Source organism: Ictidomys tridecemlineatus, chromosome 4, assembly GCF_052094955.1.
Source record: "Ictidomys tridecemlineatus isolate mIctTri1 chromosome 4, mIctTri1.hap1, whole genome shotgun sequence".
Lineage (NCBI taxonomy): Eukaryota > Metazoa > Chordata > Mammalia > Rodentia > Sciuridae > Ictidomys > Ictidomys tridecemlineatus.
In genome coordinates, this window is record NC_135480.1 from 13926233 (window position 1) to 14048128 (window position 121896).

General features: G+C 36.1%; 8 protein-coding genes and 1 pseudogene across 8 annotated transcripts; 7 read left to right on the forward strand and 2 right to left on the reverse strand.

Annotated features, from left to right (window-relative positions):
- The first annotated feature begins 15777 nt into the window (after positions 1 to 15777).
- On the forward strand, positions 15778 to 16707 carry LOC101964405 (olfactory receptor 5B3). Its single transcript, XM_013361254.2, has one exon. It carries the CDS (start codon positions 15781 to 15783, stop codon positions 16705 to 16707), a length of 927 nt encoding a protein of 308 aa, XP_013216708.2. The 5' UTR covers positions 15778 to 15780.
- A 14555-nt stretch (positions 16708 to 31262) lies between these two features.
- Positions 31263 to 32189, forward strand: LOC106144631 (olfactory receptor 5B3). Its single transcript, XM_013361266.2, has one exon. The coding sequence runs from the start codon at positions 31266 to 31268 to the stop codon at positions 32187 to 32189; it is 924 nt and encodes a 307-aa protein (XP_013216720.2). The 5' UTR covers positions 31263 to 31265.
- A 12796-nt stretch (positions 32190 to 44985) lies between these two features.
- Positions 44986 to 45918, forward strand: LOC101964678 (olfactory receptor 5B17). The gene has a single exon (XM_013361288.3). It carries the CDS (start codon positions 44989 to 44991, stop codon positions 45916 to 45918), a length of 930 nt encoding a protein of 309 aa, XP_013216742.2. The 5' UTR covers positions 44986 to 44988.
- A 9966-nt stretch (positions 45919 to 55884) lies between these two features.
- On the forward strand, positions 55885 to 56823 carry LOC106145082 (olfactory receptor 5B2). Its single transcript, XM_013361255.2, has one exon. It carries the CDS (start codon positions 55885 to 55887, stop codon positions 56821 to 56823), a length of 939 nt encoding a protein of 312 aa, XP_013216709.2.
- A 22017-nt stretch (positions 56824 to 78840) lies between these two features.
- Positions 78841 to 79567, forward strand: LOC144376731 (ribosomal protein uL30-like pseudogene; annotated as a pseudogene).
- A 6610-nt stretch (positions 79568 to 86177) lies between these two features.
- Positions 86178 to 88150, forward strand: LOC101971519 (olfactory receptor 5B2). Its single transcript, XM_005331667.2, has 2 exons — positions 86178 to 86233; positions 87193 to 88150. The coding sequence occupies exons 1-2, from the start codon at positions 86178 to 86180 to the stop codon at positions 88148 to 88150; spliced, it is 1014 nt and encodes a 337-aa protein (XP_005331724.2).
- Positions 88151 to 98775: 10625 nt separating this feature from the next.
- Positions 98776 to 99717, forward strand: LOC101964966 (olfactory receptor 5B3). The gene is given in 1 exon segment (XM_005331569.3): positions 98776 to 99717. A coding segment is annotated over 1 exon segment (939 nt). The 5' UTR covers positions 98776 to 98778.
- A 4831-nt stretch (positions 99718 to 104548) lies between these two features.
- LOC101971826 (olfactory receptor 5B3) lies at positions 104549 to 105475 on the reverse strand. Its single transcript, XM_005331668.2, has one exon. It carries the CDS (start codon positions 105473 to 105475, stop codon positions 104549 to 104551), a length of 927 nt encoding a protein of 308 aa, XP_005331725.2.
- Positions 105476 to 116888: 11413 nt separating this feature from the next.
- LOC101965261 (olfactory receptor 5B17) lies at positions 116889 to 117836 on the reverse strand. Its single transcript, XM_005331570.3, has one exon. The coding sequence runs from the start codon at positions 117831 to 117833 to the stop codon at positions 116889 to 116891; it is 945 nt and encodes a 314-aa protein (XP_005331627.2). The 5' UTR covers positions 117834 to 117836.
- Between the last annotated feature and the right edge of the window lie 4060 nt (positions 117837 to 121896).

Genomic DNA, 121896 nt, shown 5'->3' on the forward strand with positions numbered 1-121896 from the left:
TCACAATCAGCAGCCAGATTCAATTTAACCAATCTACCTGAAGACATGGCAGGAGGAAGATTTCACAGAAGAAACTGAAGAATAACTTAGAATATGGAAAGATTTTTCATGTTCTTGGATAGGCAGAATTCATATTGTCAAAATGGTCATACTACCAAAACCATGATGCAGATTCAGTGCAATTCCCATCAAAATAACAATGACATTTTTCACAGGACTAAAAGAAAATTCTAAAATTAATTTGGAAAAATAAATGACCCATAATAACCAAAGCAATCCTGAGGGAAAGCTATGCTGGAGGTATGACAATACCTGAACTCAAATTATACCACAAAACTATAGTAACAGTAATAGCATGGTACCGACATGAAAACGGAAATGAAGATCAATGAAATAAAATAGAAGACACAGAGACAAACCCACAGAGATACAGGAATCTAATACTCAATAAAGGTGCAAAAGACATATTAGAGAACTGACAGCCATTTTAGCAAATGGTGCTGGAAAAACTGGAAATCTGTACGTAGAAGAATGAAACTCTCTCTCAATCTTTCACAAAAGTCAACCCAAAGTGAATCAAAGACCTAGAATTAGACACAAAAGTCAACCCAAAGTGAATTAAGTATCTAGAATTAGACCAAAAACTTTGCAACCTCTGGGAGAAAACGTATTGGCACAGGCATTGGTTTCCTTAACAAAACCCCTAAAGCTCAAGAAATAAAACCAAAAATAAGCGGAATGGCTTATTTTTATGTATCCATGTGTAACAAAAGAGGAGTTGACAATCTGAGTCTGGAAGCAACACCAAAGTGATCTGACTGCAAGCCATGGAATTTTAGTCACCCCTAGATAATGAAAAACACATAAGAATTTTCCTCTAGAACCTATGAAAAGACCAGGGCTGTGACAACACATTGATTTCAGTTCAGGAGATGATTTCGGGCTTCTGGTTTGCAGAACTGTGAAATAATATATACTGTTGTAAATACATCAAAGTTTGTAATATATTGTTACAGCAGCCATATGAAACTAATACAAACTCCCACAGGGTTTCTCTGTCGTAATCTTATATTACTATTTAATATTAGCTTGAATTCACAAATGAAGAATTCACAAATGAAGACACTTGTTATGAGTTCTTCTTTGGAGATTATTTATTAGTAATTAAATCTTTACAGTTCTTATAAGTATATTCAGGTTTCTTTTTTTCTGTATCAGTTTTGATACTTTCAGGAATTTGTATTTTATCTCTGTTTTCCAATATGTTGGTGGACACTTGTGTTTTAATCACTCTAGTTCTTATAATGTTGGTAGTTATATCCTCACTTCCACTTATAATTTCAGTAATTGGAGTTTTCTCTTCTTTTCATAGGCAGCCTGCAAAAGTTTGTCTTATGGTGATCTATCTGCACAATCAACTTTCAGGTTTTTATATTTCCCATTCTTCTTCTGTATTCCATCTTACATATTCAGCTTTAATATTTACTTTCATCCTTTTTGTTACTTTCAGTTTAAAATTTCACCCTAAAAAGATTTAAACTCAGATTATTTCTTTGAGATCACACTAATTTTTGCCGGGGGAGGGATTGAACTCAGGGGCACTCACTCACTGAGCCACATCCCCAGCCTTATTTTGTACTTAGAGACAAGGTCTCACCGATTCGCTTAGCACCTTTCCATTGCCAAGGCTGACTATCATTCACAATCCTCCTACCACAGCCTCCTGAGCTGCTGGGATTATAGGTGTGTGCCCCTGTGCCTGGCCTAATTTTTAAAATATGCATTTATAGTGATAAATTTCCTCTGACCAGTACTTTTTCTGCCTGCCAAAAAAAATGTGGTAGGTTGGGTTTTCATTTCTATTAGCCTTAAACAATTTTATAATTTCTTTTTTCATCTTTTGCCCATTGATCATTGTAGTGTGTTCTTTATATAAATGCAAATATTCATATTTCCTTGTTATTGATTTCCACTAAAAAAGCACCGTGGTTTATGAAGATGGTGTATGTTTTTTCAGTCTTTTTGAATTCATTGAGACCAGTTTTCCTCCCAGGATTTGTCATATTTTAGGGAAACTTCATGTACCATTAACTCCACAGTTGGGCAGGGTGCTCTGTATGTCAGTTAATACTTGCTGGATTTTGGTGTTGTTCACGTTCTCCATTTCTTATTTCTCTCCCCTCTAGCTATTTATCTATTATTCAAGGTCAGATATTTGTGTCTTTATCCCTTATTGTAGAACCAGCTATTTCCCCCTTCAATTTTGGCAAGATTGGCTTCACATATTTTGGGCTTCTCTTGTCAGATGTGTTTTTAATTATGTGCTCTTCACTAGCTGGTCTCTCTATCAATCCTTTGTAGACACTACACAGTTTAATTACGTTTTCTTGTGCATACTTCCTTTACTTCTCTGTTCCAAGAAGCTTAAAATATTCATAATTGAGTAGTGATAGAACAGGTCTTCCTGCAGCCATTTTAGCATTGTTTTCAATATATATTGTTATGTACTTTGTTCTCCCAATATTCTATTGCAGTCAATTATTGGTGCCAATTATTAGATTGTATTTGCCATGCACCTGTTAATTACCATCTCATGTGTATACTCATTTTCCTAATGATTACATTAGAGTTCTTTATACAAACAATTCTAAAAGATGTATGTTTGTGTGCATGTGTGTGTGTGTGTGTGTAATGAAAGAGAGAAAGAAAGGTTAGGAAACGCGGCCTCATGCAATAATAGAGGTTGTCAAGTCTAATCTGCAGTGTCATAAGCAAAGACCCACAAGAAGTGATCATGTAACAGCTCACCAGTCTGAAGCCACATTACCACAGAAGAGCTGAATTAGTGCAAAGGTGCTGCCGGAGAATTCCCTCTTTCCCAGGAGCCAGTATTTATGTTATACTCAGGCCTTCAATTGCCTGGATGAGACTCATCCATATTATGGAGGGCTATCTATTTGCCTCTCCCAGTTTTCCCTAGTTTATATGCTGATATAATTTTAAAAACACTTATAAAGTGGACACATAAGAGTTAATCATCTCAAGTCCACTATTATCTAGTTGCACATACACAGATCTCTTTAGCATACTTAATCTCCAAATAAAGACAATAGCAAAGTCGTTCATCCACCTCCCATGACTTCAATCAGAAACACATGGTTTTCTCCTCAGTCATTGCAAAGCAATCTGGTGAAAATTACACTCTTGAAAACCCATAAATTAAAAAAAATATTATATAGAGTTAACAATACAGTGCTTAAAAAAAAAAGCCATGATATAAAGTCAGCACATTTAAGGGCACACAGTAATGGGATAACAGAGGGAAGAAATAAATATATTTCTAATATATGCATACATGCATAACAAAATAGTGAAACAATATTCATGATAATTACAATCTTCCTTTCTTGAACTGATAATGTGTTCATAAGAGGTATTCATGAACACCTACTGCTACTGAATCTTCTGTCATTCCTTTTCCTTCACCTAACATCTAAGTTTCTCATGATTCTTTATTTGGTAGACTGACTGAAACTTCTTTCCTGAAGAGTATGAGAAATTTATAGTGTTTCTTGAATTGAATTATAGTTTTCTATCGAATTTCATCACCAGGCATGGTAATATCAACAGAATACCTCAAGAATCTTCCATATTCCAGAGTGATCTTCCTTACCTCCATTATTAAAAAGCCATCTAGTGTTTGTTAGTGATTAACTAGCCATCAACACTGCAAATCTTCTTTACTAGCTGTTTATAAGGAAAGATACTCTCAAAAAGAAACACAGACAACTTGACCTCCAGTTCTAGTGCCTCATTATATGGCTAAAATACTCACCCCAACAATTGGTTGATCACTCTGAGAAAGGGTGCCATTTCAGGGACTCAGTGTTAGCTTCTGCTGTTGGAGGATTCAGGACTCAGCACTGGCTCTGCCCAAGGCAGTTAGAGGAAGCCTAAGTTGCTGCTGAGCCTTTTTGCATAAGCTCCATTGCTGTCCCAAAAGCCTGAAGGAAAATAGCAAAGGTGACTGAGAAGACATAGAATGGTATCTACAAACTGAATGACACGGCCCACTTGATTATTTAAATCCCTTACTCTGTAGATTACACTTCAGTGGGCATTGACAGACAGCCCAACGTTTTCAATTTTTTCATGGAATTTTCTATCAATTTTTCAATCAGATTCCTCCCATCTTCTAGCCCATCTCCTACTATCCTCCAAACCACAGGATATAACTTGGGAATTCATATTTTATGATGCATTTGGATATTTTTCCTTTTAAACAGAATAAACAGCCAGGTGTGCTGTCCTAAAATTTGCCCACTGAGTAGAAGTTCTTTCATCACTGTCCATGAGGGATGTAGCAAAACAGGATTCGGTGTTGTCACTGTCCATCTGTGTGTGGTATCTGTATATTATGAAAAGCCACTTATAAACCATGTGCAATCTTCCTTTATCCTTCCAAGTGATCATAGACAATTGTCTAAAGGTGCATATGGGGGGACAGACACATTGTAATAGGATACAGTCCATGGACTTTTGAGTCATGTCTTCATATAATTTACTTTTGCATTCAGGGCCTGCTTTGTTTATATATATAAACAAATTTATTTGTGTGTTTATGTGTATATATATATATATATATATATATATATATATATATATATATAAAATTTCTATTTAATAAGACTCCTTCTGTGTAGACCTCATTTTATCATTTGGCAGGTCAAATAACACCCAGTTTATTATAAGCAGCTCAGGCCAACTGTTTACTTAGTGGCCCATGAATAACATTTAGGATCTCCAAAATTCTAGCAGCAGACCAAAATCTGAATGATTTTTTTAATATGAAGAGAGAGAAAACTGTTATTTACAAGAAAATGGGTGGTATAGGAAACCACAAGTTTGAACAAAAGCTAGAATCAGAAAGTCAAGGTTGGCTTGTTTTCTCTCATATGTGGAAACTATAAAGAAAGAAAAAAGGATGCCATGAGGGTAAAGGGAGACCACTGGGGTAGAGCAAGGGGGTCAGTAGGAAGGGGGAGGGGAGAGCGGAGGACCTGGGGGATAAAGTTGATCAAATTATATTTCTTTTTTATACATAAATAAGTCATGGCGAAACCCACCATTATGTATTCCTACTAAGCAGCAATAGTGAAGAACCACATACAGAATGTCTTGGTTTTTTTGTGTTGGTACAAAAAATACATTCGATGTGGTCATTTATTTCTATTTTTTTTTTAGTTGTAGATGGACACAATGCCTTTATTTTATTTTTTTTATGTGGTGCTGAGGATCAAACCCCATGCCCTCTGCATGCAAAGAGAGCACTCTCCCACTGAGCTACAACGCCAGCCCCTGATGTGGTCATTTTTAAACAAAATTCATTCTTCTTTTATCTCTGAAGTTTAGGAAATCCAATATCAAGGTGCCTGGAAATTTGGTGGTCATAAGACACCTCCTTGATGCTGGGTAGAGAAGCAAGAAATGCTCTTGCATTTTCCCATGACAGAATGGGAAAAGGCTGTGAAGGCAAAGGAGCAAAACAATGGTCTAGCTAGTTCTCACAAGCCCTTCCATGAGGGCACTATTCCAGAACATGGTGGCAGAGCTTACCCACCCCGTGACACTCAATCACCTTCTGAAGACCCTGCACCTTAATGTAATCACACTGGAATTTTGGTCCCAACATATTGAATTTGGACAGATACATATATTTGAACCATAGCACATGGTAACTCAGATCTGTGATTTCAGTGTTTTATAGGGAAGTATTCAATAGTGAAATTCATGTATCTTAATTTACAGATCATACTATGGGCTACTCTGCTCCACATATTGTATATATGTCCACTATATATACATATGCATATACATATATAAATATATATGATTCATGTGGCTAGGAAGGCAGAAAAGTAAATCTACAGGTGGGCAATATGCTCAAGCCTCAGGAAAGATGATTGAGACCCTAAGTATTGTCAAAAATTTTTAATAGTACACAAATTCTATACTTCTATGTAGCTACATCCCGCCACTTCATGTTTGGTCACAAATTACATTATTATATTGTGTGACCAGTAACATTGGTTTACAATCAACATTTTATGCTTTTTAAAAACTGCATTTGAAGAACAAAGAAGTTACAAACAATAAGGGCAATTATACTTTCTCTTTATTTTAATGTTTAGTTAAATTTATCAATTTCTTGCTTTTACATTAAAAAAAAGGCTAATAGACCTGAAAAGTTATATAGTAATGGTTGAGAAAATTAACACAGGGTGTTTCAGCAATGGAAATATCATATAGAAATAAAATTAACCAAAAACAACAGAATTAAATGCACCATAGACTGAAAAGACCAAATAGATATCTACAGGACATTTCATCAAGTAGCTGCATCTGGAAGGTAGAGAGTACGCATTCAAATTATATGAGGGCCACAAAACAAGTCTCAACAATTTTTTTAAAATCAATATCATATTGAATGCTTTTCTGACCACAATGAAATGAAACCAGAAATCAATAACAAGAGAAAATTTGATAACTAAACAAATTCAGGGAAATTAACCTACTTTCAAACAATCAATAGATCAAGAAAGAAATCAAGAAGGAAATTGAAACATTTAGTGAAACAAAAAATAAATAAATAGAAACCCCACATATTAACATCTAATCAATAGCACCAAAGCAGTACTAAGAGGGAAGGTATAGCAATCAATGACTATTTCAAAAAAAGCAGAAAGATCTAAAATATGCACTCTATCACTGAAAGGAGACATAAAATTGGTAACTGGGCTACATACAAAAAGCTCAACATCACTAATAATCAAGGCAATGCAAATGGAAGTCACATGAAGATCACCTAAGCCCAGCAAGAGCAATTTCATCAAAAAGACTAAAGACTAGTAGCGCTGGAAAAGATGTAGAGAAAAGGAACACTTGCATGCTGATGCTGAGAATATGAATTTGTAGCACCATTATGGAAAACGGAAGAGAGCTTCCTTAAAGTATAAAACATAGAACTACCACAATCCTCCTATGGAGTATGAATTAAAAGGAAATGACATCAAGGAGACAGCTGCCCTTCCATATTCCTTACACCACAGTTCACAGTAGCTAAGAGATGACAACAACCTAAGTGTTCATCAACTTATGAATTAGTAGACAAAGTGTGGCACATGTATACCATCAAATACCCCTCAGCCATAAAAAAGGAAGAAATTCAGTAATAGGCATTAATATAAATGGATACTGTGATATTAGTGAAATCAGACCAGATAAAAAAGATAATCACTGAATAAGCTCACCCATACATGGAAAATTTTGAAGTTGGTCTCACAGAAGTTGAGAGCTAAACAGTGTGTTTACTAGAGGCTGAAGAGAGTAGGGGCAAGGGATGGATCAGGTAAGGCTGATCAATGGGTAAAGCCTTACAGTTAAAAGTGAGCCAGAAACTTTGGTGTCCCTAGGATTAATATAGATAACAACAATACACTGTACATTTCAACAATATAGACTAAATGATTTTAAATACTTTCATCATAAATGATAAGTGTTCCAGGGGATAGATATTTTTAAACTTCTTTAAACATTACCAAGTATATTCATGCATAGTAATATCTTTTGATACCTCATTAAAAGGTACGATTTTATGTTGTCATTTATCAGTTAAAATACAATGAACATTAAAACTCTAATAATCAGGTGGATCCCCACAGGCAGTGTAATTGCATCTTCTTCAGCACAATGGAATGAGGAATTTCAGATCTCTCCAGAGATCTCCAAATCTGTATAATTCTCATCAGATGTCCATGTATTAACCTCTAAAATCCCAATAGGAGTAAACACGATGTCAGTTTAGAAGAAAAATGCCCCATGCTGGGACCTCATTACACAGAATTCATTCATCTGAATGACAATCATTGTTAGTGCATCCAGGCCTTATTCTGACCCAAAGATTTGCTATGAAGCTTCAACCACAGTGAGAAAAAGACCCAAAGATAAAAAGTCACTTTGATGGACCTTAAAACAATGTCTCAAAAAATGCTCTTTGCAAATATTTTCTTCTTTCTTGGAACACTCCCTGATGTTACCGTCACCATGGTAGCCTGGGAATAATTTTTGTCCCGTCAAAAGAAAGAGATTCATTCTTCCATTTGCACAGTTGCCTCTTTGTCCTCACTGCCAAGCAGACTTACCACACTGTACTCACAGCAGGCAAGTACAGTGGTTAAACATTTACTCCAGGCATCAAGTGGCTTCACCGCAAATTTGGGTAAGAAGTTTAGAACTCTTCAGTTCTCAGTCTCTCTTCCATAACAGAGTAGAAAACATATTCTGTCGTCCTTTAGGATTTTCAAAAGGACTGCAACATGACTTGTACACAAAGTATAACACGATTTCTATCACATCCGTGATTCTGTGGGTTAAGTATGAATATCTATAATTCACAAAACCTGACACAGCATGGATAACAAAAATGGAGGTACTGAAGATCTATCTGGTTGTCCCCATGTCCTTGTCCTCTTTCACTCAGGAAAGTTCTAGATGGTAGACTATAAGATGATGATGATGACAATGATGATGATGATGACGACTCTTCCCTCTTGCCATAGTAATCAGCAGGCTTATTGCACGAGCAGGTGCGGCCATACATGGTGAGTGACAGAGAGAACAGAGAGAGCTCTTCACATATTCTACAACTTATGTTGTAGACATGTGGTAGAAAAAGTGAGAAATCTATATAAGAGGCTCATTTATGGCCCTCAAACTATTGGATCTTAAGCCTGGATACTGTAATTATCATATATGTATCTTGCAATTATGATTAAATGAAGAATACTGAATTGAAAGATAAGTATGTAGCACTTAGTGGCCCTAGATGTAACTGCCAATTCCTTATCAGAAAAAAAAATCATAGATTAAGGTATTCCAAGGGCCTCTTACATCACAGAAACACTGATACAAAAGCAAAACCTCTATGTATCAACTTGGTTAGATTTCTGGAAAATTGCCAGAGATACCTAGAAACAAGAATGCTGAATCAAGAAAAATTTGATGAAACATGGCATTAAAGAATTATTGGCCAAACTTCCATCCATCTCAGGAGAAAGGAATAGAGAGCCATTACTACACAAATCAAAAAAAAATGTATGCACCTTTAAAACTATTTTAGAAAATTCAACAACCAGCAACAAAAAAAAATAACCTTGGAAACAGGGGAGGATTCAACTTAGAGTTACTACACTATAATATTATAAATTTCCAGTTTCCAATCATAGGAAACAGATTTCAGAGAAACAAGAATCTACATCTCCTTTAAAGAAAATAGAAATGGACAGTAACTGGCCTCATGAAGGATGGGCATTGATTTTAGAAGAGCTTAGATTACCTGTTTTAGATACACCCCAGGAATTACGAAAATAATGGACAGAGATCAAGAGAAACTTAGGTAAATGATGCTTCTGCAAATATTGAATATCAATAAAGAGGCAAAGATTTTTAAAATGGACCAGATAGATTCAAGATCTAAAAAAGCACAGTAAGTGAAATAAAAAATTCACTAGAGAGTTTTAATGATGGTTTGAGCAGGGAGAAGAATCAGTGATGTTGAAGATAAATCAATTGCTATGATGCTGTAAGAAAGCAGAAAAGACACAAGAATGAAGAAAAAATAATTGGGCTCAAGAGACTACTGTGTGCCACTAAGTTTACAAACACATACCTAATTGGAGTAACAGAAGGAACAATGTGATGCAGAAAAGGGCATGGAGGATATTTAGAGTAATATCACAGAAACTGGATTTTGATCAAAGATATGAACCCCCTCTTACAAAAACTACCAAACTCAGAAGAGAGAAACAGGCCACTGAATTGGTAATGCAGTGGGCAGGGTTGTTTTCCAATGTAGCAGGGTTCACATATAAGCACTAAATAGTCCATGGTAAGCTGGGATTTCCATAATGCACTCACTCAAGACTCAAAGAAGCAGCAAGAAAAGTCTGACATGTGAATCTTGTGGCATAGGCAAATTTATGATGGTGTTCCTGAAAGTCAAACAGAAAGCAAGGCTGTTGAATTCATTTTGATCTATACAGCAGAAATTCTCATCAAGTGAGCAAAATCCACCACATTTGTAAAAGCTAAGAATCAACATCCATCAATTAATTACAATCTGTAGAACTAGGAATAGAACTGGGATTATAAAAAGATTGTTGTAAATCTCTCCTCACCTTCTCGAAATGTTTCTATAATCTTTTATTAAGGTAACTATGAGTCAGATAAAGTAGATCAGTACAACTTTGGGTGACTAATGGATACTATAGGTCTGATTAAAAAGTATCACTGTTGCCCACTAAGTGCAGGGTACTTTGGAGAGCAGATGATCACTGTAGTTAGGGCTTAGCCAATCTCAAACCAGGGCCAGTGGGTCACTAAACACATTCTGTGGTCCTGTCTTAATTGAATCATTATATTTTCCCTTTGAACTTAGTTACATGATAATGGCAAGAGAAGTCCCAAGGGAACTCATACACTCCAAACGTATCCTTAGCTCACTTTATTGTGAATGCTGAAAAGAGTCCAAATATGCAGGGGGGCCAACTTGCACACAACCTGGGAGAGCCAACTCAATACCATCCTGCATTGAGAAAGTTATAATAAGTCTGTTGGGGACTGGGGACTGAGAGGCAACTGTTTAAGTGACAAAAATGAATGTTTCTCTTTTGTTGGAAAAAAATTAAAAAAAAAAACTCTTCCAGGCAAAATCTGTAGTAGTAATATTGGTGAGTAATTAAGAAGAAATAATTTGCTAAGATTTATTGATATGTGTTAAAGAATGACCAAAAATGAAAGTAAAATAAAAGGAATAATTTTACAATTTAAAATAGTGAATGTTGATAAAGATATTAAATTATGTAACTGGCTTGCTGGTAGGAGTTCAAATTGGAACAGTTTCTTCAGAATACAGTTCAGCAGTTTGTCGTTCAAATAAAGAAACATCTGCCTTTGACAAATCAACTTGACTCAACACATTTACTCACATGACATGAAAGTTTGTATCTATGCAACTGCTTCCAACAGATGTTTATGGATCAGCCTTGTTTATGACCCACAAAACACTAAAACCAACATGAATTCTCCTCAATTGCAGAATCAAAAATCTATAAAGTCAGGCTGGGGACATGACTCAGTGGTAGAGAGCTTGCATAGCTTGAAAGAGGTTATGTATTCAATCCCAACATCACCAAACAAAACCAAAACCTTGTAAATTCCACATAATAGATGCTACTCTAAATAATAATAATAATAATAATAATAATTCTCCTATCTCATGGGTGCCAATAAAGATGGACTTCAAATGATGAGGTAAAGATGTAAGACTCAGAAATTACATATTTTAGTATACAGTTAAGGAACTGCAAACAAAGCCAAAATTACTTGGATAAATACAGTTTATTTGATGACAGGGAGAGCAAGTGGGAGAGGAAATCATGAGAAAATTCCAAAATTGTCATAGTGGTTACTTGACTATACATTAGACAAAATTCTTAGGCTTATACACTAAAACGTGGATATTACTGTATGAATATTATGTATTATTTAGAAAATCTAAAAAATTAAAGAAAACCCCAAGGAATACAAAAGCATTCATACACCGTGAAATAACTAACTTGATTCCCTCAAATTGTATAATTGCTTCTTCCCTAGGCAAGTTAGGTCAGGAGCTGGGGCTAGTCCCCTCGGGAAACCTCCAAGTCTCTATAATTCTCTCCAGGTCCCCATGCCTTCACCTCTGTAGTCCCAACATGACTTGACACCACGTTGCTTAGACTGAAGCACTCCGTGCTGAGCTTCAGTGGTCATTGTTTATTTGTGTGAAAGACCATCACTGTGAGCACACTCAAGTCTTCTTCTGACCTGAGGATTTTCTGTGAGCCTTCAACCCGAGTCAGGGAGACACTCAACCGTGAAAGTTATCTTGATGGACATTCACATGATAACCTCTTACAGGGTATTTTATACACCTCTCTTATTTGTTATTTATTCTTATTGTATTTTTTAAAGACACATTCTGTAAATTAGGTGAAAGATAAAATCTTATCATCTTCATTTTGCTAATGAGGAAGGCATAGTGATCCCTCCATGAAACAGAAAGTTTGAACAGTAAATTCAGAACTTAACAGTAAATTCAGAATTTTTAACACTAAATTCAGATCCATGTTGATGTTCTGTCCTCTGTTTTTCTATGCCTTAGACAACTCGGATATTTTGACGACTACCTGAGAGAGATCCTCTAAGAGAAGGTATGAAGTACTCCAAGGCTGACTTTACCATCAGATCAGACTGACCTCGTTCTCCCCCGGCAAGCTGGTAAGCCTTTGGTACACAATGTACACAGTGTTCTGTGTACATTGCTCTGTGATTCATGCAGAGTAGGGGCAGCTGTCCTACTGAGGCGATTTAAAAAGAGGAAAAAGGTGGTTTCCACGTTTTTCTAAAAACTCTGGAAATCTGTTATATGGCTGTGAAAAGAAGACTAGGGGATTCTCTCTAGCCACATGAACAAAAGGTAAGACAGGTGACATTCTGGTGAACTGGTGATTTTGTTTTTATTATGCATTTACCTAACATTGGAGGTGAAAACAAACAAAGTCAAACAAACAAAAAGTTCAGAAAAGTGAAATGATCTTATTTAAAAACTGTCAAAGTGTCCTAAATAAATTAAAAAGCTACCCACTAGCTGTGGATTGTGCAAGAAAAGCAATCTTTCATGTTTATCTTACAAATACAGAGGAGGTTAAGTGGTTCTTTGAAAGGCACAGAAAGAATTAATGGCAGAATCAGAACTTGACTCATAGTAATGTTCTTTTCTCCATTTTCCCTGTCTTAGAGAAGTTGGAACCTTGGACCACTGTGTGAGAGAACATTCCTCTACTAGTATCTATGCAATACCCATTGCTGAATTTCATGATTTCAGATGGACTATTCTGGACTGACTGTGTTTGTCTTCTTACAAACTAATAAGCTTAAGCAGTCCATAAACATTTTATTGAGAAGTTTAAGTCATGCAAAAGCAGTAGCCTGCCTATACCTACAATGAGTTACATGAAAGGAAAGAAATGTTTTCAAAATATTTCTAAAATTGTGAGGTTTAGACTGGGGTATAAATGTCAAAATATGTATTATAATAAATTTAATGATTTATATGACAAATCACATTTTGTCCTAAAACTTATAAACAAAAATTAAGATAGACAAAGCTTTGATTAATTATGTGGTGCTGTTACATTTTCATCTCATTGGAGGTTAAAGAATTAAAAACCAACAAACAAAAACATAGTATGATAAAATGATCTTCTTTGCATTGTAAAAGGATTCTAAATGAATTAATGTACTCTGCCCTGCATTTCAACCATTTCAGACTCATGCCATGGTCATTCTGGGAAGGTGACTGTAAGTCTTGAATCTTGAATCTTTCTCGTACTACATATATAATTTTAGAGCATCACATACCATCCCAAATCCTCAGTGTCCTTATTGATAATGTAACAATAATAACACTTACTGTTATTTGATCCATTTTATTCCCCAGTACCACCCCTTTCCCTCCCATGTTCAAATATATAACAATAAATTCAATTTTTAGGTGTAATTATAATGCATCAATTAACCAATGGATGCAAGAACAGTAGAGTAGAGGAACAGGATCAGGGAAAGGAAAAGTGAAAAGAAAACATGAGGTTTAAGGGAGTGAAATAGATCAAAATATGTTTGTGCATGTACACATATGTCACAACTAATCCTACAGTTCTGCATAATTTCATTGCACAAATATCATATAAAAAATAATACTATCTAAACATGCTCACACATACAACACTTACATGCAAACTCCTTGTCATTTATTTTAGAACATGGTATTCTTACTGTGATCATGTGTGTTAACATCAGTAACCATGATGTCTTCAAGGACACTTGTAAGTTGAAATTGTCAAAGACTTTTGAGAAAGATGTTAGGGAAAAGCCGTTAATTTTGGAAGGCTATATTCTAAAGGCTTTAATTCAAATGAGGAAATTGAAAATATTCTTACTATGCAAGAATCAGCTCAACATAAATATTTTACGATATGGAACTTGCCACCAAAACAGATCTGTCAGCTAACGGCAGCTTATCAATTGAGACTCTCAAGCTTGGTCTATGATTTGGCTATGGGACAACAGTAGTGAGAAAAATAATGGGTTTTAAGAACGATGGACTCTTTTATCCAAATTAAAATGGGTAGCAAGGAAGAAATTCTGAAGATGATCAGCTCTTACGGATCTGCAGAAGCAGAGATCATACACTTGAATCAGAACAGACTGAGAATCACTGGAGAGCACAGAACAGGACATGGGCCCTAATGTGGGAGAAGAGGCCCACTGGGGAGTCATGTTCCAAGATTCCAATGTCACCCCAATGAAGCCCTGCATGTCGGCATCCACCGTGACTAAACCAGGACAAAGGCCAAGATCCCATCCTAAACAAAAACATCCTGATGGCTACACTCTGCAGGCTGTAGTCCTCTGGGCATTGTCTGTCTTAGTTCTCACAACATTAGCTCAAAGCAGGTCTCTTTACTATCTTCCTTTTACAGATGGAAATTGGATGTCTGAGGGGTTGGGATAGGACCAGTAACTCCTGGGTGGTAAATGGAAGGTCTGATATGCATCTCCTCCAAGAGCCTAAGCTCCAGGTGTTCTGTGTCTTGGTGATGTATCTTCACTCAGAACAGCATCTCCAGGCAGCTCAGGGTCCCTCCACCCTTTGTTGCCCTACCACACCTGCTGTGCAGAGAGATGTGCTATGATGCTTCAAAGCCAAACTCAGCTTCAACCTAAATCAATATTTTATGCTTCATCCACAGCAACCATATCAACGTGGGCAGAAATGCTGAGGATAATAAGCATGATATGGTTGGGAAAAGCTTAAAATGCAATTCAGATTTTTTTTTCATTTATTTATGCTACTTTTGTTATTGAAGAGGGATCCATGTAACATTCTGGGCTTTCGATTCTTTGTCATCCAATTAGATATAAATATAGAGTGAACAAGAGGAAAGCCCCATCTAATTAATTATACCCTTAGGTCGCCATGAAAGCTCAAACACTGAGTTTGAATAAAAACAGAAAAGCAGTAGTTATGAATTCATTTAAAATAAATTTGACTTAAACTTAGGTGAGATCCTTAGACTCAGGAACTACACCACAGGTGTTAAAGGTGTGCCTGGGTCCAGAGCCAGGATTGTCAATTAACATTTGTACAATGACGACTAGATTACCCTGCCTCTTGTGCGTCACTGTATACATGAAATAACAACTAATAAAACTCATGATGCTGTTGAGAGGAGACAGTGGATACACATCCTCGGGTCTACTGCAGTTCTGGGCATGTGGGCAAAAAGGGAGGGTCAGTTTGTCATGAATTCAGGAGAGGATCCTGGGCAGATGCATCCTCAATAGTCCTCATGACCAAAATATTAACTAATTACATGTCAGATAAGAAATGTGTGTAGTTTTAAGATTGTATACATGATTGATTAAGATCCCAAAGATTTGACATTATGTAACCCTGTGTATAATTACTGCATCCAAATTGATTCTGATAACCATGCTTTTATTAGAGACTCTCAAATAACATTGTGTACATGTGCTCTCAAATGTCAATTCTATTCTTTTTATCATACTGTTCTTTTCTCCCACATGTATATAACATATAGTGATTGGCAGCTATCACTGATGGAGAACAGGACAGAAGTGACACAGTTCATCCTGCTGGGACTGACCAATGACCCAAGCCTGCAGCTTCCCTTCTTTGTGACCTTCCTCCTCATCTACACCATCACTCTGGCTGGGAACCTGGGGATGATCCTGCTGATTCTCCTGGACTCCCATCTCCACACTCCCATGTACTTTTTCCTGGGCAACCTGTCTCTGGTGGACTTTTGCTACTCTTCAGCTGTCACTCCCAAGGTCATGGCTGGGCTCCTTTTGGGAGACAAGGTCATCTCCTACAATGATTGTGCTGCTCAGTTGTTCTTTTTTGCAGCCTTTGCTACTGTGGAAAATTACCTCCTGGCTTCAATGGCCTATGACCGCTATGTAGCAGTGTGCAAGCCCCTGCACTACACCACCACCATGACAACACGTGTGTGTACCTGGCTGATCTTAGGCTCTTACATTGTTAGTTTCCTGAATTCCTCTATCCACACTGGGGACACCTTCATTCTCTCCTACTGTGAGTCCAATGTAATTCACCATTTTTTCTGTGATATTCCAGCAGTGATGGTTCTCTCTTGCTCGGATAGGCATGTTAGTGAGCTGGTTCTTGTTTCTATTGTGAGCTTCAATATCTTTTTTGCTCTCCTAGTTATCTTAATATCCTACATGTTCATATTCATCACCATCCTAAAGATGCACTCAGGAGCAGGATATAGGAAGGCGCTGTCCACCTGTGCCTCCCACTTCACTGCAGTCTCCATTTTCTATGGGACTGTTATCTTCATGTACTTACAGCCCAGCTCTAGTCACTCCATGGACAGGGACAAAATCTCATCTGTGTTCTACAGCATGGTCATTCCCATGCTGAACCCTGTGGTCTACAGCCTGAGGAACAGGGAGGTTACGCGTGCTTTCTTAAAGGCCAAGAGCACACTCATTTGTTAGAAGCAAGTAATCTTTAGGATTTGGGTTTTGCGGTGCACAATTCCTGCATTCATTCCTCTCAGAATCTCTCCAAGTAATGAGTTGCATTCCATCCCCACACTGAAGTTCTTGAAGTGATATTGTTCCCTCTGCAAAGTCTCTTGTCTGGGAAAGAAAAAAGAAGTATTCTTCCAGAAATAAAAATCTGAATGAGAATAGCTAACACTTCTTGAGGTCTGCTTCTGAAAGCCCTTATTGATGATGTAGCTATATTTACTCATTTTACACATTTTTTATACCATGTGTCAATGCAAATATATGCAGAGTGGTCAATCAACCAAGAAGATAAACACAAGAAATTTACGCAGGTGTCCCATGATGTCACTCACAGATGGATGTGGCATATTTGTCAGAACTATCTGTAATGTCACTATTGGTGATGGTTAGTCCTGTTTGTTTTTATGAGTACTTTAAGGGATAACCAAATAGCCAGCAAAACATGTTTCTGCATGTGTATATGTGTTTCCCAAAGAGTCTAGTATTTGAAACAGTAGGTTTAGTAAACAAGATTTGCTCTCATCCATGTGAGTGGCCGTAATTCACTCCATTCAGGTCTTCCATGAATGCAGCTAAAACAGAGAAAGCACTTATTCTTTTCTCTGTCTGTTTGTCTCTCTCTCTCTCTCTCTGGGTGTGTGTTTCTTTGTCTCCTTTTCTGTCCCTCTTTCTTGTTCTGTCTTTCCCCCTGTCCCCCATCTCTTCCTCTCTACTTTAGCTTAGACACCCATCTCTTACTCTTGGATGCTAGAGCTATCTCTTGGCCCTGGGTTCTCTTAGACTACACTATTCACACTCAACTTCTCTTTACAGTTCTTTGAACTCAGACTGAAATAACCACCTGCTTTTCTTGTTCTTCATCTTACATGCAGGGACTTCCCAACCTACATATCATATGATCTGATACTTGTAATAAATCTTCTCTTACTTGTCTCTCTATATCCTACTGGTTCTATTTTACTAGAGAACTAGACTAACATACTAGGGTTTAATAATCACCAATTAATAGTTGACTTAGGTACTAGAACAATAATTTTGCCTCATACTTCTTTGTTTCCTACGCTGTTATTTTAGGAGTCCTTTTGAGGAAAAAAAACCATGATCTATTATTACAGCATGTGCTTGTTCTTTGGACATTTTATTGAGAGACTCATAAATACGTCATCTCACATGAATTCATATTTTTGTTTGATCAATTTATTTTGTGCATTCATGGGTTCACATTTTAATTTTGAAAGGATAAAACAGTAAATAAAAACATTAAGGAAAGAAAAGCATTTTAATGTCTTTGTATATTACTACAAACTTACATTTTGTTTAAACATGAAAAACTGACAAATATTATTTTACATTTTTATGTTCTACAAACGAATTAATGCTGACCAATCCTCAGAGAGAAAAATGAAGCAGAAGGCATCACAATACCAGACCTCAGGTTATACTACAAAGCTATAGTAACAAAAATGGCATGGTATTGGCACCAAAACAGACAGGTAGACCATGGTAAAATATAGAAGACACAGAGACAAGCCCACATAAATATAGCTAATTCATACTAGACAAAGGCTTCGTTAACACACATTGGAGGAAAAGATAGCCTCTTCAACAAGTGGTTCAGAGAATGTGAATAGAAAGCCTATAGAATAGGAGAAAATCTTTGCCACCTGAGCCTCATATAGAGCATTAATTACCAGGATATATAAAGAATTCAAAAAACTAAACACCAAAAAAAAAACAGAAAAAAATCAATAAATGAACAAAGGAACTGAATAGACACTTCACAGAAGAAGAAATGCAAATGGTCAACAAAAATATGAAAAAATGTTCAACATCTCTAGCAATTTGAGAAATACAAATCAAAACTACTCTAAGATTTCACCTCACTGTAGTCAGCAAAGGAAACAAGGCAATCATCAAGAACACAGGCAACAAGAAATTTTGGCAAGGATGTGTGTGTGTGGGGGGGGGAAGTACACTCTTGCATTGCTGGTGGGACTGCAAATTGGTGCAACTACTATGGAAAGTAGTGTGAAGATTCACCAGAAAACTTAATGGAGCCACCATTTGACCCAGTTATCCCACTCCTCATCATATAGCCAAAGGACTTAAAGTCAATATACTGTGGTAAATGCCCACATCAATGTTTATAGAACTCAATTCAGAATAGATAAAGCTATGGGAACCAACTTAGGTACCTTCTACACATGTATGGATAAGGAAAATGAGGCATATATGCACAATGGAATATTATTCAACCATAGAAAAAGAATGAAATTATGGCATTTTCTGGTAAATTGATGGAACTGGAGACTATCATACTAAGTGAAATAAGCCAACCCCCCACATCCCCCTCAAAAAAACCAAAGGCCAAATGTTCTCTTTGATATGTGGATGATAACACATATCATTAGGGGAGAGAAGAATAGAAGTTAATTGAATTAAACAAAGGGGAAGGAAGGAAAGGGAGGGTGATAAGAATAGGAAGAAAATGGTGAGATGAATCAGTCATTACTTTCATATGTTCATATATAAATACATGACCAGGGTAACCCCACATCCTGTACAACCACAAGAATAGGAAGTTATACTCCATGTATATATAATATGTCAAAATACAATCTACCTCTATGTATAACTAAAAAGAACAGTAAGAATTTTAAAAAAACACTCTCCTTTCTGAATTATTTAAATTGTCAAACTAAAGACATATTTAAATAAAAGAAATTAATGCTGACCATTCATGTTTACTTAAATTGAGTGACATTCTCTGTTATTCTCCTGTCTCTTCTGTTTTGACTGATTCCTTAGTATTTATTCACAACTCCACACATGCTCATGTCTCAGGGGCTTTGCACTTGAGTTTCCCTATAGGGGAATGATCTCACTCCCATCCAGATCTTTGCTTCAATGTTTCCCTGACATCAGGTCCTTCCCTGACTACGTTGATATATTGGTCCCGGTCTGTTCACTGCATAAACCTTCCCCTCATCCTGCATCGTTCTTCGCAGTTCTTATCAACCCTCACCTACTGTGTCCTTTTTCAGCTGTATCTCATTTATCTCCCCCAAGCAGAATGTGAACTTCACAAGAGCAGTGACCTTGTTATGTCCACAACATAAACATCAGCACCTGAATACACATCTGTTTCATAGTAGCTTCTAATACATGTTTGTTAAATGGATGAATAAATTAATTGAGCTTTGAGGTTCAATTGTACCAATATGTTGAATTTTTCAACCATTGGTTTTGACATGAATCCTGCTAATGAAAACCTTCTAGATCAATATTCTGTGCATTCCAAAGACACATCTGATTTTCTGCTCTCATGAAATATTTTTTCTACATTCTCAGTTCTTACATTCCTCATTTTCAGATAAAATGATTTTCTTGAAACTCCATCATGAAGTTGATTATTTCAAGCCCTCTCATAATGTCTTGAGCTCATTAAGTGTCAAGTTACTCTTGACAGTATCAAATAATTAGAATAATTCAGAAGGACACATTAAATATATACAATTATTTAAAGCACTCATTCCTGTTTACATTTGAGCACGTACTCTATGTACACAAATTATAGGAAATGACTATAAATTTCCATGTAGAATATAAACACAACAATATTTGTGGCTAGAAACATGATATATTAACTATGCTAATGTAAAGCACAATCTTTATGCTTTCAATTTTGATCAAGGAAACTCAAGACCATACAAAACCTACCCATAGGAATGTGACTCCCCCTGGTATCTGTTACTCCTGTGAAGCAGGAGGCTTTACCTCAACCTTTGTAATACTGGGCTCTAGCGTGTTGTGTGGTTGTGATGTCCCACATGGAGCAGTGTAGATGTTCGTTTCCATTTCTGTGGTGAAAGGTCTCCAGCTGGAACCATTTCCAATTACTATTTTAATGATATTTTGGTGTTTTAGAACTATCTCAGATTTATGGATTTATTTAGAAGAATTTAAAAGATAGCACAGACTGTCGCCACATCACAACATGGAAGGCTTAATCATGGCCCACAAAGAAGATCTCTGTCCTAATGCTGCAACATTTCAATGTTCAATGTGGCCCAAAAGGACTGATCAATTGTGGTTCCGGATTTTGTTATTGAAAGATCATCCAGGCTTGTCTGTGGGTGCCTTGACAGCAATCCCCTATAACATAAGGGATGGAATTAGAAAGATTTAACTACAGGTGAGAGTTGAGAAAGACACCAGGGAAACAATGCTGAATTGATGTGACCACAGGCATGGAATTCCACGGCCCCTGGAGGATGGAAGAGACAAGGAAGGCAATGTCCCTCGAAGCCTAGGAAGGTACCAGGGCTCTGAGGGACCACTGATTCTTGGAAATGACTTTACATTTCTGGTTTCCATAACTGCAGAAGAATAAATACAAGTTATTGTAAACTTCAAGATTTCAGTAGTCTGTTCGGCAGCCATTGGAATTTAATACAAATACTCACCAGGTTTTTTATGTGTTCTAGTCTTATATTACTATGAAAAGTGTTAGGAAAATTTTTGAATGAAGCCTCCTCTTCCTGGGATTGTCTTTGTTAGGAAGTTATTTGTCATTAATCAAATTGCTTCACTTTTATAGATACATTCATATTTTCATTCTGTTAAGTGAGTTTTTATCAGTGTTTGTATTTCTAGGAGTTTGTATTTTTTTTTAAGAGAGAGTGAGAGAGGAGAGAGAGAGAGAGAGAGAATTTTTTTTTTAATATTTATTTTTTAGTTTTTGGCGGACACAACATCTTTGTTGGTATGTGGTGCTGAGGATCGAACCCGGGCCGCACGCATGCAAGGCGAGCACGCTACCCCTTGAGCCACATCCCCAGCCCTGTATTTTTTATTTATGTTATTCAGCGTGCTGGCTGGCTATTTTGTCGGGATCCTTCTTGTGTGGCATCCAGTATGTTCATGGACACTTATTGATAACATTTTTCATGAACAATTTTGGTTGTATCAGGTTATAAATATAAACTCAGTTTCATTTATGGTTTTGGTAATTTAAGTTTTCTCTCATTTTTCAAACTCAACTTGGAAAGGTTTATCATTTAGGTGTGTTCTTGCCACAGAATCAGCTTTTAGTTTGTAGATTTTTCTATATTATTTTTCTCAGTTATTCTATTTTGTTTATTGGCTTTAATATTGTTTTCTTTTACTACTTTTAACTTTCACTTTTAAAATTAAATCCCTAAGACTTAAAACATGTTTTGCACTTGAGATTTTCTTGATTTTTAATATAGGTTCTTAACAGTTAAAATTTTCTATCACCACTGTTTTTCTCCTTACCACAAAACCTGGTATGTTGTGCTTTCATGTTTTCTCAAGTTATTTAATCATTTCTCTTTTGATGCAATTTTTACCCACTGACTACATTCTCTACATACATGTTCATACTCAAAGTTTCTTTATTATTGATTGCTAGTTCAAATGTGTTGTTTAACTAGAATGTTGTATCTTTATAACTTTATTGATACTATTTTTTTGCCTAACATATTGCTTATCCTAGGAAATACGTCATGTACACTTGAGAATTCCATTCTTTATGTCTGTGAAGAATTTTTATTTTGGTAGTGTTCACATCCTCTATTTCTTTTTAACATCTTTAGCCATTCTTTTCATTGCTGAAAAAAATCATTTATTATAGAATTGTCTGTTTCTCCCTTTAACTTTTGCAACATTTGCTTTATTTATTTGGGGTCTCTGTTGTTAGGTGCCTATATATTTATATCTCCTGGGTTGATTGACCCTTTATTGATCTATACTGCCCTTATTTTAATCTTCTAATATTTTTAACTTACAATCTGTTTGGTCTAATATAAGCACAGTGCCACAGATATCTTCTTATGATTTCCATGAGCATAGAATATAGATTTTTTCCATACTTTCGATTTTATACTATTCAGATTTTTTTCATCCTTTCACTTTTATACTATTTATATCTTTTAAGGTAAGTAGATCTTTTGTAGACATTACACTGTGTAAACCTGTTTTCCTCAGCCAGTTTTTCCATTCTCCACCTGAAATAATCAATGATAAGGAAAGACTTATATCTGCCAATTTTTCTCTTTTTTGTCTATATATTTGGTGCATTTTATTCCTCAAATATTCTATTACAGTTCATTTTTTGTGTTTTGTTGATTTGTAATCGATGCTGTGCATCTTTTGTTTCTGCAGTTCATTTATGTATTAATCTTATTAATAGTTACATGACTCAGGATTCTCCATAGAAGTAGAAGTAATAAGCTGTGTTTGGGTTGTTTAGTATGATATGTGTGTGTGTGTGTGTGTGTGTGTGTGTGTGTATGTACACAGCCAGACAGAGAGGGACAGAGACATGAATTGAGTCCATGCAGTTATGGAAATAAGTAAGTTTGAAACTGAATGATTGGTCACCCAACAAGGACTCATAAAAGCCCATGGTTCAATTCAGTCTGAAGAACACAGACAAAGATGCAGAAGGCAGGTAATTTAGTCAGTCTTAAGGTCATCAGCTAGAGAATGACCTCTTGCTCAGGAAAGCTAGTGTTGTGTTGTATTCAGACCTTCAACTGATTAGATGCAGCCTACCAACATGAGACAGGACAACTGCCCCAGCCACTGTTCAAGGTTTAAATGTTAATGTCGTCTACACACAGCTGCCAAGTTGACATGTAAAAATCAATCCTTGTAACTCTCCCCTCAGCCAACTTGGAGCTCCCATATCTCTCTCAACCATATGTAATAATCCTTATATAAGAACAATAAGATGGTCTACACCCAGCTAACAGAATGACTTCCCTGATAAAACCCAAAAGGTACTAACCTTCCTCAAGAGGATGCAAAGAACTTAGGTGATGTTCAGTCTTTCCCTTGATGTCACATAACTAAATAGTAGTATGGAAAGCTAACAATAGAGTATACTTCTACTATGAACTAAGTCAAAAGATCGACTCTTCTACTCAGAGAACATTCTAGAGAGCCAGTGGTGTGGGACACGTTGAGATATCGCTTCCAAGAAGATAGATAGATAAATTATTTCATGTGGTCCCTCTTACAAAGAAAAAAATGCATAGCACCCAGTGGTCCTCTTCATGTTTAGGAGATGATATATTTTCCATTTGGGAGTGTTATGCTAGCCCGTTCACTAAGAGATCTAAAAGCTCCCAGGTTTGAGTGGGGACTAGAACAGAGAAGGCATTTCAATACTCCTTGAGTGCTGGTTAGAGCACTTGTTTATTGTGCACAAGGCCCTGGGTTTGAACCTAGCACTGCCCACCCCCGCAAAATGCATAAAGTTACTAATACTAGTCTTCAGTGCTTTTTAATCCAGCCAGCTTAGAAGATGGGCTCTTATGATCTGAAGAATTGGCTCATGTGATTAGGAAGGCTGAGAAGTCCAAATGTGCCTGTGGGTCAGCTCTCTCATGCCCTGGGAGAGCCAGTGTGACACCCACCTGCACTGAGTGAGGTGTAAGTCTGTCTGCTTGGGAGTGTGGTCTGAAGGGCCCCTGTGTAGATGAAAAAAAAAATGAATCTGTCTTTTTTTGCTAGAAAAGATGAAAAGCTTTCTGAGACCAGAGCTTTGATGATAACATTGGTGGATATTTAACATGAAGAAAAATTGGCTAAGGAGATTTCTTGAGATGTGCTAGAGAATGACCAAAAATGAAAGTTAAAAAAAAAAAACACAATGTTATCATTGGTAATTAGTGCTGATTTGAGTTCTTCTTTTCCTATGCATATTCCTTTAATTTATTTCATCTGTCTAATTGCTATGCCAAGTGTTTCAAGAACTATGTTTAATAGAAGTGGAGAAAGAGGACATCCTTGTCTTGTTCTAGTTTTTAGATAGAATGCTTTCAATTTTTTTTCCATTTAGAATGATGTTGGTCTGGGGCTTAGATAACTTTTACAGTGTTGAGATATGTTCCTGTTATCTTTAATTTTTCTAGTGTTTTGAACATGAGGAGGTGCTGTATTTTGTCACGTTTTTTTCTGCATCTATTGAGATGATCATGTGATTCTTATCTTTAAGTCTATTGATGTGATGAATTACATTTATTGATTTCCATGTGTTGAACCAACCTTGCATTCCTGGGATGAATTCCACTTGATTATGGCGCATGATCTTTTTGCTATGTTTTTGTATTCATTTTGTCAGAATTTTATTGAGAATTTTTGCATCTATGTTCATTGGAGATATTGACCTGAAGTTTTCTTCAATGTGTCTTTGCCTGCTTTTGGAATCAGGGTGATATTGGCCTCATAGAATAAGTTTAGAAGTGCTCCCTCTTTTTCTATTTCACAAGATATTAGCATTAGTTCTTCTTTAAAGGTCTTGCAGAACTCAGCTGTGTATCCATCCAGTCCCGGACTTTTCTTTGTTGGTAGGCTTCTGATGGTGCCTTCTATTTTATTGCTTGAAATTGATTTGTTTAAATTGTGAGTATCATAATGATTCAATTTGGGCAAATAATATGACTATAGAAATTTGTTGATGCCTTTGATATGTTCTATTTTATTGGAGTACAAGTTTTAAATAACCCAATCAATATATGGGCCAAGGAACTGAATAGACACTTCTCAAAAGAGGATACACAATCTATTAATAAATATATGAAAAAATGTTCAACATCTCTAACAATTAGAGAAATACAAATAAAGACTACATATTAAACTACATACTCTAAGATTTCATCTCACTCCAGTCAGAATGGCAGCTATTAAGAAGGCAAACAACAATAAGTGTTGGCAAGGATGTGGGGGAAAAGGTACACTCATACATTGCTGGTGGGACTACATAATGGTGAAGCCAATATGGAAAGCAGTATGGAGATTCCTTGGAAATCTGGGAATGGAACCACCACTTGACCCAGCTATCCCTCTCCTCTGTCTATACCCAAAGTACTTAAAATTAGCATACTTCAGGGACACAACCACATCAATGTTTATAGCAGCACAATTCACAATAGCTAAACTGTGGAGCCAACCTAGATGCCCTTCCGTAGATGAATGGATAAAAAATAATGTGGCATATATACACAATGAAATTTTACTCAGCAATAAAAGAGAATAAAATCATGGTATTTGCAGGTAAATGGATGGCTTTGGAGAAGATAACGTTAAGTGAAATTAGTTAATCCCCCCCAAAACAAATGCAGAATGTTTTCTCATATAAGAAGTTAGCAGAGAAATTCATAATGGGGTTGCCAGGGTATCATGGGAGGATTAAATAAACACTAGATAGGCCAAAGGGATGGGAGTTGAAGGAAGGGTGCATGGGGCTAGGAAAGACGGTGGAATGAGATGGACATCATTACCCTAAGTACTTGTATGAAGACACGAATGTTGTGACTCTACTTTGTGTACAACCAGAGACATGAAAGTTTGTACACTATATGTGTAAGATAAATTTTAATACATTCTGCTGTCAAATATAACATACTAGAATACATTTTTAAAATGTTTTTAAAAAGAATGCTTGAATAAGCCCCTAGTGAAATAAATATTTTTAAAATACAGAAATAAATAAATAAATAACAATTTTAAAATGGCAATGTTGATAAAGATGTCAGATAATTAAGTAGCTTGCTGGTGGAAATTCAAATTGAAAGAATCTCTTCAGAATACAGCTTGTCAGTTTCTATTCAAATAAAGAAATGCCTACCATTTGACAAATAAACTTGACTCTTAACATGTTTACTCACGTGACATGAATGCCTATGTCCACACCTCTTCTTTCTTCAAATATTTATTGATCAGCCTTATCTACAATCACAAAATACTAAGACCAACATAAATTTTCAACTGCAGAATCAAATAAATATAAAATTTACAAAATGGAATATTACTCTTCCATGAAAAATATTCTCCTTTCACACAGGTAGCAATTGGGACAGACCTCAAAAGATAAGACAAAGATGCCAGACAAAAAGACCACATATTCTAGGATATGGCTAAGAACATTCTGACAAAGTCAAAATGACAGATAAAAGCATTTTCAGTCTGTGGACGTCTTTGTCTGTAAGGTTAGTCTCTTATAAACAATACATGATTGGGTCTTGTTTTTAATTCAATCTGTCAATCTATGTCTTTTGATTAAAGAGTTCAGACTGTTTACATTCAATGTTATTCAACTTACTTCATGCCAGACATAGCAGGTGGGAGAAGTTAGCAGAGAAATTTGGATGAATTGTGATTTTTTGAGTGGTTACATGACTACACATTAAACAAAATCTTTGGGTCTATACAGTAAAATATGTGGGTATTGCTTTATGTAAATTAGGAGTCATTTATAAAATCTGAAAAAAAACCCAATACATTATACATAGTAAAATAAATAACTGAATCCCCACAGACTGTTTAATTGCGGAGCTGAGCTGGTCTCATGGGGAAACATCTTGAGATTTCCAAGTCTCTATAATTCTCTCTGGATCCCCAGGCATTAGCCTCTGAAGTCCCAGCATGACTCAAGGTCACAATGCTTTAGAAGGAGTACTCCATGCTGTGCTTCTCTGGTCACTGTTTACTCATGTAAAGGACAATCACCGTGAGCATATTCAGACCTTCCTCTGACCTGAGGATCAGCTGTGAGTCTTCCCCCACAGTCAGGCAGACATCAATGGTGAAAATTACATGGACTGACTTTTAAATGATTACGTCTCACAGGATGTTTTCCAGACCTCTGTTGTTGACACATTGTGTGAATTATGTGAAAGAAGTAATTTTATCATGTTTATTTTGCAAATGAGGAGATAAGAGGTTTTTCCATGAAACAAAGTATTAAATTAAGTGAATTCAGAACATGATCCACATCAATGTTCTTTCCTGTTTTTCATGCTAATGTTCTTTTCTCTCTTTTCCCACGCCTTAGACAACATGGAAACTGGTGGTTACCTGAGAGAGATCCTCTAAGAGAAGGTAGGAGGTACTCCAAGGCTGACTGTAGGATCAGCCTGTGTCCTGGGTGGACCGCTCTTTCTCGCCCAGCAAGCTGGTAAGCCTGTGTGCTCTGGGTACTTTATTCTGTGATTGATACAGAAGTAGGAAAAGGTTTACTGAGATGATTTAAAAAGAGAAATAAGTGACTTCAACGTTTTTCTAAAAACCTGAGAAAAAATCTGTTGCATGACTGTCATAAGGGGGCTAGGAATTCTCTCTAGACACATGAACAAAGAATAAGGCATGGCATGCTGATGAGCTGGTGATTTTGCCTTTTTATTATATATTCATCTAACATCAGAGATAAAAACCAAAGAGCAAAGCCAAACCAAAGAAAGAAAAAAATTCCATAAATGTGAAATGATCTTCTTAAACTACAAAAAGACCCTGATGAATTAAGAATCTCTGAATTGCGTTTTAACCTTTCTCCAAAAATCTCAAATGTATTTTACTCTATCTCTATGAGATTGTTGACAATGGTGTGACCAAAGGCTACATTCTTTTGTTATGTTGAAGATAGACTTAAAACTTGATTTGTAAGTCTTTCTCATTCTAGCTGTACTATTTTAGAGGATAACTCCTTAAATCCTCAATTTACTTAATGATAAATGATAATACTACCTACCTTCACACAACACACACACACACACACACACACACACACACACACACACACATAGAAAGCCCTTGCAGTCAGGTATAAAACTTTTATTTACTCATCTTGATCCTGCGTGTTAAACATTAGGCTATATCATGTGTTTGTGGGATAGGCTCATAAGCTGAACTTGTTAAACTTTAGCAGAAAGATGGTAGGAATAATAGTTTGAATGGGGTATTCTTCCAAAGGGTTCAATTCCAATTAAAAGGCTTCTCCAGGTTGGGGGACACATCCCTGTTGTCCCAGGCTCCTGGAGGTGGAGACAGGAGGATTACTGGAACCCAGGAGCTCAGGAGTTTGAGACCAGTCTGGACAACGTGGCAAAACCCAGGCTCGAAGCAAACAAAAAACAATTAAGGACAATATTGTTAGTGTGCACAGTAACAGATTCACATAAAATATTTCAGAAAAGGGAAAATGCCACCAAAGCAAATCTGTGAGATAAGACAAACCAAAACGTGGGAACTTCAAATCCTGGTCACTGTGATGTGGCTGTGGGAGGGGAGTACGGCCACTGTATGCCCTTGGCCAACAGCAACCTTAGTAAGCACTAAGCACCTCCATCATCACAGACTCAATTCTAAGGGAGATACTCACTTCTTAGCAGTAAAACAAATAAATTATTTGCTTCCTACTTTAAATAATAAACCTGTTTTCTAAATCTAAAATAATTAAATTTCAGACAGTCTGATCTCAGTTTGTTAGTGTTTCTGTGTGTGTGTGTGTGTATGTGTGTGTACTAGTAGTAGTAGATGTACACACTACCTTTATTTTATATATTTACTTTTATGTGGTGCTGAGGATTGAACCCAGTGTCTCCCGTATGCTAGGTACGTGCTCTACCACTGAGCCACAGCCCCAGTCCATTGTGTTAGGTTTTTGAATAATCCCATTGAGGAAGTATAACAAGCCATAAACATGAAAAAAACAGAAATTAAACCCAAATAATAAAAAGAAAGAAAAAAATTGGAGTCCTTTATTCAAATTAAAATGTGGATATTAAGGAAGAAATTTTTGTAAAGAATGCCTCATGGAATTTCAGGGGCAGCAGTCCTATACTTTGAGCAAGGAAATAAACATCAGAGGATACGGGAAATCCTTGGTGGACCTAGTTTGTGGGGGGGAAAAAAGGCAAATTTAGGAAAAGCCCTCAAGACTACAGACACCCAGAACTGAAACCCTACATGATTGCCTCTACCTTCAAACCAACAAAACTTAGCCCACCCGAATGTAACCGAAACCTCCATCCCTGTCCCCAGTGCCAATTAATGCCTATTTAAACATGAGGACACAATTTTTTGAGAAAAAGATAAAAGAAAAAAAAAAGGTTTATTGCTTTGATCACAAGGGAGAAGCACTGGGGACTCCTGTCCCAAAGGATCTGACTTCCCCATCAGGAGGAACAGGGTGGTTTTAATAGAACTCCTCAAAGGTTACATTCCAGGTGTGCTGTGGTCCGGGGTCCCAGGGGGTCCTGGAGGGCCCCTTAGGACTCACTTGTCAATTTGGGACATACTTCCCAGATCCTCAGCAGGCATCTCCTTCCTGTAGTGGGTGTGTTCATGAAGGGCAAGTACCTAAGGGAAGAAAAGAGAACACTGTCCCCCTAATCTTGTTAGGGAGTGGGGAGAAGAGAGAATAAAAGCTTTTTTTTTTTTTTTTTTAAATAAGCCTTAGTGCAATGAGAACTATACTGAGAAGGTGCAGGGACCACTGTTACACTAAAAAAAATAACGTGATAAGAGCACTCATCTGCCTTCGCTTACACCAGCAATTTCTCGTCTTCTGTGTATTACCTTATGTTAGCAGCTCTCATGACTGTCTTTATTTGGCAGGTGGACGTCATGTACAAGGGCGTGGGGTTAGGATCAGGGACTCCTCTGGTCCATGGTAGGACTAACACGCACCTCTTCCAAGAACCAAAAGCTCTCTGTCTCCCAAATCTCAGATTGGCTCCTGCAGGTTGAACAGGCTCCCACCACCCCAGTTATCCCACCACGTCTACTAAGCACGGAGAGGAGCTGTGCTGATTTAAGAGTTAAACCTTCCTCCACCACGGAGTCAGAAGCTTATGGTTCCAGCAAGTGTCAGTGTGCTGGTGACACAAGCCTGGATGGTGGGGGAAAGGTTAAATTGCAGTTCAGAGACTGTTAATTTATCTAGATCCCTTATGTCGTTGAAAGGGTGATTTATTTCACTCTTCTGGTTTTTATGTTTGCTTATTTGTTTGACCCTGATGACAAGGAAATAGATAATCAACCAGAAGAATTCACCGTCTAATCACTCACTCAGTATCCTGTGAGAACCCCAAATCTGAGTTTGAACCCAAGAAGACAAGGAAAGATGGTTATTGAGTGAATTTCCGTTTGATTGAAATTCAGTCTAGACTCAGCATGACCTTAAGGTTGGCCTGGGACCAGAGCAGAGATTAATACTTGAGTACATATAATAAATAAGTCAAACTCTTGTGCCTCATAATTTATATAAAAGTAGCAATCAATCAAACTTGTAATACTAAGAGGAAATAGTGAATTCACATCCATGGTCCACAGCAGTTCCTGGCCATTGGGCAACCTGGTAGTGTCCACATTTACTAAGCTCAGAATTGAGTTAGCAGGTCCATTCATCCAGGTAAGCCCATGCATTGTTACCAAATATTCTGAGCTCAATTTACAAATTACGAACTTTTTATGTTGGTTAGATGATCCATTCAGAGTTGTCAAATTCAGCAGTACGTACCTCATTTATATTGAATGCATGGAATTTGGTTTCCAAGCTCATACTTTTTTTGAAGAACTCAAGAACAATTTTTTCCTGCAATAAAAGAATAAATCTTATACTGAGTTTTTCTGATTTTGATTTAATTTCTCTGGTCTTTTGTTCCTTATTTCCTCATGTTTTCAGAGCATTCAGTGATTCCCAGATAACATTGATGGAGAACAGGACAGAAGTGACCCACTTCATCCTGCTGGGACTGACCAATGACCCAGGTCTGCAGCTTCCCCTCTTTGTGACCTTCCTCCTCATCTACACCATCACTCTGGTTGGGAACCTGGGGATGATCCTGTTGATTCTCCTGGACTCCCGTCTCCACACTCCCATGTACTTTTTCCTGGGCAACCTGTCTCTGGTGGACTTGTGCTACTCTTCAGCTGTCACTCCCACGGTCATGGCTGGGCTCCTTCTAGGAGACAAGGTCATCTCCTACAATGCCTGTGCTGCTCAGATGTTCTTTTTTGCTGCCTTTGCTACTGTGGAAAATTACCTCCTGGCCTCAATGGCCTATGACCGTTATGTAGCAGTGTGTAAGCCCCTGCACTACACCACCACCATGACCACAAGCGTGTGTGCGTGTCTGGCCATAGGCTCCTATGTCTGTGGTTTTCTGAATTCCTCCATCCACACTGGGGACACTTTCAGTCTCACCTTCTGTAAGTCCAGTGTGGTCCACCATTTTTTCTGTGATGTTCCAGCAGTCATGGTTCTCTCTTGCTCTGATAGGCACGTTAGTGAGCTGGTTCTTGTTTATGTTGTGAGTTTTAATATCTTTTTTGCTCTCCTAGTTATCTGGATATCATACATATTCATTTTTGTCACTATCCTAAAGATGAGCTCAGGTGCAGGACATCGGAAAGCTATGTCCACCTGTGCCTCCCACTTTACTGCTGTCTCCATTTTCTATGGGACGATTATCTTCATGTACTTACAGCCCAGCTCCAGTCACTCCATGGACACAGACAAAATTGCCTCTGTCTTTTATACCATGATCATCCCCATGCTGAACCCTGTGGTCTACAGCCTGAGGAACAAGGAGGTCAAGAGCGCATTCATGAAGATTTTGTTGGAGGCAAAATAGATTTTAGGGTATTGATTTTAGTGATACAAGATGTGCAATACCTGAATTCATTCCTCTCAAATTTTATTCAGGAAATGAGTCATTTTTTTTAAGTTGAACACATTCAAGTTAAGTTCCTAAAATTATACCCTTACCTCTGAAAGTCTGTTATATAGAAAAAAGGAAACTGTATGAAGCTCAGAAAAAATGGCTAAGACATCTTGGGGTCTGCCTGTCATTATACTTACAAAGAATCTTGTTGTGAATATTTTAATAGGCAATACATTAGCCACTTTTCTGTCATCAGAATGCAGAAATTCACTGTTTTATGAACGAGCTATCATCAGATACATATTTTCATCTGTTTTGCCTCAGTGAAAACTTCACAAGGGGAAACTTCACTGTCTCTGGGATATTCTGACCAACATGTTCATGGTGATTTAATGGCACTTCATGTTTATTTTGATGATAGCACTCACTACTTAATGCCGATTTGTAGAGCTTCTGTCGCTACCCACATAACCTCTAAGGGATCACTTCCTCTTTCTGACAGTAACTAACAGTTCCTGGAACAGAGGTGGAGCTTGACATGCTTTGCTAAAATGAGTGAATTAGATCCAGGTGATTCAAGCTGTGCCTTGTGTGTTAGAATTACGAAATTTTTTTAAAAAAATAATTCTTAGTACATGTATATCACACATTTTCTATAAAGTAATCATTAATTCTAAAACTTGGCACGTGTGCAAAGTCCAAACATCAAGACTAGGAGGGCAACAAACTCTAAAGACATCCGTTGTTCCAGGCATTGTGTCAATAGGGATCTATATATGTTTAACTTTAATTTTTGCAGTGCTGTTATATAAGTACCTTGGGCATTGTGTAAACTGGGGTTTCACAGAGCATGAACCTGAGATTCAAAGAAGGGCAGTTGTCTTCTCAAGGCTATTCCATCTAGGTGGCTAATCAGTGAAACTTGACTGTGCACCCAGGTAAGTTACTAGATAAGCACGCCCTTTATAATGCACTCAGTGTGAGTGGTCTCCTGGCGTCTTCCTCGAATCTGAGACATTTGCCTTCCAAATCTTCTCTCAATTTTTCACTCTATTTCTCTTTGTCTGACACTCTCTCACACTCAAAACCCCACATCAGCCTCTTAAACAAGTTTTTGTGTCTTATATTTTATCTATTACTATTATGATAATTCTATTTATAGCATTTCATTACTTCATACTTTGATCTGTGGGAAGTTAATTAATTCAACCTATAACATCTGAAAGGACGGTGAAGCTAGTGTGTTTTACGCCATCATTCATGGGTTCTGATCTCATTCATGATCTGGAAATGGTCCTGCAATAAACATGGAGTGCAGGTATTTCCTCTACAAACTGATTTAGTTCTTTGAGTATATGCCCATGTTATAGTTTCAATATTAGGTCTCCCGCAGAAGCTCATGTGTGAGACAATGCAAGAAAGATTAAGAGATGAAATGATTGCCTTATAAGAAGTCTAACCTAATTAGTGCATCAATTCCTTGCTAGGGATGAACTTGGTGGTTACTATAGGCAGGTAGGGTATGGCTGGAGGGGGGTGGAGGGACGTGCCTTTGGGGTATGTAGTTTGTCTTTTATTGAGCAGAGTTCTCTCTCTCTCTCTCTCTATCTCTCTCTCTCTCTCTCTCTCTCTCTCTCTCTCTCTCTCTCTCTCTCTCTCTCTCTCTCTCTCTCTCTCCCTCTCTCCTTCCTGATGCCATGCTCCCAACTGCTTTCCTCCACCACAGTCTTCCACTAAGATATAGTGCCTCACCTGGAGCCCCAAGGGGAATGGAGCTGGCCATCTAGGGACTCACCTCTGAACCTATGGACTCATAACTCTGAAGCTGGGAGCCACAAAATAAACTTTTTCTCTTCTACAACTGTTCATCAGGTCTTTTGGTCACAGCAAGGAAAAAGCTGATTAAACCAACCCAGTAGGGGAATTGCTTGTTCACATGGTAGTTCTACTTTTAACTATTTGAGGAACTTCTATATTTCCTTCACATGGCTGTGCAAATTTACATCCCCAGCACTGTACAAGTGTCTACTTTTCTCTGCAGCACTATTTATTAATCTTTTGGTAATAGCAGTACTTAGTGGAGTGAGATGATCTCTCACTGTGATTTTGATGAGCATTTTTCTCTAATGATTAGCAATGCTAAGCATTTTTTTCTTATGCCTGTTGGCCATTTATGTCATTTTTTTGAGAGGTGCCTATTCAGGTCTGTTGCTTATTTCTTATTAGTTTTTGTTTTTGTTTTTTGGTTTGTGGTGGGTTTTTTTTTCTTTCTCTTTTTCTTTTTTGTTGTTGTTTTGTTTTTGTTTTTGCTATTGAATTGCTTGAATTTCTTGTATATTCTATTTAGTACACTCTACTTTATCAGATGTGTGGTTTTTTAAAAATATTTTCTCCCATCCCATAGGTGGTCACTTTGTGGGGTCAACGAGTGCCCATTAACAGATGAATAGATTATGTAAATGTGATACACAGTCATATATCACTTAAGGATAAGGGAGCTTTCTGGGACATACGTCATTAGGTGATTTGATCATTGTGTGACTATCCTAGAGTACATATACAAACCTGGATCGTCTACATAAACCACTTGATGTGGCTTATAAGTGAAATTAGGAGACACAGTAAACAGATTTTGAGGCTGATGCTGTCATAACAGGGCATGCCATTTTACAGCTAGCAATTTATTTTAATAATTTCAAGGAACACACTCTAAAGTGATGATTAAAATATGGTAAATATATAATCTAGTAACAGTCATTATTATCATTGTCAAGTATCATGTTCTGTACATAATTGTATGTGCTCTACTTTAATATGACTGGAAGAACAGTAGTTTTGGTTAGACCAGCATCACCAAGTAGTAATATTTTGCACTAAAATGTTATAAAAGCTATATCACCACACAATGAGCACTTTCCAGATCCATTATTACCTTACTGGGCCACCATCATATGTTCAATCTATCATCTACTGAAATGTCATTGTGTGGAACATGACTGGATGTACACACTAGAATACTATTCAGCAATAAAAAAGACGGAGGTCCTGTCATTTAAGCACTATGAGGGAAACTTGAGGACAAAATATTAAGTGAAAGATACCAGGTACTATATGATGGAATCTTAATATATATATATATATATATATATATATATATATATATATATATATATAAAATAATTCTAGTGATGTAATGTACAACATGAAGACTATAGTTTGTAATAATGTATTTGGAATTGTTGCTAAAAGAGTATATTTAGTAGATACACACAATACCTTTATTTTATTTGTTTATTTTTGTGTGGTTTCCGGGATTGAACCCAGTGCCTTATGCATGCTAGACAAGCGCTCTACCACTGAGCCACAACCCTGGCCCCCATCTATGAAATATTTTTTAAAAATAATAAAAACAGATCTCAGAACAGAGTAGAATTGTATTTAACAGAAACTGAAAGAATAGAGGAAGAGAGATGCAGGGAAATGTTGGTTAGTGAGCCCAAAGTGACAGTTAGACAGGGGGAACTATGTCACATAGAATGGTGATTTATAGTTGTGTATTTCAAAATATCTAAAAGAGAAGACTTTGAATTTTCTCACTGCAAAGAAATGATTAATGTATAAGATTATGAAATGCTGAACATCCTGATTTGATAATACATAATGTAACATGTTAAAACAGAATCTATACCCCATAGGTATGTGCAGTTATTATGTGTTAATAAAAGGCAGACATAAATGAAAGAAAATATTTAATAATAAGTAACACAAAATGTGAAAAGGAAACAATTGAGAAAACTTGGAAATAAGAGATATAATAACAATTTACAACGTCCTTTATGTGAGTAGAATGAATATTGGATGAATCAAAATTGAATTCATAATTAGAATTTGAATATAGAGGTTAGAATTTTAAAATATTGAAAATGCAGCTTAGAGAGCACAAGGAAAGAAAATGGAAAGTAATTTTGAGGTAGAGCAACTTGAACAATTTCAACATATCATTTTATGAAATCCATAAAGAGGAATAGAGATAACAGAGAAAATAAATATTCAAATATCGAATGGCTGAAAATTGGCCAATAAGAGACCAAAGAATCACACTAATCTTTGAGAAATTCATTTAATATCTTTTCCTATTGGGTCATATTATTGTAAATGCTCTTTAAAAACAGTACAAATACAAAAATTTTAGATGCCAAAAAGAGAAATATACATGACAGTATGCAAACTGACATTATGTAATAATTGTTGTATTTATATCGTACAGTCTGCTATCTCAGTACATGTGCACAGCGTGTACTGATAAAAGGAGGGTAACTATCACTTTGATCTCCTTATAATTTCTCCGTGTTTGGAGCCTTTGAGTTCTCTCTTCCACTTCCTCATAACAGGTTATGTGAACTATAGTCACCCCCAGTCACTATGAGGTAGAACGTTACAACTTACTCCTTGCATCATCCTCTGTCCTCCTCTACTCCATCCCCCTGACTCTTCTTTCTCTATGCTACTACCCTCCTTTATATTTTCATGAAATCCTTTTTTTTCTTTTTTTATCTCTCTAGCTTTTACATCAGAGAAAACTATGACCTTTAATTTTGTGAGTCTGCTTTATTTTTATTGACATAATACTTTTCAGTTCTAGTCATTTTCCTGTAAATCATATTTTTATTTATGGTTGAGTAATATTCTACTATGAATACATTTTCTTTATGCATTCATTTGTTGACAAGACACCTCGGCTGGTTCCATGAGCTGGCTACTGTGGTTATTGTCTTATAAAAATGCTGATGATTTTTAGTATTGATTTTGTATTCTGCTATTTTAACACCCAGTTCAAATTTAATAAAATTTACTTTAAAATGTTATGACTATAGAAACAAAAATTATACCATTAATCAAGTGAACAAAGGCAGACATTTTCAGCCACTAGATGAGGAGAGAGCATGAAAATGTTAATGGCAAGGTATCAAAACAGTTAATAAATAACAATGTCTTTTCTTTCACTTTCTTATTTTTAGTAGTGAGTTATAATTATAAATAATGGCCATTCCATTCCTCCATATTTATACAAAATGCTGACTTCAGCATGCTACAGCAACAAATGCATTACAACAAATGTTTATCACAGCTTAATTCACAATAGCCAAGTTATGGAACCAACCTAGGTGTCCATCAACAGATGAATGGATAAAGAAAATGTGGTATAATATACAATGGAATTTTACTCAGTGATAAAGATTGAAATAATGTCATTTGTTGGTAAATGGGTAAAACTGGAAAACATTATGCTAAGTGAAACAAACAAAATTCAGAAGGTCAGAGGTCTAATGTTTTCTCTTGTTTGTGGATGTTAGAGACAAAAGTGGGGGAGGGGAAGTGAGATCTCATGAATATAGAAAGGAGGTCAGTAGAGTAAGGGTAGAGGATCAAGGGAAAGATATGAACATAGGGAAGGAGAAAGTGGAGGATAAAATTAACCAAATTTGACTATATGCATGTATGAGTACAGCACAATGAATCCCACTTGAATGTATGATTATAATATAGCAATTAAATATATGTAAAATGGGGAGTAGTCGAGTAGATGGGGAGAAGGAGGAAGGGAGAGGCGAAGGAAGTACTGTGGAATGAATGAAGCAAATTACGTGCATACATGAATAAGTCACAATGAAGCCTGCTATTATGTATCCTGTTACTTTACTACATAATTTATCAATTCTAATAGTGTTTTGATGGACCCTTCAAGTTTTTCTACATACATAGAATCATGTTCCTCTCCTCAAAAATGCATGCCTTACATTTTTTTCTCTTACCTAATTTCTCTATGACTTCTAGAACTATCTTGAGTAAGAGTGGTGAATGTGGACATCCTTTGTCTTTATCCAGATTTTAGAGAAAACACTTGCAACTTTCCCATTTAGTATGATGTGTTAATGCCTTTGTTATGTCCACATATGTTCCCAACCATAGAATGTTTATTACAAACAATATTGAATTTTATCAAGTGCTTTTTTTCTGCATCTAGTGAGATGATTACATGATATTTTACTCTCATTCTATTGACAGGATGTGTCACATTTCTTATTTGCATCTCTTGATCCATCATTGTATCCCTGGAATAAATCCCCTTTGTTCAGACTGAACAATTCTTTTGCTATTGGATTTGCTAGTATTTGAGAATTTTTTCATCACTGTTCATTAGGCATACTGGTCTATAGTTTTCTTTTTGGTTGTTGTGATGTTAACATCTGATTTGGGCAAAAGGATAAGGCTGGCTTCATTGGCTGAAAGTTTCCTCTCTTTCAATATTTGGAATAGTTTGAGAATTGATGTTATTTCTTCTTGAAAATTCTAATAGAAACTATCATCAAAGTCATCCAGTCCTGGGCTTTTCATTTGGGGAAAGCATTTTATTAAAGATTTAATATCATGACTGATTCTTGAACTATTTAGGTTTTCTATGTCTTTCCTAGTTATAGGTATCCATAAATTGATCCATTTCTACTAGGATTTCCAATTTATTGACATAATATCAATAATAATTTTTATATTTCTGTAATGTCAGTTGTAATGTTCTCTTTTTTATCTTGGATTTCATTCATATGGAATACACTCATTCAGACCCTAAGATGACATTCATTCAATGTCAGTTGTAATGTTCTCTTTTCTACTGGGTTAACCTAATTAAAGTTTTGTCAACTTTGTTTAACTTTGAAAAATGGCTCTTTATTTCATTGATTTTTTTTGTTTGTGCCTTTGTTGGTTTTGCTGTTGTTTGTCTTTATTTCCTTCCAGTAAGTTTGAGTTTGTTTGTTTAATTTTCTAGTTCCTCTAGATATAGCATTAGGTTTTCTAAGTATAATGTTGTATAAGTTACATTTTAATGTAGGTGCTTACTACCATACACTTATAAAAGTATTTTTGCTATATCCCATAAGTTTGTCTATACTGTGTTTCCATTACCATTTTTTTACAATTTTTGTGGCTTCATATAAGTCTTTTCTAGAGATGTTCTGTGTGCTGATGAGGAGAATATGTATTCTGCTATTGTTAGAAAAGAATATTCTATAAATATCTGTTAAGTTCATTCAGTCTAGCGTATAATATAGTTCAGGTTAACACTGGTGTTTCTTTGTTACTTTGTTGATTTTTTTTTGTCTGAATGATCATTCTGATGATAAAAGTGTAGTGTTAAAACTCCCTACTAATATTGTATTATTGATTATCTCTCCCTTTATACTTAATAATATTTGCTAAATGATATTAGATACTCCAAAATTAGCTGAATATAAAAATACAATATTTATAATATTTTCTTGCAGTGACCCTTTGATCATTATTTAATGACCTTCTCTCTTTATGGTTTATTACTTAAAGTCTATTTTATCTGATGTAAATAATAACCACTTCTCATTTTTGGTTTCTGTTCTCATGGAACATCTTTTGTAATCCCTTCACTTTCAATCTATGTACATCTTTATCTGTAAAATGAGCTTCCTGTAGGCAGTATATTGTTGAGGCATATTTTTTATTAATTTATCAAGTTTACATCTCTTTTTTGCATTACAATTCTTATTACATATATACAGCACAATTTTTCATATCTCTGGTTGTATATAAAGTATGTTGACACCAATTCATGTCTTCACACATGTACTTTGGATAATGATATCTATCACATTACACCATCTTTTAATTGGGGAATTCAGTTTGTTTACATTCAAAGTTGTTATTGATATTAAAGACCTATTCCCATAATTTTGGTAATTTTATTCTGGTTATTTAGAATATCTTCTATTGGTTTATTCTCCTATCTTCTTGTTTATATTTGAGGCTTTCTTTTTTCATTTTTACAGGAGAAATTAATTTATCATACAGATTGTTTAAGTTAGATGAAAATATTGGCAAAAATTCTTAACAAGGTACTAGCATACTGAATTCATCATCTCATTAAAGGATCATTCACCATGATCAAGTGACATTCATCCCAGAGATGTAAGATGATTAATCACTCTCAAATTAAAAGATATTATATGTCATATGAACAGAATAGAGGGAAAAAACCTCCATGATCAACTCATCTCAATAAATGCAGTAAAAGCATTCGACAAAATTCAAATCCTTTGTGATCAAAATCTTAACAGAATTGTACCTCAACCTAATAAAACCCATATATAAAAAGCCACTAGTTAACATCATACTCACTGGTGAAAAGTTGAAAGTTTTTTCTTCTAAGATCAGGAACATGGTAAAGATTCCTTTCTTACCAATTCTATTCAACACAGAAGATAGTGCTGGAAGTTCTTACCAGGTAAATGAGATAAGAAAAGATAAATAAAAGGTATGAAAGTCATAAAGGAGGAAGTAAGCACCACTTCTTCTGACATGTATTGCCTTCAGAGCAATAAGATGGTCCACACATGAGCTGATCACATTTTTGAATCAAAATAAGCCTTCAATTTAGGAGCTACAGACTCGTAATATTTTATTCAAAATGTGCATTGGCAGATACAAGGAGACCATTTGCTAAGTGTCTATGAATAGAGAGCCAATAGTCTTGGCTGCAGGAGGATAACTCAGAAAAGAAAAGAACTTACTTCCAACCCCAATGTGGTAGCACCCATCTGTAATTCTAGCAGCTCGGGAGGCTGAGGCAGAAGGATCACCAGTTCAAAGCCAGCCTTAGAAACTTAGTGAGGCCCTAAGCAACTTAGCAAGAACCTGTCTCAAAATAAAAAAAATAAAAGGGCTGGGGATGGGGCTTAGTGGTCAATAACCCCTGGATCCTATCTTCAGTATTAAAAAATAAAGAAGAAGCTCAATTGCCAAAAATACATATGAAGAAAAATTTTTAATAGATTTATCAAAATTAGGGCAAATTTTAATCCTCATCTCCCTGACAGCTGGCTTATATTTGCCTGGTCATTGTATACTCAGAAAAGGAAAATGAGGATATTATTTATCAATCTCCTAAAATTTCAAGTAGTCTAATATTTAGTTATAACACCTAAAAGAGTAAAAAGGATAGAAACAAAGTTAAAAAGTCATGGTGATAGAAAATAACATAAAGTTTGGGATATTTTAAATGTTATTAGTCACAATAAATGTACATGGTTTCAACAAGTCCACTCCTGGTATAATCAAATGGCACTATGATAAAAAGTGGGAGAAAAAACCCAGCAACAATCAGTAATGCAAATCCATGTGTGTGCTATTCCATAGAGGATACTGTGTCCCTGCACATAGTTTAGTGGCTTCTTCCCTCCACACGTAGGGTGAGAAGTGGTGGATCTCAGAGGGAGGCTCTCCTGAGAGAGCCACAGCTGTACCAGGTTCACCTGGCTCCCTTTTGTCAGGCCCTGAGATCCCACAGTGACCCCACATGACATTATTTTAAAGAGACTAAACTCTGAACACAGCCTATGGACGAAATTTATTGAAATAAATGCTATTTTCTTATCTTACAGCAGTCTCTCCCCAAACGGAGTATTCACAGTTAATCTGCAACCACAGGCAGGGAAAGCTGCCTTAAAATTAAAACTGCATTGATTCCTGTGGAAAGGGTGGTTCCTAAGACCATTCACCCCATCCTCATTTGCTATACAGAGGCAATTCTGTGATGGACATGGGAGAGTAATTTTATTATTTTTAAATCACAAATAGGGAAACTGAGCTCGGCAGAAGTGTATTTCACTCTTCTGAGTAAACAAATCCATGGTAGATATGAAACTTAAAGATGGGCTTCCTATTTGTGAATTTGGATCCTTTTGACCAATACATGAGAAAAGGAGAGTCTCTTCAATATTATTTATTTATTCTTCCAGGGATGAGTTTCTGATTTCAGTTACACAAGCTTGCTTTTCCCTTCTTATCAACCTGCAAGGTAAGCTAAGCACTTACGTTCAATAAACATTTTTAGTGAAAAATGTAAATTGATGCAAATAGTGGAACAACTATGATGTGAGTTGTTTTAGTTCAAATATAGCTGAACACTGTATTTCAAACCTTGACATAAACTGAGAATTCAAATAAAATGAATATTCTACCCAACAAATAATACAATTGATATTTATAAAACAGCACATTACCATCCTTAACAGGAAGAGCAGAACCTAGGATAGATGATGTTCTTCTTGAGAAGGTGGTAATTTCATTCTGCTTAAATATATTTTCCTTATCATTGAAGGGATAACTCATCAGTACACTGAAATAGTACATTCTTAAACACCAGAAAATTCATCATGAAACTACCAAGATCCATACTCCTTTTCATTTTAAGTGAAATCTCACCCTTTCATTGCTTGTGCACTTAGTAAATCTGGCAGGCAGAGACTTAAGGCACACCCAAAGCAATCAGCCAGACATGGGTTTGTATCTTGAATAGCTTGTACTAGGTTTGGAATTTTAGAGAAGCATATAACTTCTTAAATCTTCTGTTTTCCTTAACCATAAATGAAGTTACATTCATATATTTGTGAGAGTATTCTTCATAAACACTACCTCCTCTCTCACTGCTATCCAACTATATCTATTATTTATCACTTGGATGCCTGTTATCATCTATATGAGACAAATTTCAAATAAGCATTTAAGTCTAAACAGTTACTAAACTGGGTAGATCTGCCTTGGAAGATGAATTCATTTTAGGTATGTGAACAGGGACAGGTTTAGACTTCTTTCTGAATTTCCTTTGCAGATATGCAAAGAAATTGGTTCTGTGATCTGTAACAATGCCTCAGCTTTAAAATCTTTAACATGGCTGAACATGGTGATGCACACCTGTAATTCCAGTGACTCAGGAAGCTGAGACAGGAGGATGGTAAATTAAAAGCCAGCCTCAGGAACAGTGAGGCACTAAGTGACTCAATGAGACCCTATCTCTAAATAAAATACAAAATAGAGCTGGGATGTGGCTTATTGGTTGAGTGTCCCTGAGTTCAATCCCAAGTATACCCCCCACCCCCAAATCTTTAATGCTGAGATAATTTACCTACTACATGTTGATTTCATTAGACTGTTGTAGCCTGAATAATTACCATTGAAATATCTACATTACAACTGTTGAAACTTATAAGTATGCTGCCCTACATGGTAAAAGAGGCTGTGTACATGTGATTAATTTAAATATTTTGAGATGGTAAGCTTTTCTAGATTATAGAGTGGGGCCTAAAGGGAACACATTAATAATCATAGGAAATGTGTATGTACACACACACATGCATATGATACAATCGTAGCTTACATTTTTGTGTGTATTACAAATGCAATTGTGTCATTGGCAAACAATTTAAATCTTAAAATGTAAAATAATGGGTTTTGAACCAGTAAGCAGGCAGTAAATAGTGGTTACAAAAGAATGGATATCCTTCTCGAAGTTCCAAATAAATAGATTTAAATATCATGCCTGCGCAAGAACTAATGTGAGAGTGTTGACTCCCCAATAGTGAGCCTGTAACCCCCAATGTCTGTGATCCAGCTTAGCACTGACAGCAATGTGGATAAGGATGAATCCAAGGGGGACTCTCAACACAAGCTAAAATGTGGGTCTCCAGGAAGATACTAAATAAGAGAGGTTTTGAGGATCCCTTGAAGAACCAATGTCTCCCAGGGAATAGAGGACAGAGCTGATATGTGATGCAAATACACTTTTCGCAGAACCCTGGATTTTATACAATACTATATTTTTCCTTCAGAATTAATTGGTTCTTTTTGTAGCTCAAGATTGAACCCAGGGATGCTTAACCACCGAGTCACATCCCCAGCCCTTTTTATATTTTATATTGAGATAAGATCTGGCTGAGTTGCTTAGGCCCTTGCTAAGTTGCTGAGGCTGGCATTGAACTGGCAATCCTCCTGCCTCAGTTTCCCGAGCTGCTGGGAGCACAGGCATGCATCACCACGCCAAGCTTCAGAAAGAGTTTTGCTGGCTGTGCATGTCTCTAATGCTGCAGTAACCCTACTGCATTCACCATGAATTAATTTGAGAATCTCCCTTCCATGTAATAATTAGGCTTCTTACAACAGAAACAATGATTAAGTGTAAACTTAATAAAATTAAAATAAATTCACTTTATAACTGATGATAAGATATATTCAACATGTCAAAATTACAAAACATATCAAAACATCATGTTATCCCATCAATATGTAATAATTCTACATATTTATATATCACTTAAACATTAATTTAAATTTTTAAAAAATCAGTTCAAATTCACCAATAGCATATAAGTTTGGAACCATTATAGTTGGTTTTAAATCTTGGATCTGTCTGTCCTTTAATATGTGTGTAATCATGAATAATTTATTCATCTTCTTTGCTATTAAGTTACTTCTCGTATACATAAGCATAACTAATCAATCCAGTGGGACTGATGAGAGGATTAAGTGAACATACACATATATGTACACAGTTCTTTATGTGGGAGAACTTTGTAAGTGCAAGCAGTTAGACTAAAAAGATCTTAAACTAGAGAAAGACTTCTTCTAAGCATGTGACCCTGGATAGCTCCCATTCCTTTCCTGCAATTTAGTTAATCTGTTGAGAAATTTAACAAGTAGATACTGCTTCTTCATAAGTTTATTGCTGCACAGATAAGTTATCCACTAAATTGCATTGTCATAGATACCAAGACTATAGAAAGATAATTATTGTTATAATAAAACTATGCTTACACATATCAATTTTTGTTCGACTGATTTTTGTTCATCAATGTATTCTTTTAGCTCTCTTTGCTACACAGCCCCTAGTGGTCCTAACGTACCACCCATGGAGAATAACACAGAGGTGAGGGAGTTCATCCTGCTGGGACTGACTGGTGCCCCACAACTGCAGCTTCCCCTCTTCATAATGTTCACTCTCATCTACCTCATCACTCTGGTGGGGAACCTGGGGATGATCACGTTGATCCTGCTGGACTCCCGCCTCCACACCCCCATGTACTTTTTCCTTAGTAACCTGTCTCTGGTGGATTTTTGTTACTCTTCAACAGTCACTCCCAAGGTCATGGCTGGGTTGCTTATGGAAGACAAGGTCATCTCCTACAATGCTTGCGCTGCTCAGATGTTCTTTTTTGTACTTCTAGCCACTGTGGAAAGTTACCTCTTGACTGCAATGGCCTATGACCGCTATGCAGCGGTGTGCCAACCCCTACACTACCCTACCATCATGACAACAAGGGTGTGTGCTAATCTGGCCATATGCTGTTACATCCTTGGTTTTCTGACTGCTGCTATTGACATTGGAGACATGTTCTGTCTCTCTTTCTGTGTGAATGTGATCCATCACTTTTTCTGTGATATTCCCGCTGTCATGACTCTGGCTTGCTCTGATAAACACCTTAATGAATTGATCATTTTTCTTATTTCAAGCTTTAATATCTTTTTGGCACTTTTTGTTATCTTGGTTTCTTACCTGTTCATATTTACCACCATTTTAAAGATGCACTCAGGTGAGGGATACCAGAAGGCTTTATTCACCTGTGCCTCACACCTCATGGCAGTTTCTATATTTTATGGGACTTTTATTATCATGTACTTGCAACCAAGTTCCAACCGCTCCATGGACACTGACAAAATTGCCTCTGTGTTCTACACCATGGTCATCCCCATGCTGAACCCCATGGTCTACAGCCTGAGGAACAAGGAGGTCAAGAGTGCTTTCAAAAAAGTTGTTGAGAAGGCAAAATATAAGGTTTAGTCTTTTGATTATGTAGAATCCACAATAAGCTATCTCATCCTGCTTTTATTTACTCAATACAAAAACTCAAATTTGTATTGCCATAGACCTCTACAATGAAAACTACAAAAGACTAAAGAAAAAAATTGAAGAAGACCTTAGAAGATGCAAAGATATCCCGTGCTCTTGGATAGGCAGAATTAATTTTGTCAAAATGGTCATACTACCAAAAGCATTTAATGCAATTATGATTAAAATCCTAATAACATTCTTCATAGAACTCAAAAAAGCAGTCATGAAATTCATTTGAAAAAATAAGAGACACAGAATAGCCAAAGCAATTCTTAGCAAGAAGAGTGAAGCTGGATGCATCCATAATAACAGACCTTAAACTATACTACAGACCATAGTAACAAAAATGGCATGGTATTGGCATCAAACAGACACATAGACCAATAGTACAAAATAGAAGACACAGAGGTAAACCCACATAAAAACAGTTATTTCATCCTAGACAAAGGCACCAATAACATCCAATGGATAAAGATGACCTATTCAACAAATGGTATTGAGAAAACCAGAAATTCATATGTAGCAAAATGAAAATTAAATCTTTCTCTCTCTTGCTGTGTGAAAGTCAACTCAAAGTGGATCAGAGATTTAGGCACTAGAACAGAGACCCCGTGCCTACTAGAAGAAAAAGTAGGTCTAAATCTTCACCAAACTAGGATCTGACTTCCTTTACATAGGGGAAATTGAAACAAAATTTTGTCAAATTTATTATTTTCTTTACTTGAGAAGTTGTTTGAAACATGCAAAATAAAAAAAAACATGGACTGCAAATTGGTGCAGCCAATATGGAAAACAGTATGGAGATTCCTTGGAAATCTGGGAATGGAACGACCATTTGACCCAGTTATCCCTCTTCTTGGACTATACCCAAAGGACTTAAAAACAGCATACTACAGGGACATAGCCACATCAATGTCTGTAGCAGCACAATTCACAATAGTTAAACTGTGGAGCTGAGATGTTCTTCAATGGATGAATGGATAAAAAAAAATGTGGCATATATACACAATGGAATTTTACTCAATAATAAAAGAAAATAGAATCATGGCATTTGCAGGTAAATGGATGGTGTGGAGAAGATAATGCTAAGTGAAGTTAGCCAATCCCAAAAAAACAAATGCCGAATGTTCTCTCTGATATAAGAAGCCTGACTCATAGTGGGGTAGGAAGGGGGAGCATGGGAGGAATAGATGAATTCTAAATAGGGCAGAGGGGTGCGAGGGAAAGGGAGGGGGCAGGGGATTACCAAGGATGGTGGAATGTGATGGACATCATTATCCAAAGTACACGTATGAAGACACGAATTGGGTGTCAACATACTTTATATACAAACAGAGATATGAAAAATTGTGGTGTATATGTGTAATAAGAATTGTAATGCAAAAAAACAGTGCATGTATGAAGACATGAATTGGCATGAACATATTTTATATACAGAGATATGAAAAATTATGCTCTATATGTGTAATAAGAATTGTAATGCATTCTGCTGTTATGTATTTAAAAATAAAATCAATTTAAAAAAGAAAAACATGGTAACCATTTAAATTAAGTTTATTTAATGAAGTCCATGAGATTTGCATTGACACAGTTTATGGAGTTATAATTACAGCAATTTAACAAATTAATTTTTTGGTCAAGATCAAGTAAGGGATTTGGTTAAAAAAACAGTGGCCATGAATTGTCCAGGCATATTACAATAAATGTGGAGAATATATTGTCTTTATTTACCTTAATCTTATTATTACTTACTCCTCACATTTTGAAAATGTATTGATTATTTTTCAGTGTTGGAGATTAAATCCAGGACATCACACATGCCACTGAGCCACATCCCCAAACTGTCTCAAATTTTATTTTTTTTAAATGCTGTGATGTTAACAGTAATGTCATTCTTTTTTTAAGCAGCAAATGCTTTGTAAAGTTTATTAGCTTTATCACACTTCAATGGACCTACCTACTTCTGTCTTATCACTGTTCTACCTTTTCACTATACCACCTTCCCTCTGATTCCTCTCTGTTCCTGGAGAATTTCAACATGCCCCTGACTGAGAGCTGATTTATCTGTCTTGAATACTCCCACACTCATTTCAGACAGGTCACAGGTACCTTCCTTGAATTACTTTCTAGGACAGTCACACCCTCGCCTGGGCCTCCTTCCCTTGAGCTGCTTCATTCTTCACAGTCACAGACTGACCTGCAACTCTAGGTCCAGTTACGTCTCTCAAATTGAATGGAAACTCCTTGTGAGCAAGAGCTGCACCTGGCCATTGTACTATAAATAAGACTGTGAGCTTTGATTTTAAAATCCTCTCTTTACTAAAACCCATGGAAAAGAATAGAAAACAGTGTTTTCCCCAGAGAGAAAAATTCAGACTTATCAAAGAGCCATTTCCCAACACCAGGGTGGAGGAGCCTTTGTAATATCAACTCAGCAAGATTTCAAAGTTAACCAATACATGTTTCATGATGGTCCTTCATGAATAGGAAAGGTTTTCCCCCCATTTATCTTACTCTGGCCCAATATTGCACGATAAGTATGAATGTACAGTGAGCAAAGTTTTCGTGTTGGTTCATAAGTTATTGGACCACAGGAACTATATCTGGTCAGCATGGAGAGGACCTAAACTTCTCAAGCCTGGACTTTGAACTTCCATAGTGATTAGTTGGGAATTAGGTTGTCTCCATGGTGGAGGTGGATAATATGTTTTCTGTTTTGGGAAAAAGTGTAAAATGGGTATTTGGTAACCATAAGTGATATAATGGAAAAGACTGGTCAGTTGTTTTCCTTTAAAATACTCCCTTTTAGCTGGAACACACAGCTAGACTCCATTTCTCTGAGTTCACCATGACCACATGACTGTCTTATTGTAAGTGAAATGTGATCACAAGTCACATAAGCCACTTCCAAGATTGGCCTGTGAACACCCACCACTACCACCACCATGTGATCCTCTGCTTCTTTTCTTCCCCATCAGGTGTATGGAGAAAGCCCAGACCACAGGGGAGCATGAAGGCACTAAGTGGAAAGACCCTGGGTCTCTGAACCTCTGTGTAAGTTCCCACATGGATGAGCAAGAAAATCCTCTATGGTCATGCCACTGCCACTTTGGAGTTTGCCTCTATGTAAATGGTATTATTTACTCTCATTCCTGCTCAGAGGTACCATAGGAAAATCTGCTCACTGTTGGTACAAGGTAGAGCATGGGGAATACATGATTGAAACACTGTTGTATTTCTCCTTCACAGTTTAGTGACACAATGGTTTATTTGGGAATCCTCACACATCCTCAAGTCATAAATAAAATGGCTAGCACAAATAAAATTGATACAATTTTGGACACAGAAGAAAGCTCAACTTGAATTTTGTACCACCAAGCTTTGTGACATAATTTGCCCAATATTTGTTTTGGGTGCCTGCCAGCCTTTCCTGGATTTTATCTGCATCAATGTAATCTCTGCCTTCTAGTCACATTACTTTCTGCTCTTTTGTTCACATAATTTATCTGATTCTCCCCTTTTTTTAATTATATGGAATCTACATCAAATAAAATTTACTACTTTGCAACTTATTAGTTTGTTGTGCATTTATAATGTCGTATAACCATCACATGTATCTAATTACAAAGTTGTTTTTTTTTCACTTACAACTTTCTCACTCCCTCTTCCTCCTAAATTTGTGAACCAATAATCTACCTTCAATCTCCATGGATTTACTTATTTTGGATATGCCATATGTAAGAAACCATACAGTATGTGAACTTTTATGTCTGATTTTTATTTAACATAATTTTTCTTCCTTTTATTTATTTATTTAGTCATGCTGGGGGTCAAACCCAGGGCTCACACACACTAGGCAAGTGCCCTACCCCTGAGCCACATCACAGCCAAGTATAATGCTTTCAAGGTTCATCTGTATTATAGTGGGTAGTAATGTTCCATTGTATTGGGTTCCTGTTCCTTTCCCATTATTTTAAACATGCCACACTTAGGAAAAATCAATAGTCCATAGATAGATGTGTTTGTTTCTGGACTGTTATGTTCATTACTATATCTCTAGTCTTAAAGAAATACACCATTGCTTAGATTTCTTTTGATTTGTGCTGTGATGTATTTTCTACATGTATTCTTACTTGATGGATGTTTGGGTCATTTTATTTTTTGGCAATGGTTAACAATGTTGCTATGGACATTTACATACAAATATTGTTTATGAACTTGCTCCCACTTTGGGGATATATACTTAGGGGTAGCATGGCTCATGGGATGTGGTAATTCTGTTTTGAAGACTATTGCAATTCTGTTTTCCAAAGCAATGGGAAAATTTTGTATTCCCATCCCCAATGTCAAAATATTTTAATTTCTCTACTTTCTTGCAAACACTTTTAAGTTTCTGTTCTGTTGAGGCTTATATATATAAATAGTTATTCTAACGGGTGTGAAGAGGTATAAGACTGTAGTTTTGATTTGCATTTGCTTCTTGACCAATGATTTTGAAAATCTTTCATGGTAGTTATTGGTCTTTTACAAATCTTTGCAAAAATGTCTATTCAAAGGCTTTGCCCATTTTTAAATAGAAGTTTCTTTTTTCATTGCTGCCCGAGTTGTATAAATCCTTTATATATTCTCCATGGTAAACCCTTATTAGATGTATGATTTACAAATATCTCTTTTACTATTCCATGGGTTTCCTTTTCACTTTCTTAATAACATACTTTAAGGCACAAAAGTGTAATGTTGAATGACTTTGTTTTTTCTTGTGGGTGTGTCATACACAAGAAATCATTGCCAAGCCTGAAGTCTAAAAGATTTGCCCATATTTCCAACAATTTTATGGCTGTGGCTTTCACATTTAGGTTATTGATCATTTTGATTTTTGTAAATAATATGAGGTAAGAATGCAGCTTCACTGCATACATTGCATTTAAGGTATACAATATGATGTTTTATGTGCATGTACATTGTGAAGTGATTACTACAGTCAAGCAAATTAACTTATTCATCATCTTATACCATCATTTTTCTTTTGTGTGTGTTAAGGCTACTCAAAGTCTACTTTTTTGGCAAATATTCAATATACAATACCCAACTTCACTCTTTTATATATTATTATCCATTTGTCCTAGAACCATTTGTTGAAGATTGTTCTTTTCCCATTAAATAGACAATTCAGCCTCATGAAAAATCAATTAGCCATACATATATGGGATTATTTTGGAAGCATCAACTCTATTTCATTGGCTTAGACCTGTATTCTTAAGCCAATACCAAATTGCTTTGATTCCTTTTGATTTGTATTCAGCTTTGAAATCAAGAAGTATGGGTCTTACTCTGTTCTTCATCAAGATTATTTTGGATCTTCAGGGTCTTTTGTCCTTACATATAAATTATTTTCTACTTATTGAAAAAATCTATTAGAATTTGAACACAGGTTTTCTGGCAAAATGAAGGCTTTCCCTGTGTAGTCATTTAAAGATATAGGCTGATAAAGAATTCACCATATTTACCTGCACCTGCTGGAACATGAAGCCTCTTCAATCTCCATGACAAGTGAGCGATACCTAGAGGGCAATGCATATGCTCCAACCTACCTGCCCAGAAATGACACGTACTCAGCCCTCCTATAGTTCATTTTCTATGGGTAGCTCATGTCTCAGTCACATTGCAATGGGGTAAGCACATGCAAGAAAGTAGATGGAAGGCTTTAATGACACTATTTTGTGACCCATGCTACCTCAATTTTTATAAACAGTATAATATTAATGTATCTAACTTTATGCATGCTGGAAATTGTTCTCCAGCTTGTATATAAGTGATATGATAATCTTCTTGACTATCCTATAAGGAAGAGATGATGTTATTATAACTTTCATTCACAGATGAGGCACTGAAATTTGATAGAATTAATTTGCTTGATATGAAACCAGGCCATCTTAGTAAACAGAATAAACATTTAACTACTACTACACATGGCTGCAATGAGAGAGGTGCGATGAGTCTTTTGGGAATTGAAGGCTCAGAGTAGACTGTAGAAAAGAAAATGGATCTATTTTCTTTATAGGAAAAAAAATTATAATAAAATAAAAACATTCCCAGACTTTAAATGTGATGATATGTTAAGTCTCTGTGTGTTTTTAGATTTTGAGGAAAAGACCCTAGATGTATCTTTGAAAAACAAGAAAAATGCATGGCTCTGAGGATAATTATAGCTAACAATGTTGTGTTATATAATTTAAAATATCTAGAAGAAAGAATTTTGCATATTTTCATCACAAAGAAATGATAAATATTTAAAATGATGGATAACTTAAGTGTTCTAAGTTTGATACACAATGACTAACTATGCTTAAACATCACACTACATACCTCAAAGGATATTCAGCTATGATCTGACAATTAAAAAAAATAAAAAGAAACACTAAATAAATAAAAATAAAATGACACAATATAAAGATTTTGCTGGGAAAACTTGAGCCATCGTTGAGAAATAGCAAACAGGAAGGTAAGATTAAAAACTAAGTGCAAAAAAAGACACGGTGAAGTTGGAATGACTTGCTCTTGAGAATGAAAACTGATAGAAACACTTCCATAAACATTTTGGGATTTTCTTTAAATGTTCCTGGTACCTGTGTATTAGCTTCTGAAATTCCACATGATTCCCAGTGCTTCATTTCAGAGGGACTAGATTTCAATTCTACTTCCTTTGACCATCTTTATTTATCTGAATGTTGATAGTTGAAACAGTTCAAATAAACATATTTACCATTTGATGATGCAATCCAATTCCTATTTGCCCTAATTAAATGAAATCCCCTGCTCGCACAAGAAAGGTCACCAATATTTAGATCAACTTTATTCATAATCACCTAAACACTGGGGTCCATAAAAACGGTCCTGCATCAGGATATGACAAAAATAATGTCTACAGTTGACTTATGGAACATAAGTCCATAAAAGTTAAAAGCTCCATTAAAGATATAGTTAACAGAATAGATGGACCTCCCCAAATGAGTTTTGCTAAGTAAAAGATGTCAGAATCAAAACCCACATGTTCTAGTGAAAGACATTCTTGCAAAAGAAAAATTAAAAATTTTGTTGAGTGGTTTCCAGGACACTGGGTGAAAAAAGAGGTTGGCCACCAAGAAGCTTAGAAAATTAGTTCAGGTGATTTAGGTAGTGGTTACATAGCTACATATTTAACAAAAAGTCAAAACTGTATGCTGTAAAGTATGCATATCACTGTTATTGATAGGTTAACCTGTAATACAAAGCACATGTGCATACTCAAAATTTCCAAATTGGTCCCCACAGGCAGTTTAATTGTTCTTCTTTAGGAAAGAGGAGTTACAGATGCTCTCTTGCAGGGCATCCTCTGAGAGATTCATGTCTTCATAATTTAAATCTTGGTCCCCGTATATTAGTTTCTGAAATTCAACATGACCCCAGATGACTTCATTTCAGAGGGACAAGATTTTAATTCGACCTTCGACCATCGTTTATTTATCTGAATGTTGATAGTTGCTCATGCACACAGGCCTTATCCTGATTTGGGGATTTGCTCGCATCCTGCAATAGAGTTAAAGGAATACCTAAAATTAAATTTATATTAAATGACATGAAAATACAACCCACCTTTAGCTTGTTGTTGTATAGGCAGTCCCTTATTTGCTATCTAAAAGCAAATTCTACAAATTTTGTGGAAGAGATCTTTATATTGTCTTCATTTTACAATTAAGAAGGAGGGGACCATCTCTGCCAAAGACCTAGAAAAAAACGCATTATAGACTCAGGACTTGAACCCACGTTAATACCGCTCTTTCCATTTTCCTTCCTGCCTTAGGCAGCTTGGGACCATTAACCACTACCTGAGACAGACAGCTTCTCTAACATAATGGATGCATTAATCTGTGGTTGAATTTTGCATTTCAAGCTCCCTGTTCAAGATTGTTGCATGTTCCCAAGAGTAAGGTAAGTTTCTATATTCAATAAAGACTCAGTAAAAACTGAAATTCTAGCAAAATAGTAGGATAGCTACACTCAATATTTTGAATGTTTCTCTTTAAAACTGAGATGGATATGGGGTGTAGTGTCAACAGTTATATCCGCAGAGTTCCATGATATTTACAAAATATCATTGTTTTGCTAAACTAAGAAATTTCGGTCAAAAACGAATATAGATGACGTTCTGATAATTAGGTGGTAATTTCATCTTTACTGTATTATTATTGGAGATAAACAAAAAACGAACAAGTGAAATGGCTCTCATTTAAGCCAGAGAAGAAAGCACACAGAATTAAGTTGTAAAGAATTAAGAATAAAGTTCTGACTTTTATTTTAATATTTTCTCTGTAACTGTAATTATTTCTATCACATTTATATACATTGACATTTATGTGAATAAAATAATAGGCTGGTGATTAAGACCAAACTAGGTTAAAACTTGAATCTTCTTCACCCTAGATATATAATAATAGAGCATCACAAAACTGCACAAATATTAATTTATGTTCCTGGTAAAATAAAAATACCTGCACATGCATAACACATGCACTCACATTTCTGAATAAAGACCCCCTCATTTGTCATAGAACAGATCATATACTAAAAAGTGCTCATGTGTGTGAAGACTGGCAAATATAATGCCTCCAAGGGTTTAGTTTATGCAGTAAGATTGCTGAAAGTCAAGAAGAAGATGGCAGGGAATTCTAGTTAGCCTTTGGTGCTTACCTTCCAAAGACTTCATATTCAAACAAAAAGAATTAAAACATTGCTTCTACACAGAAACAGATTCAAAGGAACATTTTTTAAGCTTGCATTTGTTTTGATGTTGTAGGTAAATGTTTATTAACATGGATATTCATTATTTATTGTTAAGTGGAAAAGATGGGTTACCAATTTGTAGCACTACTACTGAACAATTCGTACTTAAAAACAATTAAGCTTGCATATTTTTAACATTTCCATTTTACTTTCATAATTGTGTACATTTATAGACTACATGAGATGCAAGATCTGCAGGCTACAGTAAAGCACAAACTAGGAACTTTCAACCCTAAATTTCAGTGATTTAAATAGATGAATATACCATAGAGAGAAAGAATTGGTATAAGAAATGGATATTCTTCTAGTTTAAGCCAAAATATGGATTTTGAGGAAGAAATTGAACAAGAACAGCAATAGAAAAAAAAGCTACTTGGTAGGGCTAGAGCAACCAATTATGGATGGAGGAACAACAAAGAGAAGTCATAGAAAATCTTAGTAACCCTAAGTGAGAGAAAATGCAAATCAAGAGGGAAACTACAAGACTGCAGAGCTCACCCATCCCTGAAGCTTCGTATAAGGCCACCTACTTCTAAGCCAACACCAATACAATCCATCATTGTACATGGATAATATTACTATAGCTGACACAAGGTAATAATCCCCCGGAATTTAGATGTTATTTTCACATTGAATTCTCACAATAATATTTTCCTTCAGATACCATTACTTCCTTCATTTTGTGTATATGATCCATGATATACATATATATAATACTACATTATATGTTATAATTATACATATATATATAATTATATACACATTACCCGAAATGTTATACTGTTTGATTCATAAAATTCAGTGTGCATTAATTTGAATTATTTAAAATTTGACAAATAGTGTTTGACTTAAATTGAATTTTCAGATTCAAAAGTTTCTAACTCAATAAGTAATTAATGCACTAAATTTTGCAGCTAAGTTCACATTCACACATGGAAGAGTTTGAAATGTGTATTATTGCGGCAATAAAATAATTCACCTGTTTTGTATAAATGTTTTATTTTCAAGGAAATATCTATTTCATAACACCTATTAACACTCTTGTACTTTATTTCTCTCTGCTAAAGAGCATCTCCTGACTCCAAAATAGCATGGATGCAGAACCGGACAGAAGTGACAGAGTTCATCCTCCTAGGACTCACCAATGCCCCAGGACTACAGGTGGCCCTCTTTATCATGATCACACTTATCTACTTCATTAATGTTCTTGGAAACCTTGGGATGATTGTTCTCATTCTCACTGATTCTCGTCTCCACACTCCCATGTACTTTTTTCTTGGTAGTTTGTCTCTGGCAGATTTTGGCTACTCTTCTGCTGTCACTCCCACAGCCATGGCTGGGCTCCTTGTAGGAGACAAGGTCATCTCTTACAATGCCTGTGCTGCTCAGATGTTCATTTTAATAGCCTTCGCCACTGTGGAAAATTTCCTCTTGGCATCCATGGCTTATGACCGTTTCACAGCTGTGTGCAAACCCCTACATTACACTACCACCATAACCACAAGTGTGTGTGCCTGTATGGTCATAGGCTGCCATGTCTGTGGTCTTCTGAATGCCTCCATCCACATTGGAGAAATATTCAGTCTCTCCTTCTGTAAGTCCAACATGATCCATCACTTTTTCTGTGATATTCCAGCAGTCATGGCTCTGTCTTGCTCTGATAGACACGTCAATGAGTTGGTTCTTGTTTATGTAGCCAGCTTCAATGCCTTTTTTGCTCTTCTAATTATCTTGGTGTCCTACCTATTCATATTCATCACCATCCTGAAGATGCACTCAGCTACAGGATACCAGAAAGCTCTGTCCACCTGTGCCTCTCACCTCACTGCAGTCTCCATTTTCTATGGGACAATTATCTTCATGTACTTACAGCCCAGCTCCAGTCACTCCATGGACACTGACAAATTTGCTTCTGTGTTCTACACCATGGTCATCCCCATGCTGAACCCTGTGGTCTACAGCCTCAGGAACAAGGAGGTCAAGAGCGCATTCAAAAAGATAGTTTTAGAGGGAAAAGTGTTTCTAAAATTTTGATTTAAAAATTGTAGGATGCATAGTAACTTAATGTCATGCTTCTCAGATCTTCTCCATGTGCTGAATCACATGTTACAGTGCGAATGGAAGTCAAGTTTCTAAAGTCAAATACTCACCTCCTCAAAAATCAGTTTATTCTGTAGAAACGAGGAGATATATCCAGAATATAATATTCTGCATAACAATGGTGAGAGAAATCACAAGTTATTTTGCTTCTGGCTTATCAAAAGAATTTATTAAGGATATTTGATTAATTCATTTCATCTATATGCACTTTCTCTACCACACATTAGTAGAAACACACATGTAATGTTAGAGAAAAATTGTGACTGTGAACATTTTCATAAATATACCCATACGAGTACATATAAATGAGTCGAAAAATTTGCCAGACATAAGTGGAATGTGACTAATTTTGGTGAAAAAAATTTAAGTAATTGAGGTATTAGATAATTAATTTGACTAATATTATTTATTCATTTAGTTGAGTAAGTGTTCTAAGAGTGTTAGTGTAAAACTTTAGTGAATGTTTGTCTCATAGTAGATCCTCAACAAATATCTGTTAAATGAATAAAATAATTAAGCTTTGAGTTCAATTGTATCAATATTTTGAATCTTTGAACCATTTATGGTTATACTTTATCAGCAATAAGAAATGCCATTTTGATATACTTCTAGAAAAGTTCAGGAGGCACATTGATTTTTCTGCTTTATTGCAATATTGTTATTTGCATTTCCAGCCCCTCTTGCCCTTCCCACTTTTTGAAATGGTGATTTTTTGGAAATATCCTCCTCAATTAGATCATTTAAAACTATCTCATAATTTGTATTTAGAAATGCTCTCATTAACTGGCAAGTAACATGGCTATTAGGTAACTATTTAGAAAAACATAAGTTATAAGACTAAAAGTTTTAATACCTGATCACATTTAGAAAATTACTTCAATCATATAAATTAAACAAGTAAAATCATCTTAAATATTCATGAAAAATAGAGCATGATCGTATCCATCAGCTATAAAGATAAAGTACCTTCCATATGCTAACATAGGGAACAATATTTGTAATTTTTAATCATCAGAGACTCTATATAGCACAAAACCCATTCAAGGGAATGTGCACTAATTTACATTCTCTACACAGTAAGTGCCTTCTACAGCTCAGTACTTGTAAGATGATATTTGAATGTGCTAAAGTGCCGAGGCTGGTACTTCTGAGGCCATGTGATTTGGCACGAATATTTACTACTGTCTGTATGGTGATCTTTCTCAAGCTGTAATAACTGTCTTTTTTATTATAAATCATCATTTAATTGCACAAATTTATCATGTACAGTGTGATTATCTTTTTATATATTACATGAATTTTTTAAAAGATACATAACTGTACATATTAATAGAGTAACATGATGCTTTTATACATATGCACACTGTATAGTGTTTAAATGATAATTAAACACACATCCTCACATTTTGTCATTCCTTCTTTTTAAATATTTATTCTTAAGTTTTAGGTGGACACAATATCTTTATTTTACATTTATGTGGTGCTGAGGATCAAACCCAGTGCCTCTTGCATGCTAGGCGAGAGCTCTTCCACTGAGCCACAACCCCAGCCCCACATTTTGTCATTTCTTTATGGTATAAATATTAAAAGCCAATTCTTCTAGATTCTTGGCATGTACAGCACATCACTCACTGTCCTGTGTGATCACCTGCTCTGCACGGCAGAATTTCTTGCTCTCAACTAACTGCAACTTAGTTCCCACTGGCCAACCTTTCTCTGTCTCTCCGTCCTCCCCACTCATCCTGGCATCTGGTCCTACTGCTTTCTCGACTTGTATGAGAACAGCTGTTTGGGTTTCACATATTAATGGAATACCAGTGCATCCAGAGGTATTTGTCTTTCTGTGTTTTGCTTATTTTACTTGGCCTAATGATCTACAGTGCCATCCATATTGCACCAAAATTATGGAAACATGCTCTTTATGGCTGAATAAAGTATATTATATATGCCACATTTTCTTTATCTTTTCATTAGTTGATAGGTACTTTGCTTCCACTTCTTAACTTTTGTGAATAGTGCTGCAATGGACATGGGAGTGCATATGTTTCAATGCTTAGTACCATCATAAGTATATGTGTGTGTGTGTGTGTGTGTGTGTGTGTGTACACACATAAAAATATATATTCTTAATGAATAACATGAAATATGAAATATTAAAAGGGAATAAATGAAAAATTATGAAACTAATATATATAAAAATTATATAAAATGCTTTGATGGATAAATATTGACTACACACAACTGAACTTAGAATTAACATATACAAGTTAGATTTTTAAATTTTCAAAACAAAGCTTAGAGATGGAAATACAAAAGACGATGAAGAGAAAGACTGCTTTACCATTTGATGTTATCACAAGAGCATTTTGATGCTATTGATTCTTGGTTTTATTTCTTAGGCTGTAGGTCTCTTATTAAGGAAGATGATCGCTGCCCGTATAGGTAGGTAGGACTGTGGAACCTCTGTTTTGTTGTATCAGTTGTAATCTATGGTCAGTCATCCAGGACTTTTAGGCACTTTGAGTTGAATTTAGTGCAGGGTGAGAGGGATCCACCTTCATTATTTCATAAATGGCTATCCAGTTGTCCCAGCACCATTTGTTAAAAAGACTGACTTTTTCCAATCTTATGTTCTTGGAAACTTTATCAAAGACAAGCTGAACATGTCTATGAGGCTTGGTCTTGGTGTCCTCTATTCCATTGGTCTTCATGTTTGTGTGTATGCCAGTCCCATGCTGGTTTTGTTATTATAGCTCTGCAGTACAACTCGAGGTTGGAAGTTATGAAGCCTCCAGCCTTGTCTGTATTGCTCAGAGTTGCTTTGTCTATTCTGGGTCTTTGATTCCTCTGTGTAATTTTAGGACTTTTTTTTCCCCTAGATATGTGAAGAATGACATTGGCATTTTGATGGAGATTGCATTGAATCTGTATATCACATTTTGTGCAAGACCATTTTGACAAAATGAATTCTGCCTATTCAAGAACCTGGGAGGCCTTTCCATCTTCCAAGGTTTCTTCAATTTCTACTCCTCAGTATTCTACGTATTTTAATTGTAGAAATCTTCCTCCTCTTTGGTCCTGTTTATTTATTCCCAAGGCTTTTTATTTATTTTAATGTTATTATGAATGGAATTGTTCTTCTGATTTCTTTTCATTGGGTTCTCTGTTGGTGTGTAGAAAAGATGTTGCAGTTTGAGCTTGTACTATTTTGCTAAATTCATCAAGGTAGGAATCTGGTGGAGTTTTTCGGATCTTCTAAATATAGCACCCTGTCATGAGAAAACAGAGATACTTTGACTTATTTTTTTTCCTATTTGTATTCCATTAAATTACTTATGTTGCCTGATTGCTGTGGCTAGAGTTTCAAGAAATATATTGAATAAGAGGGGTGAGTATGGACATCCTTCTGTCTTTGAATAATGACTTTGAATGACCAGTGGGCTATTGAAGAAAACAAGGTAGAAAGTTTTGAATTTCTAGAAACAAATGCAAATGGAAACACACAACCTATGAGATAGTTACAGCAATACTAAGAGGGAAGTTTACAGTTATAAGTGCCTAGATTTTTAAAATCAGAAATATCTCCAATAATAAAAAAAACATAATGATGCATCTCCAGGTCTTAGAAAACAAGAAATAGCCAAACCCCAAACAGTAGAATTTTTTAAAGAGAATAGAGAAGAAACAAATGAAATAGACACTAAAAAATACAAAGATCAATGAAATGAAGAGTTGTTTCTTCCAAAAGATAACAAACTTGACAAGTCCTTAGAAAACATCACCAAAAGAAAATGGGAGAAGACCCAAATGTACAAAATTTGAGTGGTGGTGGCAAAAGGGTATATTACAACAGGTATCACTGAAATCCACAAAATCATAAGGGAATACTTTGAAAAATTATATGCCAATAAATCAGAAAACCTAAAAAAAGTACAAATTCTTGAGTACGTATGAACTGCCATAATTGAGCCAAGATTTAGAAAACATAAATGATCAATATCAAGCAAGGATATTGAAGCAGTAATAAACAGTCTCCCTGCAATAAAGGCCTGAATTTTACCATACTTTTAAAGAAGATCTAATGTTAAGGTTCCTCAAACTATTTCATGACAGGGAAAGGTATATGTAATATAGCATATAAGGAGAATCAAGGATGTAAACAACATGGGGATCTAAATAGATGTTGACAAATTTCAACATCCCTTCCTGAAAAAAACCTAAAGAAACTTAGAAAGATCACACCTTAACATAATAAAGGCTGTGATATGAGAAGCCCTATAGCCATCACCGTACTGAATGGAGAAAAACTGAAAGCATTTCCTCTAATATCAGGGACAAGACAAAGTTCCCATTCTCCCCACTCTTATACAATACAATACTTGAAATTTTACACAGAGCAATCAGGCTTGAGAAAGAAATAAAAGGGATATTAATACTAAAGAAGGAAGTTAAATTATCCCTGTTTGCAGATAATATAATTCTGTGTTTAGAGTCCTCTATGTCACTTCCAAAAGCCTCTTAAAGATAATAAACAAGTTCAGCAAAATTACAGGATAATATCAACATACAAATGTTTTAAGCTGGTTCATATACCAACAATGAATTGACTGATAAATAAATAAGGAAAACAATCTAATTTACAATTGTCCCAAAAAGCAATACTTAGGAATAAACCTAACCAAGGATGTGAGAGACCACTACAATAAAAATTATAAAAAGAAACTCAAAAACAATATTAAAGATGGCACTAGAAGATGAAAAGACCTCCTGTGTTCATGGATTGATAGAATTAATATTGCTAATATGGTCATATTGTCCATAGGGATCAATAAAGTCAGTGAAATTACCATCAAAATACCAATGACGTTCTTCAAAAGATGCCGAAGCACAAAATCTGCCAAATGACTACAGAAATCTCACACAGACAGAGCAATGCTGGAGGCATCTTAATACCTGGCTTCAAATATACTATAGAGGCACATTAACAAAATAACTTATTATTGGCATGGAAACTGACATGTAGATCAATGAACTAGAAAAAAAGGGCACAGATATAAACCCATGCATCTACAACCATTTGCTTCTCAAGTGAGGTGCCAAAAACATACATTAGATTAAAGACATCCTCTTTCTTCAAAGAAAACAGTGCTGGGAAAATTTTATATTCACTTGAACAATTTTGAAACTAGACCCGTGTCAGGAGCTTCTCCGGACAGGAGCTATGTACACACCTTTAAGTCCTGAGTCAAGAATTTCTTGAGCTGGGGTTATGGCTCAGTTGGTAGAGTACTTGCCTTGCAGGTACAAGGCCCTGGGTTCAATCCCCAGCACCATGGGGAAAAAAAAAAAAGAATTTTTTCACATACTCTTGGTGAGAATGTAAATCAGCACAAAAACTAGAGAAAACTGTAGAATTCTTTCTCAGAAAATTAAAAATAGATCTACCATATGATACAGCTATGCAATTCCTGTGTATATATCCGAAGGGAGGTCACCACATGCAGGTATGTCAAGGGAAGCATGGAATCAGGATAGGTGCTCATCATGTTAGCAAAATAAGTCATACACAGAAAAAGACTATTACTTGTTCTCTCTTAATGTGGAAGCTAAGGGAAAAAAGAGGATGGTCTGAAAGCAATAGAGGAACTACTAGGGAAGGGACAGAGGACTGGTGAGTTAGGAGGCTATAAGAGAGGAGTAAGAGTAAGATCAAAGCATGAAATATGAATTTATGGAAATGTTATAGTGAAACCATTAGTTTGTATAATTAATATGCATAAATAATTATACTTCAAAACTACCAACATGATGGGACCACAAAAGATACAGAAAAGTAAAAACAAACAAACAAAAACCCCTGAGCTGTACAGGAGGGTGTTAAAAAGTTAAAAGAATCTCAATATCCGACTTCAGAATATAAGTTACAACTCTAAATTTGGTGGTAGTTTCCAAATTACCATGCTCCTGGTATAACACATAGAACCAATGGACCAGAACAGAGAACTCTGAAATTAAGTCATATGCATACACAGAGCCAATTTTTGACAACAGGCAAAGAACATATTGCAAAAAGCACATTCTCTTCAAGAAATAATGCTGCCAGTAATTCTTTTGAATGCGCTTTTCACTTCCTTGTTCCTGAGGCTGTAGACCACAGGATTCAGAGTATAAAAGACAGAGGCGATTTTGTCTGTGTCCATGGAATGACTGGAGCTGGGTCATAGATACATGAAGATAACAGAAGATGGAGACTGCAGTGAGGTGGGAGGCACAGGTGGACAAAGCTTTCTGATATCCTGCAACTGAGCTCATCTTCAGAATGGTGATAAATATGAATAGGTAGGACACCAAGATAACTAGAAGGGCAAACAGGACATTGAAACTGGCTGCATAAATAAGAACCAGCTCATTGATGTGCTTATCAGAGCAAGACAGAGCCAGGAAAAAGTACGTGGGAGTGTGGAGACAAGAGTCCAAGAGGATCAATTTTATCATCCCCAGGTTCCCAACCACATAGATGAGGTAGATGAGGGTGATCATGATAAAGAGGGCCACCTGTAGTTCTGGGGCACTGGTGAGTCCTAGGAGGATGAACTCTGTCACTTCTTTCCTGCTCTCCATCAATGTTGCTGGGGATTTAGGAGGTGCACTATAACAAAGAGAAATAAAAATGGGGCACTGAACATAGTAGAGACTGCAGTGAGATTGGAATGCTTATGTACCATGTGCATTATTTTATTACTGTAGCCACACTATTACTTCAAATTTATCATAACTAAAAATGAGCTTAACAATATAATTGAGTGTATTACTTATCTCTACAGCTCCAGAATGTTGAATGAGGAGTCTACACGGATCATGTTCATGATTTATGAATTTGATATCTGTGTGAGCTGAGATTTTAAAAATTTATTAGATTATACATGACAGTTCTGGAATTATTAAGTCAATCAGTTCCTGTTTTCCTGTCTTGGTGGAGGCATAAATTCCTTCTGTATACCTCATGTGCCAGAAACTTGTCTGGATTCTGGACACTATATCTATAGTCCCTGATTTCTCAAAAGGTTTATGAAGTTGGACAGTTGTTAATTTAATTTAGATTGTGTGACACCAGAGGCTGAGTAATATATGTGTGTTTATAGAAGTATTAATTGGAAAGCTTTTGTCCCATACATTTTAGTTACCATGACCAATGGCCTACATTAAACTAGAAGTGAGTTGGAATTTACAATTTTTCATTGTCTCCATTGGTCCAAGCTCAGTGTTTGGATTTTGCAGCAGTCTCCTGAGATATATACATGGTGGAGGCGGTGAGATAACAGGGACCATGGAGACAGTTCTAGTAGGAGAGGGCACAGCATCAGTGCAGGGCTGGTCTCTGGGCAGAGGTGCATGTCAATCCTACATCTACAAGCTACAAATCACTGCTATAATCTAACTTCCCTGAACCAGATTTTCTTTATCTGAAAATGAAGATAGTATGGACTCTACGTCCTCAACACACTATTGTGAAAATTGAGGTGATACATGAAACACAAGTAAATTCTGAGTGTTTACCTAAAAAGTTCTATCTATACTGTCATTACAAGGATGGACTTAGGGCCCTTCTGTGGTTTGACAAAGGTGGGTGCCAACATGGAGGTCTTTAGAGGTGAGTGAGGTCATCCATCCGAAGCCTTATCCTCAAGGTGGTTTTCTTACTAGTCCACCAAGTCCACTGAGATTTTATGTGCCTTCTGTTCACACTCTGTCCATGATCCACCCATAGAGTTAAAGGCTTTGGGCATTCCATGTGAGTTATCTTCTGTTTAATTTCTTTGAAGTCCATATTTTCTCTTGAGTTGAAAGAGTGCTTATTTTCTCCTTACTATAAACCTATAATTAATCACACATATAAATGGTCAAATATTCATATTTTGGGGGTTTATTTAGCCTTCAAATCTGTTTTGGTGGAAAGTTCCTGCTTTCTTTTCTTCTTTTTAAAATTCTTTTATTCTAATTTTTTATATATGACAGCAGAATACATTATAGTTCATATTACACATATAGAGCAAAATTTTTCATATCTCTGGTTGTATACAAAGTATATTCACACCATTCATATCTTCATACATGTACTTAGGGTAATGATGTCCATCTCATTCCACCGTTTTTCTTACCCCTATGCCCCCTCCCTTCCCCTCCCACCTCTTTGCCCTATCTAAAGTTTGTCTAATCCTCCCATACTCTACCTCCCAACCCCACTATGAATCAGTCTCCTTATATCACAGAAAACATTCAGCAGAAAGCTCCAACTTTAAAATCTTTTATTTTTCAGTACATTGACCCCATATTTTAAACTTTTGATTTTTTTCTCATGCACACAAATCTTTTTTTCTGTTTTTTTTAATTAGTTGCTCAAGACAATACAATGATCTTGACATATCGTACATTTGATTCCAATAGGGTATGAATTCTCATTTTTCCACGCGTACAGATTGCAGGATCACAATGGATATACATCCATGTGTATACATACAGCAATCCTAGTGTCAGTTGTATTCTGCTGCCCTCCCTATTCCTCCCTCCCCTCCCTTCCCCTCCTATCACCTCTCTCTATCCAGTCAACTGTGACACTTCTCTCTCTCTCTCTCTCTCTCTCTCTCTCTCTCTCTCTCTCTTCTCTTCCCTCTCACACCATCGTATATATAATTTGTGAAACTATGAGGGTCTCCTTCCATCTGAGACATTTGAAAATACTCGTTGCCTGATAACAATGACTCCCTATTATTCACATCCTGTTCTTTGCAACTTTACAAGTCCAGCCCATGTGGGCTTTATGACTGCTGATCTTAACGTACATAACACTTTTAATACAGAGTTTCTACAATACATGATGGGAGCTTTACATGTAAGTACCTGTGTGATTCTATTTGTATTTTTACCTCTGTATATGTAGGTATTCTTCTTATTATTATTATTTTACTATTAAGGCAACTGAGAATTTGTGAAGTTTAGTGATATTCTAACATTCCAAAAGTAGATTAAGAGAGATATAAGAATCGACATTTAAACTGAGTTGAATCTTAATCAAAAGCCTGTAACTTTAGCTGTATTACATCAGTATTTGTAGACTTGCCCAAAATAATGAGTATGGATTCTGGTCAGAATGTTACAATGAAGTTAAGATATTGCTAATTCATTAAGTCCCTTCCTGTTTAAAGAAGGGTCACTGCACTCTCTGTGCCCTTTACTCTCTAGTGAGAGACCACCAGGTTGTAAACAAATTGAGATTATGATATATTCATTCAGAGTTTGACCTATACTTTAACAAATATTTTTAGAAAGCAGCAAGATGTCCTTTCATAAATATCACTAAACTCTTTCCTGCTGACCTTTTAATATGTATATTCCAGCCACACCTCAGTGTTTTAGAAAAATGGTCCCTCTCCCAACTTCTGTGCATACGTAACTCATAGAAGGTCCAGCTGCCCCACTATCTCTCATGAACATTCATATTGATTATAGAAGCTTACCTCCCTCCTCAAATACAAATGATAGTCCTGAACAGAGTTTGAAGCCAGAAATTCTTCCATGGAAAAACACATGGTGTTGAGGGCCACAGCCGAGTCGGGATGACGCATGGCATTTTTGCCGGAAGTAGTGGTTGAGAGGAGTTCCCTTGAGTTCCGGTTGCACTCTCTCCGGGATTCCCGGAGAGTTCCCATTGGTTGGGGAAGTGCCAGAGGAGGGATATTTCCGGTTGCTGGTTCCTGGACAAGCCGCGTGGTGTGCGGGAGAGTTCCCGGGGAGCGTGTGAGGAGTGTGCTGGTGGAGTTCAGAAATACAATTTGTTCCTGCTTCAGTGGCTCATGATTTGTGCCCAGCCAGACTGCGGCAGCATGGTGGGAGCATCTCTCTGGTGGATAATGGTCAAAAGATTCTGAGGTCCCTATGGCAGGAAGGGACACATGGAGAAAAGACTAGTAAGCATTTGAGTCCTGAATCTACAATGCATCCTAGGACTCACCTCTTCCTTTTCTGTAAAAGAAACATTATAATGTTACATCTTCAATATCATCCACAGTAGTATGTTTGCAAATAATAAAATTTAAACACAGTTAGCTTAGTGGTTATGATGTCATAATCAATCAATATAATTTCAATCTTGGGGTATTTTTTTTGACCATGTGCACTCACAGCAAGGCTGGTGGCTGGAAGAAAACCTGCCTGTACTCCCAGATAATAATATTCAGATGAATTAATAATGACCACAGGGGCACTGCATGCCAGCCTCTTCCTCTAAAATAAACACCTGGAATTCTGTCAGACTTCAGAGACAAATGCATGTACATCAGCAGGGAACGATGAATACACAGAGCTCTCCTGGGATGTCCTCCCATGATGGAATCTTTAGTGTTTCATCTCACTTTTTAAGGAAAGAAGAATTAAACTACCTATGGGATTAAGCTGGATAGTTGAAGTGTGCACAAGTATAACTGTGTTATTATTTCTCATTTTTAATCTTCAATATATAACTGAAACCCCAGTGCATATTTGTTAGTATAGAGCTTTAAAGTTTTGTTTTCCAAATGTATATCCATGGAACCACTACCACATCACATTACCCATAATAAATCTTTTTAACCATGATGGTCAATTGTATCTCCCACCTACTGCTCCGGAAAACACCATCAACTTTTTCCTTTTGGTTTTACATTAACCTATAATATCCTTCCTTGATGATGCCCCTAGGATATTACACATTTGTTTCATTCAATTGGTGTAATGTAACTAAGGTCCATTCATACCAAGTTATGCATACCGGTGATCTCCATTATGCATATTGAGTTTTACATTTCCTCATTGAGGGACATTTATGCTGTTTTCAGTTTTGGAGATTACAAATAAAGCTAATCTAACTCTTTATTTCACCATTTTTTTGTATTAATGTATGTTTCATATCTGCTGGGGTATATATATTGGAGATACTGCCTTACTCATTCTTCAAAGTCAGCATAACCTCATAACCAATCTAGACAAGAACATTCGTGAAACAAAACTATACTCTTGTTTAATATAGTGAAGCAATGTTAAAAAAACACTCACAGGACAAATCCATCATGAATTAACATAACTATGAATATAACTGAGTTGAATTTACTCCAAAAATGTAAAGGTTCTTCAGTATACAAAAAGTAATCCATGTAATAAGCCATATTGTTATAATGAAGAGAGCAACAAGATCATTTCTGTAATAATGATCACAACAAGCATTTGCCAATGTTCCACTTCTTTTCATAAAAGAATATTCAGGAAGATAGAAACTGAAGTGAACATATACAAGCTAAAAAGAACAGATACAAACCACAGCTAAGATCATAATCCAAAGTGAAAGGCTGAAGATTTCCCAAAAACCTCAGATGCAAGTATTTCTGCTTTCATCACTTATACTCAAATTTGTACCAGAAATTCAGGCCAGACCATAGGCAAAGGAAATAAAAGAAACTAAATTGGAAAGAAGCAAACTATATCTATTTTCTGATGACATGAAATTCAATAACAAAAATCTTAAATATGTATTTAAAAAGTATTACCTAATAATATTAATCAGTAATATCACAAGATTTAAGATTTATTGACCAAATTCTACTGCACTTTTACATACTGGCCATAAGTAATCTTAAAAGAAAATATACAAAATAATTCCACTGATAGCAGCATCTAAGTCAATCAAATATTCAGAAATGGATTTTACCAAAAAGCTACACACATATATCTTGAATGTACAAAAAAAATTGCTAAAGTGCAAAACCCTTACACTTTAAATTTTCATTGATTTTTAAGAGTAAGTATTTTAAATGGCAATAATTTCCAAAGTAATCTATAGATTAAATGAAATCTCTACCAAGATGCTAATGGCTTGTTTTCAGAAATGTAAAAGCCAATACAAAAAGTCATATTGAATTTCAAAGGACGCTCAATAGCCAAAGTAATCTTGCAGGAGAACAAAGTAGAAGCACACACTCATCCCAAATTCAAAATGAACTCCTCAACCCCCAGTCATTGCAATGTGGCACTGGCTTATGCGAACGAACCCCTGGAATGGAATTAACAGTTCAGGAAAACATCATGTGTCCATGGTCAACTGAATTTTGACAAGGGTGACAATTTTACTCAATAGAGAAAAACATTCTCATCAACAAATAACATTAGGACAAGTGGAAATACCAGATCAACTCAAAATATATCAGGAACTGAAACAAGAGTGAAAAACCATAAAATTGTTAGAAGAAACCATGGGTAAAACTCATGACTTTGGATTTTGTAATGGATTCTAGGATACTAACTAAATGATGAGAACCAACCCCAACTGTTGAGAGCCACAGCCAAAGGGGCCCCAGCAAACTTCCAGCTGCAGTAAAACAAGCTTTAGATGCCAGAGACATTAATGAACAAGGGCAAATTGTGGCAGCTGCAGTAAAACAGGTTTTAGATGCCAGAGACATTAATGAACAAGGGCAAATTGTGGCAGCTGCAGTAAAACAGGCTTTAGATGCCAGGCCAAGAACATGCTACAATTGTCAACAAACAGGACATTTTAAAAGGAATTGCCCCATAGGAGGAGGGTTTAACAAAACTAGGTATCAAACAAGTAGAATACCGGGTATTTGCCCACGATGCCGTAGAGGGAGACATTGGGCTAATGAATGCCGTTCTCAAACCACCATAGAGGGTACTCCATTATATTGGGCTAATGAATACCGTCCTCAAACCACCATAGAGGGTACTCCATTATCAAAAAACGAACAAGGACAAGGTGTTTATCCACAATATCGTGGACAAAGGCATCGGGCTCCGTTGCCAAAAAATGGACAGGGGGCCCCAATGCTCCGGGGCCCCAAACCACAAATATACGGAGCACTGGAAGAACCCAGCAACCCCAGCAACCCCATCAGGGTAGTGCCCAGCACATCAGATCCCTCATCAGACAAACCAGAGGGAGCGCAGGGTTGGACATCTGCGCCTCCACCAAATCAGTACTAACTCCAGAGATGGGAGTTCAAATCATTCCCACAGGGGTAAAAGGACCTCTTCCCAAAGGAACAGTAGGCTTATTATTGGGACGCAGCTCTTCTACTCTAAAAGGACTTTTGATAAGTCCTGGGGTAATTGATTCCAATTATGAAGGTGAAATAAAAATTATAGCCAGTTCTCCAAAGGGTATATCAGTAATTTCACCAGGAGATAGAATAGCACAGTTACTAATAATACCAAGCCTACATGATAAATTTTCCAGTCATGTTGTAGAAAGAGGTTCCAAGGGATTAGGCTCCACAGGTGTAGATTGGGCTATGCTTTCTTTAAATTTAGATTCTCGCCCCATGCTAAAACTAAATATTCAAGGACATGAATTTAATGGGCTACTGGATACAGGTGCAGATCTTAGCATCATCTCTCGTCAAGAATGGCCAAAACATTGGCCATTACAACAAGCCACTCAATCGCTTCGAGGCCTAGGAGTGGCGACTAATCCCGATAGAAGTGCAATGCTATTAGATTGGAAGGATCCTGAAGGATGTGAAGGAACTATACAGCCATATGTATTGGATCATCTTCCCGTAAATTTATGGGGACGAGATGTCTTAGATCAATTAGGTTTGACATTAACAAATAATATCAATCAAAATGCACCCACTATTATGGCTAGACAAGGTTTTAGGAAAGGAAAAAGATTAGAAAGACAAGAACAATGTATAGCAGCACCAATACAAATAGATCAAGGAACAGACAGACATGGGTTGGATTTTCACAAAGGGCCACTGAGACAATAAAAATTACATGGAAATCAGAAAGACCAGTATGGGTTCCTCAGTGGCCCTTGACTAAAGAAAAGACACAAGTAGCCCATGATCTGGTCAAACAACAATTAGCGGAAGGACATATACAACCTTCTGTATCTCCCCATAATACTCCCATTTTTGTCATCAAAAAGAAATCTGGTAAATGGAGATTACTGCAAGATTTAAGAGCCATTAACAATGAAATGGTCATTATGGGACCTGCTCAATCGGGGATTCCTCAATTGTCTGCTTTGCCAAAAACTTGGTATGTTTTAGTTATAGATATTAAAGATTGTTTTTTTTCAATTCCAATTCATCCTGAGGATAGTCCACGTTTTGCATTTACTATCCCTGCACTAAATCATGAAGGTCCTGATCAGAGATATGAATGGAAAGTACTCCCTCAAGGGATGGCTAACAGCCCAACTATGTGTCAAATTTATGTTAACAAAGTAATCCAGCCACTTAGAAATCAAAATCCTGAACTACAAATATTTCACTATATGGATGATGTGTTATTGGCACACAAAGCTAAAAACACATTGCTAGAATGTTATGCCACACTTACAAACTTATTAAAAAATTATAATCTAGAGATAGCAATAGATAAAGTGCAATTAAATTTTCCAATTAATTATTTAGGAGTTCTATTATCCTCAACCATGGTCCGTCCACCAAAAATTCAAATACGAGTAGATCAACTCAAATCACTTAATGACTTTCAAAAGTTATTAGGAGACATAAATTGGATAAGGCCTTATCTAGGTATTCCAACAGGAGAATTGGGACCTTTATTTGATATCCTAAAAGGTCCATCAGATCCAAATTCACCCCGAATGTTAACGCCTGAAGCAAGAAAGGCATTAAAAATCATTGAAACATATATGGAAAATATGCATTTGGATAGAATTGATATAAGTTTGCCTTTATTATTTATTGTACTACCAACAAAAAATATTCCTACAGGAGTATTTTGGCAAGAAGGTCCATTATTATGGATACATTTATCTTATTCTCCTAACACTATTCTTACTAGATATCCTGAGGCTGTAGGACAATTAATACTCAAAGGAATAAAAACAGCAAAGGCAGTGTTTGGAATTTCTCCCCATAAAATTATTACTCCATATACTATGAATCAAATTGATGAATTAGCTAATGAGTTAAATACTTGGGCAATAATAATGTGCAAATCTAATGTTTCATTTGATAACCACTTACCATCTAATCCTTTATTGTCTTTTTGGTCATTGCATCCTGTAATTTTTCCAAAAATGACAAGAAAAACACCTATCATGAATGCTCCAAATATATTCACTGATGGGTCAAATAATGGTACAGCAGCAATAGTTACACCTGATCAAACTTTTACATTTTTAGTACCCAAACAATCAGCTCAAAAGGTAGAGCTTAATGCAGTATTACAAACTTTTGTGATGTTTAAAGATTCTGTATTTAATTTATTTTCTGATAGCCAGTATATAGTTAATGCTATAGTATCCCTTGAAGATGCTGGTAGAATTTCCCCTTCTTCTACTGTTTTCTCTTTGTTTTCCACTATACAAAGTTTAATCTGGGACAGAAAAGATCCATTCTTTATAGGACATATCAGGGCACATACAGGATTGCCTGGAGCCCTTAGTTTAGGCAATGATTTAGCAGATAAAACTACACGTGACATACATATTTTCTCTGTACTAGAAGAAGCTATAAATTTTCATGAAAGATTCCATGTCAATGCTAATACTTTACAAAAGCGTTTTAAAATAACTAAGGAACAAGCTAGACAAATAATAAAACAATGTCAAAATTGTGTGACCTTTTTACCACAAGTTAATCTTGGAGTCAATCCTAGAGGATTGATGCCTAACCATATTTGGCAGATGGACGTCACACACTTGCCAGAATTTGGAAAATTAAAATATTTGCATGTTACAATTGATACTTCTTCTGGATTTTTGATGGGCTCCCTTCATGCCGGCGAAAAAACTAAAGATGTTATAGCTCATTGCTTACAAAATTTTGCCACTGTGGGCATTCCAAAACAGTTAAAAACAGATAATGCCCCTGGTTATACGTCTACTTCTTTTAAACAATTTTGCTCATCATTTGGCATTACTCATATAACAGGAATCCCATACAATCCACAGGGTCAAGGCATAGTTGAAAGAGCTCATCAAACTATTAAAATGTACTTATTAAAGCAAAAAGATGGAATTGGGAAGGGGTATATATTCCCCAAAGATAAACTTAAAATAACGCTTTTTACTCTAAACTTTTTAAATTTGGATTCATCAGGACTTAGTGCTGCAGAAAGGCATATGTGTCCAAAAAATGTACATAAGCCCAAGGTACTTTGGAAAGATATTCTAACAGGACAATGGAAAGGTCCTGACCCAGTAATTGTCTGGAATCGGGGGTCTGTTTGTGTGTTTCCACAGGAAGAACAGCAGCCGATTTGGATCCCAGAGAGATTAACCAAGGTTCTGACCCAGAACAGCAGCCGATTTGGATTTCAGAGAGATTAACCAAGGTTCTGACCCAGTGATTGTCTGGAGTCAGGGGCCTGTTTGTGTGTTTCCACAGGGAGAACAGCAGCTGATTTGGATTCCGGAGAGATTAACTAAAATCCTGACCCAGTGATTGTCTGGAGTCGGGGGTCTGTTTTTGTGTTTCCACAGGGAGAACAGCAGCCGATTTGGATTCCAGAGAGATTAACTAAAGCGATTTCTACAGACCAAAAAGAAGATGATTTAGCTCAAATCCATAATAGCTGATATCCAAAACTCCAATTTGGCTATCCTTACATCTGCGACAGAACCAGGATGCTTTTTTCAATATCTATTTTATTATTGCCCTTTCCCATATCATGAAGTTCTATTTTATTTTTTTGAGCTCATACAGACCTAGGTTAATGTTTTGCTGATCAGTTCTATTTTTTTTTTTTGACTATAGAGTTTTTAAACATTGCAATAGAGATTTTACCTGTAAAAAGTTATAAGGCCTTTACTATTGTGTTATGTGTTGTATGTATTATATTATGTGTGCACACTTGTGTTTTGTGTTATATGTTTGAATGTACGTATGTCCAATGTACATATTTCTATATATCATATATGATGAGCGCTCATGAAAAGATGGATCCAAATATTTTTTTTTTATTCACGTGATTTAAATGGTTTAATTTAAATTGGGTAAATAACTGTTAAGAATTGTTTTAATATGTAAACAAAAAAGGAGGTTAACAGATCTGTTTGTTTACTCTCACCTTTCGTTTTCATTATATTTAATAATTCTCTTCACTATAATGTAAATTGTTAAGAAAATTGTTTTCTTTTAGTGCCTTCTGGAATGTTACCTAATTTTTTCTTTAGCCATTATTGCCAGAATTTCTATCTTCATCCCAGTGCCGATGAAGATAATATAAATTGTTAAGAAAATTGTTTTCTTTTAAGAAAATTGTTTTCTTTTGGTGCCTTCTGGAATGTTACCTAATTTTTTCTTTAGCCATTATTGCCAGAATTTCTATCTTCATCCCAGTGCCGATGAAGATAATATAAATTGTTAAGAAAATTGTTTTCTTTTAGTGTCTTCTGGAATGTTACCTAATTTTTTCTTTAGTCATTATTGCCAGAATTCCTATCTTCATCCCTGTGCCGGTGAAGACAAAGATAAAACTAATCTACAGTTTCTGCAATAGCCATCACTGAACTGCTTACAGAACTTACACTGAACTGCTTACAGAACTATGTGTCACTTGTATGCATTGTGAACTATCTGTTGGTGCAGCGACTTGTGTAGTGTTGGGATATTTTTGCTGATGATATCATCGGTGGTACAATTGTCCCAAAAGGAGCCGTCAATTGACTTGGTATATCTTCCTCCCTTCTGCTTGTCATGATCATTCAGCTAAAATTTGGGGGTCAACAGAGGTGAGGCAAAGAACCTCACACCCCCCCCCCCCCCCGCTGAGACCTCTCCACAGGTGTGGCTGTACTGGACCGGTAGTCAATGACGGGTAAGATCCAATTACAATGGTACCAACCTAAGACAGGAGGCTGACGCCCTGAGGTCAGCTCATCTGAAGACGGGTAAGGACCATATGTATTGGACAACCTAAGGCAGGCACGGTCCATAAGCCACATGCTTGTTGTTTAAACAGAGAGGGGGAGATGTTGAGAGCCACAGCCAAAGGGGCCCCAGCAAACTTCCAGCTGCCAGCAAGCTTCAGACTGCCCCAGCAACATCTAGCTGATTGGCTCCTCTGCGGTGATGTTCATTGGGCTGTTTCCCTGCCCTTCAGACTGCCAGCTGATGATTGGCTCACAGCTGCCCCAGCAACATCTAGCTGATTGGCTCCTCCACGGAGCTGCTCATTGGGTGACTTCTTTGGCTCTGCCCACGCAACCCAGCCAATCGGCCTCAAGAGGAGGAGGATTGTGGGAGGAAAAGGCTGGTGTGGGAGAGAGAGGCTTGTGGAAGCCGGTGGTGGCAGTTGGGCTCTGAGGGTTTTTCCCTGGAGCTGTTTTGTTTGGCGTTTGTAGTTCTAAAAATAAAGTTAGTTTCTTTTTGACAAGTGGCTCCTGATTTGTGCCAAGCCAGACTTCGGCACCCAACAGTGTATCATAATGACCTCTGTCTAGGAGATGTGTTTGTGCTGGGTGTCAGAGATAGGCTGTCAGAGCATTGTTGCTGGAGTTTCACTGAATATGCTTATTTACCTTATTCTAGCTTCAGATTTGTGGGAGGTATTAAACAGAAAAGTTTGCTCCTGAATGTGTAGAAATCCATTTTTTACTTGCTGGAGGCTAGCACTTCCCCACAAAGCAAGGGGGAGGGAGAGGGATCTAAGGAAATAATTGGGGAATGAATTTGACCAAATTATTCTATGTTCATGTATGGATATACCACAATGTAACCTGATTTCATACACAAATATAATTAACCAATTTAAAAAATTAGATAGAAAAAAGACCAATGGAGTAGAGGAATGGGGTTGGGCAAGGGAAGACGAGGTGAATGGGAGTGAAATGGAAGTGAAATGAAGCAAGCTATGTTATATGCATTTATGAGTATGTCACAATGAGTCGCACTGTCATGTATAACTATAATGCACCCATAAAAACATTTTTAAAAAGAGTAAGAACCGAAAGAAAAAATTTGATGACTTGGACTTCATCCAAACTTAAAACTTCTGTTCATCACTGGGTATCAAGCATAGCAAAGACAGCCTACAAAATAAGGGATAAAGTCTTTACAAATCTTATGTCTGATAGGTTTTAATGTCTGGATTATATCAAGAACCTCCACAAATTAACAACAAAAAGAGTTCCAACCCAACTAAAAAATAGACAAAAGACTTGAATGAACATTCCTTTAAAGACTACATACAAATGACCAGGCTGGGGATGGAGCTCAGTGGTACCTGAGAACCTGGCTAGAAGGACAGAGGCCCCAGCCCAAAACTACAACAATAACAACAAACACACACACACACAAAAAAAAATCCCACAAACAACAACAAAAAGAGGAATAGGATATATGCAAATGGCCAAAAAGCAACATAAGTAGTCACTATGAAATTTCTAATCAAAACCTCAATGAAATAGGACTTTACCATTGCTAGCATGACTTATATTTTAAAAATAAGGCACATGTGTTGTTAAAAATGTGGAGAAAAAACAAACCTCGTGTATTGCTGATAGGGGTATACAATGGTGCACCCTCTGTGGAAAACAATTTGGCAGTTCCTCAAAGACCTAAATTACCATGACTGAACCATTAAGATCCTAATTATGTGCTCAAAGATTTGAAAGTAGCCACACAAATATTTGTACATGATGTTCATAGAATGATTCACAATTGTTATAAAGTATAAGCAAATCCAAATACTTGTCATCTGAGGAATGGAAAAACAAATATGGTATATCCATATAATGAATATTATCCAGTCATAAAAAATGAAGTATCCATAAAATGCTGAAGTAGTGGTGATCCTTGAAATCATAATAATTGAAATGTTAGATAAAAATGGGAGTTCATAACCCACTTGAATCAAAGTGTGAAATATGATATATCAAGAACTATGCAATGTTTTGAACAACCAACAATAAAAATTTTAAAAAATTAAATAAAATAAAAATGAATCAAAACAACAACAACAAAAAAGTCACCTATTTAATTTTTTTTTTTTACAAAATGCTCAGAATAGATGAATCCGTACAAAAGCAGATTAGTGATCACCTTGGACAGAGGACAGGGGGTAAAACAGTTACATCCTAATGTATTTAAATGTGCAATTCTGTGTGCATTGTATAGGTAATGAAAATGTTTGGAATTCGATTGATAGAGGTTAATTAGGAAACAAGAAAAATGTGTTAGGAAGTTAAAAAGCAGTACATGAGTTCCAAAAGTAAACAGAGAGAATGAGAAAGAGATGTAGCAGGTGATGTTTATGTGGAAGAAGTGGGGAGGGGGAGGGAATAGGAGAATCAAGTATTGAGAGAGAGGGAGAGAGAACAATAGAATTTGGCCATTAGCAGGAGAAGAGAGAGAAACAAGAAACATAAACTAATTAAAATAATACAAAACCAAATCCCCAAATTCCGAACCCTCAAAAGCAAGGCAAAGAAAAACTGACTACATTTTAAACACTCTAAAAATACACAAGGGTGTGTATTTATGTCCCTGAAGCAATCAGCACAACAAAAATTCACACGTATACACACAAACATACACGTACACACAGAGGAAAAACATTTACTAATAAAGAATGAAAGAACCCTCCAATGAGGTGGAAAAAATAGTCAGCCAGTTTGGGTGGCACTGTCTCTATCTAACAGGTTTTCTTTCCAATTCTTCTTGAGTTCTGTACCTGTACAGAGAGAAAGCAACAGGAGTTCTAAACCTATACCCATTTTTCTATTGCTCTCTGAGTTGTCAGTTGGAGTGGCCTAAAATTCAAGCTGTTTGATTAAGACTCAGCTCCCTTCTCACCAGTATAAGTTGCCATTTTTTCCATTGAGATCTGTTCAGTGAGCTCCCAGGGTATAGCTACTGAGTTCTGTGAGTGAGGCTTAGATCTAATCAACTCTCAGGGGCTTTGTTGGGTGGTTCCTTCTTTGGAGAGACAAGATTGACCCATCCCTAGGGCTTGACAGTAACCAATCTCTTATGGGGGACCAAACCTTAGGAGTTTCCAAGGATTCCAACTGTGGGGCAGGGTGGGGCCAATCCTCCACTCACGGCTGCCCACAAGCACAGCCTGTCCTAGCTTAGTCCCTGAGTGTCTCATCCTGCCCACTCAGACCTCTGGCCTGCTTCAGCTGCTCATGTGAGCTGCAGAATCAAAGGAGAAGTGGATCAAGCTCCCTTCCCTCTTCCAACTCACATCCCAGTGGATAGAGTCCACTCGGCACCTGTTTCACTCACTTCCCACTAGGCACACCCTAGGTCATGTGATAGTCACCTGGTTGGATTTGTAGCAGTGTTTTCTCTGATCTCCCATCTCCCAGAGCCACCTCTGTGGCCCACTTGCCCTAAGATGGCTCCCACCTCAGCTCCATGAGGGGAGTAGACATACACAGTGTCCTTTTCAAGCACCAGTGCACAGCAAAGCCTCTGGATCAGCTAAAATTACACAGCCTTTTTTTTTTATCTCAAGTTTTTCCATAGGAAATCTGTATTCTCCCTCCCTCTGTCTGTGGTGAACATCTGCTGTTCAGTGCTGATGTGGCATCTGGGTTGGTTCCCATGTATTATTTCTTCTCTGTTTATTGTACCCAAATATCTGAGTCCCTAAGCCACTTGGAATGTCCCATATTGAATTGTAGTAAAATCCATCTTTCAATCATCTCGTTGAAAAATGGCACCCTCCTGCTTTGGTCCTGAGCCTCAGAAAAACTTGGAAGGCAGGGGTCCTCTACTTGGCCATCTTCCATTTCTCTTGACCCTTCCCATTTTCCAATTTCTTTTTTCCTATAGGATGTACTTGGATCATAGCTTGAAAGTCTACTTCATATGGCAAATGATCCAATACTTCTTGTTGTGCCTTTATAAGACTCCTCTATGGCTTTTTTACATTAAAAAAAGTAAGCCTTTTTTTACATTAAAAAAGTGTTCAGGGCACATGAGCAGTCATCACAGCCCTGGGAAAATGGTGGAGGAAAAGCAAAAAAAAGACCTCCCTGGTTCCTGAAAAAGAGGAACAATTAGCAGGCCCTTAAAGCTACCCAGGCAAAGTCAGCACTTTGGATAAAGAAGGAGAGAAAAGGAAAAGGCTTCAGATTTAAGTGACTGGAATCATTCCTACAAGTGCGTATCATATAACTAGAAGTGAAATCTCGTGCTTTGGAAATGCCCGATAGACACTTGTTGGCCTTTGGTGTAGGCATCCAAAGGATTGATGGGGTGAGTTTACTGGTGCAGAAGACCATGGCAAGACTTAATTTGGAGAAAATCTTTAATGGTGTCTTTCTTAAAGTCACCTCTCAAAGCCTAAAAATGCTAAGTATAGTAGAACCTTATGTGACCTGGGGATTTCCAAATCTGAGATCTGCCCAGGAGCTCATCTTGAAACAAGGACAAGCAAAGACAAAACATGGACAAACATCCCGCTAAGAGACAGCACATTGATTGAGCAGCACCAGGGGTTTGATGTCATTTGTCTGGAAGACCTCATTCATGAAATTGCTTTCCTGGAGGAGTATTTCTGGGAGATCACTATGTTCTTGGGCCCTTTCCACCTCTCTGTGGCCCTTGATGTTACCAAAAATAGAGTGGGCTTCCTTAAGAAGATGGGCTTGCCTGGATATTGGGGTGAAGGCATCAATCAGCACATCCACCAGCTAAACTAAACCCAGAATATCTGAAAGCCGTGCATTGGAAGGATGTATTTTCATTTGACGGGACTGTTATCAAGTGTCTTCAGAGAAGATTATTTTCTGCCTGCAGAAACTGGGAAGGAAGGGATTGGGGAGGAAACAGTAGGTTATGATCATGGTAGGCACCTCTCATTACAGCTCAGTTCCAAGGAAAATTCCATTGCTTTCCACACTGACCACCTTTGCCTCTACAATCAACATAGAGAAAGGAGTCCTGCTTTCTCGAATCTTTGGTCCTGGGGTTTAATGTTGGTGAATAAATAACCCAAGCACGTATATAATGCTCCCTGAGACTCTTGCAACTGTGACCAAGTCCAGGAGCATACTTGAATCTAGAGGTCCCAAGAGGCTTGTTTTGAAGAGGCTTGAAACACTTAAGAAGAAAAGCCCAAAACAAACAAACAAAAAAAAGTGTTCAGACACAGAGGAGCACACCTGTAACTCCAATTTTCCAATATGAATTTTATGATCCGTTTACTATATTCTGCAAAGCCAGCTGAGGGTGGAAAGAGACAACATCCACACTGAAGACACATTGAAGAGTATTTCCAACTTTAGGACTTTCAGCCATGAACAAAAGGTGTCTTTTCCTAATTTAGATTTTACTTAATGTCTTTCAATTGTGTTATCAAACACAATCATCAGATTTTGAGGTTCAGTATTGCCAAAACATGTTGAGTAGAAGTCATAAGGTCTAATGTCCTACAGAACTGTGGCATGAGTGTAGTTCACAGTAACCCATCATGTGCCCCACCAAGAACTAGAAGAGCTCAAAAGCTTCAAACATATAAGTAATGATAAGGAGATGAAGATGTTAAAAAGGGGAGTCTTCCCCAGAGAAGACCACGGTTGCAAAAATTTTCCTAGTTGTATCCATTCGGCTCTGAAATCATGTCATAGTCCCACATGACATTATTTTAAAGAGAGAAAACTCTAATTAGAGCCCTTTTGGCCATCATTTTCCCAAGTGAATTGCTGAAACTTCAAGTACACACCCTGGTCTTTCCCTAAATGGAGTATTTTGAGTGATTCAGCAACCATAGGCAGGAGGAACATGCCAAAATAAAAATTATGCCCTTTCCTGCTGAAAGGATAATGCTTTTACTAAAGTGCAGAGGAAACAGAGAATACTGAAAAATATGATTATCATAAAAAGTAATGCTTACACTTTTCCATTTCTGTTCAAATGAGTTTTTCTCTTCAAAATCAAAATTTTCCTCTTGCTACACAACACCTGGTGGTTCTAACATACCAGCCATGGAAAATAACACAGAAATGAGTGAGTTTATCCTGCTGGGTTACTGACCAGCACCTCAGAACTGCAGCTTCCCCTCTCCATAATCTTCACTCGACAAGGTTATCTCCAGCAATGTTTGTGCTGCTCAGATTTCTTTTTTGTACTCTTTGCCACTTTGGGAAGTTACCTTTTGACTGCAATGGCCTATATGGAATTTACATAACATAAAATTTACTAGTTTGTACCTTAGTAGTTTGTGTTGCATTCATAATGTCCTTTAACCATCACGTTTCTAATTCCAAAAGTTTTTTTTTTCTCTCACAAAGATATCATACCTTCTCACTCTCTCTTCCACCTAATCTTGTGAAAAAACAATCTATTTTCAATCTCCATGGATTTACTTATTTTGGATATGCCATATATAAGAACTCATACAGTATGTAAACTTTTATGTCATTTACTTAACACAATGTTTTCTTCCTTTGTATTTCTATTATTTATTTATTTAGTCATGCTGAGGGTCAAACCCAGGGCCTCACACATACTAGGCAAGTGCTGTACCCCTGAGCCACATCACAGCCGAGCATAATGCTTTCAAGGTTCATCTGTATTATAGTGGGTGTCAATGTTCCATTGTATTGGGTTCCTGTTCCTTTCCCATTATTGAAACATGCCACGCTTAGGAAAAATCAATAGTCCATAGATAAATGCATGTGTTTCTGGACTTTTAATATGTTTCATAACTATATCTCTAGTCTTAAAGCAATACCAAATTGCTCTGATTTCTTTTGATTTGTGCTGTGATGCATTTTCTACATGTATTCTTACTTGATGGATGTTTGGGTCATTTTATATTTTGTCAATAGTTAACAATGTTGCTATGAACATTTACATACAAATATTGTTTATGAACTTGCTCCCACTTTGGGGATATATAATTAGGGGTAGAATGGCTCATGAATGTGGTAATTCTGTTTGTTTTGAAGTCTATTACAGTCAATCCTGTTTTCCAAAGCAATGGGGAAATTTTGTATTTCCATCCATAATGTCAAAGTATTTTAATTTCTCTACATTCTTGCCAACACTTTTTAGTTTCTGTTCTTTTAGGGCTTATACATATATATAGTTATTCTAATGGATGTGAAGAGGTATCAGACTGTAGTTTTGATTTGCATTTACCTCTTGACCAATGATTTTGAAAATCTTTTCTAGTACTTATTGGTCTTTTTCAAATCTTTGCAAAAATGTCTATTTAAGTGCTTTGCCCATTTTTAAACTGAAGTTTCTTTTGTCATTGCTGCTGCTGAGGTCTATAAATTCTTTATATATTCTCTATGATAAACCCTTATTAGATGTATGATTTACAAATATCTCTTTTACTATTCCATAGTTTCATCTTCACATTTTTGATAGTATACTTTGAAGCACAAACAAGTAATGTTGAAGTTAAATTTATGTATTTTTTCTTTTGGGTTTTGGTGTCATACACAAGAAATCATTGCCAAGCCTAAAGTCTAGAATATTTACCAAGATTTTGTAAATGTTTTAGGTCTGTGGCTTTCAAATATAAGTTTTATCCATTTTGAGTTGATTTTGGTAAATAATATGAAGTAGGAATGAAGCTTCACTGTTTTTATTTCATTAAGGTATATAATATGATGTATATGACATAATCATACAATGTGATTTATATGCACAATGTATAAGCACATTGTGAAGTGACTACTATAATTAAGAAAATTAACCTATTCATCATCTGATACTGTCATTTTTCCTTTGTGTGTGTGTGTTAAGGCTACTCAAAGTCTACTCTCTTGGCAAATATTCAGTATACAATAACCAACTTCAGTCTTTTGTACACAATTATCCAGTTGCCCCAGAACTATTTGTTGAAAATTATTCTTTTCCTATATAATAGAAATCCAGCCATATTAAAAAAATCAATTGTCAACAGTCATACAGGTTTTAGAGCATCATTTGTATTTCATTGACTTAGACCTATATTCTTAAGACAAAACTAAATTGCTTTAATTTGTTTTTATTTGTATTCAGCTTTGAAATCAAGAAATCTTTTTCAAGATTATCTTGGTTCTTCAGGATCCTTGGCCCTTACATGTAAATTTTATTGTTAATTTTTCCACTGATGAAAAAAAATTATTAGAATTTGAACACAGGTTTTGTAGTGAAATAAAGGCTCTCCCTATGTAGTCATTCAAAGACATTGGCTGATAAGGGCTTCATCATCTGCAATTACACCTGCTGGACTATGAAGCCTTTTCAATATCCATGACAGAAGAGAGACACCTGGAGGTAATGCATGTGCTCCAACCTACCCAGAAATGACACAGACTAAGCCCTCCTACGGTTCATTTTCTACAGCTAGTACCTGTCTCTGTCATAATGCAGAGGGCAAGAACGTGCAGAGAGGTAGCTGAAAGTCTTGGGCAACACTATTTTTATGACCCCTGCTACCTCAATTTTTATAAACAATAAAATATTAATATATTGAAATTTTTGAAACACCTGATACATGCAAGAAATTGTTCTGCAGTTGATATATATGTGATCTGATAATCTTCTTAACCATTGTATGAGATCTGACATTATAAGTTTCATTACTGATAAGACACTGAAATTTGATAAATTTGAATTACTTAGTATGAATTCAGGCAATCTAACAAACAAGACAAACATGTAACCATGGCACATGCCTAGAATTAAAGGCTCAGAGTACACTGTAAAAGAGAAAATGGATAAATTTTCTTTAAGGTAAAAATATATGATAAAATAAAAACACTCCCAGATCTCGAATGGGATGATATGGTAAGTCCGTGTGATTTTATATTTGGATGAAAAGAGTCTTTAGATATCTTTGAGAAAAATGGAAAATGCATTACCCTGGGGATAATTAGAGCTAATAAGTAACAATATCATATCATTAAAAATATCTAGAAGATTTCATTGTAGAGGTCTTTCATCTCTTTTGTTAGATTTATTCCTGAATATTTTATTTTCTTTGAGGCTATTGTGAATGGGATCATTTTCCAAATTTCTCTTTCAGTAGATTCATTATTGATGAATAGGAACAGGTTTTAATCATAGGTGTTGATTTTATATCCTGCTACTTTGCTGAATTCATTTATTAGTTCTAGAAGATTTTTGGTGGAATTTTTGGATCTTCTAAATAAAGAATCACATGATGAGGTGTATATATGCCATAGAATATTACTCACCTTAAAGAAGAATAAAATGATGGCATTTGCCTGTAAATGTATGGAGCTGAGAAATATCATGCTAAGTGAAATAAGCCAATCCCCCCCCCAAAAAAAACACAAAGCCTAAATGTTTCTCTGCTGTGCAGATGCTAATTCACAACAATGGGGTCTAGAGAAGAATAGAGTTACTTTAGATTAAGGAGAGGTAAGTGAAGGGAGGGGAGGGCATATAGAGGTGGGAAGCATAGTAGAATGAATCAGACATCATTACTTTATATTCGTATAAGACTACATGACTAGTATGATTCTATAACATATACAACCAGAAGAATGAGAAATTATACTCCATTTATGTATGATGTATCATAGTGCATTCAATTGTCAGGTATAACTAATTAGAACAAATTAAAAATACAAAAAGATAGAAGAAAAGACTTTGCATATTTCCATCATAAAGAAATAACAATATTTTAAATGATGGATAACTTGTGTTCTAAGATTGAGAAACAAGGTCAAGATATAAAAATCACACTCTATATACCAAAAGATATTCAGCTATGATCTCTCAGTTAAAAAATAAAAAGAAACATTAAAAAAATAAAAATAACTTGACACAAAATAAAGATTTTGCTGGGAAAACTTGAGTCATCTTTCAGAAACCTCAAATAGGAAATTAATTTATTTTAGTAAAATAAAAACCAAATTGAGTGCAAAAAAAGATATGATGAAAATAGAAAGAACTACTCTTGGGAATTAAAACTGATAGAACCACTTCTATAAACTATTTGAGATTTTCTGTAAACATTCTTAGTTTGTCCCTATGTATTAGCTTCTGAAATTTAACATGACTCCAGGTGACTTCATTTCAGAGAGAATAGAATTCAATTCTACTCGCTTTGACCATCTTTTATTAATATGAACATTGATAAATCAAACAGCTCAATTTATTATATGTATCATATGATAAAGTGATCCAATTCCTGAGTATTTGCCCTAATGAAATACAAGCCTCTGCTTGAACAAGAAAGATCACCCAATGTTTATATCAGCCTTATTCATAATCACCAAAATACTAGAATCCACAAAATGGTCCTGCACTAGGAAATGACAAAGACAATGTGTACAGTTGATTTTATAAAACACAAGTCCAAAAAATTAAAAGTTCCATTAAAGATACAGTTAACAACACACATGGACCTCCAAATGAATTTCTGCTAAATGAAAGATGCCTGAATCAAAATCCACATGTTCTAGTGAAAGACATTCTTGCAAAAGAAAAATTAGATGGAAAAATCTCTTGAGTGATTTCCAGGAAACTGGGTAAAAGAGGAGGTTGGCCATCAAGAAGCTTGGGAAATTAGTTCAGGTGATTTTGGTAATGGTTGCATAGCTATGTATTTATGTAGTCAAAACTGTAAAAAAAAAAACTGCTAAAAAGTGTGCATGTCACTGTTATTGATACATTAACATGTGATACAAAACACTTATGCATACTCAAAATTTCCAAATTGGTCGCCACAGGCAGTTTAAAAGTTTCTTCCGTAGGAAAGAGGAAAGAAAAGTTACAGATGCTCCCTTGAGGGGCATCCTCTGAGACATCCATGTCTTTATAATTCACTCCTGGTCCCTCTGTATTAGCTTCTGAAAATCAACATGACTCCAGGTTACTTTCTTTCAGAGGGACAAAATTTCAGTTCTGCTCCCTTCCACCATCCTTTATTTATCTTATTTTTGATAGTTCCTTGTGCACACAGGAATTCTCTTGATTTGGGGATTCTCTCTGAGCCTGCAACATGGCTAAAGGAATACCTGAAAATAAAATTTATATTAGGTGACTTGAAAATGATAACCCCCTGTTAGCTTGTTGTTTCATGGCCATTCCCTTATTTGCTATTTAAGAGCACAATTCTGCAAATATTGTGGAATAGATAGTTTTATTGTGTTTATTTTACAATTGAGAAGGGGGTTAGTTAACTCCTCCAAAGACCAAGAAGAATGCATGAAAGACTCAGGACTTGAATCCCTGAGAATAGGACTGTTTTAATTGTTTCCTTCCTGCCTTAGACAGGTTGGGACCATTAACTACTACACGAGACAGACAACTTCTCTAACATAATGGAACCATTAATCTATGGTTGAATTTCAGATTTCAAGCTCCCTGTTTAAGATTGTTATGTTTCCAAGGAGGTAAGTAAGCTTCTATTTTCAATAAAACTTAGTTTAAAAAAACTGTAATTCTAGCAAAATAGTAGGGCAGCTATACACACTATGACTTACTGACCACAGAAATGGGTTTTGAATGTTTTTCTTTAAAACTGAAATAGATCTGGGATGTGTGTATGTCAAAGTTTACATCAGTTGAGTTTCGTGATACTTGGAAATTATCATTATTTTGCTAAACTAAGATCACCCACCCCTGAAGCTTGGCATACAGCCACCTACTTCTAAGCCAATGCCAATACAGTCCATCATTGCATTTGGATAATATCATTATAGCTAACACTTACAAGGTTTTAATCACCAGGAATTTAGATGTTATTTTCTGTGTATTTTCACATTAAATTCTCACAGTAATATTTTGAGTTACATACCATCACTTTCTTCGTTTTTTGTGTGTGATGTAGGATATATATGAATATATATATATATATATATATATACACATACACAATAACATGATATAATTATACACTCATATATAATTATATACATGTTTCTCAACATATGTTGTTGTATATTCATAAAATTGTCAAATATTAATTTAAATTACATAAAATTTAACAAATACTTGAGAAGGGGGTTAGTTAACTCCTCCAAAGACCAAGAAGAATGCATGAAAGACTCAGGACTTGAATCCCTGAGAATAGGACTGTTTTGATTGTTTCCTTCCTGCCTTAGACAGGTTGGGACCATTAACTACTACACTTGACTTGGATTGAATTTTCAAATTCAGAAGTTTGTATCTCCAAAAATAATTAATGCACTAACTTCTGTGGTTAAGCTCATATTTACATATTCTTGAGCTTAAAATCTACATTATTGCTGTAAGAAAATAATTCACCTGTTGTATAAATGTTTCATTTTGGGGAAATATCTATTTCATAACACCTGTTGACACTCTTGTCCTTCATTTCTCTTTGCTAAAGAGCATCTCCTGATTCCCAAATAACATGGATAGAGAACATGACAGAAGTGACAGAGTTCATTCTACTAGGACTCACCAATGCCCCAGGACTACAGGTGGCCCTCTTTATCATGATCACACTTATCTACTTCATTAATGTTCTTGGAAACCTTGGGATGATTGTTCTCATTCTCACTGATTCTCGTCTCCACACTCCCATGTACTTTTTACTTGGTAGCTTGTCTCTGGCAGATTTTGGCTACTCTTCTGCTGTCACTCCCACAGCCTTGGCTGGGCTCCTTGTAGGAGACAAGGTCATCTCCTATAATGCCTGTGCTGCTCAGATGTTCATTTTTATAGCCTTTGCCACTGTGGAAAATTTCCTCTTGGCATCCATGGCTTATGACCGTTTCACAGCTGTGTGCAAACCCCTGCATTACTCTACCACCATGACTACAGGTGTGTGTGCCTGTATGGTCATAGGCTGCTATGTCTGTGGTCTCCTGAATGCCTGCATCCATGTTGGAGAAATATTCAGTCTCTCCTTCTGTCAGTCCAATGTGGTCCATCACTTTTTCTGTGATGTTCCAGCAATGATGGCTCTCACTTGCTCTGATAGGCAAGTCAATGAGCTGGTTCTTTTTTATGTAGCCAGCTTGAATATCTCTTTTGCTCTTTTGGTTATCTTCGTATCCTACCTATTCATATTTATCACCATCCTAAAGATGCGCTCAGCTACAGGATACCAGAAAGCTCTGTCCACCTGTGCCTCTCACCTCACTGCAGTCTCCATTTTCTATGGGACTCTAATCTTCATGTACTTACAGCCCAGCTCCAGTCACTCCATGGACACAGACAAATTTGCCGCTGTGTTCTACACCATGGTCATCCCCATGCTGAACCCTGTGGTCTACAGCCTGAGGAACAAGGAGGTCAAGAGCGCATTCAAAAAGATAGTTTTACAAGGAAAGTGTTTCTAAAATTTTGATTTTAAAATTGTAGGATGTATAATAACTTAATATCTTTCTTCTCAGATCTTCTCCATGTGCTGAATCACATATTAAGGTGCATATGGAAGTCAAGTTTCTAAAGTCAAATACTTACCTCCTCAAAAGTCAGTTTATTGTAGAAACAAGGAAACATATCCAGAAATACAATATCTGTACAACAATGGTGAGAGGAGTTACAAGTTGTTTTGGTTCTGGCTTATCAAAAAAAAAAAAACTCATTAAGGATATTTGATTGATTCACTTGATCTATATACATTTTCTCTAACACACACCAGTAAAAAGCATACATATAAAACAAGAACAAACTTGGGTTATGACCATATTCATAAATATACTAATATGAATATAAGTTTCTCCAGTGATATTTCTCTTTCTGTGCCTTTGCCTATTTGACTTACCATAATTATCTACAATTCCATCAATATTGCTGCAAATTACAGAAACTTGTTTTTTTATGAATGTATTGTGTTCCATTGTGTATGTATGTCACATTTCATTGGCTTTTCCTCAGTTGATGGGCACTTTTTTTCCATTTCTTGGCTGTTGTGAATTGTGCTACAATGGACACAAGTGTGCAGATGTTTCTGACATTCTGATGTCACTTTATTTGGTTGTATTACCATGATGGTGGGATTCACTTAGGTATTTTCATATGTGTACATAATAAAATAATGTTAGATTTATTTTATATCTTTGGTATTCTTATACCACTCCTTCCTTTCATTTTCCTTTGTCTAATCCTGCTGAACTTTTCCTTTTCTCCTCCCTGCCTTTGCTGTGGTTTAGCTTCCACATATCAGTAAAAGTATTCGATCTTTGGTTTTACCAGCTTTCTGGATATACTTTATCCTAGTGGATTTGCTACAAAAAATTAACAGACACAATGGTAAAGACTGTGAATTCTAGAGCATGCTGCATGAGTTTTAACTTGCTATGGGATGGATGTGAGGTATACCCCAAAAACTCATGTGTGAGATAATGCAATAAGTTTTAGAGGACAAATTATTGGGTCATGACAGCCTTAACCCAATCAGTGAATTGATTCCCTGATGGGATTAACTGAGTGATAACTGAAGGTGGGTAGCATGTGGCTGGAAGAGATGAGTCTTTGGGGGCATATATTTTGTATCCAGCAAGTGGAGTCTCTGTTTCTCTCTGCTCTTTTGATCATCATGTGAGCTGCATCCCTTTACCACATTCTTCTTCCATGATGTTCTGACTCACCTGGAGCTCAAGCGGAATGAAGTCAGCCTTCTACATACTTATACCTCTGAAACCATGAGCCCTCAAATAAATGTTTCCTCCTCTACAATTGCTCTGATCATGTCTTTCAATCACAGCAGTGAAAAGGCTGGTTAAAACATAATTTCACTTAACTTGTGAAAATAAATGAAACAAAATATATTGTTCTTGCCAGGTGTGGTGTCACATGTCTATAATCCCAGAGACTCAGGAGGCTGAAGCAGGAGGATTGCAAACTTGAGGTCTGCCTCAGCAACTTAATGAAATCCTGTCTCAAAAAAATAATAATAAGCCAGGCATAGTAGTGCACTTCTGTAATCCCAACAGCTTATAGCCTGAGACAGGAAGATTGCAAGTTCAAAGCCAGCCTCAGCAAAAGTGAGGCACTAAGAATTCAGTAAGACTCTGTCTCTAAATAAAATACAAAATAGGGCTGAGGATGTGGTAGAGTGCCTCTGAGTTCAATGTTTCTCAGTGTTAGAGCACACTTACGTTCAATCCTTAGTACAACCAAAATATATATGTATATATGTATATAAGCTAACATAAATATATATGTGTATATATGTACATATAAATATATATACCACATAAATATACATGTATGTATATATGTACATATATACACATAAATATATATGTATATACATAAATATATATATGTTTATATATTCTTAGTGAACAACATGAAACATGATATATTAAAAGGTTATAAATGAGAAATCATGTACTAATATATGCATGTTAACAATTATATAAAATATATAAAATACCTTGATGGAAAGCATAAATATTAAACTAAATGAAACTAAATTTAGAATTATCATATACAAGTTAGATTTTTAAACTTTCAAAATACAGTTTAGAAAGCAAAGGTATGGAAACACAAAAACAACTCAAGAGATAGGCAGCTTTCCATTTGGATGTCATCACACTCATTGGTTCTTGGTTTTGTTCTTATTCTTTGGGTGTCTTACTGAGGAAGGTGAAGATGAAGATGATTACTGTGCCTCTATGTTGCAATGTGGGACCTCTGTTTTGTGGTATCTGTGACCAGGTCTTTCATACACTTTGCATTGACATTACTGCAGGGTGATAGGAATCTGGCTTCCCAGCTTCATTCTTCCACAAATAGCTACCCAGTTTTCCCAGCACCATTTGTTAAAAAGATGTTTTTTTTCTCCACCTTATGTTCTTGGCAACATTATCAGTGACAAAGTGAACATTGTAGGGCATGATGTAACGTGGGACATGTTGCATCAGAAAAGAGGAAACTTAACTTGCTGGCTGCTTCCCGCTTCCCAGTCCTGAGGCCACATGTGGCTAAGATAATGCCTGATGATTAGCCAGAAGACATTGCCATGGGTTGTGATGAAGAATCAGACCCTCCTCTAGGATAGGCTCAGAACCCTTCTGCCCTCACGACAGCTTGTGTCTCCCATTACTACCTGTAGGATGGGTGTACACGTGAACTCTCCCCACCCTGCTGACCTTTACCCTGATTGGCTCCTGTACATTATATTAGCTGTGTGTGTTTTCTCAATAAACGAGATTCTGCTTTGACTGGTCTCCCTGGCATGTCTGACTGTCCTCTGGCGAGGGAGGGCTGGGTATGGCGGCCAGTCGACCTTTACCTTTCTTGGCCCGTCCTGGTCAGGCATGCTCCCCCAATCTCTCCTGCAGGTCAGGAGGGAATGGGGGGCTAAAGACCCTGACAAACATATCTGTGAGGCTTTGTCTCTGTGTTCTCTACTCCACCGGTCTTCATGTTTGCTGAAATGCCAGTGCCATGCTGGTTTGGTTTTATAGCTCTGCAGTATAACTCAAGGTGAAGTCTTGCAAAGTCTGGTTCATAGTGCTCAAGATTGCTTTGCTGAGTCTTTGATTCTTCTGTATGATAGGATTCTTTTTTTCCTTAATCTGAAGAAGGACATTGGTATTTTGATGGAGATTTGCTTTGAATCTATGCATCATTTTTAATTTATGCCATTAAAAAATAATTAGTTCTTTCTTTTTAGAGAAAGAGAGAGAGAGAGAGAGAGAGAGAGAGAGAGAGAGAGAGAGAGAGAATGTTTTAATATTTATTTTTCAGTTCTCGGCGGACACAAAATCTTTGTATATGGTGCTGAGGATTGAACCTAGGCTACCGCTTGAGCCACATCCCCAGCCCAATAATTAATTCTTTCTATTCAAGAATATGAGAATTCACTTAGGTATTTTCATATGTGTACATAGGAAAACAATGTTAGACTTATTTTACTATCTTTGGTATTCTTATACCACTTCCTTCCTTTCATTTTCCTTTGTCTAATCTACTGAATTTCTTCTCTTCCCCTCCTTGCCTTTACTATGGTTTAGCTTCCACATATCAGTAAAGTATTTGACCTTTGGTTTTGGGGGATTGGCTAATTTTACTTGCATAATAGTCTCCAGTTTCATCCATTTACTGGAAATGTCATAAAGTCATCCTCCTTTATGGATAAGTAATATTCCATTCTGTATATATACCACAATACCTTTTTCCTTTCATGTGTTACCAGGCATCTAGGTTGATTTCATAGTTTAGTTATTGTGAACTGTGCTGCTATAAACATTGATATAAACAAGCTGGTCACTGTACTACACTGATTTTAAATCTTTTGGATATATGCCCAGGAATGGGATAACCAGGTCAATTGGCAGATCCATTCCTAGTTTTTTGAGGAATATCTATGCTTCTTTCCAGAGGGGTTGCTGATTCAATGCTCAACTTCCATCAAAATTGCAATGACATGCTTCATAGAAGTAGAAAGAGCAGTCATCAAATTCATTTGGAAAATAAGAGGCCCTGAATAGTCAAAGCAATTCTTAGTGAGAAATATAAAGCAGGAGGTATCACAATCCCAAACTTTATATTGCACTACAGAGGTACAGTAACAAAAACAGCACGGTATTGGCATCAAAATTTGTTAGGGTCTGTAAACAAGTCAGGATGGCACCTGGCAAATGTTAGAGTCTGTAAACAAGTCTGGATGGTGCCTGGCATTTTGCCAGAGGGAGTGGTTTGTGAAGTAACACCAACAAGCCATTAAGTGTGGATATTCCTTATTGGTTGAATCCACTTTGATAAAATTATATAAGCATGGGAAATATCTTATACTAATTAGGATACCATTATTGTGATTGGGCATAATGGTGGGATCACTATGCATTAGTGAATTAGACTAGGAATTAGACCAGAAATACTGCACCTATTAGATCAAAAGCTAGGACCAATGCTTCAACATATGACACAGGAAATGACTTCCTGAATAAGACTCCTAAAGCAAAAGATAAAATAAAAATCAACAAATGGTATGGCATCAAACTAAAAAGCTTCTTCACAGCAAAAGATACAATCAAATGCATGAAGAAAGAGTCTACACAATCAGAGATAATCTATGCCACCTGCACCTCAGAGAGGGTATTGATTTACAGGATATACAAAGAACACAAAAAGTTTAACACACACACACACACACACACACACACACACACACACACACACACACATATATATAACCCAACCAATAAATAAGCAAAGGAATTGAGCAGACCCTGTTGAGGGCCACAACCAAGTCAAGATGGCACCTGGCACTTTGCCAGGAGGAGTGGTTTGTGAAGCAATGCCAGTGAGCCATTAAGATGATGAGAATTCCTTAATGACTGACTGCTGTATCTAGATGATGTTAGTTGAGTTAAGTTGTGTGTAATTAGTCGGGTATATATACCTCTGCTGTCCTGTAATAAAGCAGCTCCCACTGTTTCAATCTTCACAAGTTGCTTGTCACCCCCCACCCCCCCCCCCGGTTATTTTGCCCATCCAGACTGCGGCAAGACCCTTCTCAAAAAGAAGAAACACGAATGATCAACAAATATATGAAAAAATGTTCAACATCTCCAGCAATTAGAGAAACACAAATTAAAACTACACTGAGATTCCATCTCAACTCCAGGGTTCTATAATTTTTATTATATAAGTCTCTATTATTTATATATTATTATATATGTTCTATATTATTTACTATACAGAGAAGAGAGAAAGTGAAAATAGTGGGGGCTGAATTGGAGCAAATCATATTCCATGCTGGTATGATTATCTCAAAATGAACCCCAGTATTACGTGTTAACTACAGTCCCCTAATAAGAAGAAGTACAGGACTCCACTGGTTCTAGATTCCACAATATGTTGCATTCTTGTGAACTGAAGTGAGATGATATCACATTTTTAATGAAATGGTCTGATATTTAAGAAACATGAACATGAGATTTTTTTGTTAGATTTATAGCTTTATAACTCACATAAATGTAACAAATAGATTTGCTTAAAATTATTTTTGTAAATATAAATCAATAAAAGACAACTCAGATTGTCTGAAAAAAAGAAAGTCAAGGGTCAATTTTTTTTTCTCCCGTATATTAAGGAACTAGACCAAAATAGGGGGAAAGGGCAAGGGATTCCGTGAAACTACAAAGAACACCAGTGGAGCTGAGGAAGGGGATCCAGGGGAGGGTTGAGAGATAGAAAAAGGGAGGGGGGAAGAGACAAGGGAGGAAGAGTGTAATGATGCAGACCCAGCAATCCTATGTACGTATATGAACATACCACAGAGAGTTTCACCTTTTTGTATGTCTAAAAGGCACTAATTAAAAAAAGAAACTATAAATATGTAGAAGGAGGACCAGTAGAGTTGGAAAATGATATTCACTAATGTATAGAAATGCATTTTATTTATGGGTGTTGATTTTATATCCTGCCACTTTGCTGAATTCATTTACTAGTTCCAGGAGTTTCCTGGTGAAAATTTTCAGATCTTCTAAATACAGAATCGTGTCATTTGATTTATGTACACAAGGTAATATAACTCAGCCTGAAAGAAATATGAAATGGTGGCAGGGCTGGTAAATGGATGGAGCTAGAGAACAGCATGCTAAGTGAAATAAGCCAATCCCCCAAAAAACAAAGTCCAAATGTTTTCTCTGATATGCGGCTGCTGATTCACAATAAGTGGTGGGGAACTAGGGAAGAAGAGGGTTACTTTAGATGAGGGAAAAGGGAGTGAAGGGAGGGGAAGGGGTATAGCAGTAGAAGACAGTAGAATGAATCAGACATTATTACCCTATGTACATGTATGAGTACATGACTGGTGTGAGTCTACATGTGTACAAGCAGAAGAATGGGAAATTACACTCCATTTATGTATGATGTATCATAGTGCATTCTACTGTCATATTACTAATTTAGAACAAATAAAAATACAAAAATAATTAGTAGAAGATATTTTGCATATTACCCTTCACAAAGAAATAACAGTTATTTTAAATGTTATAAGTTTGAGACAGAATGTCTAAATACAAACATCACACTACATACCCCAAATGATATTCAGCTATAATATGTCAAATTTTAAAAAAAAGACACAAAATAAAGATTTTTCTGGGAAAGCTTGAGCCATCTTTGAGAAACAAAAAAACACAAAAGTGAAATAAAAACTAAATTAAGTGCAAAAAAAGATATGATGGAATTGGAGTGAATTGCCCTTGAGAATTAAAACTGATAGAAACAGTCCAATTAAACTATTTGGGGTTTTCTGTAAATATTCTTAGTCCCTATGTATTAGCTTCTGGAATTCAACATGACTCCAGGTGACTTCATTTCAGAAGGACTAGATTTCAATTCCCCTCCCTTCAACCATCCTTCATTTATCTGAATGCTAATAATTGAAATAGTTCAATTAAACATATTTACCATATGATGAAGAGATCCAAATCCTAGGTATTTGCCCTAATGAAATAAAAGCCTATGCTTGCACAAGAAAGGTCAGCGAATGTTTAGATCAACTTCATTCATAATCACTAAACAGTGGAATCAACAAAAATGGTCCTGCATCAGGAAATGATAAAAACAATGTGCACAGTTGATGTTATGAAACCTAAGTCCATAAAAGTTAAAAGTGCCACTAAAGATATAGTTAACAACATTCATGGACCTCCAAATGAATTTCTGCTAAGTGAAAGATGCCAGAATCAAGACCCACGTGTTCTAGGGAAAGACATTCTTGCAAAAGAAAAATCAGATGGAAATTTTGTTGAGTGGCTTCCAGGATACTGGGTGAAAGAGGAGGTTGGCCACCAAGAAGCTTGGAGAATTAGTTCAGGTGATTTGGGTAGTGGTAACATAACTATATATTTAACAAAAAGTGCAAACTTTGTGCTAAAAAGCATGCATATCACGTTTATTGATACATTAAGGCGTAATAGAAAACTCAGGTGCATACTCAAAAATCCAAATTGGTCCCCACAGACAGTTTAATTGTTTCTTCCCTAGGAAAGAGGAAAGAGGAGTTATAAGTGCTCCCTGAGGGGCATCCTCTGAGACAGCCATGTGTTCATATTTTACTCTTGGTCCCTGTATATTAGTTTCTGAAATTCAACATGACTTCAGGTGACTTCATTTCAGGGGGACTAGATTTCAATTCTACTGCCTGTGACCATCCATTGTTTATCTCTCTGAATGTTGACAGTTGCTCATGCACGTAGGCCTTATCCTAATTTGGGGATCCTCTATGAGCCTGCAACATGACTAAGGGAATACCTCAAAATAAAAATTATATTAAATGACTTGAAATGATAAGTTATTTTATAGACAGCTCCTTCTTTTCTACTTAAAAGAATAATTACATGAATTTTGTGGAAGAGGTCATTTTAGTGCATTTATTTTACAATTGAGAAGGACATAAGTGACTCCTCCAAAAACCTAGAAAAAATGCATGGGAGACTCAGGACTTGAATCCCTGTTAATACCATTGCTTCCATCGTTTCCTTCCTGCCTTAGGCAGCTTGGGACCATTAACCATTACCTGAGACAGAGAGCTTCTCTAACATAATGGAAGCATTAATCTGTGGTTGAATTTCAGATTTCAAGCTCCCTGTTTAAGATTGTTGCATGTTTCCAAGGAGGAAGGTAAGCTTCTATATTCAATAAAGACTCAGTAAAAACTGTGATTCTAACAAAATCATAGGACACCTATACTCACTATGACTTACTGACACAGAAATGGATTTTGAATGTTTTTCTTTAAAACTGATGTGGATGTAGGGTATATGTGTCAAAAGTCACATTGGTAGAGATTTGTGGTACTTGGGAAATATCATCATTTTTTCTGTACTAAGAAATTTGAGTCATAAACATTAGTATAGAATAATGCTCTGGATAATTAGGTGGTAATTTCATTTTCAGTGTATGTAAGTTTATTATTGGAGATAAACAAAAAATAGACAAGTGAAATGGCTCCTGTTTTATCTACAGAAGAAGACAGACAAATTAAGTAAGTTGTGTTTTTCGTTTTAATATATTCTCCATAACTGTCATTATTTCTAACACATCTATACACATTGACATTGATGTGACTAAAACAACAGACCGATGATTAGGTCCAAACTGGGTTAAATCTTAAATCTTCCTCATTCCAGATATATAATAATAGAGCCTCACATCACAAAATTGCACAAATATACTTTTGCCTTACTTGTAAAATAAAAGCACTTGCACATGCATAACACACACACACACACACACACTCTTGTAAAAAGACCCCCCTCACTTGTCATAGAACAAAACTTATGCTAAAAAGTGGTCACATGTGTTAAAACTGGCAAACACAATGCCTTCAGGTGTTTAGCTGATGCAGTAAGTTTGCTGAAGGTTAAGAAGAAGATGGTAGGGAATACTAGTTAGCATTGGGTGGTTACCTTCCAAAGATTTTATATTTAAATACAAAGAATTAAAGCATTGCTCCTATATAGAAAGAGATTCAAAGAACATTCTTTAAAGTTTGCATATTCTTTAAAATTTTATTTTAATGAACATATAACTGTGTACAAATTAAGGAGTACATGAGGTGCTTTAATTTACAACATTCAATTTGCTACAAAAAAAAGCTCTGCAGGTTGACATCAAGACAAAACTATGAACTTTCAAGCCTCAATCTCAGTGATTCAACTATGTGAATATACCATAGAGATAAAGAATTGGTATAAGAAATGGATATTCTTTCAGCTTAAGCTAAAATATGGATTTCAAGGAAGAAATGAACACCAACAGAAAAGCCATCTATGTCATAGTGCTAGAACAGCCAATCATATGGATGGCAGAATAACAGAGAGTTACTAGAAGGATTGAAAATCTCAGCAAACCTCTGTGAGAGAAAATACAAATCAGGAGGGAGACCCCAAGACTACAGAGATCACCCACCGCTGAACCTTGGCAAATGACCACCTACTTCTAAGCCAACATATACATACAGTCTATCATTGTATTTGAATATTATTATAGCTGACACTTACAAAATCATAATCACCCAGAATTGAGATGTTATTTTTGTGTATTTTCACATTTAATTCTCACAATACTATTTTGAGTTAAATACCATTCACTTCTTTATTTTGCCCATTGAAAGGATGAGCTTAGCAGAGTTGGATTAGGAAAATTGACTCATAAGTGGTAAATAGCAGGTCCAATTTGTAACTTTTTCTAGAACCCACACATCCATCAGATGCCACGTCTTCTGCTGGTTGTGCATGCTCCTACTGCCCCAGTTGCCTGATGACATGAACTGTGCACATACCTCAGTGACTGCACTGTGAAACCCCAAACGCTGAGTTACGCTAATGAAGACAATAGGTAACTATAAATTCAGCTAAAAAAATTAGATTCATATGTGATTATGACCATTTTACTTGGGAAACACTCTGCCTGGATTTGAAGATTGACTTGTTATTAACACAATGTAAACATAACTAAATTATTAAAACAAGAATTCAATATAAAGGATCTAGAGCAATGCTATCAAGTGAGCAATTCAAAGGTATAAGCTTTAGTTAGAGCAAGAAAACAGAATTGGCGGACAATTGTATATGTGTCTCTGTGTGTGTACACATGTGTGTGTGAAGCATGATACATACTATTCTATATTATATATATATTATAATTATGTATGTTTAATTATATACATGCTTGCCCTCATGTCATAAGATTCATAAAATTTAGCAAATGTTAATTTAACTTATATAAAATTTGACAAATAGGGTTTAAATTGGGTTGAATGTTTAAGTTCAAAAGTTTGTAACTACATAAATAATCAATGCTTTAAAATTTGTGGTTAAGCTTACATTTGCATGTGGTGAATCTTGAAATGTGTATAATTATGCTAATAAAATAATTCACATGATATATACATGGTTCAGTTTCAGGGCAATATCTATTCACAAAACTCTTCACAATTTTGACCTCCAATTCTCTTTGCTAAAGAGCATCTCCTGACTCCCAAATAACACAGATGGAGAACAGGACAGAAGTGACCGAGTTCATCCTCCTAGGACTCACCAGTGCCCCAGAACTACAGGTGGCCCTCTTTATCATGATCATCCTCATCTACTTCATTAATGTTGTTGGAAACCTCGGGATGATTGTTTTGATTCTCACTGATTCTCGTCTCCACACTCCCATGTACTTTTTCCTCAGCAATTTGTCTCTGGTAGACTTTGGCTACTCCTCAGCTGTCACTCCTACAGTCGTGGCTGGGCTCCTTCTAGGACACAAGGTCATCTCCTACAATGCCTGTGCTGCTCAGATGTTCTTTTTTGCAGCCTTCGCCACTATGGAAAATTTCCTCTTGGCCTCTATGGCTTATGACCGCTTTGCCGCTGTGTGCAAACCCCTTCATTATTCCACCACCATGACGACAAGTGTGTGTGCCCGTCTGGTCATAGGCTGCCATGTCTGTGGTCTCCTGAATGCCTCCATCCATGTTGGAGAAACATTCAGTCTCTCCTTCTGTCAGTCCAATGTGGTCCATCACTTTTTCTGTGATGTTCCAGCAGTCATGGCTCTGTCTTGCTCTGATAGACACGTCAATGAGCTGGTTCTTGTTTATGTAGCCAGCTTCAATGTCTTTTTTGCTCTTCTAATTATCTTGGTGTCCTACCTATTCATATTCATCACCATCCTGAAGATGCACTCAGCTACAGGATACTAGAAAGCTCTGTCCACCTGTGCCTCCCACCTCACTGCAGTCTCCATTTTCTATGGGACGATTATCTTCATGTACTTACAGCCCAGCTCCAGTCACTCCATGGACACAGACAAATTTGCCTCTGTCTTTTATACTATGGTCATCCCCATGCTGAACCCTGTGGTCTACAGCCTGAGGAACAAGGAGGTCAAGAGTGCATTCAAAAAGATAGTTTTAGAGGGAAAAGTATTTTTAAGATTTTGATTTTAAAATTGTAGGATGTATAATAACTTAATATCTTACTTCTCAGATCTTCTCCATGTGCTGAACCACATATTAAGGTGCATATCGAAGTCAAGCTCCTGAAGTCAAATACTCACCTCCTCAAAAGTCAGTTTATTGTGTAGAAAGAAAGAAATATATTCAGAAATACAATATCTGTACAACAAAGGTGAGAGGAGTCACAAGTTATTTTGCTTCTGGCTTATCAAAAAAAATCTTATTAAGGATATTTGGTTAATTCACTTGATATGTATTCACTTACTCTACCATAACAAACTTGTGGCTGTGAACATAAATTTACATTTATTAATTCATAAATATACTGATATGAGCACATATAAATGAGTAGAAAATTTACCAGACATAAATGAAATGTAAATAATTTTGGTAAAAAAAAATTAAGTAATTGAGGTATTAGAGAATTAATTTGACTAATATTAATTATTCATTTAGTTGAGTAAGTGTAAGAATAAAATTTACATTTTACCTAGAGGTTCAAAACTATTACATATTAAATGAATTACTTTTTCTGTCTTGACTGAGTCATTTTATATAACCAACCTACTCAAGTTTAATTTTCAAAATAAAAATAGCCAGAGTACCAGAAAATTGGAGGAAAATAAAAATATTTTCAACATATTCATATAAACATCAACTTTCACACTATTCAAAAAATACACTGGGTATCAATAATGCTAGACATTTTTTCTTTCCAAATGACTTGACTTTGGTAATGATGTTCATTCATTTATACTTAGTTGAGTTACATATCTTTTGACACTCCTCCAGTCTTCTATTTCCTCATGTTATTCTCACTGCCAACCTTACTATTTATTCACAACTCCAACCATGTACCACTTCAAGATTTTTGCAGTTACTTCATGGAATGTTCTTATTCCACTTGGGTCTTTTAAAATATTGCCTCACCATAGAGTCCTTCCCTAACCACCTTTATAAAATCATCACTTTCTGTTCACCATGTAAGCTGTCCCTTCTCCCTACATTTATCTTAATCATCCTTAACAACTCTCACACATTGTATCTGTTTATTTGTTCTATTGTTTATTTCTTCCACTACAATTAAAATCCTATGAGTATGGTGGTTTTATCTGTTCCATTTACATTATTCTCAAAACTTAAATGAATGTTTGCTTCATAGTAGATTCTCAACAAATATCTGTTAAATGAATAAAATAATTAAGCTTTGAATTCAGTTGTATCAATATTTTGAATCTTTGAACATTTATGGTTATACGCTATCAGCAATAAGAAAAGCCATGTAGGTATATTTCTAGAAAATTTCAGGAGGCACATTGATTTTTCTGTTTTGTGGCAATATTGTTATTTGGATTTCCAGCCCCTCTTTCCCTTCCCACATTTTGAAATGGTGATTTTTTTTTTGGAAATCTCCTCCTCAATTAATTCATTTGAAACTATCTCATAATTTGTATTTAGAAATGGTCTCATTAACTGACAAGTAACATGACTATTAGGTAATTGTTTAGAAAAATATAAATTATAAGATTAAAGGGTTAATACCCGATCACATTGTAAAATTACTTCATACATATAAATTAAACAAGTGAAATTATTTCAAATATTCATGAAAAACAGAGCATAACAATATCTGTCAGCTGTATCAATAACATACATTCCATATGCTAACATAGGGAACAATATTTGTAATTTTTAATCATCAGAGAGCTCTATATAGCACAAAACCTATAAACCACAAAACCATTCAAGGGAATGTGAACTCATGTCTAATTTACATTCTCTACACAGTACCTTTTACTACTCAGTACTTGTAAGTTGATATTTGAATGTGCTAAAGTGCTGAGGTTGATACTTCTTGTGCCGTGTGATATGACACAAATATTCACTACTGTCTGTATGGTGATCTTTCACTAGCTGTAATAACTGTCTTTTTATTTCTTTATTATAAATTATTTTTTAATTGCACAAATTTACAGTATATAGTGTGTTTATCTTTTTTATAAATTACATGTACTTTTAAATGATGAATAAAACATGAAAAGTGTACATAGTAATGAGTGCCATGATGCTGTGATACATATATTCACTGTATAATGTTTAAATCAGGTTAAACACACCTCCTCCACATTTTGTCTTTTCTTTATAGTATAAACATTCAAAGTCCATTATTCTAGATTCCTGGGATGTACAGCACATCACTGTTCTGTATGGTCACCTGCTCCGCACAGCAGGATTTCTTGCTGTCATCTAACTGCAACTTAGCGCCCAGTGATTAACCTCTCTTTCTCTCTCCCTCCTCCCCACTCACCCCAGCATCTAGTAGTTAACACTCTACTATCAACTTCTAGGAGATCAACAGTTTGGGGTTTCACATATAAATGGAATACAAGTATATGCAGTGATATATGTCTTTCTGTGCTTTGTTTATTGTACTTATCATAATTATTGACAATTCCATCCATACTGAAAAACCCTGAAGAAACTAAGTATAGAAGTATCACACCTTAACATAAAAAAGGCTATGATATGACAAACCCCAGAGCCGTCATCATGTTGAATGGAGAAAAACTGAAAGCATTTCCTCTAATATCAGGAACAAGACAAAGTCCCCACTCTCACCACTCTTATACAATATCATACTCGAAATTTTAAACAGAGCCCATGAGGCTTGAAAAAGAAATAGAGGGGATATAAATTGTAAAGTAAGTAGTAAATTATCCCTGTTTGCAGATAATATGATTTAGTGTTTAGAGGACTCTAAAGACTCCTCCAAAAGACTCTTGTAGATGATAAACAAATTCAGCAAGGTCACAGGAAAATATAAACCTATAAATATTTGAAGCTGGCCCATATGCCAACTGTGAATCGACTGAGAAATGAGTAAGGAAAACAATCGCATTCACAATTGTTCCAAAAAAGCAATACTACCTAGGAATAAATCTAATCAAGGATGTGGGAGACCACCACAATGAAAATTATGAAAAATTGCAAAACAATGAAAGAATAAATGAAGATAGAAAGATCTCCTTTGTTCATGAATGGGAAGGATTAATATTGCTAATATGATCATATTGTCAACAGGGATTAATAAATCAATGAAATTACCATCAAAATACCAATGACAGTCTTCAAAACGTGCCAATGCACAAGAGATGCCAAATGACCACAGCAATCCCACACAGATGAAGAGCAATGCTGGAAGCATCTCAATACCTGACTTCAAATATACTATAGAGGCGTAAAACAAAATAGGATAACATTGGCATACAATAGATGTGTAGATTAATGGACTAGAATAGAAGTAACAGACATAAACCCAAGAATCTACAGCCATTTGTTCTCAACTGAGGTGACAAAAACATACATTGGATTAAAGACACCCTCTTCAAAAATTAGTACTGGGAAAATTGTATATTCACTTGCACAATTTTGAATCTAGATCCCTAGGTCTCATCCTGTACAAAAAATCAATTCAAACTAGATCAAAAACCTTAATGTAAGATCTGAAACTCTGAAATTATGACAAGAAAACACACAGGAAAGACCCAAGTTATTGATATAGGCCGATATTTCCTGGACAGGACTAATAGTTCTGGAAATAAAAGCAAGAACTGAAAAATGAGATTACACCAAGTTAAAGAGCTTCTGCATAAAGGGCAGTGGAATTTGATGGCCATCATTATCCAAAGTACATGTATGAAGACTCGAATTGGATGTCAACATACTTTATATATAAACAGATATGAAAAATTGTTCATAACTTTCCTGTGTTCATATATGAATATTCCACAAGTGACATCACATAGAGCCACAATAATGGATCCTAATAAGAATGTTATACTCCATGTATGTATAATATGTTAAAATGCATTCTACAGTCATGAATATCTTAGAACAAATAATAACAATAACAACAACAAATTCTAGAAAAATTTAGAGAAAAAAATTCTCACACATTTTTGGTGAGAATGTAAAACAGTAAAAAAACTGGAAAACTGTAAAGTGAGTTGTTTCTCAGAAAATTAAATACAGACCTACCATATGATGCAGCTATACAACATCTCAGTATATACCTAAAGGAAAGTCACCATGCAAAAGAGGTACCTGCGTATCCATGTCTCCTGTGGACATTTAAGAATTACCAAGTTATGGAATCAGGATATGTGTTCCATCAAAGATGAATAAGAAAATATGATAGGCACATGCACAAACAGGAGTGTTATCCATCAATAAATGAAATCGTGCCATTTGCAGAAAAAAATGGATAGAATAAGAGATTATCATGTCAGCAAAATAAATCAGAAAGAGAAAACAAGAAATACTTGTTTTCTTTTAATGTGGAAGCCTGGGAGGTGGCGGGGGAGACAGCCTGAAAGCAGTAGAGAGACTCTTAGGGAAGACAAAAAGGACTGGTGAGTAAGGAGAATATAAAAGAGTAGCAGGAGTAAGATGAAAGCACGACATATGCATTTATTGAAATATCGTGGTAAAAAACATAAGTTTGCATAATTAATATGCATAAATAATTAGACTTCAGAACTAACAATGTGATAGAACCACAATAGAAACAGAACAATCAAAACAATCCTGAGCTTTGGTGGTGGGGTTTAAAAAGTTGGAGCTATCACAATAACTGACTTCAAAATATGTAAGTTACAACTAAAACTTTGGTGATAGTTAGCAGATTATCATGTTCCTGGCATTACATGTAGACCAATGGGCCAGAACCTGGGAACTCTGAAATTAAGTCATATGCATACCCAGAGCCAATTTTTGACAAAGGTGCAAAGATCATATGGCCAAAGGAACATCCACTTCAATAAATGGTGCTTCCAATAACTTTTTTGAATGCACTCTTGACCTCCTTGTTCCTCAGGCTATAGACCACTGGATTCAGCATGGGGATGACCATCGTATAAAAGACAGAGGCAAATTTGTCTGTGTCCATGGAGTGACTGGAGCTGGGCTGTAAGTACATGAAGATAATTGTCCCATAGAAAATGGAGACTGCAGTGAAGTGGGAGGCACAGGTGGACAGAGCTTTCTGATATCCTGCAACTGAGCGCATCTTTAGGATGGTGATGAATATGAATAAGTAGGATACCAAGACGACTAGAAGGGCAAAAAGAACATTGAAGCTGGCTACATAAACAAGAACCAGCTCATTGACGTGTCTATCAGAGCAAGACAGAGCCATGACTGCTGGAACATCACAGAAAAAGTGATGGACCACATTGGACTTACAGAAGGAGAGACTGAACGTTTCCCCAACGTGGATGGAGACATTCAGGAAACCTCCCAGGTAGCAGCCTGCAGCCAGACACGCACACACACGTGTTGTCATGGTGGTGGTGTAGTGCAAGGGCTTACACACTGCAGCATAGCGGTCATAGGCCATTGCGGCCAAGAATAAATTTTCCACACTGGCAAATCCTCCAAACAAGAAGGCCTGAGCAACACAGGCATTGTAGGATATTTTGCAGTTTCCTAAAATGAGTCCAGCCATGACTGTGGGAGTAACCGCTGAGGAGTAACAGAAATCTGCCAGAGACAGGTTACCCAGGAAAAAGTACATGGGAGTGTGGAGACGAGAGTCCAAGAGGATCAGTATGATCATCCCCAGGTTCCCAACCACATTGATGAGGTAGATAAGGGTGATCATGATAAAGAAGGCCACTTGTAATTCTGGGGCACTGGTGAGTCCTAGGAGGATGAACTCGGTCACTTCTGTCCTGTTCTCCATCAATGTTGCTGGGGAAATCAGGAGATGCACTGTAGCAGAGAGGAATAAAAATGAGGCACTGAACATAGTAGAGATGGCAGTGAGATCAGAATGCTTATGTACCATGTGCATTATTTTATTACTGTAGCCACACTATGTACTTCAAATTTCTCATAACTTAAAATGAGCTTAACAATATAATTGAGTGTATTACTTATCTCTACAGCTCCAGAATGTTGAATGAAGAGTCTACATGGATCATGTTCATGATTTATGAATTTGATATCTGTGAGAGCTTTTTGAAAATTTAGTAGGTTATACTTGACAGTGTTGGAATTAATAATTCAATCAGTTCCTGTTTTCCTGTCTTGGTGAACTCACATATTCATTCTGTATAGCTCATGTGTCAGGAATTTGTCTGGATTCTGGACATTATATCTATAGTCCCTGATTTCTCAAAAGGTTTATGAAGTTGGACAGTTGTTAATTCAATTTAGATTGTGTGACACCAGAGGCTGAGTAATGTATGTGTGTTTATAGAAGTATTAATTGGAAAGCTTTGGTCTCATACATAATGGTTACCATGACCGATGGCCTAAATTAAACTTGAAGTGAATTGCAATTTACAGTTACTCATTGTCTCCATTGGTCCAAGCTCAGTGTTTGGATTTTGCAGCAGACTCCTGAGATATATGCATGGTGGAGGCGGTGAGATAACGGGGACCATGGAGACAGTTCTGGTAGGAGAGGGCACAGCATCAGTGCAGGGCTGGTCTCTGGGTAGAGGTGCACATCAACCCTACATCTACAAGCTAAGAATCACTGCTATAACCTAACTTCCCGGTACCAGATTTTCTTACTTGCAAAATGAAGATGGTATTGACCCTCCCTCAAGTCATCATTGTGATAATAGAGATAATACATGAAAAACAAGTGAATGCAGAGTGTTTAAAACAACCTGAGAAGTGCTATCTATACTATTATTAAAAGGATGGACTTAGGGTCTCACTGTGGTTTGAGAAAGGTGGGTACCAACATGGGGGGCTTCAAACTTGGGTCAGGTCAGTCACCTAAAAGCCTATTCCTTAAGTTTCTTTTTCTTGCTAGTCCCCCAAGTCCACTGCTATTTTATGTGCCTTCTGTTCACACTCTGTCCATGATCTGCCCATGAAGTTGAAGGCATTCCATTGAGCTCCTCTTCTGTTTAATTTCTTTGAAGTCCATATATTTTCTCTTGAGTTGAAAGTGTGTTCATTTTCTCATCACTGTAAATCTATAGTTGAATCACAGATATTAGTGGTCAGATATTCGTATTTTCAGGGTTACTTTAGCCTGCAGATCTGTTTTGGTGGAAAACTCCAACTTTAAATTTTTTTATTTGGTGAAGTATATCAACCATGTTTTTCAAATCTTTTAATTTTAATTTGAGACATTTGAAGACCCTCATTTCCTCCTAACAATGATTCCCTATTATTCTCATCCTTTTCTTGGCAACTTTATAAGTCCAGCCCAGGTAGCCTTTATGATTACTGATGTTAACATCCATATATTTTTTAACACAGATCATTCTCCAATGTATGACAGGAGATTTAGATATAAGTACCTGTGTGATTGTGTGTGTATTTGTGCCTCTGTATATGTAGGATTTCTTATTTTTTCTTACTATGAAGACAAATGATAACTTAACAAGTTAAACGATATTCTAAAATTCCAAAAGTAGATTGAAAAAGATTCCAGAATCAATACTTAAACTGAGTTGAATCTTAGTTAAAAGCTCACAACTTTAGCTACATCCCCATCAGTATTTGTAGACCTGACACTTGTAATAAGAATAAGAATGGGATTATGGGCAGAATGTTAAGATGAAGTTCACATTTTGCTAATTCATTAGGTCCCTTCCTGTTTAAAGAAGGGCCACTGAACTCTCTGTTTGTGCCTTTTAATCTCTAGTGAGAAACCACCAGGTTGTGAACAAATTGAAATTACCATCTATTTATTCAGAGTTTGATCTAACCTTTAAAACATATTTTTAGAAAGCAGCAAGATGATCTTTGATAAATATCACTAAATTTTGTCCTGATGACCTTTTGATGTTTATACTCCAGCCTCACTTCAGTGTTTTAGAAAAACGGTCACAACCCCAACTTCTGTGCTCACGTAACTCATGGAAGCTTCAGCTGTCCCACTACCTTTCATGAACAGTAGTTTTCAATAAACTTTCACATTGATTATAGAAGCTTACCTTGCTCTTCAAACCCAAATGATAGTCAGTCCTGAACAGAGAATCTGAAACCAGAAATTCTTCCATTGAATAACACATGGTGGGAGCAGCTCTCTTGTGGGGAGTGAAGAAAATATTCTAAGGTCCCATGTGGAGAAAAGACCAGTAAGCATTTGGGTCCTGAATCTACAATGTATTCTTACTGTGTCTATGGAGGACTCATCTCCTCCTGATTTGCAAAAGAAACATTACAATGTTATATCTCCTACATCATCTACAGTGGTATGCTTGCAAATAATAAAATTTAAACACAGCTAGCTTAGTGGTCATGATTTCAGAGTCAAATCAATAGAATTCAGTCTTGGGGTATTTCTCTTGACTACAGTTATGCACACACAGCAAGGCACTAACAGATATTAATACACACATGAATTAATAATGACAGTGCATGCCATCCTCTCTCTCTAAAATAAACACCTGGCATTATATCAGACTTCAGAGACGAATGCGTGTACATCAGCAGGGAATGATGCATACACAGAGCTCTCCTGGGATGCCCTCCCATGAGGGAACCTTCAGTGCTTCATCTCACTTTTTAAGGAAAAAAGCAATTAAACTATCTTTGGAATCAGCTGACTAGTTTAAGTGTGCACAAGTATTATTATATTATTATATTTCATTTTCAATCTTTAGTATATACATGAAAGACCAGTATGCACAATTGTTAATATCGAGCTTTAATTATTTTCCAAATGTATAGTAAAACTACTATCACAATCAACCATAATAAATTTTCTTAACCATGATGGTCAACTATATCACCCACCTACTGCCCTGGAAAACACCATCAATTTTTTTTCCTTTTGGTTTTGCCTTTTCAAGAATGTCCTAACCTAGACCTCTAGAATGTATTACCTATATTTCATTCAATTAGTGTAATGCAACCAAGGACTACTATTATGTATATGAGTAATTTTCATTACGCATATTGAGTTTTATTTACATTCCCTATTTGAGGGACATTAATGCTGTTTTCAGTTTTGGAGGTTAAAAATAAAGGACTTCTTACTTTTATTTTCCCTAAGAGTTTTTTCTTTTCTTTTCTTTTCTTTTGTTTTGTTTTGAAGATAGGTTTCATTTAATTTAATTGAGTAAATACATAGGAAACACTGCCTCACTCGTCCTGTGAGGTCAGCGTAACCTCACAGCAAAGCTAGACCAAAAAAATTAATAAATAAAACTATAGAACAATACCCCTTTTTAATATAGTGATGTTAAAAACACTCACAGGACAAATCCATAAATTAACGTAACTATAAATCATGACTGTGTTGTATTTACTCCAAGAATGTAAAGATGCTTAGGTAAAGAAAAAGAAAGCCATGTAATTAACCATATTATTATAGTGAAGAGAACAACAAGATCATTTCTGTAATCTGGAATAAGCACCTGCTGAAGTTTTAATTCTTTCTTGAAAAGAATACTCAGAATGCTAGGAACTGAAGAGAACATCCACAAACTAAAGAGAACATGTAAAAACCACAGCTAAAGACTCTCAAGAAAAAAAAATTCAAAATGTATTCCTCAACCACCATGGTCATTGCAATGTGGATTGCTTAATAGAACCCATGGAATGGAATTAAGAGTCCAGGAAAGCATGTGTTCAAGGTCAATTGGATTTTGACAAGGGTAACAAGTTTACTCAATGGAGAAAAACATTCTCATTAGCAAATAGCATTAGGACAAGTGGAAATACAAGATCAACTCAAAATATATCAGGAACTGAAGAAAGAAAAAAATAAGTTAAAACCATAAAACTGCTAGAAGAAACCATGGATAAAATTCATGACTTTGGATTTAGTAATGGATTCTAGGATACAAACTAAAATGATAAGAACCAACCCCAACAGTGTATCACAATGACCTCTGCTATGGGAGATGTGGTTATGCTGTTTAGAGATGGAACCTCAGCAATGTTGCTGGAGCTTTTTCTTTTTTTTTTAATATTGTGATTTTTTTATACCTTTATTTTTTAAAATTTATTTTTATGTGGTGCTAAGGATCGAACCCAGCGGCTTGCACATGCTAGGCGAGTGCTCCACTGCTGAGCCCCAGCCCAGCCCCCTGAATATTCTTAATTACTTTATTACAGCTTCAGTTTTAAGGGAGGGGAGGTGTCTGACTGTTTCCAACAGAAAATTTTAAGAGGTCCCTGAACGTGTAGAAATCCATTTTTTTTTTACTGGCTGGAGGCTAGCACTTTACCACATATGATGGAGTAATGCTGATATTGTATCAAGTGGTTAAAACAGGAAATTACATTCCTAAAATTGTAAAATCATAGAGAATACAAGCAAGGAAGATGAACGAGTGGAAGAAAGGGGACAAACTGGGGAATGAAGTTGACCATATTTTTCTGTGTCCATGTATGAATATATGACAATGCATTCTGATTTTATATACAAGTATAATTAAACACTTTAAAAAAATAAATAGAAGGAATGCCAATAGAATAGAGTAAGCTGATTGGAGGAATGAAGAACAGGGAAAGTACTGGGAGGGAAAGAAGCAAGCTGTGTTATTTTTTATCATTATGCTTGTAATCTTTTTTAAATTAATTTTTATTTATATATGACAGTGGAATGCATTGCAACTCTTATTACACATATAGAGCACAATTTTTCATATCTCTGGTTGTTTACAAAGTATATTCAGAGCAATTTGTGTACATGTACTTTGGATAATAATTTTCATCATATTTTACCATCATTTCTAACCCCATGCCCCCTCCCTTCCCCTCCCACCCCTCTGCTCTATCTAGTTTGTCTATTCATCCCATGTTCCCTATCACTAATCCCCTATGAATCATAGGAATAGAAAAAGCAGCCATGAAATTCATCTGGAAAACTAAGAGAACCAGAAGAGCTAAAGCAGTCTTTATCAGGAAGAGTGAAGCAGGTGGCATTGCTATATCAGAATTTAAACTATACTAAAGAGCAATAGTAACAAAAACAGCATGGTATTGGTACCAAAACAGACTAGTAGACCAATGGTACAAGATAGAGGACACAGAAACTAATCCACAAAATTACAGTTACCTTATATTAGACAAAGGTGCCAAAAACACCATTGGAAAAAAGATAGCCTCTTCAACAAATGGTGCTGGAAAATCCATAGGCAACAAAATGAAATTAAACCCCTATCTCTCACCATGAACAAAACTCAACTCAAAATGGATCAAGGACTTAGGAATAAAACCAGAGACCCCACGTCTAATAGAAGAAAAAGGAGGCCCTAATCTCCATCTTGTGGGATTAGGCCCCAACTTCCTTAATAAGACTCTTGTGGCACAAGAATTAAAATCAAGAATCAATAAATGAGATGGACTCAAATTTAAAAAGTTTCTTCTCAGAAAAAGAAACAATCTGTGGGGTAAATAGAGAGCCTACATTGTAGGAGAAAATCTTTACCCCTCACACTTCAGATAGAGCACTAATCACTAGGGTATGTAAAGAACTCAAAAAGCTAAGCACCAAAAAACCAAATAACCCAATTAATAATGGGCCAAGGATCTGAAGAGACACTTCTCAGAAGATGAGGTGCAATCAATCAACAAACACATGAAAAAAAATGTTCATTATCACTAGCAATTAAAGAAATGCAAATCAAAACTACTCTAAGATTTCATCTCACTCCAGTCAGAATGGCAGATATTTTGAAGACAAACAACAATAAGTTTTGGCGAGAATTCGAGGGAAAAGGTACACTCATACACTGATGGTGGGACTGCAAATTGGTACAGCAATATGGAAAGCAGTAAGGAGATTTCTGGGAAAATTAAGAATGGAACCACCATTTGACACAGCTATCCCTCTCCTTGGTCTATACCCAAAGGATTTAAAAACAGCATACTACAGGGACACATCCACATCAATGTTTATAGTAATACAATTCACAATAGCTAAATTTTGGAGCCAACCTAGATGCCCTTAAATAGATGAATGGATTAAAAGAATGTGGCATATATACACAATGGAATATAACTCAGCAATAAAAGAGAATAAAATCCTGGCATTTGCAGGTAAATGGATGGAGTTAGAAAAGATAATACTAAGTGAAGTTAGCCAATCCCAAAAAACAAATGCCAAATGTTTTCTCTGGTATATGGAAAAAGCTGTGTTATATGCATCTATGATTATGTCACAATCAGCCTCACTGTTACATATAACTATAATGCACTCATAAAAACATTTTAAAAAATAGTAAGAACCAAAAGATAAAATATGATGACTTGGACTTCATCCAAACTCAAAACTTCTGTTCATCACTGGGTATCAAGCATAGCAAAGACAGCCTACAAAATAAGGGAAACTATTTGTAGCTCTCATCTCTGAAAGGTTTTAATGTCTAGAATATATAAAGAACCTCTACAAAGGAACAAGAAAAATACTTGCAACCCAACCAAAACATGGGCAAAAGATTTAAGTGAACATTTCTTTAAAGAATATATACAAATGGCAAAGTTGGGGATGGAGCTCAGTGGTAGAGAACCTCAGTACGTGGCTAGCAGGCCTGAGGCCATAGCCCCAAACAATAACAAGAACACAAACAAAATACCCCCAAACAAACAAAAAACCCATAAAGGACCAAAAAAAAAAAGAAAGAAAGAGAAAGGAAGAGAATATATGCAAATCACCAATAAGCAATATCATTAGTCACTATGAAGTTTCTAATCAAAACCTCAATGAAATGTACTTTATAAATACTAGCATCACTCTTCTATTTTAAAATGAGGCACATGTGTTGTTAAAAATGTGGAGAAATGAAAAACCTCGAATACTGCTGATGGGAGTGCACAATGGTGTAGCTTCTGTGGAAAAGAATTTGGCAGTTCCTCAGAAAGTCAAATTACCATATGACTCAACCATGCTAATTATGTCCTCAGTGATTGAAAGCAGCTACACAAAGATTTTTACACAATCTCCATAGCAGGATTATCCACAATCGCTGAAAAGTATAAGCAAATTCAAATACCTGTCATCAGAGGAGTGGATAAATAAATGTGGTATATCCACACAATGGAATATTATTCATCCATAAAAAAATAAATTGCCAATACATGCTGCAGTAGTGGTGAGCCTTGAAATCATAACAAGTAACATTAATCAGACAAAAATTTTATCTATTTGATGATGGTTTTTTTATAAAAAAAAAAAATGCCCAGAATAGGTGAATCCATATAAAAGCAGTTTAGTGAGCACCTTGGACAGAGGGCAGGGCAGGGGCATGGAAGTTGTATCCTAATGTGTTGAAACATGTAACTGTGTACATTGTGTGGGTACTGAAAATGCCTGGAACTTAACAGATACAGCTGAAGGGGGCAGGGGGTTAGCAATGAGGGTGGAATGTGATGGACATCATTATTGAAAGTACATGCATGAAGACATTAGTTGGTGTGGACATACTTTATATAAAACAGAGACATGAAAAACTGTGCTCTATATGTGTAATAAGAATTGTAATGCATTCTGCTGTCATGTACTTAAAAAATAAAATCAAATAAAAAAAAATAGATACAGCCTGGAGTTGTGGCTCAGCGGTACAGCAGTTGCCTAGCATGTGCAAGGCCCTGGGTTCAATCCTCAGCGCCACATAAAAATAAATAAAAATTTAAAAATTCTTTAAAAAAAACAGATACAGCTAGTTGCACCTCCGTATGAATGTGATAGAGGTCATCACATTGTACATTCAAAGGGAGTGAATCCTATGTTTTGGGAATTTCATATCCTCTCAAAAGAGGGAGGGGATGGGAATTTGAAGAAGATAAAGTTGACAAGGCAAGGCGGCAATGGAGACAGATCAAGATTTGCAGGGTTGGAACCTAAGGAATGTGGGCAGCCACCTCAAGATAAAGGTGATAAGGACCAATTCACCCAGAGGCTTCTGGACAGAGTGTAGACCTCCCCTTGGATTTCAGATTAGTGATACTGACTTTGGACATCTGGCACTCAGGACTTCCCTGAAGAAGTTGGAGTGGAATGAATTCAAAGTGAATGTGTGTGTGTGTGTGTGTGTGTGTTACATGCATTTTTTTTGATTATGGTAAAATAAACACCATTTAAATCATTTTAAGCAGATAGTTCAGTGATATTTAACACATTCATATTGTCTTTATGTGGTTTCTATTATTTTTCTTCCAGTTTCATTTCATTATGATCTGATAGAATAGATGGTATTAAATTGTCTTTTTATAGTTGCTAAGGTTTGCTTTGTGGCCGACAATGTAATCTAATTTGGAGAAAGTTTCATACAGAGTTAAGAAGGTAAATTCACCTTTTGTAAGTTGGAGTATTCTGTAGATGACCATTAAATCAATTTGATTTCATGTTGTTTAGGTTGACAATATCTATATTGATTTTATGTTTTGATGATCTGTCTATTAGTGATAAGGGAGTATAAAATCCCCCAATAGTGTGTTGGGGTCTATGTGGGATTTAATGTCATGGAGTAAGTATTTTTTTTCATAATTAGGAGCATTGACATATGGGGCACAAATTATTATCATTGTGTGTTCTTCTTTAATTGTTCCCTCGACTAGCATGTAGTGGCCTTTTTAGTCTCTACTTATTAATTTTTACTTCAAATTTTCTTTGTCAGATATGACAGTAGTGAACCCTGCTTGATTTCATGGTCCATATGCATGAAATATATTTTTTCCATCCTTTTAACTTCAGCCTGTGTGTGTTTTTTAAATTGCTCCCTATGCCTTCAATTTGTATCTCCATGTTTGTTTCTATTCCAATGAGACCTAAGTTTAGTCTTTTAACGTGGTCCCAGAGTTCTTGTATATTCTGGTCAGGTTCTATATTTTTCCCTTTATTGCCCTATGTGTACTCAAAATCATATAACCTGTCTTCAAGGCTGAAGTTCTGTCTCCAAGGGCTAAGGGACTATTTTCTATGCATTCTAATCTGTGAGGCATGTCTTCAAGAGAGATTTTTATTTCATTGATGGTATCATTTCTAGGAGTTCAGCTTGGTTTCTTTTCACTATTTCTACTTCTTTATAAAAGTGGTCTTTAATCACCTGTAATTACTCTCTTACTTCCTTTTTTAGATTTTTTTTTTAGTTCATTGAACATTTTAGTAATCAATTTTTATATTTTTTCTCCAGGATTTCATTCACCTCTCTATCAGTGGGATCCTTTGTTGGGAATTGTGTATTTGGGGGGGGGGGATTTGTTGCCTGTTCCTCATGTTTTCAGAGCTCTTGAACTTGTGAATTCCTTTATCTCTTTTTAATACTTGCCCTTACGTATGTACTTAATTTATTTGTTCCAGGACTTCTCTCTGGTTTTAATACATAGTAGATGCCTAGGGGTGGGACCTGAATTCCCTCTCTGGTTGTTACTCTTTAGGTCCTTTTTGGTTTGGGGTTTTGTCTCCTCCCTTCTTTTAGTTGGAGTAAGATTGTGTGGGGGTGTGATTCACTGCGGCTTCATTGAGAAGAGAGTATATCTCAGCTGCAGGGTCTCTACTCTGGGATCCTTAAGTGTCCAATCTCTTTCCAGCCCCTGTAGTGAGAGAGGGACCCAGGAGTAGCACTAATGCTGGCAACAAATGTCCAACTTCGTGTTAAAAGTCTGGTGTCTACTTTGATGTTTGTAATACTATTTGCCATCTATATAGGAATGGTGGGGTCAGCATTTAACAACATTACCAACAATTTTTTTTTTAAAAAAAGCTGGGATTTAGGTCAGGTATTCAATAGCAAGTGTATAATAAATTGTCTAGTGTATTGATGATCACTCCAACTTGAATGACATGGGAATTACATAGTGTAACAATTAATTTTGTTTTTCGTCTCTTGTATTCATTTTATTAAAGTATCGCTGAAGACTGAGTGTCATTAATTTGTGTGTGAAGCTAGGTGTGCTGTCTTTAGGTTGAGTTTATTGTAGCAGTAGAATGCCTAATCTGTGAAGTTTTAGTGTCCCTGTATTTTCAATAGAAGTCATAAGTGGTAATGTTCTACAGAACACTGGCATGACTGTCATTCGCAATAACCTGCTATCTGTCTTACCAAGAACTAGAGGTCTCAAGGCTCCAAATACAAAAGTAATGAAAAGGAGATGAAAAGCTTAATTACCCCAATTGGATCTACATACATTACATGAACTGAAATATCACATTGTGTCTATATGTACACAATTATTGTACATTAATAATTTTTTTTAATTTTAATGAAATGCAAATGATAAATACCATGATTTGATCAAGACATACTGTATACATGTTTCAAATTATCCCATAAATACATGCAATTAAGATAAAAATAATAAAATATTTGTATTCAAGTGATGTGTGAACTTTTTAATAGCTGTTTCATATAATGATGCATTTTGTCATTTAATTTTATGGTTAAAGTACTGAATGTCAAGGAAAAAGTTGTTTTTGAGCAAACCATTATGTGTTAGGTCAACTAAGAACGAGAAAAATAGAAATTTTAATTTTGCTTCCAAAATTTAAAAAAGTAAAAATTTAAAAACACTTGAAAAAAAGCACTGCATTTCTTTTGTCATTTTCCACTACGGTGTTTTCATCATTTTTTATTATTTTGTAAGTGATATTCTCTTACTTTTACTTTCAGAATATTAAGTGTTCATAAAAGTATACCATGACTTGTCCTATACTGATCTCCTACCTTGAAACTTTTCTTACTTTATTTATTAGTTCCAATAATTTCTAGTTGATTGCTTATGATTTATGTACTAAAATTCACATTATCCAAAAGTAGAGATAGTTTACTCAATATTATTTCTACTTTTATGAATTTCCTGGTAAGTCATAAAGGATAAGGTAAAATGGTTTAATTTCCTCTGCCTTTTAAATTTAACATAAATACTCATCATTTAAAAACTGTCATGTGGATAAGCTGTATCAAACCAAATAACCTAGTCGTGGCTGAATTTTTATTAAGATGAAGTCATTATTTGTATCTGGATAAAGCATGACATCAAGAACATATATTTCAATAAACTTCATTAAAACAATTATCATATTTTCAAATCTGTGGAATACTTAGAACTGTTCTGGACTAAAGGAATAATATGAGATGGTTTTATTTTCTGCATACCACAAGGTATTTACCATTTGGATTACTGCATACAGTGGTTTAAGAGGAATGAAACCACATTCCATGGGTTGTACATCATTAAAGGACTAAACCTAGAGAAGATTTTGCCTTCTTAATCACATTCTTGCATGCGCTCTTGACCTCCTTGTTCCTCAGGCTGTAGACCACAGGGTTCAGCATGGGGATGATCATGGTGTAGAACACAGAGGCAAACTTGTCTCTGTCCATGGAGTGCCTGGAACTTGGCTGTATATACATGATGATGACAGTCCCATAAAATGTGGAAACTGCAATGAGGTGAGAAGCACAGGTGGATAAAGCCTTCTGGTATCCCTTACCTGAGTGCATCTTCAAAACGGTGATGAATATGAACAGGTAGGAAATCAAGATAACAAGAAAAGCAAAAAAAACATTAAAAGTTGACATAAGAACAAGAATCAGCTCGGCAATGTGGTTTTCAGAGCAAGTCAGAGTCATGACAGCGGGAATATCACAGAAGAAGTGATGGACCACATTGGTCACACAGAAAGAGAGGCAGAACGTGTCTCCAGTTTGCACAGAAGCAGTCACCAAACCAATGGCATAGCAGCCTATGGCCAGACGAGTGCACACAGTGTTTGTCATGATGGTGGAGTAATGCAGGGGCTGGCACACTGCTGCATAGCGGTCATAGGCCATTATGGTCAGGAGGTAATTTTCTACAGTGGCAAAGACTGCAAAAAAGAACATCTGAGCAGCACAAGCATTGTAGGAGATGACCTTGTCCTCCATCAGCAACCCAGCCATGACCTTGGGAGTGACAGCTGAGGAGGAACAAAAGTCCACCAGAGACAGGTGACTGAGGAAAAAGTACATGGGGGTGTGGAGGCGGGAGTCCAGCAGGATCAACGTGATCATCCCCAGGTTCCCCACCAGAGTGATGAGGTAGATGAGAGTGAACATTATGAAGAGGGGAAGCTGCAGTTGTGGGGCACCAGTCAGTCCCAGCAGGATGAACTCCCTCACCTCCGTGTTATTCTCCATGAGTGGTACATTAGGACCACCAGGGGCTGTGTAGCAAAGAGGAAATTTTTGATTTTGAAAAGCAAAACCCAGTTGAGCAGAAATGGAAAAGTGTAAGCATTACTTTATGATGATAATCATATTTTTCAGTATTCTCTAGATCTAAAGTGTTGGCATGACCATACAATGTAGTGGGCGATTTATCTAAACAATAATTTGCTTTTGAAGAGTAAGGGTTTCATGGATCATCTTCCCAATTTGTTAATTTTGTTTATGAGTAAACTGAGTCACAGGAAAGGTTTTGTGAGTTGGACAAGGTCAGAAATATAACCTAAGCCTATCTCACAAATAAGAACTTTTGAGTCTAAGCGCTATGCTTCCATCTCATATGTCAGTATTTATACGTATGTATTCACTTATCCTCTCATCAATTCCATTAAATTGATCAGCTATTATTTCTGTTTGTATATGAAGACACTTGGTAGCAAAAATATTGGATAAATAACTTAAAACTACACAAGCGTTAGCAGATAGACCAAGGTTTAAATTTAAAAAAAAAAACAGAATAATTTGAACCTAAATGTTGTAAATTAATTTGAAATTATTTTATTTTTACTTAATTTAAATTTCACATTATCTTCACGAAAACAAAATTTCCAGCATACTCTATCCTTTCCCAGATGAGTCTGTATCAACCATTCTGCTTGAGAATCCAGGCATATCACTTGACATATCAGGGTATAAAATTATTTATTAGCCAACATATCCCCCCACTTAACAATGTGTGCTACAATTTTCATTTTAATGCCTTTTTTATGTTCTGTGATAACTAATATATTGTCATTGGCCCAAGTGGAAGAACCAGGAAAATCTCACCTTGTCAAATCTCCAGTTTAATCACAATTAAGAATCTTTTTTACTATGTAAGGCAGTATGACCATAAGTTTCAGGAATAAAAATGCAGATATTTTGGGAGGCTATTGTTAAGCTGACATACTGGGCTTGAATGCAATGTATAATAGGTAAATTATCTCCATAGTTAGACATTGCTGAGGCTGAGATGTCTTCACAGATTAGAAGCCAACTTACTATTTGTGTATATGAAAAAAAAAAAACCAGAGGAACAGAAAAAAGTATTAATTTGTCAAGATCAAGCTTAAGAAATACATTTTTTTTCCTAAGTCAAATTTCTTGAAGTTACCAACAGCTTAAACTTAATGATTCTGAGTCGATGTGTCTCTTGGCAGATAGATAGATGGATATCAGAGAATCAGGGGAAAGACAGTATTTACACATACACATGCTCATACGTCTAACCTCACTTACTGTTAAGAAAACGGAGATTTGCAGGATCAAATGCTTTCCTCAAACTCTACACCTATTTAGAGATTCATTCAACATTCAAACCCACATCTTATATCTTCTAAGTCTGTGCCTTTAATTACTGCAATGCCAGATTTTCTAGATGAGTCATGATGCAACAGCAAGATTGTGGGGAACTGATAGTGAAAATGGAGAAGTGATCTAGGGAGGCTCTTAATTTGTCCAGAACAACAGAAGTATTGTTGCACCTAGTCCAGGTGAGCTGTCCCTTCAGTGACAACCTGACATGCAGAAACAGGATTGTTCACCTCCTACTCAGTCAGAGCATCATCTATGCAAGGTCTTTGCTCTCCTCTTAAGGATATCCACATGGTATATCATTTCATAAATATCACTGTACCTTTTCTATTGGTTAAAATCATTTACATTAATCCTATAACATAATCTCCATGTATACATTTGCAATGCATACTAGGCAAGAACTCTAAACCCCAACCCCATATATCTAAGTGTGTGTGTGTGTGTGTGTGTGTGTGTGTGTGTGTGTAATCCTGATAATCCTGGGGATTGTGGTCTGGGCTTTGACTTGGTAGGCAAGTACTTTACCATTAGGATACATTCCCCAGCCCCTCCTATGTTAGTATCTCTAAAAGGTATTGAAACAAACAGATCTGAACTCAAAAGCTCTCAGAAGATGGAGCTGATCCATTGCTTCTAGGTTAATTACATATTTTCCTGAAAGTGCATAGGATTATAGACACTTACCTTGCTCTTGGGAAAAAAAGGGGAAAAGAAATCCTGAATTGTGGGTCTGAAATCAGAAATATATCCTGAGAAGGGCCTATAAATGATATTGGAAAATATTCTCTTTTTTACATATTTGTCCAAGAATTTACAGTTCTTTGAGGCATGAAGAGATGTAGGATCATGACAATGGATCTAGGAAGCCTGGGTGTAGAACTGTCATGCACTCTGGACTTTCCTGTGCAACTTGGAGGTTATTTACCTGCTGCCAAACACAGCTTCCTCATTCAAGGAATAAAATGATGAAATTATCTCTGCCGTAACTTCACAGAACTGTGTCTGTGAAGAGCAAGTGGGTGTGTCCAAACACAGTTGAGTACACTTTAGTAAAAGTGCTATCCTTTATCACGCAACAACATAATTTTTATTTTGGCATTTTTCTCCTGCCTACAGTTGCAGAAAACACTCCACTTACTGAAAGGCCAGTGTGTGAACTGGAAGTTCCAGCATTCACTTGGATAAATGATGGCCAAAAGGGCTCTGATTAGAGTTTTCTCTCTTTAAAATAATGTCATGTGGGACTATGACATGATTTCAGAGCCTAATGAATACAACCAGGAGAAAATGTTACAAACATGTCTTCTCTAGGGGAACCTAGGCCCTCTGAGGGCAATTTTTTCTCTTCATCACACTTATCTCGTGAAAAAGCAATTAACCTGCAAGCAGGGGCCCAGTATTTTATGTTGGGTTACACATAGATGCATTTGCAGTACCTATTATTATTCTCCCTTAATTTCAGTAAATTGTCATTACATCATGTGTTTAATCCCTTAACATTTAATGTGTTATTGGTGCTTGTAAAATATTGTAAATGTTTATTTTGTTTTCGGTCATTTTTACTCATTTCATTTTTCTTTTTCTTCCATTATTTACTTATTTGGGCTAATACACAGGCTACTGAATTGTAGGGGATAATTAATAAAATTCTTGGGATTTTCCCCTGTTTACAGACATCTGACAAACATGACAGGGATGCCAGAGAGTTGGAGATTAGAATATGCTTTAATACTAAGAAGTCAACTCAAATACCTAAGTCAATGTGTAGGAAGATGCTGTTGGTGCTCTGTTCATGGCCTCTTCACATTCATGGTCCACATGCTGGCCAGTATTTATATAAATGAAAAGGGAAAATGGATTTACTTCTTTTAGATTTTGCTGTAAGAGCATGTCCTACTAATGCGTGGGACATTTAATTTCTCTGTGGTCTGTAGTCACTACACCTCTGGGCAGTAAGCCACCTCTCAAAATTTGTACATATCTAAGAATGTCTTGATTTTGCAATCCAACCTGACAGGCAGTTTATCTGAGTATGAAAATATGGATTGATATTTATTTTCTTTCATCCTTTTAAGATATAAATCCACTGTTGATTTTTCTGAAGGAAAGATGTCAGGCTTAATATACTTACATTGTAAAAAAGTGTTTGTTCTTTTCCTTGTTTTTCTACTTTCCCTGCACAGAGTTTTAATGTATTCTCCCCAACATTGGCGTGACTCTTCAATATGAGGACATCAGTTTGGCAAATTTTCATCCATTCATATTTTATTATTTTTCTCCTTTTCTCTCTATTCTTTCCATAGGGAGCTTTTGAATATTATATGTTCTCTCTCCTTTTCATCTTTACTAGTGTATTATAGTTACCATAGTAATGAAGTTCATTGTGACCTTTGTATATGGACATAAAATCATTTACTTCCATAAGTTTTCTTGTACTTCCTTTTCCCCTCATCCCTCAGCCTCAACCTGTCTGGTCTTCCTTCTGTTTTTTTATGTATATATCATTTTCAATTGGTGCTTTGTAATTTACATAAAGTGGACTTCATTGTGATCTAGTTATACATGCATATAGCATAATTTTGTCAATTTTTTCCTCAGTTCTTCCATTTTCACATCCTGGACCCCTATTCTACTCTATGGATCCCCCTTCTATTTTCTCTTTTCTTTTTGTTTAATTTCA

Coding starts and splice junctions, on each gene's coding strand:
- LOC101964678 (XM_013361288.3), top strand. CDS start 44,989: ATGGAGAATAACACAGAGGTGAGGGAGTTCATCCTGCTGGGACTGACT.
- LOC106144631 (XM_013361266.2), top strand. CDS start 31,266: ATGGAGAACAGGACAGAAGTGACCCACTTCATCCTGCTGGGACTGACC.
- LOC106145082 (XM_013361255.2), top strand. CDS start 55,885: ATGCAGAACCGGACAGAAGTGACAGAGTTCATCCTCCTAGGACTCACC.
- LOC101971519 (XM_005331667.2), top strand. CDS start 86,178: ATGGTTGAATTTCAGATTTCAAGCTCCCTGTTTAAGATTGTTATGTTT. Junction 86,234..87,192: donor ATTGTTATGTTTCCAAGGAG/GTAAGTAAGCTT, acceptor TCTTTGCTAAAG/AGCATCTCCTGATTCCCAAA.
- LOC101965261 (XM_005331570.3), bottom strand. CDS start 117,833: ATGGAGAATAACACGGAGGTGAGGGAGTTCATCCTGCTGGGACTGACT.
- LOC101971826 (XM_005331668.2), bottom strand. CDS start 105,475: ATGGAGAACAGGACAGAAGTGACCGAGTTCATCCTCCTAGGACTCACC.
- LOC101964405 (XM_013361254.2), top strand. CDS start 15,781: ATGGAGAACAGGACAGAAGTGACACAGTTCATCCTGCTGGGACTGACC.